Raw genomic sequence first — 144,179 nt, forward strand, 5'->3', positions numbered from 1 at the left:
CAGAACAGAACCCGGTCACTGGATCTGTGAGGCTGTGGCATTACCCAAGTACTGAACCCGGGTCACTGGATCTGTGAGGCTGTGGCAGTACCCAGATCCGGACACGGGTCGCTGAAGCTGTGAGGCTGTGGTATTCCCCAGACCCATCCCCGGTCACTGGATCTGTGACGCTGTGGCAGTACCCAGAACCGAACACGGGTCGCTGGCGCTGTGAGGCGGTGGCAGTACCCAGAACCGAACCCGGGTCGCTGGAGCTGTGAAGCTGTGGCAGTGCCCGCATCTGAAACCGGGTCACTGTATCTGTAAGGTGGTGGCTGTACCCAGAACCGAATCCGGGTCACTGGAGCTGTGAGGTTGTCCCAGTACCCAAAACAGAACCCGGGTCTCTGAAGCTATGTGGCTGTGGCAGTATCCAGTCCCGAACCCGAGTCATTGGATCTGTGAGGCTGTGGCAGTACCCAGAACTGAACTTGGGTCGCTGAAGCTGTGAGTCTGTGGTAGTACCCAGAGCCAAAACCCGGTCACTGGATCTATGACGCTGTGGCAGTACCCTGATCTGAACCCAGGTCACTGGATCTGTGAGGCTGTGGCAGTACCCAGAACCGAACCCGTGTCGCTGGAGCTGTGAGAATGTGGCAGTACCCAGAACAGAACCCGGCCGCTGGAGCTGTGAGGCTGTGGCAGTACCCAGAACAGAAAACGGGTCACTGGAGCTGTGTGACTGTGGCAGCACCCAGAACTGAACCCGTGTTACTGGGGCTGTGAGGATGTGGCAGTATCCAGAACAGAACGCGGGTCGCTGGAGTTGTGAGGCTGTGGCTGTACCCAAAACCGAACCTGGGTCACTGGAGCTGTGAGGCTGTGGCAGTGCCCCGAACCGAACCCGGGTCTCTGGAGCTGTGAGGCTGTGGCAGTATTCAGAATAGAACCCGGGTCGCTGGAGCTATGCGACTGTGGCAGTACCCAGAACAGAACCTGGGTCACTGGAGCTGTGAGGCTGTGGCAGAACCCAGAACCGAACCCGGATCACGTGAGCTGTGAGGCTGTGGCAGTACCCAGAACAGAACACGGGTCACTGGAGCTTTGAGACTGTGGCAGTACATAGAACCGAACCTGAGTAACTGGAGCTGTGAAGCTAAGGCAGTACCCGGAACCTAACCCGGGTCACCGGGGCTGTGAAGCTGCTTCAGTAACCAGAACAGAATTTGGGTCACTGGAGTTCTGAGGCTGGGCAGTTCCCGGAACTGAACCCGGGTCACTCGAGCTGTGAGGCTTTGGCAGTATTCAGAACAGAACCCGGGTCGCTGGAGCTGTGAGACCATGGCAGTACACAGAACTGAACCCGGGTCGCTGGAGCTGCGAGCCTGTGGCGGTAATCAGAACTGTACCCAGGACACTTCAGCTGTGAGGCTGCGGCAGTACCCGGAACTGAACCCAGGTCACTGGAGTTGTGAGGCTGAGGCAGTTTCCGGAACTGAACCCGGGCCACTGGAGCTGTGAGACTGTGGCGGTACCCACAACCGTACCCGGGTCACTGGAGCTTTGAGGCTGCGGCAGTACCCAGAATCGAACCCGGATCACTGGAGCTGTGAGGCTGTGGCAGTACCCAGAACAGAACCAGGGTCACTGGAGCTGTGAGGCTGTGGCAGTATTTAGAATAGTACCTGGTTCGCTGGAGCTGTGAGACTGTAGCACTACCCAGAGCTGAACCCGGGTCACTGGAGCTGTGAGGCTGTGGCGGTACCCAGAACCGAACCCGGGTCACTGGAACTGTAAGCCTGCGGCAAAACCCAAAACCGAACCAGGATCACTGGAGCTGTGAGGCTGTGACAGTACCCACAGCAGAACACGGATCACTGGAGCTGTGAAGCTGCGGCAGTACCCAGAATTGAACCTATGTCACTGGAGCTGTGAGGCTGTGGCAGTACCCAGTACGGAGACCGGGTCACTGGATCTGTGAGGCTGTGACAGTACCTGGAACCGAACCTGGGTCGCTGAAGCTGTGAGGCTGTGGTATTACCCAGAGCCGAAACCCGGTCACTGGATCTGTGAGGCTGTGGCAGTACCCAGAACTGAACCCGGGTCACTGCACCTGTGAGGCTGTGGCAGTTCCCAGAACCGAAAACGGGTCGCTGAAGCTGTGAGGCTGTGGTAATACCCAGAACCGATCCCCGGTCACTGGATCTGTGACGATGAGGGTGTACCCTGATCTGAAATCAGGTCACTGGATCTGTGAGGCTGTGGCAGTACCCGGAACCGAACCCGGGTCGCTGGAGCTGCGAGAATGTGGCAGTACCCAGAACAGTACCCGGTCGCTGGAGCTGTGAGGCTGTGGCAGTACCCAGAACTGAAAACGGGTCACTGGAGCTGTGTGACTGTGGCAGGACCCAGAACCGAACCCGTGTCACTGGGGTTGTGAGGCTGTGGCAGTACTCCGAACAGAACCCGGACACTGGAGCTGTGAGACTGTGCCAGCATCCAGGCCAGATCCCGGGTCGCTGTAGCTGTGAGGCTGTGGCTGTACCCAGAACCGAACCCGGGTCGCTGAAGCTGTGAGGCTGTGGCAGTACCCAGAGCCGAAACCCGGTCACTGGATCTGTGAGGCTGTGGCATTACCCAAGTACTGAACCCGGGTCACTGGATCTGTGAGGCTGTGGCAGTACCCAGAGCCGTACCCGGGTCGCTGAAGCTGTGAGGCTGTGGTATTCCCCAGACCCATCCCCGGTCACTGGATCTGTGACGCTGTGGCAGTACCCAGAACTGAACACGGGTCGCTGGCGCTGTGAGGCGGTGGCAGTACCCAGAACCGAACCCGGGTCGCTGGAGCTGTGAAGCTGTGGCAGTGCCCGCATCTGAAACCGGGTCACTGTATCTGTGAGGTGGTGGCTGTACCCAGAACCGAATCCGGGTCACTGGAGCTGTGAGGTTGTCCCAGTACCCAAAACAGAACCCGGGTCTCTGAAGCTATGTGGCTGTGGCAGTATCCAGTCCCGAACCCGAGTCATTGGATCTGTGAGGCTGTGGCAGAACCCAGAACTGAACCTGGGTCGCTGAAGCTGTGAGTCTGTGGCAGTACCCAGAGCCAAAACCCGGTCACTGGATCTATTAGGCTGTGGCAGTACCCAGAACTGAACCCGGGTCACTGGACCTGTGAGGTTGTGGCAGTTCCCAGAACCGAAGACGGGTCGATGAAGCTGTGAGGCTGTGGTATTACCCAGAACCGATCCCCGGTCACTGGATCTATGACGCTGTGGCAGTACCCTGATCTGAACCCAGGTCACTGGATCTGTGAGGCTGTGGCAGTACCCAGAACCGAACCGGTGTCGCTGGAGCTGTGAGAATGTGCCAGTACCCAGAACAGAACGCGGTCGCTGGAGCTTTGAGGCTGTGGCAGTCCCCAGAACAGAAAACGGGTCACTGGAGCTGTGTGACTGTGGCAGCACCCAGAACAGAACCCGTGTTACTGGGGCTGTGAGGAGGTGGCAGTACTCAGAACAGAACCCGGGTCACTGGAGCTGTGAGACCGTGCCAGTATCCAGAACCGAACCCGGGTCGCTGGAGCTGTGAGGCTGTGGCTGTACCCAAAACCGAACCCGGGTCACTGGAGCTGTGAGGCTGTGGCAGTGCCCCGAACCGAACCCGGGTCACTGGAGCTGTGAGGCTGTGGCAGTACCCAGAACAGAACCCGGGTCACTGGAGCTGTGAGTCTGTTGCAGTACCTAGAACTGATCCCGGGTCACTTGTAGCTGTGAGGCTGCGGCAGTACCCAGAACCGAACCCGGGTCACTGGAGCTGTGAGACTGTGGCAGTACCCAGATCATAACCAGGGTCGCTGGAGCTGTGAGGCTGTGGTTGTACCCAGAACTGATCCCTGGTCACTGGAGCTGTGAGGTTGTGGCAGTACCCAGAATAGAACCCCGGTCTCTGGAGCTTTGTGGCTGTGGCAGTACCCAGTACCGAACCCGAGTCATTGGATCTGTGAGGCTTTGGCAGTACCCAGACCCGAACCCGGGACACTGGATCTGCGAGGCTGAGGCAGTACCCAGAACTGAACCCGAGTCAGTGGATCTGTGAGGCTGTGGCAGTACCCAGAACGGAACCCGGGTCACTGGATCTGTGAGGCTGTGGCAGTTCCCAGAACCGAAGACGGGTCGCTGAAGCTGTGAGGCTGTGGTATTACCCAGAACCGATCCCCGGTCACTGGATCTATGACGCTGTGGCAGTACCCTGATCTGAACCCAGGTCACTGGATCTGTGACGCTATGGCAGTACCCAGAACCGAACCCGTGTCGCTGGAGCTGTGAGAATGTGGCAGTACCCAGAACAGAACCCGGTCGCTGGAGCTGTGAGGCAGTGGCAGTACCCAGAACTGAAAACGGGTCACTGGAGCTGTGTGAATGTGGCAGCACCCAGAACCGAACCCGTGTCACTGGGGCTGTGAGGCTGTGGCAGTACCCAGAACAGAACCCGGGTCACTGGAGCTGTGAGTCTGTTGCAGTACCTAGAACTGATCCCGGGTCACTTGTAGCTGTGAGGCTGCGGCAGTACCCAGAACCGAACCCGGGTCACTGGAGCTGTGAGACTGTGGCAGTACCCAGATCATAACCAGGGTCGCTGGAGCTGTGAGGCTGTGGTTGTACCCAGAACTGATCCCTGGTCACTGGAGCTGTGAGGTTGTGGCAGTACCCAGAATAGAACCCCGGTCTCTGGAGCTGTGTGGCTGTGGCAGTACCCAGTACCGAACCCGAGTCATTGGATCTGTGAGGCTTTGGCAGTACCCAGACCCGAACCCGGGACACTGGATCTGTGAGGCTGAGGCAGTACCCAGAACTGAACCCGAGTCAGTGGATCTGTGAGGCTGTGGCAGTACCCAGAACAGAACCGGGTCGTTGAAGCTGTGAGGCTGTGGCAGTACCCAGATCCGAAACCCGGTCACTGGATCTGTGAGGCTTTTGCAGTACCCAGAACTGAACCCGAGTCAGTGGATCTGTGAGGCTGTGGCAGTACCCAGAACAGAACCAGGGTCACTGGAGCTGTGAGGCTGTGGCAGTATTTAGAATAGTACCTGGTTCGCTGGAGCTGTGAGACTGTAGCACTACCCAGAGCTGAACCCGGGTCACTGGAGCTGTGAGGCTGTGGCGGTACCCAGAACCGAACCCGGGTCACTGGAACTGTGAGCCTGCGGCAAAACCCAGAACCGAACCCGGATCACTGGAGCTGTGAGGCTGTGACAGTACCCACAGCAGAACACGGATCACTGGAGCTGTGAAGCTGCGGCAGTACCCAGAATTGAACCTATGTCACTGGAGCTGTGAGGCTGTGGCAGTACCCAGTACGGAGACCGGGTCACTGGATCTGTGAGGCTGTGACAGTACCTGGAACCGAACCCGGGTCGCTGAAGCTGTGAGGCTGTGGTATTACCCAGAGCCGAAACCCGGTCACTGGATCTGTGAGGCTGTGGCAGTACCCAGAACTGAACCCGGGTCACTGCACCTGTGAGGCTGTGGCAGTTCCCAGAACCGAAAACGGGTCGCTGAAGCTGTGAGGCTGTGGTAATACCCAGAACCGATCCCCGGTCACTGGATCTGTGACGATGAGGGTGTACCCTGATCTGAAATCAGGTCACTGGATCTGTGAGTCTGTTGCAGTACCTCGAACTGATCCCGGGTCACTTGCAGCTGTGAGGCTGCGGCAGTACCCAGAACCGTACCGGGGTCACTGGAGCTGTGAGACTGTGGCAGTACCCAGATCATAACCCGGTTCGCTGGAACTGCGAGCCTGTGGCGGTACCCAGAACTGTACCCAGGACACTTCAGCTGTGAGGCTGCGGCAGGACCCGGAACTGAACCCAGGACACTGGAGTTGTGAGGCTGCGGCAGTTTCCGGAACTGAACCCGGTGCACTGGAGCTGTGAGACTGTGGCGGTACCCACAACTGTACCCGGGTCACTGGAGCTTTGAGGCTGCGGCAGTACCCAGAATCGAACCCGGATCATTGGAGCTGTGAGGCTGTGCCAGTACCCAGAACAGAACCAGGGTCACTGGAGCTGTGAGGCTGTGGCAGTATTTAGAATAGTACCTGGTTTGCTGGAGCTGTGAGACTGTAGCACTACCCAGAGCTGAACCCGGGTCACTGGAGCTGTGAGGCTGTGGCGGTACCCAGAACCGAACCCGGGTCACTGGAACTGTGAGCCTGCGGCAAAACCCAGAACCGAACCCGGATCACTGGAGCTGTGAGGCTGTGACAGTACCCACAGCAGAACACGGATCACTGGAGCTGTGAAGCTGCGGCAGTACCCAGAATTGAACCTATGTCACTGGAGCTGTGAGGCTGTGGCAGTACCCAGTACGGAGATCGGGTCACTGGATCTGTGAGGCTGTGACAGTACCTGGAACCGAACCCGGGTCGCTGAAGCTGTGAGGCTGTGGTATTACCCAGAGCCGAAAACCGGTCACTGAATCTGTGAGGCTGTGGCAGTACCCAGAACCGAAAACGGGTCGCTGAAGCTGTGAGGCTGTGGTAATACCCAGAACCGATCCCCGGTCACTGGATCTGTGACGATGAGGGTGTACCCTGATCTGAACCCAGGTCACTGGATCTGTGAGGCTGTGGCAGTACCCGGAACCGAACCCGGGTCGCTGGAGCTGCGAGAATGTGGCAGTACCCAGAACAGAACCCGGTCGCTGGAGCTGTGAGGCTGTGGCAGTACCCAGAACTGAAAACGGGTCACTGGAGCTGTGTGACTGTGGCAGTACCCAGAACCGGACCCATGTCACGGGTGTTGTGAGGCTGTGGCAGTACTCAGAACAGAACCCGGACACTGGAGCTGTGAGACTGTGCCAGCATCCAGGCCTGAACCCGGGTCGCTGTAGCTGTGAGGCTGTGGCTGTACCGAGAACCGAACCCGGGTCGCTGAAGCTGTGAGGCTGTGGCAGTACCCAGAGCCGAAACCCGGTCACTGGATCTGTGAGGCTGTGGCATTACCCAAGTACTGAACCCGGGTCACTGGATCTGTGAGGCTGTGGCAGTACCCAGAGCCGTACCCGGGTCGCTGAAGCTGTGAGGCTGTGGTATTCCCCAGACCTATCCCCGGTCACTGGATCTGTGACGCTGTGGCAGTACCCAGAACCGAACACGGGTCGCTGGCGCTGTGAGGCGGTGGCAGTACCCAGAACCGAACCCGGGTCGCTGGAGCTGTGAAGCTGTGGCAGTGCCCGCATCTGAAACCGGGTCACTGTATCTGTGAGGTGGTGGCTGTACCCAGAACCGAATCCGGGTCACTGGAGCTGTGAGGTTGTCCCAGTACCCAAAACAGAACCCGGGTCTCTGAAGCTATGTGGCTGTGGCAGTATCCAGTCCCGAACCCGAGTCATTGGATCTGTGAGGCTGTGGCAGTACCCAGAACTGAACCTGGGTCACTGAAGCTGTGAGTCTGTGGCAGTACCCAGAGCCAAAACCCGGTCACTGGATCTGTTAGGCTGTGGCAGTACCCAGAACTGAACCCGGGTCACTGGACCTGTGAGGCTGTGGCAGTTCCCAGAACCGAAGACGGGTCGCTGAAGCTGTGAGGCTGTGGTAGTACCCAGAACCGATCCCCGGTCACTGGATCTATGACGCTGTGGCAGTACCCTGATCTGAACCCAGGTCACTGGATCTGTGAGGCTGTGGCAGTACCCAGAACCGAACCCGTGTCGCTGGAGCTGTGAGAATGTGGCAGTACCCAGAACAGAAACCGGTCGCTGGAGCTGTGAGGCTGTGGCAGTACCCAGAACAGAAAACGGGTCACTGGAGCTGTGTGACTGTGGCAGCACGCAGAACCGAACCCGTGTTACTGGGGCTGTGAGGATGTGGCAGTACTCAGAACAGAACCCGGGTCACTGGAGCTGTCAGTCTGTGGCTGTACCCAAAACCGAACCCGGGTCTCTGGAGCTGTGAGGCTGTGGCAGTGCCCCGAACCGAACCCGGGTCACTGGAGCTGTGAGGCTGCGGCAGTACCCAGAACTGAATCCGGGTCACTGGAGCTGTGAGTCTGTTGCAGTACCCAGATCATAACCAGGGTTGCTGGAGCTGTGAGGCTGTGGTTGTACCCAGAACTGATCCCTGGTCACTGGAGCTGTGAGGTTGTGGCAGTACCCAGAATAGAACCCCGGTCTCTGGAGCTGTGTGGCTGTGGCAGTACCCAGTACCGAACCCGAGTCATTGGATCTGTGAGGCTTTGGCAGTACCCAGACCCGAACCCGGGACACTGGATCTGCGAGGCTGAGGCAGTACCCAGAACTGAACCCGAGTCAGTGGACCTGTGAGGCTGTGGCAGTACCCAGAACGGAACCCGGGTCACTGGACCTGTGAGGCTGTGGCAGTTCCCAGAACCGAAGACGGGTCGCTGATGCTGTGAGGCTGTGGTATTACCCAGAACCGATCCCCGGTCACTGGATGTATGACGCTGTGGCAGTACCCTGATCTGAACCCAGGTCACTGAAACTGTGAGGCTATGGTTGTACCCAGAACTGATCCCGGGTCACTGGAGCTGTGAGGTTGCGGCAGTACCCAGAACCGAACACGGGTCAGTGGAGCTGTGAGGCTGTGGCAGTACCCAGATCATAACCAGGGTCGCTGGAGCTGTGAGGCTGTGGTTGTACCCAGAACTGATCCCTGGTCACTGGAGCTGTGAGGCTGTGGCAGTACCCAGAATAGAACCCGGGTCTCTGGATCTGTGTGGCTGTGGCAGTACCCAGTACCGAACCCGAGTCATTGGATCTGTGAGGCTTTGGCAGTACCCAGAACCGAACCCGGGACACTGGATCTGTGAGGCTGAGGCAGTACCCAGAACTGAACCCGGGTCAGTGGATCTGTGAGGCTGTGGCAGTACCCAGAACAGAACCCGGGTCGTTGAAGCTGTGAGGCTGTGGCAGTACCCAGAGCCGAAACCCGGTCACTGGATCTGTGAGGCTTTTGCAGTACCCAGAACTGAACCCGGGTCACTGGACCTGTGAGGCTGTGGCAGTTCCCAGAACCGTATACGGGACGCTGAAGCTGTGAGGCTGTCGTATTACCCAGAACAGAACCCCGGTCACTGGATCTGTGACGCTGTGGCAGTCCCCTGATCTGAACACAGGTCACTGGATCTGTGAGACTGTGGCAGCACCCGGAACCGAACCCGGGTCGCTGGAGTTGTGAGAATATGGCAGTACCCAAAACAGAACCCGGTCGCTGGAGCTGTGAAGCTGTGGCAGTACCCAGAACTGAAAACGGGTCACTGGAGCTGTGTGACTGTGGCAGTACCCAGAACCGAACCCCTGTCACTCGGGTTGTGAGGCTGTGGCAGTACTCAGAACAGAACCCGGGTCACTGGAGCTGTGAGACTGTGCCAGTATCCGGAACAGAACCCGGGTCGCTGTAGCTGTGAGGCTGTGGCTGTACCCAAAACCGAACCCTGGTCACTGGAGCTGTGAGGCTGTGGCAGTGCCCCGAACCGAACCCGGGTCACTGGAGCTGTGAGACTGTGGCAGTATCCAGAACAGAACCCGTGTCACTTGGAGGTGTGAGGCTGTGGCAGTACCCAGAACAGAACCCGGGTCTCTGGAGCTGTGTGGCTGTGGCAGTCCCCAGTACCGAACCCGAGTCATTGGATCTGTGAGGCTTTGGCAGTACCCAGAACCGAACCCGGGACACTGGATCTGTGAGGCTGTGGCATTACACAAGTACTGAACCCGGGTCACTGGAGCTGTGAGACTGTGCCAGTATCCAGAACAGAACCCGGGTCGCTGTAGCTGTGAGGCTGTGGCTGTACCCAGAGCTGAACCCTGGTCACTGGAGCTGTGAGGCTGTGGCAGTACCCAGAACCGAACCCGGGTCACTGGAGCTGTGAGACTGTGGCAGTATCCAGAACATAACCCGGGTCACTTGTAGGTGTGAGGCTGTGGCAGTACCCAGAACAGAACCCGGGTCACTGGAGCTGTGTGGCTGTGGCAGTACCCAGTACCGAACCCGAGTCATTGGATCTGTGAGGCTTTGGCAGTACCCAGAACCGACCCCGGGACACTGGAGCTGTGAGGCTGTGGCAGTGCCCAGATCTGAACCCGGATCACTGGAGCCGTGAGGCTGCGGCAGTACCCAGAACAGAACCAGGGTCACTGTATCTGTGAGGCTGTGGCAGTACCAAGAAATGAACCCGGGTCACTTTAGCTGTGAGTTTGCGGTGCTTATACTTGTTATTAAAACAATACTCTGTTACATTGAGAGGCTGATTGACAGCGTCTCAGGACAGAGTTCATAAAAACAGACAGTGACGGAAATACTCAGCTGGTCGGGCAGCATCTGTGGAGAGAGAAACAAAGTTAATGTTTCAGGTCTGTGATCCTTCATCAGAACTGTCAGATATAAGAAATGTAAAAGATTTTAAGCCAGTAAAGTGGGGGTGGGGTAAGAGATAGCAAGAGAGAAGATGTTGAAAAGACTAGGTCACAGAATAACCGTCCAGAAGGCCATGGAGCAAAGACAAACAATATGTTATTGTTGTGCTGAAAGACACTTTAAGGTAAAGCTGCTTTACCTTGTACCTCCTGGTAGGAGACTCTCTTCTCTCTGACCCATGTTGACTGCACTGTGACCCAGAATATGGTGACTTCACATCTTCTTTCTTTCAGTTGGAGATATTCAATTCAGGAATGTTTTCAGATGGTATCGGATGTGTTCATGTGACACCGATTAGCTTTGACCATTTGTCTTTTGTCCTAGTCAGACAGTTTCAACACACAAAGACCAAGATATGTTTCCTTTGATGGCCATTTTGGATAAATTGTTCACTTTGTAAATTAAAGGCTGATTTTTTTTTTAAAGACAGACATGGTTTCTGGAGCTCTTTGGAGTTATTTTCACGATTGTTCTATCATCACAGCTGTGGTTTGTGTGACAACTCCATGTGGATGTTAAACTGCAAGGGTGATTGCAATGTCAAAGGACTCTCCAGTCCAAAGGGCTATCACACTGTCATTGTATCCTGCATTGCAAGGTGCTGTCACCGTGCAAGAGGTGATTGAATTACAAAGGGTATTTCTTTGCAAGAGGCTTCTGCCTTCCAGCAAGCAGCTATTGAACTGCAAGATTGTTCGCATTACAAGAAGATATCACACAGTAAGAGGCAATTGCAATGAAAGGTGCTTTTGCATTAATCATGGATATTGTATTGTAAGTCCCCAGTGTACTGCATCAGGATGTTGCATTTCAAAGGGCAATTGAACTCCGATGAGCTATTGCTCTGCAAATGCCCATTACTTTGCCAGTGTGCAATGTTATCAATGGGCGATTGCATGACTTAGCCCTATTGCATTGCAAGTAGTTGTTGCATTGCATTGTCAAAAAACCTTGGCAGTACTAGTTTTATTGCGTTGCATGTGGATGTTGGATTGAAAGGGGCCATTGCATTGAAAGCGGCTCTGACATTGCAAGGATACTAGTCTGCAAGGGAGGGACTGTTGGACTGCAAGCGCTATTGCAATGAAATGCGTGTTGCATTGGTGGAGTTTTTGGTCTGCAAATAGTTCTTGTATTGCAAGGTGCCTATGCATTAAAAGGGGAACCGCACTGCGTTGGGCTATTTCATTGCAAGTGGATGTTGCATACAACGCTCTATTGCAAACTCAAAGAGTGGAAGAAGTTATTGCACTACCAAAGGTCCCTGCACTGCAAGAGGCTATTGCAATACAAGGATAATGCACACTCATGGTTCTATTACATTGCAACTGGATGTTGCTTGGCAAGTGCCTATTGCATTTTCAGCACAGTTGCAATACAAATGGCTATTGCACTGCAGGGAGATTTTGCATTGCGAGCTGGACTCCATTGTGAGAGGATAACATATTTCAATAGGGTATTAAAAGGCAATTTGCTCTTGGACTGCACCTGCGTTTGTACGAAAAGGATCTAATGCACTGCATAGAAATGTTGCACTGCAAGGGGAAAATATATTGTAAGGGTCTATTGCACACCAAAGAGCTGGTCTGTTGTGTTTCAAAGACTATGGCATTTCTTCACGCTGTTGGTACGCTACACTTAGAGACTATTGCATTGCATGTTGCTTTTGCACTGTGAGTGGAGATAGCACTGAATGGGTCTATTGCTTTGCCAGTGGATGTTGCACTTGCAAAGGCTATTGCAATACAAGTTGTTTTTTGCATTGAAAAGGTCCAGTGCGCCATATGTTCAATGGGATTGCAACTATTTGTTGCATTGCAAAATTCTATGCCATCTCAAGGTGCTTTTTGCACTACAAGGGGCTGCAGTACTGCATGGGAAATTGGCATTGAAATTGGATTTTACACAGCTAGTCCGATTGCATTACAAGGGCAAATGCACAGGAAAGGCCTCTGCATTACAAGATGCGATAACACTGCCAGAGGTTCCTGCACTGCGTGGTACAATTACCCTGTCAGAGGTTCCTGCACTGCGAGGTACAATTACACTGTTAGAGGTCCCTGAACTGAAAGATGCCATTACACTGCAATAGGCCTTTGCATTCCAAAGTCAAGCATGCTCAAAAGGTCCAGGGCATTGTAAGTGAATGGTGTGTTAAACGTTTTTATTGCTTTCCACCTATAAATGTCTATGGCACAGACAGAGTAAGTGGGTTAATATTAACATGATGCCTGTATCAGGGTGTTAATATTACTGAGGATAGTGGGGGTGTTTAACACTTCACTGGGTATATCTGACTGAGTGTCATGAGGTACATAGTGTGTCCTTGAGTGTGTTAATATTGATCTTGTGTTCTCTGTCAGGTTGTTAATATTCCTGAGGACAGTGGGGGTGTTTTACACTTCATAGGGTGTATCTGACTGTGGGTCATTAGGTACATAGTGTGTCAGTGAGTGTGTTAATATGAATCAGTGTTCTCTGTCAGTGTGTTTATATTTCGGAGGGCACGGGTGTGTTTTGCACTTCACGGGGTGTATCTGAATGTGGGTCGTGATGGACTCAGTGTGCCAGTGAGTGTGTTAATATTAATCTGTGTTATCTGTCATTGTGTTACTATTCCTGAGGACAGTGGGAATGTTTACACATGACATTGTGTATCTGACTGTTGGTCATTATGTGCACAGTGTGTTAGTGAGAGCTTTAATACTAATCTATGTTCTCTGTCAATGTGTTAATATCCCTGAGGACAGTGGTCGTGTTTGACACTGCACAGGGTGTATCTGACGGTGGGTCATGATGTACACAGTCTGTCAGTGACTGTGTTAATATTAATCAGTGTTCTCTATCAATGTGTTAATATTCCAGTGGACAGTGGGGATGTTTTACACTATACTGGTTGCACCTGACTGTTGGTCATGATGTACACGGTGTGTCGGTGAGTGTGTTAATATTAATCCGTGCTCTCTGTTGGTGTGTTAATATTCCTGAGGACAGTGGGATTGTTTACACTTGACATTGTGTATCTGACTGTTGGTCATGATGTGCACAGTGTGTCAGTGAGAGTTTTAATACGAATCTGTGTTCTCTGTCACTGTGTTGATATTCCTGAGGACAGTGGTCGTGTTTCACACTACACAAGGTGTATCTGACGGTGGGTCATGATGTACAAAATGTGTCGATGAGTTTGTCAATATTAATCTGTGTTCTCTGTCAGGGTGTTAATATTCCTGAGGAGTTGTGGGTGTTTTACAATTCACAGGGCGTATCTGACTGTGGATAATGATGTACAAAATGTGTCAGTGAGTTTGTCAATATTAATCTGTGCTCTCTGTCAGGGTGTTAATATTCGTGAGGAGTTGTGGGTATTTTACAATTCACAGGGCGTATCTGACTGTGGATAATGATGTGCAAAATGTGTCAGTGAGTTTGTCAATATTAATCTGTGTTCTCGATCAGGGTGTTAATATTCCTGTGGACAATGGGGGTGTTTTACACTTCACAGGGTGTATCTGACTGTTGGTCCTGATGTACACAATGTGTCAGTGATTGTGTTAATATTAAATTGTGTTCTCTGTCAGGGTGTTGAGAATCCTGAGGACAGAGGGGGGGTTTGCAATTCGCAGTGAGTCTCTGACTGTGGGTCATGATGTACACATTGCGTCAGTGAGTGCGTTAATATTAATCTGTGTTCACTGTCAGTGTGTTAATATTCCTGACGGCAGTGGGAGTGTTTACACTTCACAGGGTATATCTGACTGTTGGTCATGATGTACGCAATGTGTCAGTGAGTATGTTAATATTAATCAGTGTTCTCTGTCGGTGTGCTAATATTCCTGAGGATATTGTGGGTGTTTTACACTTCACAAGGTGTCCCTGACAGTGGGTCATGATGTAAACAGTTTGTCAGAGAGTTTGAGTTTGTTTATAGTAATCAGTCTTCTCTATCAGTGTGTGTGTATTCCTGTGGACTGTCGGGGTGTTTTATACTTCACCGGGTGCATCTGACTGTGGGTCATGATGTGCACAGAGCGTCAGTGAGTGTTAATGTTAATCTGTGTTCTCTGTCACTGTGTTAATATTCCTGAGGACAGTGGGCGTGTTTTGCACTTCACAGGGTGTATCTGACTGTGGGTCATGATGTACACAGTGTGTCAGTGAGTGTGTTCATCTTAATCTATGTTTTCTGTCACTCTGTTAATATTCCTGAGGACTGTGGAGTCTTTTACACTTCACAGAGTCTATCTGACGGTGGCCATGATGGACTCAGTGTGTCAGTGAGTGTGGTAATATTAATCTGTGTTCGCAGTAAGGGTATTAATAATGCTGAGGACAGTGGGGGTGTTTTACAATTCACAGGGTGTAATTGACTGCGTGTCATAATGAACACAATGTGTCCGTGACTGTGTTAATATTAATCTGTGTTCGCTGTCACAGTGTTAATATTCCTGACGGCAGTGGGAGTGTTTACACATCACATGGTGTATCTGATTGTTGGTGATGATGTGCACAGTGCGTCAGTCAGTGTGTTAATGTGAATCTGTGTACTCTGTCACTGTGCTAATATTGCTGAGGACAGAGGGAGTGTTTTGCACTTTACCGGGTGCATCTGACTGTGGATCACGATGTACGCAGTGTGTCTGTTAGCCTGTTAATTTTAATCTGTGTTCTCTGCCACAGTGTTAATATTCCCGAGGATAGAGGGGGTTTTATACACATCAGAGGATGAATCTGTCTGTGGATCATGATGTACATAGTATGTCAGTGAGTGCGTTAATATGAATCTGTGTTCTCTATCAGTGTGTTAAAATTCCTTTGGACAGTTGGGGTGTTTTACACCTCACAGTTTGTATCTGACTCTGGGTCATGAAGTACACAGTGTGTCAGTTAATGTGTTAATAATAATACGTGATCTCGATCAATTCGTTAATATTCCTGTGGACATTGGGGGTGTTTTACACTTCACAGTTTGTATCTGACTGTGGGTCGTGATATACACAGTGTGTCAGTGTGTGTGTTAATATTAATCTGTTTTCTCTGTTGGCGTGTTAATATTCCTGAGAACAGTGGGCTTGTTTTACCCTTCACAGTTTGTATCTGTCTGTGGGTCATGATGTACACAGTGTGTCGGTGAATGTGTTAATATTAATCTGTGTTCTCCGTCAGTGTGTTAATATTCCTGACGGCAATGGGAGTGTTTACACTTCACAGGGTGTATCTGTCTGTTGGTCATGATGTACACAGTGTGTCAGTGAGTGTGTTCATATTACTCTGTGTTCTCTGCCAGGGTGTTAATATTCCTGAGGAGTTGTGGGTGTTTTACAATTCACAGGGCGTATCTGACTGTGGATAATGATGTACAAAATGTGTCAGTGAGTTTGTCACTATTAATCTGTGTTCTTTGTCAGGGTGTTAATATTCCTGAGGAGTTGTGGGTGTTTTACAATTCACAGGGCGTATCTGACTGTGGATAATGATGTACAAAATGTGTCAGTGAGTTTGTCAATATTAATCTGTGTTCTCTGTAAGGGTGTTAATATTCCTGAGGAGTTGTGGGTATTTGACAATTCACAGGGCGTATCTGACTGTGGATAATGATGTACAAAATGTGTCAGTGAGTTTGTCAATATTCATCTGTGTTCTCTATCAGGGTGTTAATATTCCTGTGGACAATGGGGGTGTTTTACACTTCACAGGGTGTATCTGACTGTGGGTCATGATGTACACAGTGTGTCAGTGAGTGCGTTAATATTAATCTGTCTTCTCTGTCAGTGTGTTAATATTCCTGACGGCAGTGGGAGTGTTTACACTTCACATGGTGTATCTGACTGTTGGTCCTGATGTACACAATGTGTCAGTGATTGTGCTAAAATTAAATTGTGTTCTCTGTCAGGGTGTTGAGAATCCTGAGGACAGAGGGGGGGTTTGCAATTCGCAGTGAGTCTCTGACTGTGGGTCATGATGTACACAGTGCGTCAGTGAGTGCGTTAATATTAATCTGTGTTCACTGTCAGTGTGTTAATATTCCTGACGGCAGTCGGAGTATTTACACTTCACAGGGTATATCTGACTGTTGGTCATGATGTTCACAGTGTGTCAGTGATTGTGTTAATATTAAATTGCGTTCTCTATCAGTGTTTTAATATTCCTGACAGCAGTGGGAGTGCTTACACTTCACATGGTAGATCTGACTGTTGGTCATGATGTACACATTGTGTCAGTGAGTGAGTTCATATTAATCTGTGTTCTCTGTCAGGGTGTGAATATTTCTGAGGAGCGTGGGTTTTTTTTACACTTCACAGGGCGTTTCTGACTATGGATAATGATGTACGCAGTGTGTCGGTGAGTGTGTTAGTATTAAATTCAGTTCTCTGTCAGGGTGTTAATACTCCTGAGGACAGTGGGGGTGTTTTACAAATCACATTGTGTATCTGGCTGTCGATCATAATGTACACAGAGTGTCAGTGAGTTTGTTAATAGTAATCTGTGTTCTCTGTCAGTGTGTTATTATTCATTGGACACTGGGAGTGTTTTACACTTCACAGGGTGTATCTGACTCTGGGTCGCGATGCACTCAGTGTGTCAGTGAGTGTGTTAATATTAATCTGTGTTATCTGTCACCGTGTTAACGTTCCTGAGGACAGTGCTGGCTTTTTACACTTCACAGGGTGTACCTGAATGTTGGTCATGATGTATGCAATGTGCCAGTGAGTATGTTAATATTAATCAGTGTTCTCTGTCGGTGTGCTAATATTCCTGAGGATAGTGTGGGTGTTTTACACTTCACAAGGTGTCCCTGACTGTGGGTCATGATGTAAACAGTTTGTCAGAGAGTTTGAGTTTGTTAATAGTAATCAGTCTTCTCTATCAGTGTGTGTGTATTCCTGTGGACTGTCGGGGTGTTTTATACTTCACCGGGTGCATCTGACTGTGGGTCATGATGTGCACAGAGCGTCAGTGAGTGTTAATGTTAATCTGTGTTCTCTGTCACTGTGTTAATATTCCTGAGGACAGTGGGCGTGTTTTGCACTTCACAGGGTGTATCTGACTGTGGGTCATGATGTACACAGTGTGTCAGTGAGTGTGTTCATCTTAATCTATGTTTTCTGTCACTCTGTTAATATTCCTGAGGACTGTGGGGTCTTTACACTTCACAGAGTCTATCTGACGGTGGCCATGATGGACTCAGTGTGTCAGTGAGTGTGGTAATATTAATCTGTGTTCGCAGTAAGGGTATTAATAATGCTGAGGACAGTGGGGGTGTTTTACAATTCACAGGGTGTAATTGACTGCGTGTCATAATGAACACACTGTGTCCGTGACTGTGTTAATATTAATCTGTGTTCGCTGTCACAGTGTTAATATTCCTGACGGCAGTGGGAGTGTTTACACATCACATGGTGTATCTGATTGTTGGTGATGATGTGCACAGTGCGTCAGTCAGTGTGTTAATGTGAATCTGTGTACTCTGTCACTGTGCTAATATTCCTGACGACAGAGGGGGTGTTTTGCACTTTACTGGGTGAATCTGACTGTGGATCACGATGTACGCAGTGTGTCTGTTAGCCTGTTAATTTTAATCTGTGTTCTCTGCCACAGTGTTAATATTCCCAAGGATAGAGGGGGTTTTATACACATCAGAGGATGAATCTGTCTGTGGATCATGATGTACATATTATGTCAGTGAGTGCGTTAATATGAATCTGTGTTCTCTATCAGTGTGTTAAAATTCCTTTGGACAGTTGGGGTGTTTTACACCTCACAGTTTGTATCTGACTCTGGGTCATGATGTACACAGTGTGTCAGTTAATGTGTTAATATTAATACGTGATCTCGATCAATTCGTTAATATTCCTGTGGACATTGGGGGTGTTTTACACTTCACAGTTTGTATCTGACTGTGGGTCGTGATATACACAGTGTGTCAGTGTGTGTGTTAATATTAATCTGTTTTCTCTGTTGGCGTGTTAATATTCCTGAGAACAGTGGGCTTGTTTTACCCTTCACAGTTTGTATCTGTCTGTGGGTCATGATGTACACAGTGTGTAGGTGAATGTGTTAATATTAATCTGTGTTCTCCGTCAGTGTGTTAATATTCCTGACGGCAATGGGAGTGTTTACACTTCACAGGGTGTATCTGTCTGTTGGTCATGATGTACACAGTGTGTCAGTGAGTGTGTTCATATTACTCTGTGTTCTCTGTCAGGGTGTTAATATTCCTGAGGAGTTGTTTGTGTTTTACAATTCACAGGGCGTATCTGACTGTGGATAATGATGTACAAAATGTGTCAGCGATTTTGACAATATTAATCTGTGTTCTTTGTCAGGGTGTTAATATTCCTGAGGAGTTGTGGGTGTTTTACAATTCACAGGGCGTATCTGACTGTGGATAATGATGTACAAAATGTGTCAGTGAGTTTGTCAATATTAATCTGTGTTCTCTGTAAGGGTGTTAATATTCCTGAGGAGTTGTGGGTATTTTAAAATTCACAGGGTGTATCTGACTGTGGGTCATGATGTACACAGTGTGTCAGTGAGTGTGTTAATATTAATCTGTCTTCTCTGTCAGTGTGTTAATATTCCTGACGGCAGTCGGAGTGTTTACACTTCACAGGGTATATCTGACTGCTGGTCATGATGTACACAGTGTGTCAGTGATTGTGTTAATATTAAATTGTGTTCTCTATCAGTATTTTAATATACCTGACGGCAGTGGGAGTGCTTACACTTCACAGGGTAGATCTGACTGTTGGTCATGATGTACATATTGTGTCAGTGAGTGGGTTCATATTAATCTGTGTTCTCTGTCAGGGTGTGAATATTTCTGAGGAGCGTGGGTTTATTTTACACTTCACAGGGCGTATCTGACTATGGATAATGATGTACACAGTGTGTCGGTGAGTGTGTCAGTATCAAATTCAGTTCCCTGTCAGGGTGTTAATACTCCTGAGGACAGTGCGGGTGTTTTACCAATCACATTGTGTATCTGACTGTCGATCATAATGTACTCAGTGTTTCAGTGAGTTTCTTAATATTAATATGTGTTCTCTGTTAGCGTGTTAATATTCCTGAGGAGTTGTGGATGTTTTACAATTCACAGGGCGTATCTGACTGTGGATAATGATGTACAAAATAGTCGATGAGTTTGTCAATATTAATCTGTGTTCTCTGTCAGGGTGTTAATATTCCTGAGGAGTTGTGGGTGTTTTACAATTTACAGGGCGTATCTGACTGTGGATAATGATGTACAAAATGTGTCGATGAGTTTGTCAATATTAATCTGTGTTCTCTGTCAGGGTGTTAATATTCCTGAGGAGTTGTGGGTGTTTTACAATTCACAGGGCGTATCTGACTGTGGATAATGATGTACAAAATGTGTCAGTGAGTTTGTCAATATTAATCTGTGTTCTCTGTCAGGGTGTTAATATTCCTGAGGAGTTGTGGGTATTTTACAATTCACAGGGCGTATCTGACTGTGGATAATGATGTACAAAATGTGTCAGTGAGTTTGTCAATATTAATCTGTGTTCTCTATCAGGGTGTTAATATTCCTGTGGACAATGGGGGTGTTTTACACTTCACAGGGTGTATCTGACTGTGGGTCATGATGTACACAGTGTGTCAGTGAGTGTGTTAATATTAATCTGTCTTCTCTGTCAGTGTGTTAATATTCCTGACGACAGTGGGAGTGTTTACACTTCACATGGTGTATCTGACTGTTGGTCCTGATGTACACAATGTGTCAGTGATTGTGTTAATATTAAATTGTGTTCTCTGTCAGGGTGTTGAGAATCCTGAGGACAGAGGGGGGTTTGCAATTCGCAGTGAGTCTCTGACTGTGGGTCATGATGTACACAGTGCGTCAGTGAGTGCGTTAATATTAATCTGTGTTCACTGTCAGTGTGTTAATATTCCTGACGGCAGTCGGAGTGTTTACACTTCACAGGGTATATCTGACTGTTGGTCATGATGTACACAGTGTGTCAGTGATTGTGTTAATATTAAATTGTGTTCTCTATCAGTGTTTTAATATTCCTGACGGCAGTGGGAGTGCTTACACTTCACAGGGTAGATCTGACTGTTGGTCATGATGTACACATTGTGTCAGTGAGTGAGTTCATATTAATCTGTGTTCTCTGTCAGGGTGTGAATATTTCTGAGGAGCGTCGGTTTTTTTTACACTTCACAGGGCGTATCTGACTGTGGATAATGATGTACACAGTGTGTCAGTGAGTTTGTTAATAGTAATCTGTGTTCTGTGTCAGTGTGTTATTATTCATTGGACACTGGGAGTGTTTTACACTTCACAGGGTGTATCTGACTCTGGGTCGCGATGCACTCAATGTGTCAGTGAGTGTGTTAATATTAATCTGTGTTATCTGTCACCGTGTTAACGTTCCTGAGGACAGTGCTGGCTATTTACACTTCACAGGGTGTACCTGAATGTTGGTCATGATGTATGCAATGTGCCAGTGAGTATGTTAATATTAATCAGTGTTCTCTGTCGGTGTGCTAATATTCCTGAGGATATTGTGGGTGTTTTACACTTCACAAGGTGTCCCTGACTGTGGGTCATGATGTAAACAGTTTGTCAGAGAGTTTGAGTTTGTTAATAGTAATCAGTCTTCTCTATCAGTGTGTGTGTATTCCTGTGGACTGTCGGGGTGTTTTATACTTCACCGGGTGCATCTGACAGTGGGTCATGATGTGCACAGAGCGTCAGTGAGTGTTAATGTTAATCTGTGTTCTCTGTCACTGTGTTAATATTCCTGAGGACAGTGGGCGTGTTTTGCACTTCACAGGGTGTATCTGACTGTGGGTCATGATGTACACAGTGTGTCAGTGAGTGTGTTCATCTTAATCTATGTTTTCTGTCACTCTGTTAATATTCCTGAGGACTGTGGGGTCTTTTACACTTCACAGAGTCTATCTGACGGTGGCCATGATGGACTCAGTGTGTCAGTGAGTGTGGTAATATTAATCTGTGTTCGCAGTAAGGGTATTAATAATCCTGAGGACAGTGGGGGTGTTTTACAATTCACAGGGTGTAATTGACTGCGTGTCATAATGAACACAATGTGTCCGTGACTGTGTTAATATTAACTGTGTTCGCTGTCACAGTGTTAATATTACTGACGGCAGTGGGAGTGTTTACACATCACATGGTGTATCTGATTGTTGGTCATGATGTGCACAGTGCGTCAGTCAGTGTGTTAATGTGAATCTGTGTACTCTGTCACTGTGCTAATATTCCTGAGGACAGAGGGGGTGTTTTGCCCTTTATTGGGTGCATCTGATTGTGGATCACGATGTACGCAGTGTGTCTGTTAGCCTGTTAATTTTAATCTGTGTTCTCTGCCACAGTGTTAATATTCCCAAGGATAGAGGGGGTTTTATACACATCAGAGGATGAATCTGTCTGTGGATCATGATGTACAGAGTATGTCAGTGAGTGCGTTAATATGAATCTGTGTTCTCTATCAGTGTGTTAAAATTCCTTTGGACAGTTGGGGTGTTTTACACCTCACAGTTTGTATCTGACTCTGGGTCATGATGTACACAGTGTGTCAGTTAATGTGTTAATATTAATACGTGATCTCGATCAATTCGTTAATATTCCTGTGGACATTGGGGGTGTTTTACACTTCACAGTTTGTATCTGACTGTGGGTCGTGATATACACAGTGTGTCAGTGTGTGTGTTAATATTAATCTGTTTTCTCTGTTGGCGTGTTAATATTCCTGAGAACAGTGGGCTTGTTTTACCCTTCACAGTTTGTATCTGTCTGTGGGTCATGATGTACACAGTATGTCGGTGAATGTGTTAATATTAATCCGTGTTCTCCGTCAGTGTGTTAATATTCCTGACGGCAATGGGAGTGTTTGCACTTCACAGGGTGTATCTGTCTGTTGGTCATGATGTACACAGTGTGTCAGTGAGTGTGTTCATTTTACTCTGTGTTCTCTGTCAGGGTGTTAATATTCCTGAGGAGTTGTGGGTGTTTTACAATTCACAGGGCGTATCTGACTGTGGATAATGATGTACAAAATGTGTCAGTGAGTTTGTCAATATTAATCTGTGTTCTTTGTCAGGGTGTTAATATTCCTGAGGAGTTGTGGGTGTTTTACAATTCACAGGGCGTATCTGACTGTGGATAATGATGTACAAAATGTGTCAGTGAGTTTGTCAATATTAATCTGTGTTCTCTGTAAGGGTGTTAATATTCCTGAGGAGTTGTGGGTATTTGACAATTCACAGGGCGTATCTGACTGTGGATAATGATGTACAAAATGTGTCAGTGAGTTTGTCAATATTAATCTGTGTTCTCTATCAGGGTGTTAATATTCCTGTGGACAATGGGGGTGTTTTACACTTCACAGGGTGTATCTGACTGTGGGTCATGATGTACACAGTGTGTCAGTGAGTGTGTTAATATTAATCTGTCTTCTCTGTCAGTGTGTTAATATTCCTGACGACAGTGGGAGTGTTTACACTTCACATGGTGTATCTGACTGTTGGTCCTGATGTACACAATGTGTCAGTGATTGTGTTAATATTAAATTGTGTTCTCTGTCAGGGTGTTTATAATCCTGAGGACAGAGGGGGGGGGTGTTTGCAATTCGCAGTGAGTCTCTGACTGTGGGTCATGATGTACACAGTGCGTCAGTGAGTGCGTTAATATTAATCTGTGTTCACTATCAGTGTTTTAATATTCCTGACGGCAGTGGGAGTGTTTACACTTCACAGGGTATATCTGACTGTTGGTCATGATGTACACAGTGTGTCAGTGATTGTGTTAATATTAAATTGTGTTCTCTATCAGTGTTTTAATATTCCTGACGGCAGTGGGAGTGTTTACACTTCACAGGGTGGATCTGACTGTTGGTCATGATGTACACATTGTGTCAGTTAGTGGGTTCATATTAATCTGTGTTCTCTGTCAGGGTGTGAACATTTCTGAGGAGCGTGGGTTTTTTTTACACCTCACAGGGCGTATCTGACTATGGATAATGATGTGCACAGTGTGTCGGTGAGTGTGTTAGTATTAAATTCAGTTCTCTGTCAGGGTGTTAATACTCCTGAGGACAGTGGGGGTGTTTTACCAATCACATTGTGTATCTGACTGTCGATCATAATGTACACAGTGTGTCAGTGAGTTTGTTAATAGTAATCTGTGTTCTCTGTTCAGTGTGGTATTATTCATTGGACACTGGGAGTGTTTTACACTTCACAGGGTGTATCTGACTCTGGGTCGCGATGTACTCAGTGTGTCAGTGAGTGTGTTAATATTAATCTGTGTTATCTGTCACCGTGCTCACGTTCCTGAGGACAGTGCTGGCTTTTTACACTTCACAGGGTGTACCTGAATGTTGGTCATGCTGTGCACAGTGTGTCAGTGAGTATGTTAATATTAATCAGTGTTCTCTGTCGGTGTGCTAATATTCCTGAGGATAGTGGGGGTGTTTTACACTTCACAAGGTGTATCTGACTGTGGGTCATGATGTAAACAGTTTGTCAGAGAGTTTGAGTTTGTTAATAGTAATCAGTCTTCTTTATCAGTGTGTGTGTATTCCTGTGGACTGTCGGGGTGTTTTATACTTCACCGGGTGCATCTGACTGTGGGTCATGATGTGCACAGAGCGTCAGTGAGTGTGTTAATATTAATCTGTGTTCTCTGTCACTGTGTTAATATTCCTGAGGACAGTGGGCGTGTTTTGCACTTCACAGGGTGTATCTGACTGTGGGTCATGATGCACACAGTGTGTCAGTGAGTGTATTCATCTTAATCTATGTTTTCTGTCACTCTGTTAATATTCCTGAGGACTGTGGGGTCTTTTACACTTCACAGAGTCTGTCTGACGGTGGCCATGATGGACTCAGTGTGTCAGTGAGTGTGGTAATATTAATCTGCGTTCGCAGTAAGTGTATTAATAATCCTGAGGACAGTGGGGGTGTTTTACACTTCACAGGGTGTAACTGACTGCGTATCATAATGAACACAATGTGTCCGTGACTGTGTTAATATTAATCTGTGTTCGCTGTCACTGTGTTAATATTCCTGACGGCAGTGGGAGTGTTTACACTTCAGATGGTGTATCTGATTGTTGGTCATGATGTGCAGTGTGCGTCAGTCAGTGTGTTAATGTGAATCTGTGTTCTCTGTCACTGTGCTAATATTCCTGAGGACAGAGGGGGTGTTTTGCACTTCACGGTTTGTATCTACTGTGTGTCGTGATATACACAGTGTGTCAGTGAGTGTGTTAATGTTAATCTGTGTTATCTGCCACTGTGTTAATATTCCTGAGGACGGTGGGGGTGTTTTACACATCACATTGTGTATCTGACTGTCGATCATGATGTACACAGAGTGTGCCAGTGAGTGTGTTAATATTAATCTGTGTTATCTGTCACCGTGTTAACGTTCCAGAGGACCGTGCAGGCTTTTTACACTTCACAGGGTGTACCTGAATGTTGGTATTGATGTACGCAATGTGTCAGTGAGTGTGTTAATATTAATTAGTGTTCTCTGTCGGTGTGCTAATATTCCTGAGGATAGTGGGGATGTTTTACACTGCACAAGGTGTATCTGACTGTTGGTCATGATGTAAACAGTGTGTCAGTGAGTTTGTTAATATTAATCAGTGTTCTCTATCAGTCTGTTTGTATTCCTGTGGACTGTAGGCGTGTTTTATACTTCACCGGGTGTATCTGACTGTTGGTCATGATGTGCACAGTGCGTCAGTGAGTGTGTTAATGTTAATCTGTGTTCTCTGTCATTGTGTTAATATTCCTGAGGACAGCGGGGTTGTTTTGCACTTCACAGGGTGTATCTAACTGTTGGTCATGATGTGCACAGTGTGTCAGTGAGTGTGTTAATGTTAATCGGTGTTCTCTGTCATTGTGTTAATATTCCTGAGGACAGCGGGGTTGTTTTGCACTTCACAGGTTTTATCTGACTGTGGGTCATGATGTTCACAATGTGTCAGTGAGTGTATTAATATGAATCGGTGTTCTCTGTTAGCGTGTTAATATACTGAGGACAGTTAGGGTGCTTAACACTTCACAGGGTGTATGTGAGTCTTGCTCATGATGTACACAGTGTATTACTAAGTGTGTTAATATTAATCTGTTTTCTCTGTCAGTGTGCTGATATTCCTGGGGACAGTGTGGGTATTTTACACTTCACAGAGTGTATCGGACGAGGTCGTGGTGTGCACAGTGTATCAGTGAGTGTGTTAATATGTATGTCTCTTCTCTGACAGTTTGTTAATATTCCTGAGGACAGCGGGGATGTTTTATACTTCACAAGGTGTGTCCGACTGTGGTTCATGATGTACACAGTGTGTCAGTGAGTGCGTTAATATTAATCTGTGTTCACTGTCACTGTGTTAATATTCCTGAGGACAGTGGGGGTGTTTTTCCCTTCACAGGGTGTATCTGACTGTGGTTCATGATGTACACAGTCTGTCAGTGAGTGCGTTAATTTTAAGCTGTTCTCTCTGTCACTGTGTTAATATTCCTGAGGGCAGTGGGGGAGTTTTTCACTTCACAGGGTGTATCTGATAGTGGGTCATGATATATACCGTGTGTCAGTGTGTGTGTTAATATTAATCTGTGTTCTCTGTCAGTGTGTTAATATTCCTGAGGACAGTGGGTGTGTTTTGCACTTCACAGGGTGTATCTGACTGTGTGTTCTGAAGTACACCGTATGTCATTTAGTGTGTTAACATTAATGTGTGATCTCTTCCACTGAGTTAACATTCTTGAGGACATGGGGGTTGTTTTGCACTTCACAGTGTTTATCTGACTGTGAATCTTGTTGTGCACAGCTTGTCCCTTTCCTGGTGTGTGATTGGGACTCAGTGCCACTTCACCTTGTTTTAAGAAAGGTCAGCTTCAAAGTATCGCTGTCCCAGTGGCGATTTTAAATGGCATTCCTTGTGGCTGTTTGTTGTCACCTGCTCTGCGACCATTTTAAATGACTTCTGCTGCAACGTTTGAAATGATATGTCCTGTGGTCTGTTTGATGTCACCTGCACTGGGACCATTTTCAGCGACATGCGCTGTGGCAATTATAAATTATATGCCCTGTGTTCTTTTTGAAGTCACCTGCACTGGGAGCCTTTTAAGCGACCTGCGCTGCGGCCATTTTAAATGATATGCTCTGTGGTCAGTTTGATGTCACCTCCAATGCAGCCATTTGAAGCGACATCTGCTGCAGCATTATAAATGATATTCACTATGGTTTGTTTGAATACACCTGCGCTGCGGCCATTTTAAGTGACCTGTGCTGTTGCCATATTAAATGATATGCCCTGTGGTCTGTTTGATGTCACCTGCACTGTGGCCATTTTAAGCGACATTTGCTGCAGCATTTTAAATTATATGCACTGTGGTCTGTTTGATGTCACCTGCACTGTGGCCATTTAAGTGACATGTGCTGTGGCCTTTTTGAGTTGTGTACCTATCATAACCTCTGCATTACCAACTCGTTCCTTGATACTAAACCCTGTCATCAGGTTTCATGGAGGCACCCAAGATCGCGTCCTTGGCACCAGCTAGACCTCATTGTCACAAGGCAAGCTTCCTTAAGCAGTGTTCAAATGACACGCAGCTTCCACCATGCGGACTGCGACACCGACCACTCCCTGGTGTGCAGCAACGTTAGACTCAGACCAAAGAAGTTGCATCATTCCAAGCAGAAGGGCCATCCGCGCATCAACACGAGCAGAATTTCTCATACACAGATGTTACAACAATTTCTAAATTCGCTTGTTCCAACCCTTCAAAACACTCCCACAGGGGATGTTGAGACCAAGTGGGCCCACATCAGATACGCCATCTGTGAGTTAGCTTTGACTACCTACAGCAAACGAGCGATGAGAAATGCAGACTCGTTTCAATCTCATAATGAAGAGCTGGAACCAGTCATAGCCGCTAACTGCATTGCACTGCTGAACTACAAGAAAGCCCCCAGCGAGTTAACATCCGTGGCACTTAAATCATCCAGAAGTACTGCACAAAGAACAGCCAGGCGCTGCGCAAATGACAACTGGCAACACCAATGCAGTCATATTCAGCTGGCCTCAGACACCAGAAACCTCAGAGAAATGTATGATGGCATTAAGAGAGCTTTTGGGCCAACCATCAAGAAGATCGTCCCTCTCAAATCTAAATCAGGGGACGTATTCACTGACCAACGCAAACAAATGGACCGCTGGGTTGAGCACTACCTAGAACTGTACTCCAGGGAGACTGCCCTCAATGCAGCCCAGCCTCTACCAGTCATGGATGAGCTGGACATACAGCCAACAAAATCGGAACTCAGTGATGCCATTGATTCTCTAGCCAACGGAAAAGCCCCTGAGAAGGGCAGCATTACCCCTGAAATAATCAAGAGTGCCAAGCCTGCTATACTCTCAGCACTACATGAACTGCTATGCCTGTGCTGGGACGAGGGAGCAGTACCTCAGGACATGCACGATGCCAATATCATCACCTCTATAAAAACAAAGGTGACCGCGGTGACTGCAACAATTACCGTGGAATCTCCCTGCTCAGCACAGTGGGGAAAGTCTTTGCTCGAAGTCACTCTAAATAGGCTCCAGAAGCTGGCCGAGCGCGTCTACCCTGAGGCACAGTGTGGCTTCCGTGCAGAGAGATCGACAGTTGACATGCTGTTCTCCCTTCATCACATGCAGGTGAAATGCCGCGAACAACAGATGCCCCTCTACATTGCTTTCATTGATCTCACCAAAGCCTTTGACCTCGTCAGCAGACGTGGTCTCTTCAGACTACTAGAAAAGATCGGATGCCCATTGCGGCCATTTTACAAGACATGCTGTGCGGCTGTTTGATGTCACCTACACTGCAGCCATTTTAAGCGACATGTGCAGCGGCAATTTTAAGTGACATTCTGTCTGGCTGTTTGATATCACCTGCAATGCGGCCAATTAAACGACATGTGCTGCGGCCATTTTAAATGCCATTCCATGCGGCTGTTTAATGTCACTTGCACTGCGGCCATTTAAGCAAAATGTGCTGTGGCCATTTTAAATGACATTCTGTTTGGCTGTTTGATATCACCTGCACTGCGGCCATTTTAAGTGACATACTCCCCGTTAGCCTGGGAACAGACCCCGCGCTCACTCTTCTGTCACCGGGGAAACCGACCCAGTCCCCACTGCCCGTCACCGGGAAACAGACATCGACCCCACCCCTCCATCACCCGGGAAACTGACCCCGCCTCCTCACCACCACCTCGGGAAACGGAGCCCACCACCAACTTCCAGTCACCAGGGAATCCCACCCCGTCCCCACTGCCCGTCACCGGGGAAACAGACCCCGCCCCCACGCATACGTGACAGTGGAAACAGATTCCGCCCCCACTCCTCCATCACCAGGGAAACTGACCCCGCCCCCACCCCTCCGTCACCGGGGAAACATACCCCTCCCACTCCCCCGTCCTCGGGAAATCAGACCCCGCCCCCACATCCATCACCGGGGAATCAGAACCCGCAGGCTCGCCGCCATCACTCTAGAAATCGACCCCGCCGCCTATACCCCGTCACCAGGGGAATTGCCCCCGCCACCAATTCCCCGTCACCCTGGAAACAGACCCCATCCCCACTGCCCGTCATCGGGGAAACAGTCTCCGCCCTCACACCTCAGTTACCCTGGAAACAGACCCAGCCCCCACGCCCCATCACCCTGGAAACAGACCCGCGCCCTCCTCTGTTCATTGAATGAATTCAACAATTGCAGTAAAGGGATATTTCAGCACATTCTTCATCTGTTCTCTGAACTGAGTCTGGGTCACGGCATAAATCGCAGTGTTTGTGCAGCAACTCAGGAGCTGCAGCATGAAGCCCAATTCCTGCAGGAACTCAGGGAGAGGAACAGACCGATAACCCAAATACCACATCCGGTTATGTATCGAATGCATCATTAAGATGGCCCACAACAGGATGAAATTCCCCGAGATAACTAACAGTAAAATGATGGATTTCCTTCGACTCTCCATCTCGGGGTCTCTGGGACTCTCCCCACTGCTGTGTGCTCGGAGTCTCCTGCGTCCTCTGCTGCCCAATAAAATGTGTCTGACGGTGATAGCGTTGAGCAGCATAATCACCACAAATGGGATCGCCGGGGTTATAATGTTGTGGAGGAACTCGATTGTTCCCCAGACACGAGAATGCTGAACATCCATTGCGACAAAACAAAACCAGGGGAAGTTCTGCAGCCGATACCAATCTGTGAACATAAAATACCAGAAGATGTTCTTTAAACAGCTCAGCACAGTTACTGTTCCCACAACCACAGCCGAAGTTTTCTCACTGCAATATTTACTTTTCAGCTTCTGGCAACAAATGGCCACAAATCGATCAAAGGTGAAAGTGACGGTGAACCAGACAGAACAGTCTGTGACTATGTAAACCAGGACGGCGTGGATATTACACACGGGGATGGACTCCAGGAACTGAAACCGTTCCTCATAAACAATGGGAATGTGTCTCAATATCAGGTCAAAGATAATGACCAGTAGATCCGCCGCTGACATGGCCACCAGGTAGCGAGTGACACATTTGGAGAGACCGCACTTTCCCTGAGACAGGATCCCAATCGTCAGCAAATTAACTGTGAAGAAGGGAAATAAACAGAGAAATTATACATCAGGATGGAGAAAAGTTACCAGTTTGATTGAGGACTTATTGAGATTTATAAATGCGTTCCTGTATCCAGTGATGCATTTAAATGATTGGACATGAATGAACAAATGGGAAGGTCTGTAATACGGTGGAAGACAGTAGAGATTAAATAATAAAAGGATGATATTGTAATTGCTAAACTGAATGTTGATTATAATCCTCCCCCGACCTCCTTTCCCCGTTTGGTTTAAAAACTGTTCCATCTCCAATCTCACTCAGTTTTGATGAAGGGTCACCGACCTGAAACATTAAACCCTGTTTCTCTCTTAACAAATCCTGCCAGACCTGCTGAGTATTTCCAGCATTTTCTGTTCTTATTTAAGATTTGCAGCATCTGCAGATCTGTGCTCTTGTAAAGGCAGGTAAATGTTGAACTGACCGAGTACTCTGTCTCAATGCCTGTGGTGTAATCAGTGTGTTAGTGCGAGAGAGAGAGTATGTGTGTGTGTCTGTCAGTGTGTGTGGATGTGTGTCTGTGCATATATGTCTGGCTCAGTGCTGGGGTGTGACCTGTGTGTGTCTGTCTGCCATTGTGTGTGTGTTTGTGTGTGTGAGAAAGATTGTATGTGTGTGTCTGTCAGTGTGCGTGGGTCTGTGTGTGTGTGTCTGAGAGAGAGAGAGAGTGTGTGTGTGTATGTTTGAGAGAGAGAGAGAGAGAGAGAGAGAAAGAACATATGTCTGAAAGAGTGTGTGTGTGTCTGAGAGAGAGAGTGAGTGAGTGTGAGAGAGAGAGAAAGATTGTGTGTGTGTCTGAGAGTGAGTGTGAGTGTGTGTGTCCGTGAGAGAGAGAGTGTGTGAGTGTGTGTGTCCGTGAGAGAGAGTGTGTGTGTGTGTGTGCGTGAAAGTGAGAGCTTCCGTGTGTCTGAGAGAGACAGAGTGTGTGTGTGTGTGTGTCTGAGATTGTGTGTGTATGTGTGTGTGAGAGAGAGGGAGAGCGAGGGTGTGTGTGTGTGTGTGTGTGTGTGTGAGTGTGTCCGTGTGTGTCAGAGAAAGAGAGCATGTGTGTGTGGCAGAGAGCGAGTGTGTGTGTGTGAGAGCGAGAGAGATAGACTGTGTGTGTGTGAGAGAGAGAAACCGTGTGTGTGTGTGCATGTGCGTGTGAGAGAGAGAGGGAGGGAGAGAGAGAGAGTGTGTGTGCTTGGCTGAGAGAGAGTGTGTGTGTGTGTGTCTGGCTTAGAGAGAGACGCGTGTATGTGCATGTGTGTGTGTGACAGAGAGAGAGAGAGAGAGCGAGCATGTGTGGCTGAGAGAGAGAGCGTGTGTGTGAGAGCGAGAGAGAGAGAGTGTGTGTGTGTGAGAGAGAAAGTGTGTGTGTGTGTGTGAGAGAGAGAGAGAGCGAGCATGTGTGTGTGGCAGAGAGCGAGACCGTGCGTGCTTCTGAGTGTGTGAGAGAGAGAGAGAGTGTGTGTGTGGCTGAGAGCGAGTGTGTGTGTGTGTGTGTGTCTGAGAGCGATTGTGTATGTATGAGAGCGAGAGAGAGAGTGTGTGTGTGTATCAGAGAGAGTGTGTGCGTCTGTGTGTGAGAGAGAGAGAATGTGTGTGTGTCTGTCAATGCGTGTGTGTGTGTATATATTACTGGCCCAGTGCTGCGGTGCGACCTGTGTGTGTGCGCGCGTATGTGAGAGAGAGTGAGTCTGTGTGTGCGTGTGTGAGTGTGTGTGTGTGTGAGAGAGAGAGAGCATGCCTCTGAGAGTGCGTGTGTGTCTGAGAGAGACAGTGTGCGTGTGCGCGTGTGTGTGAGAGAGAGAGAGAATGTGTGTGTGTCTGTCAATGTGCTTGTGTGTGTGTGTGTATATATATGTCTGGCCCAGTGCTGGACTGTGACGTGTGTGTGTGTGTGTGTGTGTGTGTGTGTGTGTGTGTGTGTGTGTGTGTGTGTGTGTGTCTGTGTATGTGTGTGTGTCTGTGTCTGTGTGTGTGAGAGAGAGGGATAGAATTCATGTGTGGCTGAGAGAGAGCGTGTGTGTGAGAGCGAGAGAGAGAGTGTGTGTGTGTGAGAGAGAGAGAAAGTGTGTGTGGCTGTGTGTGTGAGAGAGAGAAAGATAGTGTGTGTGTGTGTGTGGCTGTGAGAGAGAGCGTGAGTGGCTGAGAGAGAGACCGTGTGTGTGAGAGAGAGATAGTGTGTGTGTGTGTGTGTGTGTGCGTGTGTGTGTGTGTGTCTGTGGCTGAGAAACAGAGATTGTGTGTGGGTGATAGGGAGAGAGCGAGTGCTTGTGTGTGTGTATGTGTGTGATTGTGTGTGTGTGTGTGTGTGTATGTCTGGCTGAGAGAGAGATAGTGAGTGTGTGTGTTTGTGTGTATGTGAGAGAGAGCGTGTGTGTGGGAGTGTATGTGCGTGGGTCTGAGAGAGACAGTGTGTGTGTGCGCGTGTGAGAGAGACAGTGTGTGTGTGCGCGTGTGAGAGAGAGAGCATGTGTCCTGGAGTGTGTGCGTGTGTGTTTCTGAGATAGAGTCTGTGTGTGTGTGTGTATGTGTGTGTGTATGTGTGTGAGAGAGAGAGTGTGTGTGTCTGAAAGTGAGTGTGTGTGTGTGTGCACGTGAGAGAGAGAGCGCGTGTGTGTGCGTGTGTGTGTGGCTGAGAGAGAAATAGTGTGTGTGTGAGAGAGAGAGAGGTAGTATGTGTGTGGCTGAGAGAGACCAGTGTATGCGTGTTTGTGTGAGTTGAGAGAGAGAGAAAAAAAGAGAGTGAGTGTGTGTGCGTGAGAGAGAGAGACCGTGTGTGTGTGTGTGTGTGTGTGTGTGAGGTAGAGAGAGAGAGAGAGAGAGAGAGTGTGTGGCTGAGAGAGAGCAAAGGTTGTGTATGTGAAAGAGAGAGACCGTGGGTGTCTGTGTGTGTGTGGCTGAGAGGCAGAGATTGTGTGTGGGTGAGGGAGAGAGCGTGTGTTTGTGTGTGTGCGTGTATGCGTGTGTGTGTCTGGCTGAGAGAGAGAGCGCGTGTGTGTGTGAGAGAGAAAGAGAACGTCTGTGTGCGTGCGTGTATGGCTGAGAGTGAGATAGTCTGTGTGTATGTGAGATAGAGGGAGAAAGAGAGTGTGTGTGTGTGTTTGTGACTGAGAGAGAAATAGTGTCTGTGTGTGGCTTAGAGAGAGAGTCCAGTGTGTGTGTGTGTGTGCGTGCGTGTATGTGTGTGTGTGTGTGTGTGTGTCAGAGAGACAGAGAGAGAAACTGTATGCGTGGCTGAGAGAGAGAGAGCCCGTGTGTGTGTGTGTGTGTGTGTGTGGCTGAGCGAGAGAGTGTGTGTGTGAGAGAGAGAGAGAGAGAGAGAACGTGTGTGTGTCTGTCAGTGTGTGTGGGTGTGTGTGTGTGTGTTTATATGTCTGGCTCAGTGCTGGGGTGTGACCTGTGTGTGTTTGTCTGTCAGTGCGCGCGTGTGTGTGCGTCTGTGCCTGTGTGTGTGTGTCTGTGCGTGTGTGTTTGTGTGTGAGAGTGAGAGAGGGAGAGAGGGAGCGAGAGAGAGAGCATGTGTGTGTGGCTGCGAGCGAGTGTTTGTGTGGCTGAGAGAGAGGGGGGAGAGAGAAAGAGAGAGTGTGTGTCTGTCTGAATGTGTGTGTGTGTTTCAGAGTGTGTGTGTTTCAGACCCCAGCACTGAGCCAGACAGAGATACACTCACACACCCACACAAACTGACAGACGCACACACATTCTCTCTCTCTCTCTCACACACACACACTCTCTCGCTCAGCCACACACACACACACACACACACACACACACACACACACACACACACACACACACAGACACACACACATACACAGTCAGACACACACACACGGGCTCTCTCTCAGCCACACACACACTTTCTCTCTCTCTCTCTCTCACTCACACACACACAAACACACACACACACTAGTCTCTCTCTCAGCCACACACACACACACTCTCTCTCTCACACGCACACACACACTCTCTTTCTCTCACACTCACGCGCTCTCTGCCTCTCTGCCACACACACACACTCTCTCTCTCTCACACACCCACACACATTCTCTGCCTCTCAGCCACACACACACACACACAGGGTGTCTCTCTTTCACACACACACACCCACTCGCTTTCTCTCTCTCTCTCTCTCACACACACACACACACACACACACACACACACACACACACACACACACACACACACTAACACACACATACATTCTCTCTCTCTCAACCACACACACACTCTCTCTTTCCCTCTTTCTCACACACACACATACACACATTATCTCTCTCTCAGCCATACAGGCACGCTCAAGACGTTCTCTTTCTCTCTCACACACACGCACTCTCTCCCTGCCACACACACTCACACACACACAAACACACGCTCTCTCTCTCTCACTCTCCCACCCACACACAAACGCTGCCTCTCAGCCACACACTCACACACACACATCCACACACACACACACACACACACACACACCCACGGTCCCTCTCTTTCACACACACAACCCTTGCTCTCTCTCAGCCGCGCACACACATCGGCTGTCTCTCTCACAGCCGCACACACACAAACACACACACGCACACTAACTCTGTCTCTCTGTCAGCCAGTCACACACCCTCTCTGCCTCTCAGCAAAACACACAAACACGCACACACATACTCTCTCTCTCTCTCACACACACACACACGCACGGTCTCTCTCTCACTCGCGCACACCCACACACACACTCACGCTCTCAGACACACTCTCTCTCTCTCACACACACAGACTCTCTTTCACACACACACACAGACTCTGGTCTCTCTCTCTCTCTCAGCCACACACACACTCTCTCTCTCTCACACGCACATACACTCTCTCTTTCTCTCACACTCACACTCTCTCTGCCTCTCTGCCACACACACACACAAACACACACACTCTCTCTCTCACACCCGCACACATTCTCTGCCTCTCAGCCACACACACACACACACACACAGGGTGTCTCTCTTTCACACACACACACATCCACTCTCTTTCTCTCTCTCTCACACACAAACACACACACACACACACACACACACTCTAACACACACACACACTCTAACACACACACACAGTCTCTCTCTCTCAGCCATACACACTCTCTCTCTCCCTCTCTCTCACATACACACACACATTATATCTCTCTCTCAGTCACACAGGCACGCTCAAAGAAGTTATCTTTCTCTCTCACACTCACACGCACTCTTTCTCAGCCAGACACACACACAAGCACACGCTCTCTCTCACTCTCCCACCCACACACAATCTCTGCCTCTCAGCCACACATTCACACACACACATCCACACACACACACACACACCCACAGTCTCTCTCTTTCGCACACACAACCCTTGCTCTCTCTCAGCCGCACACACACACATAGGCTGTCTCTCTCACAGGCACACACACACACAAACACACACACACACACACGCACGCACACTCTGTCTCTCTCTCGGCCAGTCACACACCCTCTCTGCCTCTCAGCAACACACACAAACACCCACACATATACTCGCTCTCTCTCACACACACAGACACACGGTCTCTCTCTCACGCGCACACACCCACACACACACACACACACACGCTCTCAGACCCTCCCTCTCTCTCACACACAAACATACTCTCTTTCTCTCTCTCTCAGACTCACACACTCTCACACACTCTCACACACACTCTCACACACACTCTCTCTCTCACTCACACACACACTCTCCCTCTCTCACTCTCACACACACACACTCTCTCAGACACACACACACACACTCACACACACACTCTGTGTGTGAGTGTGTGTGTGTAGCTGGGAGGCAGAGAATGTGTGTGGGTGAGAGAGAGAGAGAGAGAGTGTGTGTGTGTGTGGCTGAGAGGCAGAGAGTCTGTGTGGTGTGAGACAGAGTGTGTGTGGGTGTGGCAGAGAGAGAAATAGTGTGTGTGTGGCAGAAGGAGAGAGAGATAGTGTTTGTGGCTGAGAGAGAGAGACCAGTGTGTGTGTATGTGTGCGAGGGACAGAGAGATAGAGAGAGGGAGAGTGTGTGTGTGTGTGAGAGAAAGAGAGAGAGACACTGTGTCTGTGTGCGGTAGAGAGAGAGAGAGTATGTCAGAGAGAGTGTGTGTGTGTGTGCTTGTGAGAGAGAGAGAGAGTGTGTGTTTGAAGGTCTGTGTGTGTGCGTGTGCGTGTGTGAGAGTGAGTGAGATAGCGTCTGTGTGTGAGAGAGAGAGACAGAGTATGTGTGTATGTGTGTTTGTGTCTGTGTATGTGAGAGAGAGAGACTGTGTCTTTTTGTGATAGAAAGAGAGAGCATGTCAGAGAGAGTGTGTGTGTGTGTGTGCGTGTGAGAGGGAGAGAGTGTGTCAGAGAGTGAATGTGTGTGGGTGGCTGTGGTTGTGAAAGAGAGAGTGTGTGGCTGTGAGAGAGGCTGTGTGTGTGAGTGTGTGTGTGAGTGTGTGTGAAAGTGAGAGTGCGTTTGTGTCTGAGTGTGTGTGTCTGTGCGTATGTGTGTGTTAGAGAGAGAGAGAGCGTGTGTGTGTTTGTGTGTGTGAGAGGGAGAGAGGGAGCGTATGTGTGTGTGTTTGTGGCTGAGAGAAAGTGTGTGTGCGAGAGAGAGAGTGAGAGAGAGTGAACATGTGTGTGTATGGCTGAGAGGCAGAGAGGATGTGTGTGGCTGAGAGAGAGTGTGTGTGTGAGAGAGAAAGAGAGCGTGTGTGTCGGAAACAAGGAATTAATAGGGCTAAAAGGGGTCATGAAATATCTTTAGCAAACAGGGTTAAGGAAAATCCCAAAGCCTTTTATTCATATATAAGGAACAAGAGGATAACTGGAGAAAGGATTGGCCCACTTTTCATTGCAGCAGCAGCGAGCGAGCAGCTGGGAAGGTCAGTTTCAAAGTAAACTTAATTTCCTTTTGTTTTCGGCCTCCTCCTCCAACCAAAAAAAAGGACTCGGTGGTGTGTAGATAAGGTAAGGCTTTTTCTATTTCTCTTTTTTTTTTATCGTGTGATTGGTAAAATGTTTTCGTTCCTTTTTCATTTAACTAAGTTAAGTTTAAGATTAAAAATGGCAGGGGATCTCAGACCCGTGTCATGCTCCTTTTGCTCAATGTGGGAGCTCAGAGACACGGCCAATGTCCTTGACTCCTTCACGTGCAGGATGTGTGCCCAGCTGCAGCTCTTGTTAGACCGCATGACGGCTCTAGGGCTGCGGGTGGACTCACTTTCGAGCATCCACGATGCTGAGGAGGTCGTGGATAGCACGTTTAGCGAATTGGTCACACCGCAGATTAGGATTGCTGAGGGAGAAAGAGAATGGGTGACCAAAAGGCAGAGAAAGAGCAGGAAGGCAGTGCAGGAGTCCCCTGCGGTCATCTCCCTCCAAAACAGGTATACCGTTTTGGATACTGTTGAGGGAGATGATTCACCAGGGGAAGGAAGCAATAGCCAGGTTCATGGCACCGTGGCTGGCTCTGCTGTTCGGAAGGGCGGGTAAAAGAGAGGAGAGGCTATAGTCATAGGGGATTCGACTGTCAGGGGAGTAGATAGGCGGTTCCGTGGTCGAAAACGAGACTCCCTAATTGTATGTTGCCTCCCAGGTGCTCAGGTCAGGGATGTCTCAGATCGGCTGCAGAACATTCTGAAGTGGAAGGGTGAACAGCCAGTTGTCGTTGTACACATAGGCACCAATGATATAGGTAAAAAAGGGACGAGGTCCGACAAGCAGAATTTAGGGAGTTCGGCGCCAAGTTAAAAAGTAGGACCTCAGAGGTAGTAATCTAAGGGTTGCTACGAGTGGCACGTGAAAGTCAGAGTAGAAATGAAGGAATAGTCAGGATGAATGCGTGGCTTGAGAGATGGTGCAAGAAGGAGGGGTTCAGATTTTTGGGACATTGGGACCGGTTCTGGGGGAGGTGGGACCATTACAAATTGGACGGTCTACACCTGGGACGGACTGGAACCAATGTCCTTGAGGGTGCTTTTGCGAATGCTGTTGGGGAGGGTTTAAACTAATGTGGCAGGGGGAATGGGAACTAAATGACGAGGTCAGTGGACAGTCAGGAGGTAGTAACTAAAGCCTGTAAGAACTAGATAATGAGATCAGCATGACTAAGGGGAAGAGTAGGCAGGGAGCAGATGATGAACGCAAAGGGACTGGTGGTCTGAGGTGCATTTGTTTTAATGCAAGAAGTGTAGTAGGTCAGGCAGATGAACATAGGGCTTGGATTAGTACCTGGGAGTATGATGTTATTGCTATTACTGATACTTGGTTGAGGGAAGGGCATGATTGGCAACTAAATATCCCAGGATACCGATGCTTCAGGCGGGATAGAGAGGGAGGTAAAAGGGGTGGAGGAGTTGCATTACTGGTCAAAGAGGATATCACAGTTGTGCTGAAGGAGGGCACTATGGAGGACTCGAGCAGTGAGGCAATATGGGCAGAACTCAGAAATAGAAAGGGTGCGGTAACAATGTTGGGCGGTACTACAGGCCTCCCAACAGCGAGCCTGAGATCGAGGTACAAATATGTAAACAGATTATGGAAAGATGTAGGAGCAACAGGGTGGTGGCGATAGGAGATTTTAGTTTTCCCAACATTGACTGGGATTCACTTAGTGCTAGAGGTCTAGATGGAGCAGAATTTGTAAGGAGTATCCAGGAGAGTTTTTTTAGAGCAATAGGTAAATAGTCCAACTCGGGAAGGGGCCATACTGGACCTGGTGTTGGGGAATGAGCCCGGCCAGGTGTTTGAAGTTTCAGTAGGGGACTACTTTGGGAATAGTGATCACAATTCCGTCAGTTTTAGAATACTCATGGACAAAGCCGAGAGTGGTCCGAAAGGAAGAGTGCTAAATTGGGGGAAGGCCAACTATACCAAAATTCGGCAGCAGCTGGGGAATGTAGATTGGGTGCAGCTGTTTGAAGGTAAATCCATATGTGGTATGTGGCAGGCTTTTAAAGAGAGGTTGATTAGCGTGCAGGAGAGACATGTTCCTCTGAAAATGAGGGATAGAAATGGCAAGATTAGGGAACCATGGATGACAGGTGAAATTGTGAGACTAGCTAAGAGGAAAAATGAAGCATACATAAGGTCTAGGCGGCTGAAGAAAGACGAAACTTTGAAAGAATATCGGGAATGTAGGACCAATCTGAAACGAGGAATTAAGAGGGCTAAAAGAGGTCATGAAATTTCTTCAGCAAACAGGGTTAAGGAAAATCCCAAAGCCTTTTATTCATATATAAGAAGCAAGAGGGTAACAAGAGAAAGGATTGGCCCACTCAAGAGCAAAGGAGGAAAGTTGTGCGTGGAGTCAGAGAAAATGGGTGAGATTCTAAACGAGTACTTTGCATCGGTATTCACCGAGGAGAGGGACATGACGGATGTTGACGTTAGGAACAGATGTTTGATTACTCTCGGTTATGTCGGCATAAGGAGGGAGGAAGTGTTTGGTATTCTAAAAGGCATTATGGTAGACAAGTCCCCAGGTCCGGATGGGATCTATCCCAGGTTTCTGTGGGAAGCGAGAGAGAAAATAGATGGGGCCTTAACAGATATCTTTGCAACATCCTTAAACACGGGTGAGGTCCCGGTGGACTGGAAAATTGTTAATGTTGTCCCCTTGTTTAAGAGCCAAATGTCAGTGGTAGGGAAGCTGCTGGAGAAGATACTGAGGGATAGGATCTATTCCCATTTGGAAGAAAATGGGCTTATCAGTGATAGGCAACATGGTTTTGTGCAGGGAAGGTCATGTCTTACCAACTTAATAGAATTCTTTGAGGAAGTGACAAAGTTGATTGCTGAGGGAAGGGCTGTAGATGTCATATCCATGGACTTCTGTAAGGCGTTTGATAAGGTTCTCCATGGTAGGCTGATGGAGAAAGTGAAGTCGCATGGCGTCCGTGGTGTACTAGCTAGATGGATAAAGAACTGGCTGGGCAACAGGAGACAGAGAGTAGCAGTGGAAGGGAGTTTCTCAAAATGGAGACATGTGACCAGTGGTGTTCCACAGTGATCCGTGCTGGGACCACTGTTGTTTGTGATATACATAAATGATTTGGAGGAAAGTATAGGTGGTCTGATTAGCAAGTTTGCAGACGACACTAAGATTGGTGGAATAGCAGATAGTGAAGGGGACTGTCAGAGAATACAGCAGAATATAGTTCGATTGGAGAGTTGGGCAGAGAAATGGCAGATGGGGTTCAATCAGGGCAAATGCGAGGTGATGCATTTTGGAAGATCTAATTCAAGAGTGAACTATACAGTAAATGGTAAAGTCCTGGGGAAAATTGATGTCCAGAGAGATTTGGGTGTTCAGGTCCATTGTTCCCTGAAGGTGGCAACGCAGGTCAATTGAGTGGTCAAGAAGGCATACGGCATGCTTTCCTTCGTCGGACGGGGTATTGAGTACAAGAGTTGGCAGGTCATGTTACAGTTGTATAAGACTTTGGTTCGGCCACACTTGGAATACTGCGTGCAGTTCTGGTCGCCACATTACCAAAAGGATGTAGATGCTTTGGAGAGGGTGCAGAGGAGGTTCACCAGGATGTTGCCTGGTATGGAGGGCGCTAGCTATGACGAGAGGTTGAGCAGATTAGGATTATTTTCATTAGAAAGACGGAGGTTGAGGGGGGACCTGATTGAGGTGTAGAAAATCATGATAGGTATTGACAGGGTGGATAGCAAGAAGTTTTTTCCCAGAGTGGGGAAAAATCACTGGGTTCACGAGTTCATAGTGAGAGGGGAAAAGTTTAAGGGGGATATACGTGGAAAGTTCCTTCTGCAGAGGGTGATGTGTGCCTGGAACGCGTTGCCAGCGGAGGTGGTAGACGCGGGCACGATAGCGTCTTTGAAGATTTATCTAGACAGATACATGAATGGGAAGGAAGCAAAGAGATACAGACCCTCAGAAAATAGGCGACATGTTTAGGTAGAGGATCTGGACCGGCGCAGGCTTGGAGGGCCGAAGGGCCAGTTCCTGTGCTGTAATTTTGTTTGTTCTTTGTTCTTTGTTCTTTGTTCTTTGTATGTGTGTGTGGGTGTGGTTGTGAAAGAGAAAGTGTGTGTGGCTGAGAGAGAGACTGTGTGTGTGTGCGTGTGTGTGTGTGTGTGTGAAGGTGTGTGAGAGTGAGAGCGCGTTTGTGTCTGAGTGTGTGTGTGCATGTGCGTGTGCGTGTGACAGAGAGAGAGACAGAGAGAGAGAGAGTGTGTGTGTGTGAAAGAGAGCGACCGTGTGTGTGTGTGTGTGAGATGGAGAGAGGGAGCGTGTGCGTATGTGTTTGTGGCTGAGAGAGAGTGTGTGTGTGAAACAGAGACTGTGTGTGTGTGAGTGTGTGTGTGTGTGTGTGAGTGTGTGTGAGTGAGAGAGAGCAAATGTGTGCATGGCTGAGAGGCAGAGAGAGGATGTGTGTGGCTGAGAGAGAGCGTGTGTGTGTGGCTGAGAGAGATAGTGTGTGTGTGTGAGCGAGAGAGGGTGTGTGCGTGGCTGAGAGAGCGAGCATGTGTGTGATAACGAGAGAGAGAATGTGTCAGAGTGTGTGTGGGTGTGAAAGAGAGAGAGTGTGTGCGTGTGGCTGAGAGAGAGCGTGTGTGTGTGAGAAAGAGAGAGCGTGTGTGTGTGTGTGTGTGTGTGAGAGAGAGAGAGCGTGTGTGAATGTCTGAGTGTGTGTGTGTGTGTGTGAGAGAGAGAGAGCATGTGTGTGTTTGAGAGAGAGTTTGTCAGAGTGTGCGTGTGGGTGTCTGTGGGTGTGAAAGAGATAGAGTGAGTGTGTGTGTGTGTGAAAGAGAGAGAGTGTGTGTGTGTGTGGCTGAGAGATAGAGTGTGTGTGTGAAAGAGACAGTCCCTGTTTTTGTGCATATGTGTGTGTGAGATAGAGAGCGTGTGTGTATTTGTTTGTGACTGAGAGAGAGTGTGTGCGTGTGAAAGAGAGAAACTGTGTGCGTGTGTGGGTGTGAGAGAGAGTGTGTGTGCATCTGTGCGCAAGAGAGAGTGTGTGTGGGTGTGTGCATGCATGTGAGAAAGATATAGATAGAGAGAGTGTGTTTGTGAAAGACAAAGAGTGTGTGTGTGGCTGAGAAAGAGTTTGTGTGTGTGAGAAAGGGAGAGACCGTGTGTATGTGTGTGCGTGTGTGTGTGTGTGAGAGAGAGCGTGTGTGTATTTGTTTGTGAAGGAGAGAGTGTGTGTGTGTGAAGGAGAGACTGTGCGTGTGTTTGTGAGAGAGAGAGTGTGTGTGCGTGTGTGCGTAAGAGAGAGCGAGTGTGTGTGTGTGGGTTTGTGTGCATGCATGTGAGAAAGAGAGAGAGAGTGTGTTTGTGAAAGACAAAGAGGGTGTGTGTGTGGCTGAGAGAGAGTTTGTGTGTGTGAGAAAGGAAGAGATCATGTGTATGTGCGTGTGTGTGTTTGAGAGAGAGAGAGAGAGCATGTGTATGTGTGTGTGTGTGCGTGTGCGTGTGCGAGAGTGAGAGAGAGAGAGCGTGTGTGTGTGTGTGTTTGTGGCTGATAGAGAGAGAATATGTGTGTGTGAAAGAGAGAGTGTGTGTGTGTGTGTGTGTGTGTGTGTGTGTGTGAGAGAGTGAGAGATTTTGTGTCAGTGTGTGATACAGAGAGAGAGTATGTAAGAGAGAGTGAGTGTGTGCGTGTGAGAGAGGGAGAGAGTGTGTCAGAGTGAATGTGTGTGGTTGGCTGTGGTTGTGAAAGAGACAGTGTGTGTGGCTGAGAGAGAGAATGTGTGAGTGTGTGCATGAGAGTGAGAGCGCGTCTGTGTGTGTGTGCGTGTGCGTGTGACAGACAGAGAGACAGAGAGACAGAGATTGTGTGTGTGTGTGTGAAAGAGAGCGATCGTGTGTGTGCGTGAAGGGAGAGAGGGAGCGTGTGTGTATGAGTTTGTGGCTGAGAGCGTGTGTGTGTGTGTGTGTGTGTGTGTGTGTGTGTGAAACAGAGAACGCGTGTGTGTGAGAGTGCGTGTGTGTGTGTGTGAGAGAGAGAGAGACAGTGTATGCATATGTGTGAAAGAGAGAGTATGTGTATGTGTGTGAGAGAGCGAGCATGTGTGTGTATGGCTGAGAGGCAGAGAGAGGATGTGTGTGGCTGAGAGAGATCGTGTGTGTGTGAGAGAAAGAGAGCCTGTTTGTGTATGTGTGTGTAGCTGAGAGAGAGATAGTGTGTGTGTGTGAGCGAGAGAGGGTGTGTGCGTGGCTGAGAGAGTGAGCGTGTGTGTGATAGCGAGAGAGAGAGTGTGTGTGGGTGTGAAAGACAGAGTGTGTGTGTGTGGTTGAGAGTGTGTGTGTGTGTGTGTGAGAGTGAGCGTGTGTTTGTGCGTGAGAAAGAGAGCGTGTGTGTGTCTGAGTATGTGTGTGTGTGAGAGAGACAGAGCGTGTGTGTGTCTGAGTGTGTGTGTGCGAGAGAGATAGAGAGAGCATGTGTGTGTCTGAGAGAGAGTGTGTCAGAGAGTGTGCGTGTGGGTGTCTTGTTGGTGTGAAAGAGATAGAGAGAGTGAGTGTGTTTGTGTGTGGCTGAGATAGAGTGTGTGTGTGTGAAAGAGAGAGTCCGTGTTTGTGTGCGTGTGTGTGAAAGAGAGAGAGCGTGTGTGTATTTGTTCGTCACTGAGGGAGAGAGTGTGTGTGTGAAAAAGAGAGACTGTGTGCTTGTGTGTGTGTGTGAGAGAGAGTGTGTGTGTGCGTGTGTGCGTAAGAGAGGGAGAGTGTGTGTGTGTGTGTGTGGGTGTGTGCTTGCCTGTGAGAAAGAGAGAGAGAGTGTGTGTTTGTGAAAGAGAAAGAGTGTGTGTGTGTGGCTGAGAGAGAGTTGGTGTGTGTGAGAAAGGGAGAGACCGTGTGTATGTGCGTGTGTGTGTGAGAGAGAGAGCATGTGTGTGTGCGCGTGTGAGAGTGAGAGAGAGAGAGCGTATGTATGTGTGTGTGTGTGTGTTTGTGGCTGACAGAGAGAATATGTGTGTGTGAAAGAGAGAGACTGTGTGTGTGTGTGTGAGAGAGAGAGGGAGAGATTGTGTGTGTGTGAGAGAGAGACGGTGTGTGTGTGTTTGTGTGAGAGAGCGTGCGTGTGTGTGAGGCTGAGGGAGAGAGTGCATGTATGTGTGTGAGAGAGAGTATGTGTGTGTGAGAGAGAGAGAGTGTGTGTGTGTGAAGGTGTGTCTGTGTGTATGTGTGTGAGAGAGTGAGTGAGAGCGTCTGTGTGTCTGAGAGAGAGAGAGTATGTGTGTATGTGTTTGCGTGAGAGAGAGAGAGAGAGCGCGTGCGTGTGTGTGACTGAGAGGCAGAGAGTGTGCGTGTGTGGCTGAGAGAGAGAGAGAGATTGTGTTTGTGTGAGAGAGAGCGTGTGTGTGTGTGAGGCTGAGAGAGAGAGTGCATGTGTGTGTGTGAGAGAGAGAGTGTGTGTGTATGTGTGTGTGTGAGAGAGAGAGTGTGTGTGTGTGAAGGTGTGTCTGTGTGTATGTGTGTTTGTATGTGCGCGTGTGTGACCGAGCGTGTGTTTGTGAGAGGGAGAATGGGTGTGATTTGTGTGTTTGTGTGTGTGTGTGTGATGCGTGACAGAGAGAGAGAGACAGTGTGCGTGCGTGTGTGTGTGAGAGAGAGGGAGAGAGAGAGAGTGCGTCTGGCTGAGAGAGAGTGTGTGTGTGTGTCTGGCTGAGAGAGAGAGTGTGTGTGTGTTTGTGTTTGTGTGTGTGTGTGAGATAGAGAGAGAGCGTGTCGGAGAGAGTGTGTTAGTGTGTGTGCGTGCGTGTGTGAGAGAGAGAGTGTGTGTGTTTGTGAGAGAGTGTGTGTGTTTGTCAGTGTGTGTGTATCAGAGAGCTTGTGAGAGCTTGTGTGTGTGTGAGAGAGAGCATGTGTACGTGTGTGTTTGTATGAGAGAGAGTGAGCGAGTGTGTCTGAGAGTGTATGTGTGTGTGTTTGTTTGTGTGAGAGAGAGGCAGTGTATTTGTGTGTCCGACTTTGTGTGTGAGAGAGAGAGCATGTGTGTGTGAGAGAGAGCGAGAGTGTGTCAGAGAGAGAGCATGCGTGTGTGCGTCCGAGAGAGAGTGTGTACGTGAGTGCATCTGAGAGAGAGCTTGTGTGTGTGTGAGAGAGCATGTGTATGTGTGTGTTTGTGTGTTTGTGAAAGAGAGTGTGTGTGTGTGTGAGAGAGAGAGAGTGCGTGTGTGTCTGTGTGTGCGTGTGCGTGTGTGAGAGAGAGAGAGTGTGTCCGTGTCTGAGAGTGTGTATGTGTGTCTGAGAGCGTGTGTGTCTGAGAGCGTGTGTCTGTGTGAGAGAGAGCGTGTGAGTGTGTGTGTGGCTGGGAGAGAGAGAGAGCATGTGTGAAAGAGAGAAGGTGTGTGTGCGTGTGTGTGAGTGAGAGAGAGCATGCGTGTGTGCATCTGAGAGACAGTGTGTACGTGAGTGCATCTGAGAGTGTGCGTGTGAGAGAGAGTGAGAGAGCTTGTGTGTGCGTGTGAGAGAGAGCATGTGTACGCATGTATTTGTGTGAGAGAGAGTGTGTGAGTGTGTCTGGGAGTGTTTGTGCGTGTGTGTTTGTTTGTGTGAGAGAGAGAGAGAGTGTGTTTGTGTATATGTCTGTGTGTGTGAAAGAGCGAGTGTGTGTGTGTGGCTGAGAGTGGGTGTGCGTGTATGCGTGTCAGAGAGAGAGCTTGTGCATGTCAAGTGTGTGTGTGTGCGTGCGTGTGAGAGCGAGAGAGAGTGTGTGTGAAAGAGAGAGTGTGCGTGTGTGGCAGAGGGTGTGTGTGTGTGTCTGTGTAATGCCCGCTTGTAACAGCGCATGTGTCTGTGTGTGTGTGTCTGAGAGAGACAGCATGTGTACGTGTGTGTTTGTGTGAGAGAGAGAGTGTGTGTGTGTGAGAGATATAGAGAGAGGGAGTGTGTCTGAGTGTGTGTGTGTTTGTGCATGTGAGAGAGAGATACTGTGCGTGTGTGTGTGTGTGTGGCAGAGATAGAGAGTGTGTGTGTGCCTGTGTGTGTGTGAGAGAGACAGTGCTTGTGTCTGTGTGTGAGTGTGTGTGTGTGAGAGAGAGAGACAGAGACAGTGTATGCATATGTGTGAAAGAGAGAGTATGTGTATGTGTGAGAGAGAGAGCATGTGTGTGTGTGTGAGAGAGAGAGTGTATGTGTGTGTGTGCGTGTCTGAGAGTGTGTGAGCGTGTATGTATTTGGGAGTGTCTGTGTGTGGGTGAGTGCCTTTGTCTGAGAGAGTGATTCCGTGAGTGTGATGGAGAGAGAGTGTGTGTGTGTGAGAGTGTGCGTGTTAGAAAGCGAAAGAGCATCTAAGTGTGAGAGAGCGTTTGTGTGTGTCTGAGAGTGTGTGTGCGTGTCTGTGCCTGTGTCTCAGAGATTGAGCTTGGCAGAATGAGAGAGTGTGTATGCGTGTGTATGTTTGCGTGTGTGTGAGCGTGTGCACGTGTGACAGAGCATGTGTGTGTCTTAGAGCGAGTGTGTGTGTTTGTGTGTGTGTGTGTTTGTATGTGCGCGTGTGTGACCGAGCGTGTGTTTGCGAGAGAGAGAATGGGTGTGATTTGTGTGTTTGTGTGTGTGTTTGTGTGCGCGTGTGTGAGTGTGTGTGTGAGAGACAGTCGGTGTGTGTGTGTGTGTGTGAGAGAGTATGTGCACGTGTGTGTGTGAGAGTGAGAGAGACCGCAAGTATGTGTGTGTGCGTGTCAGATAGAGAGTGATGGTGTGGGAGAGAGCATGTGTGTGTGTGGGTCTGTGCCTGTGTCTGAGAGAGTGATTGTGTGTGTGGCAGAGAGAGCGAGAGAGTGTGTGTGTGTGCGCTTGTGTGTGTGTGAGCGTGTGCGCGTGTGACAGAGCGTTTGTGTGTGCATGAGAGCGAGTTTGTGTGTTTGGGTGTGAGTTTGTATGTTCGCGTGTGTGACCGAGCATGTGTTTGTGTGTTTGTGAGGGAGAGAGCGAGAGTGTGTATGTGTGTGTGAGAGCGTGTGCACAACTGACAGAGCGTGTGTGTGTCTGAGAGAGAGTGTGTGTGTGGCGTGTGTGCGAGTCAGAGAGAGAGAGAGTGTGTGTATGTGCGTGTTCCTGTCTGAGAGTGTGTGTGTGAGAGATAGCGTGTGTGTGTGTGTGAGAGATATAGAGAGAGGGTGTGTGTCTGAGTGTGTGTGTGTTTGTGCGTGTGAGAGAGAGATACTGTGCGTGTGTGTGTGTGTGTGGCAGAGATAGAGAGTGTGTGTGTGCCTGTGAGTGTGTGAGAGAGAGACAGTGTTTGCGTCTGTGTGTGTGTGTGAGTGTGTGTGTGTGTGAGAGAGAGAGAGAGACAGTGTATGCATATGTGTGAAAGAGAGAGTATGTGTATGTGTGAGAGAGAGAGAGCATGTGTGTGTGTGTGAGAGAGAGCGTGTATGTGTGTGTGTGCGTGTCTGAGAGTGTGTGAGCGTGTATGTATTTGGGAGTGTCTGTGTGTGGGTGTGTGCCTTTGTCTGAGAGAGTGATTGCGTGAGTGTGACGGAGAGAGAGTGTGTGTGTGTGAGAGTGTGCGTGTTAGAAAGCGAAAGAGCATCTAAGTGTGAGAGAGCGTTTGTGTGTGTCTGAGAGTGTGTGTGCGTGTCTGTGCCTGTGTCTGAGAGATTGAGCTTGGCAGAGTGAGAGAGTGTGTGTGCGTGTGTATGTTTGCGTGTGTGTGAGCGTGTGCACGTGTGACAGAGCATGTGTGTGTCTTAGAGCGAGTGTGTGTATTTGTGTGTGTGTGTGTTTGTATGTGCGCATGTGTGACCGAGCTTGTGTTTGTGAGAGAGAGAATGGGTGTGATTTGTGTGTTTGTGTGTGTGTTTGTGTGCGCGTGTGTGAGTGTGTGTGTGAGAGACAGTCGGTGTGTGTGTGTGTGTGAGAGAGTATGTGCACGTGTGTGTGTGAGAGTGAGAGAGACCGCGAGTATGTGTGTGTGCGTGTCCGATAGAGAGTGATGGTGTGGGAGAGAGCATGTGTGTGTGTGGGTCTGTGCCTGTGTCTGAGAGAGTGATTGTGTGTGTGGCAGAGAGAGCACGAGAGTGTGTGTGTGTGTGCTTGTGTGTGTGTGAGCGTGTGCGCGTGTGACAGAGCGTTTGTGTGTGCAGGAGAGCGAGTTTGTGTGTTTGGGTGTGAGTTTGTATGTTCGCGTGTGTGAACGAGCATGTGTTTGTGTGTTTGTGAGGGAGAGAGCGAGAGTGTGTATGTGTGTGAGAGCGTGTGCACAACTGACAGAGCGTGTGTGTGTCTGAGAGAGAGTGTGTGTGTGGCGTGTGTGTGTGTCAGAGGGAGAGAGAGTGTGTGTATGTGCGTGTTCCTGTCTGAGAGTGTGTGTGTGTGAGAGATAGCGTGTGTGTGTGAGAGATATAGAGAGAGGGTCTGTGTCTGAGTGTGTGTGTGTTTGTGCGTGTGAGAGAGAGATACTGTGCGTGTGTGTGTGTGTGTGTGTGTGGCAGAGATAGAGAGTGTGTGTGTGCCTGTGATTGTGTGAGAGAGAGACAGTGTTTGCGTATGTGTGTGTGTGTGTGTGTGTGTTTGTGTGTGAGAGAGAGAGAGACAGTGTATGCATATGTGTGAAAGAGAGAGTATGTGTATGTGTGTGAGAGAGAGAGCATGTGTGTGTGTGAGAGAGAGAGCGTGTATGTGTGTGTGTGCGTGTCTGAGAGTGTGTGAGCGTGTATGTATTTGGGAGTGTCTGTGTGTGGGTGTGTGCCTTTGTCTGAGAGAGTGATTGCGTGAGTGTGACGGAGAGAGAGTGTGTGTGTGTGAGAGTGTGCGTGTTAGAAAGCGAAAGAGCATCTAAGTGTGAGAGAGCGTTTGTGTGTGTCTGAGAGTGTGTGTGCATGTCTGTGCCTGTGTCTGAGAGATTGAGCTTGGCAGAGTGAGAGAGTGTGTGTGCGTGTGTATGTTTGCGTGTGTATGAGCGTGTGCACGTGTGACAGAGCATGTGTGTGTCTTAGAGCGAGTGTGTGTGTTTGTGTGTGTGTGTGTTTGTATGTGCGTGTGTGTGACCGAGCGTGTGTTTGTGAGAGAGAGAATGGGTGTGATCTGTGTGTTTGTGTGTGTGTTTGTGTGTGCGTGTGTGAGTGTGTGTGTGAGAGACAGTCGGTGTGTGTGTGTGAGAGAGTATGTGCACGTGTGTGTGTGAGAGTCAGAGAGACCGCGAGTATGTGTATGTGCGTGCCCGATAGAGAGTGATGGTGTGGGAGAGAGCATGTGTGTGTGTGGGTCTGTGCCTGTGTCTGAGAGAGTGATTGTGTGTGTGGCAGAGAGAGCGAGAGAGTGTGTGCTTGTGTGTGTGTGAGCGTGTGCGCGTGTGACAGAGCGTTTGTGTGTGCATGAGAGCGAGTTTGTGTGTTTGGGTGTGAGTTTGTATGTTCGCGTGTGTGACCGAGCATGTGTTTGTGTGTTTGTGAGGGAGAGAGCGAGAGTGTGTATGTGTGTGTGAGAGCGTGTGCACAACTGACAGAGCGTGTGTGTGTCTGAGAGAGAGTGTGTGTGTGGCGTGTGTATGTGTCAGAGAGAGTGTGTGCATGTGCGTGTTCCTGTCTGAGAGTGTGTGTATGAGAGATAGCGTGTGTGTGTGTTTGAGAATGTCTGTGTGTGGGTGTGTGACTTCGTCTGAGAGAGTGATTACGTGTGTGACAGAGATAAGTGTGTGTGTGTGTGTGTGTGTGCGCGCGAGAGAGAGAGAGAACGAGAGAGAGAGTGTGTGTTTGTGAGAGTACGCATGTGAGACAGCGAAAGGGCAAGTATGTGTGACAGAGAGAATGTGTGTGTCTGAGAGAGTGTGTGTGTGTGTGCGTGTGTCTGTCTGTGTTTGTGTATATGTGCTTGTATATGTGTCTGCCTCAGTGCCTGGTGTCTGATCGGTGTGTGTGTGCGTGTGTGTGTGTGCCTCTTTTGTGTATGTTTTTCTGTGTGTGCGTAGGTGTGTTTGTGCGTGAGTGTTATAACCGTTTGGTTCAGAGTCTGTGGTCTTATCGGTCTGTATGTGTGAGTGTGTGTGTGTGTGTGTGTGTGATTGTGTGTTGTGTGTTTGCATATCTCTATGACTCAGTGTCTGGGGTCAGATCTGAGTGTGAGTGCGTGTTTGCGTGCGTGCGCGTGTATGTTTGTGTGTATATATCTGTGTGTTTGTGTATGTGTGTCCGTGTGTGCGTGTGTGTGTCATTATGTTGTGCAGTTTGTGTGTCTATAGGTTTCAGGGTCTGGGCTGTGATGTGTGTGCATGCGTTTGCTTGTGTGTCTCACTACCTGGGGTGTGATATATGTGTGTGTGTGTGTGTCCCTAGCTTAGTGCCTGAGGTGTGAACTGTGTGCGTGGGTTTGTGACTGGCTCAGTGTCTCTGTTGTGATGTGCATGTGTGTTTGACATCTGTCCAATACCTATCACCCCTCAACTTAAAGCTATGTCCCCACGTGTTTGCCATCACCAACTGAGGAAAAAGACTCTCACTATCCACCCTATCTAACCCTCTGATTATCTTATATGTCTCTATTAAGTCACCTCTCCTCCTCCTTCTCTCTAACGAAAACAACCTCAAGTCCCTCAGCCTTTCCTCGTAAGACCTTCCCTCCATACCAGGCAACATCCTAGTAAATCTCCTCTGCACCCTTTCCAAAGCTTCCACATCCTTCCTATAATTCTTCTTTTCTTTCTTTTCTTTTGGGCCTCCTTATCTCGAGAGACAATGGATACGCGCCTGGAGGTGGTCAGTGGTTTGTGAAGCAGCGCCTGGAGTGGCTATAAAGGCCAATTCTGGAGTGACAGGCTCTTCCACAGGTGCTGCAGAGAAATTTGTTTGTTGGGGCTGTTGCACAGTTGGCTCTCCCCTTGCGCCTCTGTCTTTTTTCCTGCCAACTACTAAGTCTCTTCGACTCGCCACAATTTAGCCCTGTCTTTATGGCTGCCCGCCAGCTCTGGCGAATGCTGGCAACTGACTCCCACGACTTGTGATCAATGTCACACGATTTCATGTCGCGTTTGCAGACGTCTTTATAACGGAGACATGGACGGCCGGTGGGTCTGATACCAGTGGCGAGCTCGCTGTACAATGTGTCTTTGGGGATCCTGCCATCTTCCATGCGGCTCACATGGCCAAGCCATCTCAAGCGCCGCTGACTCAGTAGTGTGTATAAGCTGGGGGTGTTGGCCGCTTCAAGGACTTCTGTGTTGGAGATATAGTCCTGCCACCTGATGCCAAGTATTCTCCGAAGGCAGCGAAGATGGAATGAATTGAGACGTCGCTCTTGGCTGGCATACGTTGTCCAGGCCTCGCTGCCGTAGAGCAAGGTACTGAGGACACAGGCCTGATACACTCGGACTTTTGTGTTCCGTGTCAGTGCGCCATTTTCCCACACTCTCTTGGCCAGTCTGGACATAGCAGTGGAAGCCTTACCCATGCGCTTGTTGATTTCTGCATCAAGAGACAGGTTACTGGTGATAGTTGAGCCTAGGTAGGTGAACTCTTGAACCACTTCCAGAGCGTGGTCGCCAATATTGATGGATGGAGCATTTCTGACATCCTGCCCCATGATGTTCGTTTTCTTGAGGCTGATGGTTAGGCCAAATTCATTGCAGGCAGACGCAAACCTGTCGATGAGACTCTGCAGGCATTCTTCAGTGTGAGATGTTAAAGCAGCATCGTCAGCAAAGAGGAGTTCTCTGATGAGGACTTTTCGTACTTTGGACTTCGCTCTTAGACGGGCAAGGTTGAACAACCTGCCCCCTGATCTTGTGTGGAGGAAAATTCCTTCTTCAGAGGATTTGAACGCATGTGAAAGCAGCAGGGAGAAGAAAATCCCAAAAAGTGTGGGTGCGAGGACACAGCCCTGTTTCACACCACTCAGGATAGGAAAGGGCTCTGATGAGGAGCCACCATGTTGAATTGTGCCTTTCATATTGTCATGGAATGAGGTGATGATACTTAGTAGCTTTGGTGGACATCCGATCTTTTCTAGTAGTCTGAAGAGACCACGTCTGCTGACGAGGTCAAAGGCTTTGGTGAGATCAATGAAAGCAATGTAGAGGGGCATCTGTTGTTCACGGCATTTCTCCTGTATCTGACGAAGGGAGAACAGCATGTCAATAGTCGATCTCTCTGCACGAAAGCCACACTGTGCCTCAGGGTAGACGCGCTCGGCCAGCTTCTGGAGCCTGTTCAGAGCGACTCGAGCAAAGACTTTCCCCACTATGCTGAGCAGGGAGATTCCACGGTAGTTGTTGCAGTCACCGCGGTCACCTTTGTTTTTATAGAGGGTGATGATGTTGGCATCGCGCATGTCCTGGGGTACTGCTCCCTCGTCCCAGCACAGGCATAGCAGTTCATGTAGTGCTGAGAGTATAGCAGGCTTGGCACTCTTGATTATTTCAGGGGTAATGCTGTCCTTCCCAGGGGCTTTTCCGCTGGCTAGGGAATCAATGGCATCACTGAGTTCCGATTTGGTTGGCTGTTTGTCCAGCTCATCCATGACTGGTAGAGGCTGGGCTGCATTGAGGGCAGTCTCAGTGACAGCATTCTCCCTGGAGTACAGTTCTAGGTAGTGCTCAACCCAGCGGTCTATCTGTTTGCGTTGGTCAGTGATTATGTCCCCCGATTTAGATTTGAGGGGGGTGATCTTCTTGATGGTTGGCCCAAGAGCTCTCTTCATGCCATCATACATTCCTCTGATGTTTCCGGTGTCTGAGGCCAGCTGAATATGACTGCATAGGTGTTGCCAGTAGTCGTTTGTGCAACGCCTAGCTGTTCTTTGTGCAGTACTTCTGGCTGCTTTAAGTGCTGCGGATGTTAAATCGCTGGGGGCTTTCTTGTAGTTCAAAAGTGCAATGCGCTTAGCGGCTATGACAGGTTCCAGCTCTTCATTATGAGATTGAAACCAGTCTGCATTTCTCTTCGCACTTTTGCCGTAGGTGGTCAAAGCTGACTCATAGATGGCGTCTCTGATGTGGGCCCACTTGGTCTCAGCATCCCCTGTGGGAGTGTTTTGAAGGGCTGTTACAAGTGAATTTAGAAATTTTTGTAACAGCTGTGGGTGAGAAATTCTGCTCGTGTTGATGCGCGGGTGGCCCTTCTGCTTGGAATGATGCAACTTCTTTGGTCTGAGTCTAACCTTGCTGCACACCAGGGAGTGGTCGGTGTCGCAGTCCGCACTGTGGAAGCTGCGTGTGATTTGAACACTGTTTAAGGCGGCTCGCCTTGTGACAATGAGGTCTAGCTGGTGCCAACGACGTGATCTTGGGTGCCTCCATGAAACCTGGTGACAGGGTTTAGTGTGAAAGAACGAGTTGGTGATGCAGAGGTTATGATAGGTACACAACTCAAGCAGTCTCTGCACCTTCTCATTCATCCTTCCAACGCCATAGCGCCCAAGGCAGGAGGGCCATGAGTCATGGTCGGCCCCAACCCTGGCATTAAAGTCCCCCAGCAGGAATAGGTGTTCGGTGTTGGGGATGCTGCTAATGATGTTATGGAGTTGTTCATAGAACTGGTCTTTAGCTTCAGGTGCGGAACAGAGTGTTGGAGCATAGATGCTGAGTAGGTGTACTGGACCAGAGGTGGTGAGCAGTCGGATGGACAGTATGCGTTCCGAGCCATTTGAGGGAGGCTCTATCATGCTGAGCAAGGAGTTTCTGATGGCGAAGCCCACTCCATGCTGTCTTGGTTCTTCAGGATCCCTGCCCTGCCAGAAGAAGGTGTAGTCTTGCTCTGCTAGAGAGCCACTCGCGGGGAGGCGAGTCTCCTGAAGTGCTGCAATGTCCACATTGAGTCTACTGAGCTCGTTGTTAATGATGGCGGTCTTCCGAGAATCGTTGATTTGTGTAAGGTCTTCCGACAGGCCAGGACACATAGTTCTGACGTTCCAGCTTGCAAAGCGAAGGGCTGGTACCTTCTTTCCTTTTTTCATAATGCGGTGACCAGAACTGCACGCAATACACCAGGTGCGGCCTCACCAGAGTTTTGTACAGCTGCAGCATGACCTCGTGGCTCCGAAACTCGATCCCCCTACTAATAAAAGCTAACACACCATATGCCTTCTTAACAGCCCTATTAACCTGGGTGGCAACTTTCAGGGATTTATGAACCTGGACACCAAGTCTGCTCATCTAAACTACCAAGAATCTGCCCATTAGCCCAGTAAACTGCATTCCTGTTACTCTTTCCAAAGTGAATCACCTCACACTTTTCCCCATAAAACTCCATTTGCCATCTCTCAGCCCAGCTCTGCAGCCTATCTATGTCCCTCTGTAACCTCCAACATCCTTCGGCACTATCCACAACTCCACCGACCTTCGAGTCATCCGCAAATTTACTAACCCACCCTTCTGCTCCCTCATCCAGGTCATTTATAAAAATGACAAACAGCAGTGACCCCAAAACAGATCCTTGCGGTACACCACTAGTAACTAAACTCCAGGATGAACATTTGCCATCAATCACCACCCTCTGTCTTCTTTCAGCTCGCCAATTTCTGATCAAAAGCACTAAATCACATTCAATCCCATACTTCCGTATTTTCTGATATAGCCTACTATGGCGAACCTTATCAAACGCCTTACTAAAATCCATATACACCACATCCACTGCTTTACCCTCATCCACATGTTTGGTCACCTTCTCAGAAAACTCAATAAGGTTTGTGAGGCACGACCTACCTTTCACAAAACCGTGCTGACTATCACTAATGAACTTATTCTTTTCAAGATGATTATAAATCCTATCTCTTATAAACTTTTCCAACATTTTACCCACAACCGAAGTAAGGCTCACAGGTCTATAATTACCAGGGATGTCTCTACTCCCCTTCTTCAGCAAGGGGACAACATTTGCTATCCTCCAGTCTTCCGGCACTATTCCTGTCGGCAATGACGACATAAAGATCAAGGACAAAGGCTCTGCAATCTCCTCCCTGGCTTCCCAGAGAATCCTAGGATAAATCCCACCTGGCCCAGGGGATTTATCTATTTTCACTCTTTCCAAAATTGCTAACACCTCCTCCTTGTGAACCTCAATCCCATCTCGCCTAGTAGTCTGTATCTCAGTATTCTCCTCGACAACATTTTCTTTCTCTACTGTAAATACTGACGAAAAATATTCATTTAACGCTTCCCCTATCTCCTCTGAATCCACACACAACTTCCCACTACTATCCTTGATTGGCAGTAATCTAACTCTCGTCATTCTTTTATTCCTGATATACCTATAGAAAGCGTCAGGGTTTTCCTTGATCCTATCCGCCAATGACTTCTCGTGTCATCTCCTCGCTCTTCTTAGCTCTCCCTTTAGATCCTTCCTGGCTAGCTTGTAACTCTCAAGCGCCCTAACTGAGCCTTCACGTCTCATCCTAACATAATCCTTCTTCTTCCTCTTGACAAGCGCTTCAACATCTTTAGTAAACCACGGCTCCCTCGCTCGACAACTTCCTCCCTGCCTCACAGGTACATACTTATCAAGGACACGCAGTAGCTGCTCCTTGAATAAGCTCCACATTTCGATTGTGCCCATCCCCTGCAGTTTCCTTCCCCATCCTACGCATCCTAAATCTTGCCTCATCGCGTCATAATTTCCTTTCCCCCAGCTATAATTCTTGCCCTGCGGTATATACCTGTCCCTGCCCATCGCGAAGGTAAACCTAACCGAATTGTCATCACTATCACCAAAGTGCTCACCTACATCTAAATCTAACACCTGGCCGGGTTCATTACCCAGTACCAAATCCAATGTGGCATCGCCCCTGGTTGGCCTGTCTACATACTGTGTCAGAAAACCCTCCTGCACACACTGGACAAAAACTGACCCATCTAAAGTACTCGAACTATAGTATTTCCAGTCGATATTTGGAAAGTTAAAGTCCCCCATAACAACTACCCTGTTACTCTCGCTCCTGTCGAGAATTATCTTCGCTATCCTTTCCTCTACATCTCTGGAACTATTCTGAGGTCTATAGAAAACTCCCAACAGGGTGACCTCTCCTCTCCTGTTTCTAACCTCGGCCCATACTACCTCAGTAGACGAGTCCTCAAACGTCCTTTCTGCCGCCGTCATGCTCTCCTTGATTAACAATGCCACACCACCACCCCCCCCCCACCCCTCTTTTACCATCTTCTCTGTTCTTACTGAAACATCTAAATCCGGGAACCTGCAACATCCGTTCCTGTCCCTGCTCTACCTATGTCTCCGAAATGGCCACTGCATCGAGATCCCAGGTACCAACCCATGCTGCAAGCTCACCCACCTTATTCCGGATGTTCCTGGCGTTGAAGTAGACACACTTTCGCCACGTTCTTGCTTGCCAGTGCCCTCTTGCGTCCTTGTAACCTTATCCCTGACCTCACTACTCTCAACATTCTGTACACTGGAACTAGGTTCCCATCCCCCTGCTGAATTAGTTTAAACCCCTCCAAAGAGCACTAGCAAATCTCCCCCTCAGGATATTGGTACCCCTCTGGTTCAGGTGAAGACCATCCTGTTTGTAGAGGTCCCACCTACCCCAGAAGGAGCCCCAATTATCCAGGAAACCAAAACCCTCCCTCCTACACCATCCCCGCAGCCACGTGTTCAACTTCTCTCTCTCCCTATTCCTCCCTTCGCTAGCACGTAGCACGGGCCACAACCCAGAGATAACAACTCTGTTTGTTCTCGCTCTAAGCTTCCACCCTCGCTCCCTTTAATCCCCATCTCTCTTCCTACCTATGTCGTTGGTGCCTGTGTTGTCCACGACTTGGGGCTGCTCCCCCTCCCCCTTAAGGATACCAAAAAGACGATCCGAGACATCACGAACCCTGGCAGCTGGGAGACAACACACCAACCGTGAATCTCTCTCATGTTTGTCTGTGTTTGTGTGTATATGGCGCTCGTCCTGGGCTCTGTGTGTGTGCGTGTGTGTCTGGCTTAGGGCCTGTGGTATGAGCTCTGGGTGTGTTGTCTGTGTGCGAGTTGGTGTGTGTGTGTGCCATGCTCAGTGCCTGGGGTGTGATGTATGCTCTGCGTGTGCGCGTTTGTATATGCCCATGTGCATGTGTGTGTTTATCATGGCTGGGTTGTGTTGTGTGCTGCTTGTATGTGCGTGTCTATGCGTGTGTGTGTGTGTATATATATGTGTGCGTGCGTGTGTGCACAGGCGTGTGTGTGTCTGCGTGAGGGTTTGTCTCAGGGCTTGGGTTGTGCTGTGTGTGTGAGTCTGTGTGTGTGTATGTGTGCGTCTCAGTCATTCTGTTGCGCAGTTTGTTTGTCTGTGTATTTCAGGGCCTGGGCTGTGGCGTGTGTGCATGTGTTTATTTGTATGTCTGTCTCAATGCCTGGGGTGCGATCTGTATGTGTGCGTGCGTATGTGTGAGTGTGTGTGTGCGTGTGAGAGAGAGAGAGAGACTGTGAGTGTGTGTGTGTGCCTGCATGCCTAATTTATAGTCTGTATGTGTGTGCGCATGTGCATGTAAATGTGTTAGTGTGTGTGAATCCCAGGCCTGAGTTGTGCTTTGTATCTTCATGTGTGTGTGCGTGTGTGTGTTGATGTGTATGTATTTGTGTGTGTGTGTTTGTATTTGTACACGTGCGGGTGTGTGTGTCTCGTGGGGCCTGTGTTTTGATATGTGTGTGCATATGTCAATGTGCATGTGTCTCAGGTTCTGGGTGCTGTGCTGTGTGTGTTTGCCTGTGTGGGTATGTTTCCGTGTGTTTGCATCTATGTGTGTGTGTGTGTGTGTCAGGGGCGGAGCAGTGCTTTGCTTCTTCATGTGTGCGTCTGCATTTCTGGCTCAGTGCCTGGGGTGTGATGTGTGTGTCTGCTGTACCTCACTAAGTTACTGGCGTGTAAATAGTATGTGTATGAGTGTCTGTTTGTCTGTTTGTATTTGGCTCTCTGACTGGCGTGTAAAGAGTGCGTGTGTGTATGCGTGTGTGTGTCTGCTTGTATATGACTCAGTGACTGACATGTAAGGAGTGTTTGTGTGAGTGTCTGTGCATGTGTCTCAGGGTCTTGGCTATGTGTGCGTGAGTATGTGTGTGTGTTTGTATTTTTATTTTTGTGTGTGTGTATATCTGTATTGTGTGTGTGTGTGTGTGTGTGTGCACGTGCGCGTGTATGTCTGTGTCTCAGACCTGTATCGAGCTGTGGTGTGTTTGTGTGTTTGTGTGTATGTGTGCACGTGTGTTCCTCAGTACCTGCTTTGTAATCTGTGTGTGTGTGTGCATGGCTCAGTGCCTGGATTATTTCTGTGTTTGGGTATGTGTGCGCCCGCATGCGTTCCTGGATAGTAATATGTGTGTTTTGGTGTGTGTTTACGTGTCTGTGACTCTGGATCTTAGCCTGGGTGTGGACTGAGTGTGTGTCTGTGTGTGAAAGTGTGATTGCATATGTGTTTGTGTCTCTGGCTGGCTCAGTAACTGGGGTCTGATCGGTGTGTGTGTGTGTGTGTGTGTCTGTGTGTGTATGAGTACCCGTGTGGGTGTGTTTGGGTGTGTTTGTATCTGTATTTGGGATTGTCTCAGGGACTGTGTTTGTCCAGGGAATGGTCTGTGCTGTGTGTGTCTCTCTGTGCGCGTCTATGTGAGTGTGCTTGTTTGTGTCTGTATCTGTATCTGTGTGTGGGTAGGTGTGGCTGAGTGTGTGTGTAAGTGGGTGTTTTCGTCTCAGGGACTGGGTTGTGGGTTTGTGCCTGTGTAGGTGTGTTTGTGTGTGTTTGTATCTGTGCTTGTGTGTGCCAATTTGCGTGTCTGTGTGTGTGTGGGTGGGGGGTGGGATGGTTGTCTCAGGGGCTGGGTTGTGCTCTATGTGTTTGTGTATGTGTATGTGTGTCTCATGGCCTGGGTTCTGCTTTGTGTCTTCGTGCCTGTGTGTGTTTGTAATGGTCTGTGCAGATGTGTCTGTGTGAGCGTGGTTGTGAGTCTCCGGGCCCGGATTGTATTTTGCATGTGCACGTGTGTGCGTATGTGTGTATGAGTGTGTGTGTTTGTCTGTGTATGCACATTTCTGTGTTTCAGACCTGTATTGCGCTGTGGGATTTCTGTGTGTGTGTGTATGAGTGTGTGTGTATGTGTCTGTGCTTGTACGTGTGTGTGTGTTTGTGTTTGTATATCTGTCCGAATGAGAGCCTGCGGTCTGATCGGTGTGTTTCTGTGTCTGTATATCTGTCTGCCTCAGTGCCTGGGGTCTGATCGTTATGTGTGTGTGTGTGTGTGTGTGAGTGTGTGTGAGTGTGTGTGTGTGTTTGTATATCTGTCTGCCTCAGTGCCTGCGGTTTGATCGGTGTGTGTGTGTGTGTTTGTATATCTGTCTGCTTCAGAGCCTTGGTCTGATCGGTTTGTCTATGTGCTTGTATATCTGTCTGCCATTAGTGCCTGGGGTCTGATCGGTGTGTGTCTGTGTTTGGACATCTGTCTGCCTCAGTGCCTGTGGTCTGATCGGTGTGTGAATGTGTATGTATATCTGTCTGTCTCAGTGGCTGCGGTATGATCAGTGAGTGTGTGTGTCTGTGTATGTGTTTGTATATCTGTCTGCCTCAGTGGCTGGGGTCTGATCGGTGTGTGTATGTGTTTGTATATCTGTCTGTCTCAGTGGCTGCGGTATGATCAGTGAGTGTGTGTGTCTGTGTGTGTGATGGTATATCTGTCTGCCTGAGTGCCTGGGGTTTGACTGGTGTGCGTGAGCGTTTGTATATCTGTCTGCCTCAGTGCCTGGTGCGCGATCAGTGTGTGAATGTGTTTGTGCATCTGTCTGTCATTAGTGCCTGGGGACTGATCGGTATGTGTCTGTGTGTGCGTTTGTATATCGGTCTGCCTCAGTGCCTGAGATCTGATCGCTGTGTGTAAGTGTTTGTACATCTGTCAACCTCAGTGACTGGTGCTTGATCGGTGTGCATTTGTATATCTGTCTGTCACACTGCCTGGGGTCAGATCGGCGTGTGTGTCTGCTTGCATATCTGTCTGCCTCAGAACCTGCGGTCTGATCGGCGTGTGTGCGTGTGTTTGTATATCTGTTTGCTCCATGCCTGTTATCTGATCGGTATGTGTGTTTGTATATCTGTCTGCCTCAGAGCATGCATTCTCAGCGGTGTGTGTGTGTTTGTATATCTGTCTGCCTCAGTGCCTGTGGTCTGAATGGTGTACGTATGTATTTGTACATCTGTCTGCTTCAGTGTCTGGGGTCTGATTGGTCTGTCTGTGTGTATTTCTCTGTCTGCCTGCCTCAGAGCCTGGGGTCTGATCGGTGTGTGTCTGTGTTTGTATATCTGTCTACCTCAGTGCCTGCGTTCTGATCGGTGTGTGCGTGTGTGTGTGTTTGTATATCTATCTGCCTCAGTCCCTGGGGTCTGATCGATGTGCGCGTGTGTGTGTGTGTTTGTATATCTGTCTGCCTCAGTGCCTGGAGTTTGATCGGTGTGTGTATGTTTGCATAATCTGTCTGCCTCAGTGCCTGGAGTCTGATCAGTCTGTGTGTGGGTGTTTGTATATTTGTCTGCCTCAGAGCCTGGGAACTGATCGGTGTGTCTGTTTCTGTGTTTGTATATCTCTGCCTCAGGGCCTGTGGTCTGACCGATTTGTTTATGTGTTTTTCATCTGTCTGCCTCAGTGCGTGTTGTCGGACTGGTGTGCGTGTGTGAGTGCTTGTATATCTGTCTGCATCAGTGTCTGCAATCTGATCGGAATGTTTATGTCTTTGTGCATCTGTGTGCCTCAGTGCCTCGGGTCTGATCGGAGTGCGTGTGTGTGTGTGTTTGTATATCTGTCTGCCTCAGTGCCTGGAGTTTGATCGGTGTGTGTGTGTTTGCATAATCTGTCTGCCTCAGTGCCTGGAGTCTGATCAGTCTGTGTGTGGGTGTTTGTATATTTGTCTGCCTCAGAGCCTGGGAACTGATCGGTGTGTCTGTTTCTGTGTTTGTATATCTCTCTGCCTCAGGGCCTGTGGTCTGACCGATTTGTTTATGTGTTTTTCATCTGTCTGCCTCAGTGCGTGTTGTCGGACTGGTGTGCGTGTGTGAGTGCTTGTATATCTGTCTGCATCAGTGTCTGCGATCTGATCGGAATGTTTATGTCTTTGTGCATCTGTGTGCCTCAGTGCCTCGGGTCTGATCGGAGTGCGTGTGTGTGTGTTTGTATATCTGTCTGCCTCAGTGCCTGGAGTTTGATCGGTGTCTGTGTGTTTGCATAATCTGTCTGCCTCAGTGCCTGGAGTCTGATCAGTCTGTGTGTGGGTGTTTGTATATTTGTCTGCCTCAGAGCCTGGGAACTGATCGGTGTGTCTGTTTCTGTGTTTGTATATCTCTCTGCCTCAGGGCCTGTGGTCTGACCGATTTATTTATGTGTTTTTCATCTGTCTGCCTCAGTGCGTGTTGTCGGACTGGTGTGCGTGTGTGAGTGCTTGTATATCTGTCTGCATCAGTGTCTGCGATCTGATCGGAATGTTTATGTCTTTGTGCATTTGTGTGCCTCAGTGCCTGGGGTCTGATCGGTCAGTGTCTGTGACTATTGGTATATCTGTCTGCCTCAGTTCCTGGGGTCGGATCGGTGTGTGAAAGTGTTTGTACATCTCTCTGCCTCAGAGCCTGGGGTCCGATCGGTCTGTGTGTTGTGTTTGTCTATCTCTCTGCCCCAGTGCCTGGGGTCTGATCTGTGTGTCTTTGTATATCCATCTGTCTCAGTGCCAGGAGTCCGATCGCTGTGTATGTTTTTATATTTGTTTGCCTCAGTGCCTGCGGACTGATCAAAATAACAAAGAAAATTACAGCACAGGAACAGGCCCTTCGGCCCTCCAAGCCTGCGCCGATCTAGATCCTCTATCTAAACATGTCGCCTATTTTCTGAGGGTCTGTATCTCCTTGCTTCCTGCCCATTCATGTATCTGTCTAGATACATCTTAAAAGACGCTATCGTGCCCGCGTCTACCACCTCCGCTGGCAACGCGTTCCAGGCACCCACCACCCTCTGCGTAAAGAACTTTCCACGCATATCCCCCCTAAACATTTCCCCTCTCAATTTGAACTTGTGACCCCTAGTAATTGAATCCCCAACTCTGGGAAAAAGCTTCTTTGCTATCCACCCTGTCTATGCCTCTCATGATTTTGGACCTCGATCAGGTCCCCCCTCAACCTCCGTCTTTCTAATGAAAATAATCCTAATCTACTCAACCTCTCTTCATAGCTAGCGCCCCCCATACCAGGCAACATCCTGGTGAATCTCCTCTGCATCCTCTCCAAAGCATCTACATCCTTTTGGTAATGTGGCGACCAGAACTGCACGCAGTTTTCCAAATGTGGCCGACCTAAAGTCCTATACAACTGTAACATGACCTGCCAACTCTTGTACTCAATACCCCGTCCGATGAAGGAAAGCATGCCGTATGCCTTCTTGACCACTCTATTTACCTGCGTTGCCAACTTCAGGGAACAATGGACCTGAACACCCAAATCTCTCTGTATATTAATTTTCCCCAGGACTTTTCCATTTACTGTATAGTTCACTCTTGAATTGGATCTTCCAAAATTCATCACCTCGCATTTGCCCTGATTGAACTCCATCTGCCATTTCTCTGCCCAACTCTCCAATCTATCTATATTCTGCTGTATTCTCTGACAGTCCCCTTCACTATCTGCTACTCCACCAATCTTAGTGTCGTCTGCAAACTTGCTAATCAGACCACCTATACTTTCATCCAAATCATTTATGTATATCACAAACAACAGTTGTCCCAGCACGGATCCCTCTGGAACACCACTGGTCACATGTCTCCATTTTGAGAAACTCGTTTCACTACTACTCTCTGTCTCCTGTTGCCCAGCCAGTTCTTTATCCATCTAGCGAGTACACCATGGACCCCATGCGAATTAACTTTCTCCATCAGCCTACCATGGGGGACCTTATCAAACGCCTTACTGAAGTCCATGTATATGACATCTACAGCCCTTCCCTCAGCAATAAACTTTGTCACTTCCTCAAATAATTATATTAAGTTGGTAAGACATGACCTTCCCTGCACACAACCATGTTGCCTATCACTGATAAGCTCATTTTCTTCCAAATGGGAATAGATCCTATCACTCAATATCTTCTCCAGCCGATTCCCTACCACTGACTTCAGGCTCACCGGTCTATAATTACCTGGATTATCCCTGCTACCCTTCTTAAACAAGGGGACAACATTAGCTATTCTCCAGTCCTCCGGGACCTCACCCGTGTTTAAGGATGCTGCAAAGATATCTGTTAAGGCCCCAGCTATTTCCTCTCTGACTTCCCACACCAACCTGGGATAGGTGCCATCCGGACCTGGGGACTTGTCCACCTTAATGCCTTTTAGAATACCCAACGCTTCCTCCCTCCTTTTGCCGACATAACCTAGAGCAATCAAACGTCTGTCCCTCACCTCAATATCCGTCATGTCCCTCTCCTCGGTGAATACCGATGCAAAGTACTCATTTAAAATCTCACCCATTTTCTCTGACTCCATGTATAACTTTCCTCCTTTGTCCTTGAGTGGGCCAATCCTTTCTCTAGTTACCCTCTTGCTCCTTATATATGAATAAAAGACTTTGGGATTTTCCTTAACCCTGTTTACTAAAGATATTTCATGACCCCTTTTGCCCTCTTAATTCCTCGTTTCAGATTGGTCCTACAATCCCGATATTCTTTCAAAGCTTCGTCTTTCTTCAGCCTCCTGGACCTTATGTATGCTTCCTTTTTCCTCTTAGCTAGTCTCACAATTTCACCTGTCATGGTTCCCTAATCTTGCCATTTCTATCCCTCATTTTCACAGGAACATGTCTCTCCTGCACGCTAATCAACCTCTCTTTAAAAGCCTCCCACATATCAAATGTGGATTTACCTTCAAACAGCTGCTCCCAGTCTACATTCCCCAGCTCCTGCCGCATTTTCGTATTGTTGGCCTTCCCCCAATTTATCACTCTTCCTTTAGGACCACTCTTGTCTTTGTCCATGAGTATTCGAAATCTTACAGAATTGTGATCCATAGTCCCAAAGTAGTCCCCTACTGAAACTTCAGCCACCTGGCCGGGCTCATTCCCCAACACCAGGTCCAGTATGGCCCCTTCCCGAGTTGGACTCTTTACATACTGCTCTAGAAAACCCTCCTGGATGCTCCTTACAAATTCTGCTCCACCTAGACCTCTAACACTAAGTAAATCCCAGTCAATGTTGGGAAAATTAAAATCTCCAATCACCACCACCCTGTTGCTCCGACATCTTTCCATAATCTGTTTACATATTTGTACCTCTATCTCACGCTCGCCGTTGGGAGGCCTGTAGTACAGCCCCAACATTGTTACCGCACATTTCCTATTTCTGAGTTCTGCTCATATTGCCTCACTGCTCGGGTCCTCCATAGTGCCCTCCTACATCACAGCTGTGATATCCTCTTTGACCAGTAATGCAACTCCTCCACCCCTTTTACCTCCCTCTCTATCCCGCCTGAAGCATCGATATCCTGGGATATTTAGTTGCCAATCATGCCCTTCCCTCAACCAAGTCTCAGTAATAGCAATAACATCATACTCCCAGGTACTAATCCAAGCCCTCAGTTCATCTGCCTTACCAACTACACTTCTTGCATTAAAACAAATGCACCTCAGACCAGCAGGCCCTTTGCGTACATCATCTGCTCCCTGCCTGCTCTTTCCCTTAGTCACGCTGACTTCATTATCTAGTTCCTTACAGGCTTTAGTTACTACCTCCTTACTGTCCAGTAACCTCCTCATTTGGTTCCCATCACCCTGCCACATTAGTTTAAACCCTCACCAACAGCGTTAGCAAAAGCACCCCCAATCACATTGGTTCCAGTCCGGCCCAGGTGTCGACCGTCCAATTTTTAATCATCCCACCTCCCCCAGAACCGGTCCCAATGTCCCAAAAATCTGAACCCCTCCCTCCTGCACCATCTCTCAAGCCACACATTCGCCCTGACTATTATTTCATTTCTGCTCTGACTATCACGTGGCAGTGGTAGCAATCCTGAGATTACTACCTCTGAGGTCCTACTTTTTAACTTGGCTCCTAACTCCCTAAATTCTGCTTGTAGGACCTCATCCCGTTTTTTAACTATATCATTGGTGCCTCTGTGCACAATGACAACTGGCTGTTCACCCTCCCCCTTCAGAATGTTCTGCAGCCGATCTGACACATCCCTGACCCGTGCACCTGGGAGGCAACATACCATTCGGCAGTCTCATTTTCGACCACAGAACCGCCTATCGACTTCCCTTACAATCGAATCCCCTGTGTGTGTGTGTGTGTTTGTATATCTGTCTGCCTCGGTGTCTGGGGTCTGATCGGTGTGCGTGTGTGTGTGTGTGTTTGTATATTTGTCTGTCTCAGTGCCTGCGAACTGACCGGGGTGTGTGTGTGATTGTATATCTGTCTGTCTCAGTGCCTGCGAACTGACCAGGGGGTGTGTGTGTTTTTATATCTGTCTGTGTCAGTGCCAGCAGTCTGACTGGTGTGTGTGTGTGTGTGTGTTTGCATATCAGCCTGCCTCAGTGCCTGTGGTCTGATCGGTGTGTGTGCGTGTTTGTATATCTGTCTGCCTCAGTGCCTGCGTTCTGATTGGTGTGTGCATGTGTTTGTATATCTGTCTGTCTCAGAACCTGTGGTCTGATCGGCGTGTGCGTGCGTGTTTGTATATCTGTCTGTCTCAGTGCCTGCGTTCTGATTGGTGTGTGTGTGTTTGTATATCTGTCTGCCTCAGTGCCTGCGTTCTGATCGGTGTGTGTATGTGTTTGTATATCTGTCTGCCTCAGTGCTTGGGGTCTGATCGGTGTGTGTGTGTGTTTGTATATCTGTCTGCCTCAGTGCCTGGGGTCTGATCGGTATGTATATGTCTATCTGTCTGCCATAGTGCCTGGTGTCTGATCGGTATGTGTTTGTACATCTGACTGTCTCAGTGCCTGGGGTCTGATCGGTGTGTGTGTGTGTTTGTATATCTGTCTTCCTCAGTGCCTGCGTTCTGATCGGTGTGTGTATGTGTTTGTATATCTGTCTGCCTCAGTGCCTGGGGTCTGATCGGTGTGTGTGTGTGTTTGTATATCTGTCTGCCTCAGTGCCTGGTGTCTGATCGGTGTGTGTGTATTTTTATACCGGACTGCCTCAGTGCCTGTGGTCTGATCGTGTGTGTGCGTGTTTGTATATCTGTCTGCCTCAGGGACTGGGGTCTGATCGGTGTGTGTGTGTGTGTGTGTATTTCTTTATCTGCCTGCCTCATTGTCATGGGCGTGATCGGTGTGTGTATGTGTTTGTATATCAGTCTGCCTCAGTGCCTGGAGTATGATCGGTATGTGTGTGTTTGTAAAATGTCTGCCTCGGAACCTGTGGTCTGATCGGTGTGTGTGTGTGTCTTTCTTTATCTGTCTGCCTCCGTGCCTGCGTTCTGATCGGAAGGTGTATGTGTTTGTATATCTGTCTGCCTCAGTGCCTTGTGTGTGATCGGTGTGTGTGTGTTTGTATATCTGTCTGCCTCAGTGCCTGTGAACTGACCGGGGTGTGTGTGTGTTTGGATATCTATCTGTCAGTGCCAGCAGTCCGACTGGTGTGTGTGTGTGTGTGTGTGTGTGTGTGTGTGTGTGTGTGTGTGTGTGTGTGTGTGTGTGTGTGTGTGTGTGTGTGTGTGTGTGTGTGTGTGTGTGTGTTTGTCTGCCTCAGTCTCTGGGATCTGATCGGTGTGTGTCTGTGTTTGCATATATGTCTGTCACAGTGCCTGGTGTCAGCTCGGTGTCTGTGTGTGTGTGTGTGTGTTTGTTTGTACATCTGTCAGCCTCTGTGCCTGCGTTCTCATCGGTGTTTGAGTGTGGGTTTGTAAATCTGTCTGCCTCAGAACCTGCGGTCAGATCGGTGTGTGCATGTGTTTATATATCTGTCTGTCTCAGTGCCTTGGGTCCGATCGATGTGTGTGTCTATTTGTATAGCTGTCTGCCTCAGAGCCTGCGATCTAATCGGTGTGTGTGTGTGTGTGTGTTTGTATATCAGTATGCCTCAGAGCCTGCGGTCTAATCGGTGTGTGCATGTGTTTGTCTATCTCTCTGCCTCAGTGCCTGTGTTCTGGTCCGTATGTGTCTGCGTGTGTTTGTATATCTGTCTGCATCTGTGCCTGGGGACTGATCGGTGTATGTGTGTTTGGAAATCTGTCTGTCTCAGTGCCTGGTGTCCAATTGGTGTGTGTGAATGCTTGTATATCTGTCTGCATCTGTGCCTGGGGACTGATCGGTGTATGTGTGTTTGGAAATCTGTCTGTCTCAGTGCCTGGGGTCTGATCGGTGTGTGTGTGTGTCTGTTTGTATATCTGTCTGCCTCAGTGTCTGGTGTCTGATCGGTGTATGTGTGTGTGCTTGTATCTCTGTCTGCCTCAGTGCTTTGCGTCTGATCACTGTATGTGTGTTTTTGTTTATCTGTCTGCCTCAGTGCCTGGGGTCTGATCGGTGTGTGTGTGTGTTTGTCTTTGTATATCTGTCTGTCTCAGTGCCTAGCATCTGATCGGTGTGTGTGCGTGTTTGTACATCTGTCTGCCTCAGTGCCTGGGGTCTGATCTGTCTGTGCTTATGTTTGTAAATCTGTCTGCCTCAGAACAGGCGGTCTGATCGGTGTGTGTGTGTGCATGTGTTTATATATCTGTCTGTCTCAGTGCCTGGGGTCCGATCGATGTGTGTGTCTGTTTGTATAGCTATCTGCCTCAGAGCCTGCGATCTAATCGGTGTGTGTGTGTGTTTGTATATCAGTATGCCTCAGAGCCTGTGGTCTAATCGGTGTGTGTATGTGTTTGTATATCTCTCTGCATCAGTGCCTGTGTTCTGATCGGTGTGTGTCTGCGTGTGTTTGTATATCTGTTTGCCTCGGTGCCTGCGGTCTGATCGGTGTGTGTCTGCGTGTGTTTGTATATCTGTCTGCATCAGTGCCTTGTGTCTGACTGGTGTATCTGTCGGCGTCAGTGCCTGGATCTGATCGGTGCTTTTTTGTGTTTGTACATCTGTCTGCCTCGGTGCCTGAGGTCTGAGCGGCGTGTGTGTGTTTGTTTGTATATCTGTCTGTCTCAGTGCCTGGGGTCTTATCGGTGTGTGTGTTTCTGTGTTTGTATATCTGTCTGTCTCAGTGCCTGGGGTCTTATCGGTGTGTGTTCGTTTGTAAATCTGTCTGCCTCAGAGCATGCGTTCTGATCGGTGTGTATGTGTTTGTATATCTGTCTGCCTCACTGCCTGGGGTCTGTTCGGTGTCTGTATGTGTTTGTACATCTTCCGCCTCAGTGCCTGGATTCTGATTGGTGTCTGTATGTGTTTATATATCTCTCTGCCTCAGTGTCTGGGGTCTGATCGATGTGTGTGTGTATGTGTGTGTATTTGCATATCTGTCTGCCTCAGTGCCTGCGGGCTGACCTGTGTTAGTGTGTGTGTTTGTATATCTGTATGTTTCAGTGCCTGGGGTCTGATTGGTGTATGTGGTTCGGGTCATTGGCCGGCCTGGAAGGACCCGCTGAGGGGGATTGGATGTGTGGACATCAAGCCCAGGGTTTGGGGTATACTGGGAGCTTCATTGTTTGCATCTGCGACCTTCTGTGGTCCACAGATTTCCCATGGAGGAGAGAGACTGCCCAAGCCCGCAGGGAGGGCACCACGTTTTTCAAGATGCCCTGTCCACCTGGCGGCGTTACCCCCGCCGCTGCTTAAAAACAGTGGTGGCGGGAAGAGGTCCTGAAGTGGGTACTTAAGGGAGGTCCTTGTCGGCCTATCACCGATCCCGGCAAGATCACTTGGTGATGAGGTTACGACAGGCCCTCTGCCCCCACCACCCATCTCCATTCTCTGGCCCTCCCGCCTCCAATCTCAACTCAGGGGCCCCATAAAATCCAGCCCAGGGAGTGGTGAGACCATGGAGGAATTTGAAAGCAATAATGAGATAATTAAAATAAAGACAGCCAATGGAGTTCAGCGAGGGCAGGAGTGATATGTGAACGGTAGTTATTGTGAGTTAACGCTTCAGCAGAAGAGTTTTGGATGACCTGTAGTTTGCAGACAGTCGAATGTGGGAGATCGGCAGGAGGGCATTGGAATGGTGAAGTCCAGAGGGAATGAACGAATGAATGACGCTTTTGACCAGGGGAGCTGAGACAGGGTGACGTCACGCGATGTTATCGAGAACATTTTTGTCCGGTATTCAGGAGAACTTCTTTGGCCAGTATGTAGCAGATCCAACAACAGAAGGTGCAGTTTTAGAATTAGTTTTAGGAAATGAAGATGGGCAGGTGGAAGGAGTGACAGTGGGAAAGCATTTCGGTGATATTGATCATAATTCAGTCAGTTTTAACATAATTATGGAGTTCTCACTTGGGGCAAGGCCAATTTTACTAAACTGAGGATTGATTGAGTGGAAATGGACTGGAAACAGCTGCTTGAAGGTAAATCAGTGTCAGAGCAGTGGGAGGCATTCAAGGGGAAGATTCAAGAGCTTCAGGGTATTACGAAAAAGAAAGAAAATAAGGGTGAGGCGGCCAAATCGACAGCTCCACGGATGACAATGAGCCTACAGGGTAAGATAAGGCAGAAAAGGAAAGCTTATATCCGACACTGAGGCTCAATACTACAGAAAACAGAGAGTATCGAAAGTGGACGGGTGTAATCTAAAAGTAAATTAGGAAATCAAAGAGAGAGCATGGAAGAACATTAGCAAGCAAAATCAAGGTGAACCCAAGGAAGCTTTTTCAATACATTAAGAGTAAAAGGATAACTAAGGGGAGAGTAGGGCCCATAATAGACCAACAAGGTAACCTATGTGTAGGGGAGGAAGATATTGGTATGGTTCTCAATGAATAATTTGTGACGAACTTAACAAAAGAGGGGGACGATGCAGATATTGTAGTTAGGGAGGAAGAGTGTGAAGTATTGGATGTGGTAAACATAGGGAGAGAGGAAGTATTAATGGGATTAGTACCCTGAAAGTTGATAAATCACCAGATCCGGATGAAATATACCCCAGGTTGTTAAAAGTAGCAAGAGAGGAAATAGCAAAGGGTCTGACCATCATTTTCCAGTCCTCACGGGATACAGCTGTGGTTCTGGCAGATTGTAGAACTGCTAACATTGTACCACTGTTTACAAAGGGAGCGAAGGATAGACCGAATAATTACAGGCCAGTCAGTCTAACCTCAGAGTGGGAAAATTACTGGAATCTATTCTGAGAGGCAGGATAAACTGTCACTTAGATAGTCATGGATTAAGTAAGGATAGTCTGCATGGATTTGTTCAGGGAAGATCGTGTCTGACCAACTTGCATGAATGTTTTCAACAAGTAACAAGGAAGATAGATCAGGGTCGCGCAGTTGATATGGTCTGCATAGATTTTAGTAAGGCTTTTGACAAGGTCCCATCGAGAAGGCTGGTTAACAAAATCAAATCCCATAGGATCAAGTGAAATGCAGCAAGGTGGATACAAAATTGGCTAAGTGGCAGGAAGAAAATAGTAATTGTTAACGGATATTTTTGCGACTGGAGGGCTGTTTCCAGTGCCATTACTGGTTCCCTGCTTTTTGTGGTATATATTAACGATTTGGACGTAGATATAGGGGGCATGATCAAGACATTTGCAGACGACAGAAAGATTGGTCATGTGGTAAATAGCGAGGAGGATAGCTGCAGGCTGCAGGAAGATATTGATGTTCTGGTCAGATGGGTAGAAAGTGGCAAATGGAATTCAACTTGGAGAAGTGTGAGGTAATGCATTTGGGGGGGTCAAACAAGGCAAAGGAATACATGATTAATGGGGAAATACTGAGATGTGTAGAGGAAATGAGGGACCTTGGAGCGAATGTCCACCTACCCTAAAGGTAAGAATACAGGTCGATAAGGTGGTTAAGAAGGCATATGGAATCCTTTCCTTTATTAGCTGAGATATAGAATTTAGGAGCAATGAGGGTATGCTGGAACTGTATAAATCAACAGTCAGGCCACAACTTAAGTACTGTGTGCAGTTCTGGTCACTTCATTACAGAAAAGATATAATTGCACTAAGAAGGGTACAGAGGAGATTTATGAGGATGTTGCCAGGACTGGAAAAATGCAGCCATGAGGAAAGATTGGATAAGCTGATGTTGTTCCCCTTGGAACAGAGAAGACTGAGGCGAAATCTGATTGAAATGTGCAAAATTATGAGGGGCTTGGGTAGAGTGGAGGTGAAGGGTCTATTCACCTTAGCAGAGAGTTCAGTGACTGTGGGACATAGATTTAAAATGATTGGTAAAAAAAAGAATTAGAGGGGGATTGAGGCGAAAAATCACCCAGAGTGTGGTGGGGGTCTGGAACTCACTGTCTGAAAGGGTAGTTGAGGCTGAAAACCTGAACTCAGTTTAAAGGAGTCTTCATGCACCTCAAGTGCCGTAATCTGCAGGGCTACGGACCAAATACTGGAAGGTGGGATTCGGCTTGTGGGATTGTTATTTGGCCGACAGAGACACAATGGGCCAAATGGCCTCTTTCTGTGTTAAAATCATTCTATGATTTTCTATGAGTTTTCAATGATTTTCTAGGTAGTGATAGGCTCTTTTAGTGAAGGTGTGTAGATGTGGTCAGAAGGTCATCTCGGGGTAAAATATGACACCAAGGTTTGAACAGTCTGGTTTAGTCTCACAGAGTTGCCAGGGAGAGGAATGGAGTCGGTGGTTAGGGAAGGAAGTTTGGAGCGGGGACTGAAAACAATGTCTTCAATCTTCTCAAATTTGAATTGCCGCAGCAAATGTGTGAGGTAATACATTTTAGAAGGATGTATGTGGATAGACAACACAAGCTACATGTTACAACTGTAAAGGGAGTGCAAGAACAGAGAGACCTGGGGAGTTTATGTGTAAATCGTTGAAGGTCACAGGAGGGGTTAACAAAGCAGTCAATAAAGCATATGACATCCTGGGCTTTAGAAATAGAGGCATAGAAAATAAAACTTGGAAGTTATGTTAAATCTATATAAAACACATCCCAGTACATGACACATGGAACAACAGAATTTGCTTCTCCCTGCTGAAGGAGAAAATGATGAAATAGATGTTCACCCTCACCTCCAAGAATTACCAATGGACAACACACAGGCGTAGTAACTACTGGTCAGTTAGTTTAACATCAGTGATGAGTAAGATTTTGCAAACAATAATCAGGGAAAAATGGCAATACACACTTGGAGAAGTTTGAGTTAATTCAGGATAGCCAGCATAGATTTACAAAAGGAAGGTCATACTTGACTAATCTAATTGAATTTTTTGATGATATAACAGAGAAAGTTGATGAAGGGAATATGATGAAAGTTGTCTACATTGGTTTGAAGAATGTGTTTGATAAAGTACCACATAAAAGGTTAATTACCAACATTGAGTCTCATGGCATGGGAGGGTCAGTTTCCAATTGGCTAAAACAGATGGATAATGTACAGAAAACAGTGTGTCATAGTAAATGGCTGTTGTTCAGACTGGAGGATGTTAGATAGGGGCGTTCTCCCAGGATCAGTGCTAGGGTCACCGTTCTATTTTACTGTGTATAAATGAATTGGATCTTGGAATACAGAGCAGAATTTCAAAATCTGTCTCCGATACCAAACATTGAGCTGTGACAAACAGTGAGTATGTCCAGAACCATCTGTGACAGGACATAGATAGTGAGTAGAATGGGCAGACAAGTGGCAGATAGAAGTGTGAGACAAGTGTGAGTTGATGCATTTTGACAGAAAGGATAGGAAAGCAATATAGAATTAATAGCACTGTTGTAAACAGTGTGCAGGAACATAGAGATCTGTGGGTGCATGTGTATCCATCTTTAAAGGTGACAGGACATATTGAAAGAGTGGTTAGCAAAACACATATAATCTTACATTACAGAAAGAGAGGTATTGAGTACACAAGCCGACAAGTTATGATGAACGTTTAAAAATCTCTGCTTATGTCTCAGCTGGACTATTGTGAAGGTCCTTGAAATGGTTCAGAGGATGGAAGAAGGACAAGGGTGCCCGGTTGAATGTTTTGGACAAGAAATGCAGGCGGGATATGTGGAAAAATGTTTTCATGCAGCGGGTGTTAATGATCTGGAACTCACTGCCCACAAGTGTGGTGGAAGCAGAGACAATCAGTGACTTCAAACGAAAGCTGATGGGCACGTGAAGGAAATGGATTTGTTACAGGGATTGAGTGGGGCAGTGTGACTGACTGGATTGCTCCATGTGGAGCCAGCATTGGCATGATGGACCGAATGACCTACTTCTGTGCCGTAAATGACTCTGTCACTCTCTGTGACTCAATGTTGGAAATGTCTCCGACTCCTGTCTGGAAAGATCCAGATACATGGAGTCTCAATTAAACTTTTACCTTCGCGGCCACTGAGAGCTCCGTCCTCACCCTGGTGTGAGACTCCAGGTCATGTTCCAGGAGATGACACAGCACTGTGACCACCTCCTTATTGAATCAGACTCACCTCACACACTGCTCCAGGATTGGTGTAGGTATTAAAAGTGCATTTTGTAAAACCCGGGGTCGGTAGGGCAGAGTCCCTCTTCCTCCCTCTTTACAGAGCTTCCCTCTCTGCAGCCTCTGCTGCATTTGTTGCTCATGGTACTGACCCAGAGACACTGTAACTAAAGACGCCATACCTCGTGCAGAGTTGGGTAAACAAATCCTCTGTCCTCCCTGAATGTCTGCAGCAGCTCACAGCACAACCTCCAGTAAACCATCCACAGCACCTCTACTAACTATACAATAGCAGAAGTAAGTCAAAAGCCCCTCACCAGTCAGTTGGATGCCTGGTCCTTTTAAATAACACTGGAAGGGGTTCCTCGTGCTGCTGAATGTATGTTCAGCTGAGAGTGACTAACACAGGTGGTCAGTGGACATGCACAGACCAACATTCAAAGAAGTACATCAACACTGTCGGGCTAGTGCACTGACGTCCTTTTGAACCCCTACTTACGCTAACTGCACATACATGGCATGCCCGGTCAAGACCCCTGCCCAGCATGGGGCGTTGTGTTGGCCACTCTATAAGTGGCTGGATGTGCAGATCGCATCATTTTATGAATCAAGGTTTCTGTAACGTTGGCAGCAGCGTGAAAAACACAGCCGGGGGAGATCGAGAGAGAAAGCAACTCACTTTGAAAGGGGAATTGGAAAAAGATTTGAAAGCATAAGATTTTCAAGAATATGTGAAATGGACTGGGGAATGGGACTGATTGGAGCGGTAAGGCCATGGAGGGATTCAAACACAAGAATGAGAATCTTAAAATTAAGGTGCTGCCAGACCGAGAGCCAGTGCAGTTCAGTGAGCCCAGGGGTGATGGGTGATCGGGATTTGGTGTGAGTTAGGATACAGGCAGCAGAGTTCAGGATGGTCTGTGGTTTATGGATGTTTATAACTGGGAGGGTGACCAAGATAGAGTTGGAATAGTCAAGGGTGGATTTACTCGAGGCACAGATGAGGGATTTAGTGCAGCACATGGGCTGACGCAAAGGTGGAGACAGGTGATACTACAGAGGTGGTAGTAGGCAGGGTTTTTGATGAACAGAATATGGAGGTGAACTCAGCTCTGGTGTAAATTTAACACAGCGGTTGCAAACAGTTTACTCCAGCCTCAGACATTGGGCAAGGAGGGGAATGCAGACAGTGGATTGGGAGTGGTATGTGTGACAGAGACAGAAGATAAAGGCTTAAGTCTTTCCAAGATTTACATGAAAAGAACACTAAATCAGTGAAATCTGGTTTATAGATCTAATAGTTGGAAAACAGAGACTTACCAGGGACATCAGTAATGGCGAGGATTGGATAGTAAATCGTTTGAATCATCTTCAGTGCATGATAGATCCGCCATTTCAATGTTATCCAAAAATAATCTGCAGTAACCAGGCTAAAGCAATCGGATAAACTCCTGTCCATTGTTGTTACATTCCTATCTATTGGTCTCAGATTCTGACCCATTGTTGCTACATTCCAATCTATTGTTCTCAGATTATGACCCATTGTTGCAGCATTCCAATCTATTGTTCTCAGATTATGACCCATTGTAACATTCCAATCGATTGTTCTCAGATTCTGACCCATTGTTGTAACATTCCAATCTAGTGTTCTCAGATTCTAACCCATTGTTGTTGCATCCCAATCTATTGTTCTCAGATTATGATCTATCCTCTACAAATCCCTGCACCCATGGATATTTGTAAATACCGGGAGTTCCATTTTAACGGAAGGCAAAACTCTGCAGTGATACAATTAGAGTCCATGATGACTGACATTAATTACAGTCACTGAACAAACAGTTTCAGTTCACCCCTTTCAATCCTTTTTGTACCACAATAAAGTAGAAGATTTACCCCGTCTGGGAGGGCTGCATGAATGTTGCTGAGGGGAAGGCATGGTGGAAATAGCACAGGCACTGGCCAGAATCTTTCAATCCGCCTTGGGTGTGTGAGTGTTATCAGAGGACTGGAGGGCTGTAAATGTTGCATCCTGTTTACAAAATGAGACATTAGATAAATCCTGTAACTACTGAACTGTCAGTCATCTGTCGGTGGTTGGAAATTTCGAAAGGCTGCAACCCAGTTCAAAAATCTATAATTCTTGGAAAAACATTGGATAATATATGACAAACAGCATGGATAGGTTAAGGGAAAATCATGTCTGATAATCTTGATCAAGTTTGTTGATGACATAACTGTCAGTGTTAATGAGAGTAGTGTGCTTCCTGTTATGTATATGGACTTTCAAAAGGCCTGTGATCAAATGACATTTCATAGACTTGTTATGAAACATGGAGCACGTGGATTAATGTGACAGTGATAGTGTGGATATGACACTGACTCAGGGACAGAAAGCAGAGAGAAGTGGTGAACAGTCATTGTTCAGACTGGGGGAGGGGGAGTATACAGTGCTGTTTCTCATGGGTCAGTATCAGAACCAGTGCTGTTCCTGACATATAGATAGATATACAAACGACACAGGCGAATATGTAAAAAAAAGTCATTTCAACTCTTGCAGATGACATGAAACTCAGAAATAAAGGTGGCAAAGCTGCAGACCACAGGATTATCCAACCTCACAGACCTTGTTTTACTTATCCTTCACTCTAATCCAACACAAATTTATTTCTCACTCTGTAACTTTTATGTGAGTGACTTTCATGTAAGTATGTGCTTGAATGCGCTGCGTATATTTTTATGATTTTATTTAGATTCAGTTTGTTACGTAAAATAAACTCACCTCTTGTTTAAACTCACGAAGACCTGGCCGATTGGTTCTTCCACGATCACAACAAAGGTAAAAGGTAAAATACTCACTGAGCTATAGAGTCATAGAGTTATACTGCACAGAAACAGGCCCTTCAACCTATCGTGTCTGTGCCGTCCATCAAGCACCTATCTATTCCAATCCCATTTTCCACCACTTGGCCCAAGGCCTTGTATGCTATGGCGTTTCAAGTGCTCGTCTAAATACTTCTTAAATGTTGTGAGTGTTCCTGCCTCTACCACCTCTTCAGGCCGTGCTTCCAGATTCCAACCACCCTCTGGGTGAAAAACAAATCCTCCTGTCCCTTACTTTAAATCAATGTGCCCTGGTTATTGTCACCTCCGCAAAGGAAAAAGGTTTCTTCCTATCTATGCCCGACATACTATTGCACACCTCAATCACGTCACCCATCAGCCTTCTCTGCTCGAAACAAAATAACCCTAGCCGATCCAGCCTCTCTTCGTGCCTGAAATGCTCCAGCCCAGGCAAAATCCTGGTGAATCTCCTCTGCACCCTTTTCAGTGAAATCACATCCTTCCTATCGTGTGGTGCCGCGAATTGTACACAGTTCTCCATCTGTAATCTAACTAGAGTTTTATACACCTCCATCATAACCTCGCAGCTCTTACATTCTTTGCCGCCGCTAATAAAGGCAAGTATCCCATATGCCTCCCTAACCACCTTGTCTACCTGTGCTGCTGCCTTCAGTGATCTATGGGCAAGTACACCAAGGTCCCTCTGACCCTCCCTACTTCCGAGGGACCTACCATCCATTGTATATTCCCTTGCTTTGCTAGTCCTCCCAAAATGCATCACCTCACACTTCTCAGGATTAAATTCCATTTGCCACTACTCTGCCCATTTTACCAGCCCATCTATATCGTCCTGTAATCGAAGGCTTTTCTCTTCAGTATTTATGACACCACCAATTTCTGTGTCATCTGTGAACGTACTGATCATGCCTCCTATCTTCATGTCTAAATCATTAATCTCCTCTACAAACAGCAAATGCTTCTGCACCCATCCCTGTGGTACACCACTGGTCACAGGCTTCCACTCACAAAAACAACCCTCGACCTTTGCGTCCTGCCACGAAGGCAACTTTGGTTGCAATTTGCCAAATTGCCCTGGAACCAATGGTCTCTTACCTTCTTAACCAATCTCCCATGAGGGAACTTATCAAAAGCCTTACTGAAGTCCATATAGATTACATCAATTGTTTACCTTCATCGACACATCTAGTCACCTCCTTGAAAAATGCAATCAAATTTAGAAACATGATCTCCCCCTGACGACGCCATGCTGACTATCCTTGATAAATCCCTGCCTCCTCAAGTGGAGATTAATCCTGTCCATCAGAATTTTTCCCAATAGGTTCCCTACCACTGCTGTTAGACTCACGGATCTGAAATTACCTGGTTTATCCCTGCTAAGCTTCTTGAATAATGGTACTACATTCGCTGTCCGCCAATCCTCTGGTACATCTCCTGTGGCCAGAGAAGTGGTAAAAACATTTGACCCTGAGGGAAAAAAAAGTTAATACAGGTTTTATTGTGCTTTTCACTGCTGGAACACTAGAATGAGCTCCAGGACATCACTGCAGGAGTACCTCAGGGTAGTGTCCTAGGTCCAACCATCTTCAGTGGCTTCATCAATGACCTTCCTTCAATCATAAGGTCAGAAGTCGGGATGTTCGCTGATGATTGCACAATGTTCATCACCATTCGCGACTCCTCAGATACTGAAGCTGTCTGTGTAGAAATACAGCAAGACCTGGACAATATCCAGTCTTGGGCTGATAAGTGGCAAGTAACATTCGCGCCACATAAGTGCCAGGCAATGACCATCGCCAACAAAAGAGAATCTAACCATCTCCCCTTGACATTCAACGGCATTACCATCGCTGATTCCTCCACTATCAACATCCTAGGTGCTACCATTGACCGAAAACTGAACTGGCGTAGCCATATAAATACCGTGGCTACAAGAGCAGGTCAGAGGCTAGGAATCCTGAGGCGAGTAACTCACCTCCTGACTCCCCAGAGCCTGTCCACAATCTACAAGGCACAAATCAGGAGTGTGATGGAATACTCTCCACTTGCCTGGATGGGTGCAGCTCCAACAACACTCAAGAAGCTCGACACCATCCAGGACAAAGCAGCTCGCTTGATTGGCACCCCATCTACAAACATTCACTCCCTCCATCACCGACGCACAGTGGCATCAGTGTTTAGCATCTACAAGATGCACTGCAGCAATGCACCAAGGCTCCTTAGACAGCACCTCCCAAACCCGCGACCTCTACCAACTGGAAGTACAAGGGCAGCAAATACATGGGAACACCATCACCTGCAAGTCAAACACCATCCTGACTTGGAACTATTATCGCCGTTCCTTCACTGTCGCTGGGTCAAAATTCTGAAACTCCCTTCCAAGCAGCACTGTGGGTGTACCTACCCCACATGGACTGCAGCGGTTCAAGAAGGCATCTCACCACCACCATCTCAAGGGCAATTAGGTATGGGCAATAAATGCTGGTCTGGCCAGCGGCGCCCACATCCCGTGAATGAATAAAAAAAATGTCCACTTTCTAAGCCAATACCTTCCTAAGCTGGAGCATACAAAGATATGAACATACGAATTTGGACCAGGAGTAGGCCACGCGGCTCCTCAAACGTGGTCTGCCATTCAGTAAGATCATGTCTAATCCGATTGTAACATTCCCACCTACCCCCACTAAACTTTCACCCCTTTGCTTATCAAGAATCTATCTACTTCTGCCTTAAAAATATTTCAAGACTCTGCTTCCACTACTTTTTGAGGAAGTGAGTTCAAAATCCTCACGGCCCTCTGACAAAAAGCAATTCTACTAATTTCTGTTTTAAATGGGCGACCACTTATTTTTAAATTGTGATGCCGAATGTTAGATTCTCCCACCAGGGGTAACGTCCTTTCTACATCCACCCTGTCAAGGCCCCTCAGAATTTTATAGGTTTCAATCAAGTCACCTCTTATGCTTCTAAATTCCAACGGATACAAGCCTAGCCTGTCCAAACATTCCTCATAAGAAACCCTCCCATTCCAGGTATTAGTCTCGTAAACATTTTCTGAATTGCTTCCAATGCATTTACATCCTTCTTTAAATAAGGAGACCGATAATGTACACAGTACTCCAGATGCGGTCTCACCAATGCCCTGTATACCGGAAGAATAACCACCCTACTTTTGTATTGCCTTTGACAAGGTCCCTCATGGCAGACTGGTACAAAAGGTGAAGTCACACGGGATCAGAGGTGAGCTGGCAAGATGGATACAGAACTGGCTCTGTCATAGAAGACAGAGGGTAACAGTGGAAGGGTGCTTTTCTGAATGGAGTGATGTGACTAATGGTGTTCTGCAGGGATCAGTGCTGGGACCTTTGGTCTTTGTCGTACATATAAATGATTTGGAGGAAAATGTATCTGGTCTGATTAGTAAGTTTGTGGACGACACAAAGGTTGGTGAAGTTGCGGATCATGATGACGATTGTCAGAGGATGCAGCATGATATAGATTGGTTGGAGACTTGGGCGGAGAAATGGCAGATAGAGTTTAATCCAGACAAATGTGAGGTAATACATTTTGGAATGTCTAATGCAGGTGGGAAGTATACAGTAAATGGCAGAACCCTTAGGAGTATTGACAGGCAGAGAGATTTGGGCGTACAGGTCACAGGTCACTGAAAGTGGCAACGCAGGTGGATAAGGTTGTCAAGAAGGCATACAGCATGCTTGCCTTCATCGGTCGGGGCATAGTGTATAAAAATCGACAAGTCACGCTGCAGCTGCACAGAACTTTCGTTAGGCCACACTTCGAATACTGCGTGCAATTCTGGTTGCCACACTACCAGAAGGACGTGGAGGCTTTGGAGAGAGTACAGAAGAGGTTTACCAGGATGATGCCTGGTCTGGAGGGCATTAGCTATGAGGAGAGGTTGGATAAACTTGGATTGTTTTTGCTGGAAAGACGGAGGTGGAGGCGCGACATGATAGAGGTTTACAAAGTTATAAGCGGCATGGACAGAGTGGATAGTCAGAAGCTTTTTCCAGCGTGGAAGAGTCAGTCACTGGGGGACATAGTTTTAAGATGAGAGGGGCAAAGTTTAGAGGGTATGTGCGAGGCAAGTTCTTCACACAGAGGGAGGTGAGTGCCTGGAGTTGCCACATCCAGGGGAGGTGGTGGAAGCAGGTGCGATTGCAACGTTTAAGAGGCATCTTGACAAATACATGAATAGGATGTGAATAGAGAGATACGGTCCCCGGAAGTCCAGAAGTTTTTAGTTTAGGCAGGCATCAAGATCGGCGCAGTCTTGGAGGGCCGAATGGCCTGTTCCTGTGCCGTACTTTTCGTTGTTCTTTGTATTCAATTCCCCTCATGATAAACGATAACATTCTATTAGCTTTCCTAATAACGTGCTGTACCTGCATGCTGACCTTTTGTAATTCATGCACGAGGACACCCATATCCCTCTGCACCTCAGAGCTCGGCTATCTCTCACCATTGAGATAATATGGTTCTTTTTTATTCTTCCTGCCAAATTGGACAATTTCACATTTTCCCACACTGTACTCCGTTTGGCAGATCTTCCCCACTCACTTCACCTATCTATATCCCTTTGTAACCTCCTGATGCCCTCTTCCTAACTTATTGTGCTATCTATCTTTGTGTCATCAACAATTTTAGCAACCATACCTCCGGTCCCTTCATGCAAGTCATTTATGTAAATTGTAAAATGTTTAGGCCCCAGCATTGATCCCTGTGGCACACTACTCGTTCCATCTTGCCAACCAGAAAATGACCCATTTTGCCTGCTCCCCGTTTCCTGTTAGCTAGTCAATCTTGTGTCCAAGCCAATATGTTACCCCCTACACCATGAGGCTTTATGTTCCGCAGTAACCTTTGAGTTGGCACCTTATCAAATGCCTTCTGGAAATCTATGGACGGTACATCCACCAGTTCCCCTTTCTCCACAGTCCATGTTATTTCTTCAAACGCCAATAAATTGGTTAAACGTGATTTCCTTTTCGCAAAACCATGTTGAATTTGATTTGTCACCTTGATTTTTTCTAAGTGCGCTGCTGTAACATCTTGAATAATAGCTTCTCAACTTTTCCCCAAGACAGATATTAAGCTAACTGGCCTGTAGTTTCCTGATTTCTGTCTCCCTCCCTTTATGACTAAAGGCACTACATTCCCAATAAAGGAGTTACGTACAGAGTGAAGTTAAAATCCCTATCTGTTAAAAAGTTGAGCAATGCAGCTGGGCAGTTAGGGATTACTCTCTGTCCAAAAGCTAGGAAACTGGAAATCCTCAGCCTTGTGACCAACCATTTTTCACTTGAAGCTGAAGACCCACACAGGGTTAGAATCACTAACAGATAGAGTAATGTCAGCTAAGGTAAATATAGAACAGAAGAGACTAGAATTAGAATTCCTGAGAGGGAGAGAAAGAGCAGAATGAGTGTCAATAAAGGAAAAAAGTAAGAGTGCTCCAGAAAGAGAAGGAGGAAAGGGAGTTAAGGCGGTTCAAACAACTAGAGGAAAACCCAGTACACCCAGAGAAGTCACAGCTAGTGAGGGATCATGTGTTGAGCTCTTAAAGTTCTCCCAGTTCATTCCAAAGTTCAATGAGGAGGATGTGGCAGTATGTGTGTCACTTTTGAAAAGCTTGTAAAGCAGCTGAAATGGCCGGCAGAGAGCTGGACACTGTTTTTACAAAGCAAAGTAACATGAAAAGCCAATGAGGTTTATTCACTGTTGCCAGACGAAAGTTCATCAGATTATGAGATGAACAAAAAATGCTTTCCTGGGAGCATATTAGACAGTACTGGAGGTGTACCAGCAAAAAATTCCAAACCCTCCGAAAGCAGCCTGACTAAACTTACCTCGAGTTTGAAAGAGTTAAGCAGCTTCTGAACATAGGGACATGGGAGCAGGAGTAGGCCATTCAGCCCATCGATGCTGCTCCACTATTCAATATGACGATGGCTGATCATCCACTTCAGTGCCTTTTTCACACACTGTCCTCTTTTCCCTTACGTCATTTGTATTTAGAAATCTATGGATCTATAAGTTAAACAGACTCAATGACTGAGATTGCACAGCTCTCTGGAGTGGAGAATTCCAATGATTCACAACCCTCTGAGTAATGAAATTTCTCCTCATCTCAGTCCTAAGTGGCATCCCACTAATTTTGAAATTGTATCCATTGGTTCTCGACTCCGTAACCAGGGGAAATATCGTACGTGCATATACCCTGTCTATCCCTTTAAGTATTTTGTCGGTTTCAATCAGATCAAATCTCATTCTTCGAAACTATGGAGAATACAGGCCCAGTTTCCCCAATCTCTCTTCATCGGACAGTCTCGCCAACCCGGGAGCAAGTCTGGTGAACCTTCATTGCACTCCCTCTCTGGCAATAATAGCCTTTCTAAGGTAATGGGACCAAAACTGCGCACAATATTCCAGCTGTGGTCTAACCGAGGTTCAATACAATTGAAGCAAGACTTCATTACTCATGTACTCAAATCATCTTGTGATAAAGGCTAACATACCATTAACCTTCTAATTGCTTGCTGCACCTGCATGTTAGTTTTCAGTGACTTACTGACACCCAGGTCCCTTTGTACATCTACACTTTCTAATCTCTTACTATTTAAAAAATACTCTGCACATCTGTTCCTTCTACCAAAGTGGATAACCTCATATTTGCCCATATTGTATTCCACCTTCCATGCTCTTGCCCAGTCCGTAAGTCTGTCCAAATCCCTTTGAAACCGCTTTGCATCTTCCTCACAAGACACATTCCCACCTAGCTTTGTGGCATCTGCGAACTTGGAAATATTGCATTTGGTCCCCACATCAAAATCATTGATATATATTGATCTCAGCTGGGGCCCAAGTACTGATCCTTGTGGTACCCAACTAGTCACAGCCTGCCAAAGGGAGAATGACCTGCTTATTCCTATCTCTGCTTTGTGTCTGTTAACCAATCATTAATCCATGCCAGTATAGTAACTCCTCTTTAATTTTGCTAACCAACCTCCTGTGGCGGACTTGATCAAAAGCCTTCTGAAAATCCAAGTATACCACATCCGCCGACTCCCCTTTCTCAATTCTGTCAGTGACATCCTGAATAAAAACTCCAACAGGTTCGTCAAACATGATTACTCATTCATAAATCCATGTTTACTATGCCCAATCAGGTCATTATTATCCAACTGTCCATTTATCACATCCTTTAGAATAGATTCCCTGCATTTTAACAACCACTGATGTACGAAAGTAGGTCTATAATTCCCTGATTCCTCTCTCCCTCCCTTCTTAAACAGTGGGGTAACATTTGCTGTCTACCAATCTGCAGGAACCATTCCAGAATCTATAGAATTTTTTTAAATGATCATCAATGCATCCAATATTTCCGTAGCTACCTCTTTCAAGATTCTGAGATGTAGAATATCAGGTCCTGTGGACTAATCAACCTTCAGCTCCATTACTTTTTCCAATACGACCTTCTTACTAATATTAATTTCCTTCACTTCTTCAATCTCCCTAGTCCCTTGGATCGCTAATTCTGGGAGATTTCTTGTGCCTTGTTCAGTGAAGGCAGACACAAAGTAATCATTTAACTTCACTTCCATTTCTCTATTCCCCAATATAACTCGGGTAGGCGGTGGCATAGTGGTATTATCACTGGACTATTAACCCAGAGAGCCAGGGTACTTTTCTGGGGACATGTGTTTGAACCCCATCATAGCAGAAGGTGGAATTTGAATTTAATTAATAAATCTGGAATTAAAAGCTAGTCTAATGAGGGCCAGGAAACCATTGTCGATTGTTGTAAAAACCGATCTGGTTCACTAATGTCCTTTAGGGAAGGAAATCTGCTGTCCTTGCCTGGTCTGGCCTACATGTGACTCCAGACCCACAGCAATGTGGTTAATCTCAGGATTACTACCAGTGCCACGTGATAGTCAGAGTAAAAATGAAAGAATAGTCAGGATGAATGCGTGGCTTGAGAGATGGTGCAGGAAGGAGGGGTTCAGATTTTTGGGACATTGGGACCGGTTCTGGGGGAGGTGGGACTATTACAAATTGGACGGCCTACACCTGGGCCGGACTGGAACCAATGTCCTTGGGGGTGCTTTTGCTAACGCTGTTGGGGAGGATTTAAACTAATGTGGCAGGGGGATGGGAACCAATTGAGGTCAGTTGACAGTAAGGAGGTAGTAACAAAAGCCTGTAAGGAAATAGATAATGAAGTCAGTGTGACTAAGGGGAAGAACAGGCAGGGAGAAGATGATGAATATAAAGGGACTGGTGGTCTGAGGTGCATTTGTTTTAATGCAAGAAGTGTCGTAGGTAAGGCAGATGAACTTAGGGCTTGGATTAGTACCTGGGAGTATGATGTTATTGCTATTACTGAGACTTGGTTGAGGGAAGGGCATGATTGGCAACTAAATATCCCAGGATATCGATGCTTCAGGCGGGATAGAGAGGGAGGTAAAAGGGGTGGAGGAGTTGCATTACTGGTCAAAGAGGATATCACAGCTGTGCTGAAGGAGGGCACTATGGAGGACTCGAGCAGTGAGGCAATATGGACAGAACTCAGAAATAGGAAGGGTGCGGTAACAATGTTGGGGCTGTACTACAGGCCTCCCAACAGCGAGCGTGAGATAGAGGTACAAATATGTAAACAGATTATGGAAAGATGTAGGAGCAACAGGGTGGTGGTGATAGGAGATTCTAATTTTCCCAACATTGACTGGGATTCACTGAGCGTTAGAGGTCTAGATGGAGCAGAATTTGTAAGGAGCATCCAGGAAGATTTTCTAGAGCAGTATGTAAATAGTCCAACTCGGGAAGGGGCCATACTGGACCTGGTGTTGGGGAATGAGCCCGGCTAGGTTGTTGAAGTTTCAGTAGGGGACTACTTTGGGAATAGTGATCACAATTCCGTAAGCTTTAAAATACTCATGGACAAAGACGAGAGTGGTCCTAAAGGAAGAGTGCTAAATTGGGGGAAGGCCAACTATACCAAAATTCGACAGGAGCTGGGAAATGTAGATTGGGAGCAGCTGTTTGAAGGTAAATCCACATGTGATATGTGGGAGGCTTTTAAAGAGAGGTTGATTAGCGTTCAGGAGAGACATGTTCCTGTGAAAATGAGGGATAGAAATGGCAAGATTAGGGAACCATGGATGACAGGTGAAATTGTGAGACTAGCTAAGAGGAAAAAGGAAGCATACATAAGGTCTAGGCGGCTGATGAAAGACGAAGCTTTGAAAGAATATCAGGAATGTAGGACTAATATGAAACGAGGAATTAAGAGGGCTAAAAGGGGTCATGAAATATCTTTAGCAAACAGGGTTAAGGAAAATCCCAAAGCCTTTTATTCATATATAAGGAGAAAGAGGGTAACTAGAGAAAGGATTGGCCCACTAAAGGACAAAGGAGGAATGTTATGCTTGGACTCAGAGAAAATGGGTGAGATTCTAAACGAGTACTTTGCATCGGTATTCACCGAGGAGAGGGACATGACGGATGTTGAGGTTCGGAACAGATGTTTGATTACTCTAGGTCAAGTCGGCATAAGGAGGGAGGAAGTGTTGGGTATTCTAAAGGGCATTAAGGTGGACAAGTCCCCAGGTCCGGATGGGATCTATCCCAGGTTACTGAGGGAAGCGAGAGAGGAAATAGCTGGGGCGTTAACAGATATCTTTGCAGCATCCTTAAACACGGGTGAGGTCCCGGAGGACTGGAGAATTGCTAATGTTGTCCCCTTGTTTAAGAAGGGTAGCAGGGATAATCCAGGTAATTATAGACCGGTGAGCCTGACGTCAGTGGTAGGGAAGCTGCTGGAGAAGATACTGAGGGATAGGATCTATTCCCATTTGGAAGAAAATGGGCTCATCAGTGATAGGCAACATGGTTTTGTGCAGGGAAGGTCATGTCTTACCAACTTAATAGAATTCTTTGAGGAAGTGACAAAGTTGATTGATGAGGGAAGGGCTGTCGATGTCATATACATGGACTTCAGTAAGGCGTTTGATAAGGTTCCCCATGGCAGGCTGATGGAGAAAGTGAAGGCGCTTGGGGTCCAAGGTGTACTAGCTAGATGGATAAAGAACTGGCTGGGCAACAGGAGACAGAGAGTAGCAGTAGAGGGGAGTTTCTCAAAATGGAGACGTGTGACCAGTGGTGTTCCACAGGGATCCGTGCTGGGACCACTGTTGTTTGTGATATACATTAATGATTTGGAGGAAAGTAGAGGTGGACTGATTAGCAAGTTTGCAGACGACACTAAGATTGGTGGAGGAGCAGATAGTGAAGGGGACTGTCAGAGAATACAGCAGAATATAGATAGATTAGAGAGTTGGGCAGAGAAATGGCAGATGGAGTTCAATCAGGGCAAATGCGAGGTGATGCATTTTGGAAGATCCAATTCAAGAGTGAACTATACAGTAAATGGAAAAGTCCTGGGGAAAATTGATGTCCAGAGAGATTTGGGTGTTCAGGTCCACTGTTCCCTGAAGGTGGCAACGCAGGTAAATAGAGTGGTCAAGAAGGCATACGGCATGCTTTCCTTCATCGGACGGGGCATTGAGTACAAGAGTTGGCAGGTCATGTTACAGTTGTATAGGACTTTGGTTCGGCCACATTTGGAATACTGCGTACAGTTCTGGTCGCCACATTATCAAAAGGATGTGGATGCTTTGGAGAGGGTGCAGAGGAGGTTCACCAGGATGTTGCCTGGTATGGAGGGCGCTAGCTATGAAGAGAGGTTGAGTAGATTAGGATTATTTTCATTAGAAAGACGGAGGTTGAGGGGGGACCTGATTGAGGTGTACAAAATCATGAGAGGTATAGACAGGGTGGACAGCAAGAGGCTTTTTCCCAGAGTGGGGGTTTCAATTACTAGAGGACACGAGTTCAAAGTGAAAGGGGAAATGTTTAGGGGGTATATGCGTGGAAAGTTCTTTACGCAGAGGGTTGTGGGCACCTGGAACGCGTTGCCAGCGGAGGTGGTAGACGCGGGCACGATGGAGTCTTTTAAGATGTATCTAGACAGATACATGAATGGGCAGGAAGAAAAGAGATACAGAACCTTAGAAAATAGGCGACATGTTTAGAGAGAGGATCTGGATCGGCGCAGGCTTGGAGGGCCGAAGGGCCTGTTCCTGTGCTGTAATTATCTTTGTTCTTTGTTCTTTTATGCCCTCTGAAATGGCCTAGCAAGCCACTCAGTTGTACCTAACTGCTACGAAGTCAATAAAAAGGAATGAAACCGGACGGACAATCCACCATCGAACTGGGCACCAGAAACGACAACGGCAAACCCAGCCCTGCCGACCCTGCAAAGTCCTCCTTACTAACATCTGGGGTCTTGTGCCAAAGTTTGGAGAGCTGTCCCACAGACTAGTCAAGCAACAGCCTGACATAGTCAAACTCACGGTATCATACCTTACAGATAATGCCCCTGACACTGCAATCACTATCCCTGGGTATGTCCTGTCCCACAGCCAGGACAGACCCAGCAGAAGTGGTGGCACAGTGGTATACAGTAGGGAGGGAGATACCATGGGTGTCCTCAGCATCGACTCCGAACCCCATGAAGTCTCATGGCATCAGGTCAACCATGGGCAAGGCAACCTTCGACTGATTACCACCAACCGCACTCCCTTAGCTGATGACTCAGTACCCCTCCATCATGAACACCACTTGGAGGAAGCACTGAGGGTGGCAAGGGCACAAAATGTATTCTGGGTGCGGGACTTCAATATCCATCACCAAGAGTGGCAAGGTACCACCAAAACTGACCGAGCTCGCCGAGTCCTAAATGGCATAGCTGCTGGACTGGTTCTGCGGGAGGTGGTGGGGGAACCAACACGAGTGAAAAACATGCTTGATCTCGTCCTCACCAATCTGCCTGCCGTAGATGTTTCTGTCCATGACAGTATTGGTAGGAGTGTCAACCGCACAGTCCTTGTAGAGACGAAGTCCCGCCTTCACATTAAGGATACCGTCCATCGTGTTGTGTGGCACTATCACCATGCTAAATGGGTTAGATTTCAGAAAGATCTAGCAATGCGGAACTGGGCATCCATGAGGCGCTGTGGGCTATCAGCAGCAGCAGAATTGTACTCAACCACTATCTGTAACCTCATGGCCCGGCATATCCCCCACTCTACCTTCACCAGGAGACCGCCCTGGTTCAATGAAGAGTGCAGGAGGGCATGTCTGGAGCAGCACCAGGCATACCTCAAAATGAGGTGTCAACCTGGTGAAGCTACAGCACAGGAGTGCTTGCATGCCAAACTGCATAAGCAGCATGCGATAGTCAGAGCTAAGCGATCCCATAACCAACGGATCAGATGTAAGCTCTGCAGTCCTGCCACATCCATCCGTGAATGGTGGTGGACAAGTAAACAACTAACTGGAGGAGGTGGCTCCACAAATATGCCCATCCTCAATGATGGGGGAGCCCAGCACACCAGTGCGAAAGATAAGGCAGAAGCATTTGCAACAATCTTCAACCAGAAGTGCCGAGTGATGATCCATCTCGGCCTCCTCTTGAAGTCCCCAGCATCAGATGCCATACTTCAGCCAATTCGAGTCACTCCACGGGATATCAAGAAATGACTGAAGGCACTGGATACTGCAAGAGCTATGGGCCCTGAAAATATTCCGGCAATAGTACTGAAGACCTGTGCTCCAGAACTTGTTGCGCCTTTCGCCAATCTGTACAACTACAACACTGGCATGTACCCTGCAATGTGAAAAATTGCCCAGGTGTGTCCTGTACACAAAAAGCAGGACAAGTCCAACCCGGAAAATTACCGCCCTATCAGCCTACTCTCAATCATCAGTAAAGTGATGGAAGGTGTCATCAACAGTTGCATGAAGCAGCACTTGCTCAGCAATAACCTGCTCAGTGACGCTACGTTTTGGTTCTGCCAGGGTCACTCAGCTCCTGACCTCATTACAGCCTTGGTTCAAACATGGACAAATGAGCTGAACTCAAGAGGTGAGGTGAGAGTGACTGCTCTTGATAACATGGCAGCATTTGACTGAGTATGGCATCAAGGATTTCCAGCAAAACTGAGGTCAATGGGAATCAGGGGGAAAACCCTTCACTGGCTGAAGCCATACCTAGCGCAAAGGAAGATGGTTGTGGTTGTTGGAGGTCAATCCTCTGAGCTCCAGGACATCACTGCTGGAGTTCCTCTGGGTAGTGTCCTAGGCCCAATCATCTTCAAATGCTTCATCAGTGACCTTCCTTCAATCATAAGGTCAGAAGTCGGGATGTTTGCTAATGCTTCAGTACCATTGGGAACCCCTCAGATACTGAAGCAGTCTGTGCAGAAATGCAGCAAGACCTGGACAGTATCCAGGCTTGGGTTGATAGATGGCAAGCAATATTTGCGCCACACAAGTGCTAGGCAATGACCATCGCCAACGAGAGAGAAACTAACCATCTCCCCTTGACATTCAACGGCATTAACAGCGCTGAATCCCCCACTACCAACATCCTGGGGGTTACCGTTGTCCAGAAACTGAACTGCAGTGCCATATAAATACCGTGGCTACAAGAGCAGGTCAAAGGCAAGGAATCCTGAGGCGAGTAACTCACCTCCTGACTAACCAAAGCCTGTCCACCATCTACAAGGCACAAGTCAGGAGTGTGATAGAATGCTCTCCACTTGCCTGGATGGGTGCAGCTCCAACAACACTCAAGAAGCTCGGCACCATCCAGGACAAATCAGTCCACTTGCTTTGCACCCCATCTACAAACATTCACACCCTCCACCACCGATACACAGTGGCATCTACAAGATGCACTGCAGCAATGCACCTTAGGCAGCGCTGTCCAACCCGCGACTTCTACCAACTAGAAGGACAAGAGCAGCAAATACATGGGAGCACCACCACCTGCAAGTTCCCCTCCAAGTCACACACTATCCTGACTTGGAATTATATCACCTTTTTTTCATTGTCACTGGGTCAAAATCCTGGAACTCCCTTCCTAACAGCACTCCGGGTATACCTACCCCAAGTGGACTGCAGCGGTTCAAGAAGGCAGCTCACCAACACCTTCTCAAGGGAAATTAGGGATGGGCAATAAATGCAGGCATGGCCAGTGACGCCCACATCCCATGAATGAATAAAGAAAAACCTTCTCCTGACTCTGCCTCTAATGGACCCACAGTTGTCTTAGCTAAACGTTTCTTTTTTATATACCGATAGAAGATTTTGCAGTCTGTTTTTGCGTTTCCTTTTGACTAATGGATATGGCCGCTCAAGATGGAACCCACATATGAAAACCTTAGAGCGGTGATCCTTCACGTGGAGTTCAAAAACTCGCTCCCCCTCTCATTAAAACCCACAAAGAGGGACAAAAGGTTTGAAGAGCCAGACAGGTTGCAATTCTGGCTGATGCATTTTCTCTTGTACACAAGGCCTTAATCTCACAGGGAAACACGTCCCTCGTCATCCCAAAGTCCACAGAATAAAAGGTGGGAGGGTGATCGGAGCTACAACAGCCATGGGCAAGGAGGAAAAGCTGGACGTACAGGGGCCCATCCTCAGGCCAAATAGGACGGTACTTAGAGCAGGAGTAATGACTGAAGGCTTGTGTGTTTCCACTGTAATAAGGCAGGTCACCATCGAGCTGAATGTTGACAGTGATGGGGAAAAACTGTAGGATTACTCAGGGTCCACCAGATCAGTGCAGCAAAACGGGACGTGCTGGAAAGCACAGCAGATTGGGCTGTGCCTTTCACTGTGGCAGTCAGACCCTTGTAGACCTACCATAGTGAGTGCAGGAAAACTGAACAAAATCCCTGAAATTTACCAGGATTTTATATCCCAAGGAAAAGTGACCCCATACCCCTCCAGTGAGGCAAGCAAGCCCATAGTCATACTCAGTGATACAGGGGCCAGCCAATCCGTTCTGCTGGAAAAAGGCATGACCTTTCCTCCAGAGAGTGCAGTGCATTCTGGAGTGTAAGTGAATGATATCGGAAGACAGTATATGTCCATACCTTAATATCGGCTGCCCTTGGAATGCGACCTATTTTGCGGACCGGTAACCATGTGGATTGTACCTAGTTTACCAGTGGATGGGTCGACCTGCTCCTGGGTAATGATCTGACAGGGGGAACGTTTGCAGCTTCTTCAGTAGTTCGAGAGAGACCAAAAGAGGTCAGGGGGACAGAGCAGTTGCAGGAGAATGTCCCCAACATTTTTAATGATTGTGCGGTGACTCAGTCCATGACCAAATAAACCCCTGAACTGACACTGCAGACGGAAGACCCGACTATGTGATTGTCTGCAACCTTCTTTGGGAAGTTAGAGGGCCCAAAGAATGTGTTAAAAAGATATTCCTTCGCTGAGGCTCAACAACCTGACCCAGCTGTTAAAAAAGCACTGTCCAAAAAAAGACTGTCCAAACCAACACTGAAGCAGAGGGAGTTGCAGAGTGCCATTATTTAAAGAATGAGGTGCTGATGAGGAAGTGGAGACGTCCTCACAGACGTGCGGATGAAGATTGGACAGTGGTTCACCAGATAGTGGTGTCGCTGAGGTCCCTGAAATAAATATTACGAATGGCCCACGAACTTCCAATGACTGGACATGTCGGTGAAGGAAAAATTAAAGCCCGCATAGGACAGCATTTTGACTGGCTACAACACCACAAAGATGTGGCGGAGTTCTATAAAACTGGTAACTTGTGCCATGTTGTGGGGAAGCCGCACCCTGCAATAAAACCTACACCCCTAATTACCATCCCAGCTTGTGGAAAACCCTTCAGCAGAATACTGGTGGATTGTGTGGGACACCTGCTAAAGTATACTACCAGTACCTTTTCACCATCATGGATGTGTTGACCCGATTCCCAGAGGCCATTCTCCCGAAGAACTATCTCTGCCATGGTAGTGGTGGAGGGGCTAACCCAATTCTTTATCCGATATGGGCTGACTGCTGAGATCCGGATGGACCAGGGCACACATAGTATGTCCAGTATTTTTAAAAAGGTCATGGGTAATCTGGACATAACCCAACGGAAGTCCTCAGCCGACCTCACACAGTCACAAGGGGCTTTGGAGCGGTGCCATCAGACCCTAAAGACAATGATCAGTCCATACTGCTATGAGTAACCCCATGACTGGGACAAAAGGCTGGAATTTCTCCTGTTGGTTACCAGGGATTTATCCAATGATTACACTGGCTTTAGTCTCTTTGAATTAGTTTATGGATACGAGGTGAGAGTCCTCTTAAACTAATCAAGGAGATGTTTTGGGACACATGGATGAGTCTTCCATGTTAGACAATATTTCCATGCTCTGTGAGCGGCTCACGAGAGCCTGTGCAGTGGCTCAGGAACACCTAAAGACCTCCCAGGCAGCTATACAAAGGCAAGCAGACAAAAATGCCAAGGCCAGGATATTTCGGCCCAGAGACCATGTATTGTTACTACTCCAAATGCAGCGTTAACCCCTTAAAGGCGGTTCAGTGGTCCATATCCAGTGGCAAAAGGAATAGTGAGGTAAATTATTTACTAGACATCCAGACCAAAGGAAAAAGTTAAATGTTGTGGAAGGGGCAGACAAGCACATATCTATCAGACATTCAGGAAGGAAGAATTGAAAAGGACAGTGAGGACAGGTTAGAGGAGGGCCATGAGGATTCTCAACTGGAACCTCCTACTCTCCAATTAGCCAAGCCTGAAATGTTTGATAAATTAGACCATATATTCTCCTCCTTAAATTCAGGCCAAAGAGGCACCCTAAAAATGCTGATAACAGCATTTGCAGAAAGCTGCAAGGACAAGGAAAGTTGCCAAAAAGTTAAGCCGCTGGCGAGGGAGATGCCTCACCTTGTCGAAATGCCGCAGGAGCGTGCACTGAAAGCTGGACAGACACCTGCGTTCGCTAATATCCCAGAGAACATAGGGCAGATCACAAAAAAAGATCCTCCCCTAAGTAAAGGAAAAAGGGAAGGTAAAATACCCTAAAGTAAATAGCACTTGTGTCCCTCACCAGAAAGCTAAAAGTAAGGCCAGTGTGGATCTACCCACTGAGGAACCCAATGATCAGGTCCCAAATCCAAAGCTAATCAAACCCAACAATTTCAAAGCAGAACTCAGCAAGAACAAAGGCCCAGAGGAAATCTCAGACACCTCATCGGGGCTAAAAAAAAGTTTATTGCACACTGTCGGTTTAGGGGGAAAGATTATCAAGGTGCAGGAACCTGAATGTTTAAAGCTTCATTGCAGGAGAGAAAGAAGAAACAAAAAAACAATGTAATCGCTGATGCATCGTTCAGGGTCGCACCCAACACATAACCATCCCAGACAAAACTCCAAAAAAATTAAATCAGTACAACTGTAACAGACAATTCTAAGATTAATGTGTGAATTTGAGAAGTGATTATTGAGAACGAATCTGTGCTTCCTTCGTTTTACGCCCACAATTCGGAAATGAAATGTTCCTATTACGACATTTCTTTCCTCAAGTGCTGCGCCAGTGTCAAGATAACACCATATGCCAAATGAGGAAATTTAATGCATCGCTTGCAAACTTACAATAAACTTTTAATTGAAAAATTCCGACAGTTAAACTTGAAAAAACGGGCAGCCATGATGGCCACCGCAATTTGCTTCTGAAACACCTTTTCACATTGCAAGGCCTACAATAGGAGACACATGTCTGATGATCCTGGACCCAAATCATTGGCTTGCTCTTGTGAATGAACTAACTAAGATTACATTCATTAACACGGCATAAAAGGCCATCCTGACACATTGACTTTGAAAGAGCAAACTCCTCCAACTTTTTTTTTTCTTCAAGTGTAAATAATGGGATCCTGAGCCCTGGGGAGTTGGAAGTTCCTAACCTTGAATCTGATTAGAAGAGTCCATCGAATACACTGAAGTAGCCAGGAGACTGTCTGCTCATCTCTGTGAAAGCTGGGATTCAAACTCTGCAGAAGTAGAACGGCTGTGTCCCCGTCCTTAACTCCCTCCGTCTCTCTCGCCAGATGACATCACAAGTTTGAAAAACACATGCAACTGTGCGCCCCGCAAGCCGACAGATTGTTACAGAACGAGACACCAGGGGAAGAAAGCCACCTACAAGTCTGCCTCAAAGAAAACCTTGAGCCATGTGGAACAGCCACAAACTGCACTTTGGCCAGAAAAAGCCTTCAGGAATACAACCTCAGCCAGAAGACCATTGAATCGTCCAACATCACAGAATGAGCTTTTTTAAAAATTTATTCTCGACTCCAATCGAAACACAGATTTACTTCTCACTCTGCAATCGATTTGTGTGTGTGTGATTCTCGTGTGAGTGTGTGCGTAACTGTGCGTTCTGTTTTTTTGTAATTTTATTTAGATAGGGTTTATATTGTTAAGTATAATAAACTTACCTCTTTTGTGTTTAATCTCAAGACAGCCTGTCCAATCGGTTCCTTCACCATCACACCAAAGGTAAGATGTAAAACATTTACTGAGACGTTAAGCATATTCACTGTTTAGAAACAACAAACACTGTTGCAGTCAAATAAAGAGGAGCAACTGTGATCCCTCCTCACATTGCCATAACAATTGGCTGGGTTGGGGATGGAGAGAATATGGGGAGGAACTCAGCTGAGCATTAAATAGATAGCAGAGGTTGTAAACTTCCTGGTTCATCATCAGACAATGGCCAGCGAGGGGGATGCAGATCATGGACAGGGAATGGAGTGTGTGACAGAAACTGAAGACAAAGGTTTCAGTCTACTCACGATTTAAATGACAAGAACACTAAATCAGTGAAATATGGTTTATGAATCTTAAAGTTGGATACAGAGACTTACCAGGGACAACAATAATAGCGAGGATGGGATAGTAAATCAGTTGAATCATCTTCAGAGCATAATAGTTCGCCATTCTAATGTTATACAATTATAATCTGCAGTACGACGGTCAAAACAATCGGATAAACTCCTGTCCATTGTTGTAACATTCCAATCTATTGTTCTCAGATTCTGATCTATCCTCTCCCTCTCTCTAAAGCCACATGGATCCCTGTTAGTGCCGGGGTTGATGTTCCCGCTGACACTATAGGATAACACATTGAAAGGAGTCCTGTATTAATAGAAGTGAAAAACCCTCCAGTGACACAATTAGGGTCCATGGAGACTGACATTAATTACAGTCACTGAACAAACAGATTCAGTTAACACCTTTCAATTCAACCCCTTTTGTACCACAATAATGCAGAACATTTACCCGGTCTGGATGGGATATATGAGGGTGACTGAGGGAAGGAATGGTGGAAATAACAAGGGCACTGGACAGAATGTTTCAATCCTCCTTGGATATGACAGTGATGTTAGAGGACTGGAGGACTGTAAATGTTACATCCTGCTTTAAAAAAAGGAGGTTGGATAAATCCTGTAACTATCAGTTAAATATTGGTGGTTGGAAACTTCAGACACAGGAAGAGGCCGCTTGGCACATTGTGTCTGTGCTGGCCAAAAAATGATGCACCTATACTAATCCCACCTTCCAGCCCTGCAGATTATGGCACTTGAGGTGAACATCCAGACTCCTTTTGAATGAGTGGAGGGATTCTGCCTCAACTATCCTTTCAGGCAGTAAGTTCTACAACCTCACTAAAAACAAGGGACCCAGTACTAAACCATGTGGAACGCCAGTGGAAACAGTCCTCCAGTCACTAAAGTACCCATCAACAACTACCCCTTAATAAAAACAAGAAATGCTGGAAATACTCAGCAGGTCTGAGAGCATCAGTGGAGAGAGAAGCAAAAGTAACATTTCAGGTCAGTGACCATTCTTCACTGACCTGAAACCTTAACTCTGCTTCTCTCTCCACAGATGCTGCCAGACCTGCTGAGTATTTCCAGCATTTCATGTTTTTACTTCAGATTTCCAGCATCGGCAGTATTTTGCTTTTATTGCAACAATTACCCTTTGTTCCTTGTCGCTGAGCCAATTTTGTATTTTTAGGTTAACAAGTTTCTCCTCAACTCCCCGCTAATTCTTCAACCAAGCACTGCCCCCTCGTCACTGATCTCTTTGTTAGGTTGAATAGACTCTTCACCTCCACTCTATCCAAGCCCTTCAAAATTATGTCCATTTCAATCAGATCTCCACACAGATCAGATCTCTGTTCCAGGTAGAACAACCCCAGCCTATCCAATCTTTCCTCATAGCTGCATTTTTCCAGTCCTGGCGACATCCTTGTAAATCTCCTCTGTACCCTCTCTCGTGCAATTACATCCTCCGTGTAAAGAGGTGACCAGAACTGCACATAGTACTCAGGTTGTGGTCTAACCAATGATGTATACAGTTCCAACATGACCTCCCTGCTCTTGTATTCTGTACCTCAGCTAATAAAGGAAAGGATTCCATATGCCTTCCTAACCACCTTCAGAGATCAGTGGACTTTGACTCCAAGATCCTTCACTTCCTCTACACGTCTCACTATTTTCCTATTAATCGTCTATCCCTTTGCCTGGTTTGACCTATTCAATTGCACCGTCTCATAATTAACCAGGTTGAATTCCATTTGCCATTTTCCTGCCATCAATATTTTCCTGCAGCCGACAGCTATCCTCGCTATCTGCCGCACAGCTAATCTGTGTACCATCTGCACACATTTTTTTTTAGAGATGCAGCACTGAAACAGGCCCTTCGGCCCACCAATTCTGTGCCGACCATCAACCACCCACTTATACCCACCCTACAATAATCCCATATCCCTACCACATCCCCACCAGTCCCTGTATTCCCCGACCACCTACATATACTCGGGGCAATTTATAACGGCCAATTTTCCTATCAACCTGCAGGTTTTTGGCTGTGGGAGGAAACCGAAGCACCCGGCGAAAACCCACGCCAACACAGGAACGAACTTGTCAACTCCACACAGGCATTACCCAGAATTGAACCCGGGTCGCTAGAGCTGTGAGGCTGCGGTACTAACCACAGCCACGGTGCCGCCCTACATCATGCCCCCCTACATTTACGTTCAAATCGTTAATATATACTACAAAAAGCAGGGTACCCAGTGCTGAGCCCTGTGGAACGCCACTGGAAATAGACCTCAAGTCAGAAAAACAACAGTCAACAGTCACCCTTTGTTTCCTGCCACTGAGCCAATTTTGTATCCACCTTGCTGCATTTCCCTGGATTCCATGGGATTTTGTTTAACCAGTATGCCACATGGAACCGTGACAAAAGCCTTGCCAAATCCATGTAGACCATATCAATTGCACTCCCCTCATCTATCATCCTTGCTACTTCTTCGTAAAATTCTATCAAGTTAATTAAGCAATGTCTTCCCTATCAAATCCATGCTGACTATCCTTGATTAAACTGTGCCTTTCTAAATGACACTTTATCCTGTCTCTCAGAATAGATTCCAATAATTTGTCCACTACTGAGGTTAGAAGGACTGGTCTGTAATTATTCGGTCTATCCCTTGCTCCCTTTTTAAAGAGGTACAATGTTAACAGTACCCCAATCCTCTGGCACTGCATCTGTATCCAGTGAGGACTGGAAAATGATGGTCAGACCCTCTGCTATTTCCTCTCTCATCGCTTTTGACAACCTAGGATACATTTCAACTGGCCCTGGTGATGTATCAACTTTCAAGGATGCTAATCAAATTATTACTTCCTCTCTCCCTATGTATATCCCATCCAATAATTTACACTCCTCCTCCTTACCCACTATATCTGCATCGTCCACCTCTTTTGTTAAGACAGACGCAAAGTATTCATTAAGAACCATACCAACATCTTCCGTGCCTACTCATGTATATCCACTTATGTATATGGACTTTCAAAAGGCCTGAGATCAAACGACATGTCATAGACTTGTTATGAAAAATGGAAGACATAGATTAATGTAACAGTGATGCTGTGGATATGAGAGTGACTCAGGGACAGAAAGCAGAGTGAAGTGGTGAACAGTCATTGTTCAGACTGGAGTGGTGGGGAGTATGCAGTGCCGTTTCTCAGGGTTCAATGCCCTCTGCGTGCTATCAAGAAACGACTGAAGGCACTGGATACTGCAAAGGCTATGGGCCCTGACAATATTCCAGCAATAGTACTGAAGACTGCTGCTCCAGACCTTGCCGTGCTCCTAGCCAAGCTGTTCTGGTGCAGCTACAACACTGACATCTACACTGCAATGTGGAAAATTGCCCAGGTATGTCCTGTACACAAAAAGCAGGACAAGTCCACCCGGCTAATTACCGCCCCATTACCGCTCTCATTCATCAGTACAGTGATGGAAGGTGTCATCGACAGTGCTATCAAGCAGCAATTGCTCAGCAAAAAACTGCTCAGTGACGTTCAGTTTGGGTTCCGCCAGGGGCCACTCAGCTCCTGACCTCATTACAGCCTTGGTTCAAACATGGACAAAAGAGCTGAACTCAAGAGGTGAAGTGAGAGTGACTGCCCTTGACATCATGGCAGCATTTGACCGTGTATGGCATCAAGGAGCCCTAGTAAATCTGAGGTCAATGGGAATTGGGGGAATACCTTCAGCAGGCTGGAGTCACACCAATTGCAAAGGAAGATGGTTGTGGTTGTTGGAGGTCAATCATCTGATCTCCAGGACATCACTGCAGGAGTTCATCAATGTAGTGTCCTCGGCCCAACCACCTTCAGCTGCTTTATCAATGACCTTCCTTCAATCATAAGGTCAGAATTGGGGATGTTCGCTGATGATTGCACAATGTTCAGCACCATTCGTGACTCCTCAGATACTGAAGCAGTCGGTGTAGAAATGCAGCAAGAGCTGGACAACATCCAGGCTTGGAAAGATAATTGGCAAGTATCATTTGCACTGCATAACTGCCAGGCAATGAATATCTCCGACAAGATAGAATATAACTACCTCCCCATGACAGTGCTGCCACTGTGCACCGGTGGTGAATGTTTGTGGATGGTGTGCCAATCAAGCGGGCTGCTTTGTCCTGGATGTAGTTGAGCTTCCTGAGTGTTGTTTGAGCTGCACCCATCCAGGCAAGTGGAGAGTATTCAATCACACTCCTGACTTGTGCCTCGCAGATGGTGGACTGGCTTTGGGGAGTCAGGAGGTGAGTTATTCGCCACAGGATTCCTGGGATCTGACCTGCTCTTGTGTCCACGGTATTTATATGGGTACTCCAGTTCAGTTGCTGATCATTAGCAAAACCCCAAGATGTTGATAGTGGGGGAATCAGCGATGGTAATGCCATTGAATGTCCAAGATGCACTGCAGCAACGCACCAAGGCTCCTTAGACAGCGCCTTCCAATCCCACGACCTCTACCACATAGAAGGAAACACCACCACCTGCAAGTTTCCCTCCCAGCCCCACACCATGCTGATTTGAAACTATCTTGCCGTTCCTTCACTGTTGCTGGGTCAAAATACCAGAACTCCCCTCCTAAAAGCACTGTCGGTGTACCGACCCCAAGTGGACTGCAGAGGTTGAAGAAGGCAGCTCACCACCGCCTTGTCAAGGGCAACTAGGGATGGGCAATAAATGCTGGCCTAGCATTTATGTCCACATCCCATGAATGAATAAAAAAATTGATACCAGAGGACTGGAGGGCTATCAATGTTACACCCTGTTCACAAAAGGGGAAGTGGGACAAACCATGTAACTGTCAGTCTAATGTTGGTGCTTGGAAAATTCTGGAGGCCAGAACCCAGCACAAAAGTGTATCTTGCTTGTAAAATCGTGTCTTAATAAATGATAAGCAGCACAGATAGGTTAAAGTAAAATCATTTCTGATAATCTTGACAGAGTTTGTGACATAACTGTGAGTGTTAATGAGGATAGCGTCTTTCGTGTGATAGAATCATAAACTCGTACAATGTTTAAGGCACAGAAAGAGGCCACTTGGCCCATCGTGTCTGTGCCAGCCGAAAAATTATCTACCTATTCTAAAACCACCTTCCATCATTTGATCCATTGCCCTGCAGATTATGGAACTTGAGGTGCACATGCAGACTCCTTTTGAATGAATAGAGGATTCCTCCCTCAACCATCATTTCTGGCAGTGACTTCCAGACCATCACGAAAATCAGGGGACCCAGTATTGAGCCCTCTGGAACGTCACTGGAAACAGTCCTCCAGTCACTAAAACACCCGTCAACAACTACCCTTTGTTTCCTGCCACGGAGCAAATTTTGTATTTCAGGGTGAACAAGTTTTTCCTCATATCCCCTCTGATCTTTCTACCATTCACTTGAAATGTTTGTCCCCTAGTCACTGATAATTCTGCGATGTGTGTTCATGTGATGTGTGTGTCGCTGGCTAGGCCAGCATGTATTGCCCATTCCGAATTGCCCTTGAGAAGGTGATGGTGAGCTGCATGTGGATGAAAGAGAGATAATACAAGCTAAATGGCACAACTTTCAAGATGGTGAGAATAGCAGAGAGACCTAGGATTTTTGCGTGCACTTTTGAAGTTAGCTGGACATGTTCACACACAGTTAACAAAGCACTTCCATTCCTAGGCTTTAGTTCTAAATACGCAGAGTATAATAAACAGGATGTTACGTTACACCAATAGAAGACTAGTTCGGCTCCACCTGGAAAACTACACTTAAGAAAGTACATGAAAACATCGTATAGGGGACAGAAGAGTTTTACTGGAACTTTCCCAGGGATGAGGGATTACAGTTATGTAGCTGAGATTGTTCTCTTTAGCGCAGGGAAATATAACCGAGATCCGACAGAGATATGGGACAGAAAGCAGAGAGTAGTGGAGAATGGTTATTGTTCAGTCTGGAGGGAAGTGCACTGCGGGGTTCCCCAGTGTCATTGTTGGGATCACTGTTGCTGTATGTTGATGCAATGGGCTTGTGTACAGAGGGGATAATGTCAATTTTTTATGTTGGTAGGAAACTCAGAAATGTTAATAAACAGTGAGAAGGATAGTAACAGACTTCAGGAGGACAGAGACTGGCTGGTGAAATGGGCAGGAACATGGCAGATGCAATTTAACACAATGAAGTGTGAAGTGAGATATTTGGGTAGGAATTATGTGGAGAAACAATGTAAACTAAATGGTGTCATTATAAAGTGGGTGCAGGATTAGAGAGACCGGGGGTGCACACACATAGATCTTTGAAGGTAACATGTCGTGTCCTTGGTGTTAGAGACGAGAGAGAGAAGCTGATTTGTATACATCATTGGTTAGGTCCCAGATGGAGAATTGTGTCCAATTCTGAACACCACACTTTGGTAAGGATGTCAAGGACTTAGTGAAGATACAGAGGTGATTTACTAGAATGGTACCAGGGATCTGGGAATTCAGTTACGTGGAGATATTGGAAAAGCTGGGATTGTTATCTTTAGAGCAGTGAAGGGTAAGGGGAGATTTAATATAGAATTCAAAATCTTGAAGGGTTTTGATGGGGTAATTAATGTGAAACTGTTTCCAGTGATATAAAGTTCAGTATTAAGAAGAAACAGATTGGAGGCAATTGACAAAGAACCAGAGGTGAAATGGGGAGAACCTTCGTACACAGTGAGTTATTGGGATCTGGAATTCACTGCCTGAAAACATAGTGGAAGCAAATTCAATGATATCTTTCAAAAAGGACAATTAACAAATACTTGAAAGGGGGAAATGAATTGTAGGAATCTCGGGAACGTGGAGTAGACAGGTACAAATTAGAAAGCACATTGAAAGAGAAAGCACTGACACAATGGGCCGAAAAGGCTCCTTCTGTGCTGCACCAATCTCTGATTCTATGAGCAAGAGACATAGAGTGAAGAGAGGGGGAAAGAGAGAGAGAGAGAGAGAGAGAGAGAGAGAGTGATGGCGTGATACAGCGAAAGGTCAATAGAAAGAGGGAGAAAAGCAGGTTTTAATTCCTTTTTGGGAAGAGGAGTCATGTTCTGCCCGAACCCATTCCTGTTGAGGTAGGCGACACAAACCTCCTGCTGCCTGCTCATTTTCATCATTTCATCATCAGCGACTCGCGCTGCTGTCTGTCTGCACGCTTAACAGGGGCCGAACTGTGTGAGACTCTGTCTCGTGTTTCAGCCAGGATTCAGCTCTTAAAGGGAGTCTATCCCTCTTAAAGGGAAGCAGCACTGAGTCAGAGGAGGCTGCTGCTCCTGGCTGCGAATTTTGCAATTGGCGACATAGTAAATGGAGTACTAGGACAGGGAGAGGGCTCTGCTGTTCACAGATGTGGTGCTGGAGGCCTTAGTCATGAGGTTGACAGGAGGAGAGACGCCATGTTTACGTGGTGGAGACCCTCAAGAAACGCCCTCTGAAGGGAATGGGAGCAGGTAGCCAGGGAGGTCATCGCAAGAAGTCTGGCCCCGAGGACCTGGCAGCAGAGCCAGAAGGCGTTTAGTGAGCTCACACGGGTGGTCAATGTCAGTGAATCCATCTCTACATGGCATCTCCTACCCCCAACATCACCAACATCTCACACTGTTCAATGTACCACATCCCCATCACTTACCCATCAGCCGTCCCTAACATTCAGGACTTCACACCGAACATTCATATACTTCACCTCACCTTCACATACCGTCCACTGATACCAGCCTCACACCCACATCTCACTGCCTCCACATACCTCCAGCTATCCAACTATGGCAGGGGCATCAGCCAAACACAGTGCAACACAACCACTGATATTATGTCCTCTCTCTTATCGGACACCATAGCCCATCATCACAGTGAGCAGCAGTGAACCGTCGGGGACCAGACATACCTTCATCCCCTGAGCCTGAGGGAGAGGATTGTTCTCCAGATCATGGGAATGGCTATGACAAAGCCTGTAGCATCCCACATCACCGAGAGCATTCAGGAGAATGCTATGTTCCTGCCTTATGTCCCTTCGTACTCCTACCTCCCCCTCATCCAGCTGTTTGGAATGATGGACAAGCTGCAGACAATCATAGAGTCATAAAGTCAGAGAGTCATTTAGAGCACGGAAGGAGGCCATTCGGCACATCGTATCCATGCTGGATTTTCATGTTGGTGTCCAGTGGGTTCCACAGCCGCCGCTCGATCCACGTAGCTCTGCAAATACATATCTCTCAGGTGGTCAATCAATCTCCTCTTAAAGTTATTTGTTTTTGTCTCCTCTTCCACCATCCTCGTGGGCGAGTTTCAGGTCATTAATACCAACTGTGTAAAAAAGTTCTTCCTCATATCCCCCCCATCATCTTCTGACCAAAACCTTCAATTTGTATCCCCTAATCTTTGTATCATTTTTTAATAGGAGCAGTCTTTCCTTTTCTAACTAAACTGAGTAAGAGTAACAGCCAAAGTAACAGGGAACAGAGAGTAGTGGTGAACAGTTATTTCTCAGATTGTAGGAAGGTTTATAGTGGGGTTCCCCAGGGGTCAGTGATAGGGCCACTGTTTTTCTTGATCTATATTAATGACCTGTACTTTGGTCGACAGGGTTTTTGGAGATGACAGAAAACTTGGCATTTTTGTGAACAGAGAGGAGGATAGTGATAGACGTAGAGAGGACAGAGACAGGCAGATGGAATGGGTGGACACGTGGCAGATGAAATTTAATATGGACACGTGTGAAATAATTCATTTGGTAGCGAGACCGCGAAGAAGCAATAGAAAATAAAGGATACAATTCAAAAGGGTATAGAGGAGCATAGAGACTTGGGGGGGTTGGGGGGGGGGAGGGGTATGTGATCATATTGTTGGAAGTGGCAGGGCAAGTTGAGAAAGCAGTTAGTAAGGCATGCACAATTCTGGGTTTTATAAAGAGAGAGAGAGAGTTCAATTGCAAGGACGTTATGATGAAGCTTTATAAAACACTGCCTCCGTCTCAACTGGAGTATTGTGTCCAGTCCTGGGCACCACAGTTCAGGAAGGTTGTGAAGGCATTAGAGAGAGTGCAGCAAAGGTTTATGGGAATGGATCCAGGGATGAGGAATTCTATTATATAGATAGATTGGAGAAGCTACGACTGTTCTTGAAGAAAGGGTGAAGAAGAGGTTTGAAAAATTGTTCAAAATTATGAGGAATCTGGACAGGATGGACAGGGAGAAACTGTTCCTATTGGCGGATGGATGAAGACCTGAAGACACTATTTTAAATTGATTGGTAAAAAAACTAAAGGCCACATTAGGATAAACACAGTGAGCGGTTGGAATCTGGAATGAATAGCCTGAGAGTGTGATGGAGGCAAATTCAATCGTAATTTTCAAAAGGGAATTGGATAATTATCTGAAGATAAAAAAAAATTCAGGTCTGTGGGAAAAGGCAGGGGAGTGGGACAAGCTGAATGACATTCACAGAGATCCAGCATGGACATAAAGGGGCGAATGGCCTCCTTCTGTGTTGTAACAATCCTTGGATACTGTGACTCACCACGTGCTGTAAAGTGTGTGCAGGAGCAGAGAAACCTGCGGGTGGATTGATCTGTGAAGGTACCAAGACATATTGAGAATGGTCAGCAAAGCATATGGGATTTGGCTTTAAAACAGAGACACTGAGTACAAAAGCAGGGAAGTTATGCTGAACATTTATAGTTCCGAAGAAGGGTCACTGACCCGAAACGTTAACTCTGCTTCTCTTTCCACAGATGCTGCCAGACCTGCTGAGTGGAATAGTCAAGTGTTGATTTAACAAAGGCACAGATGAGGATTTATGCAGTAGATGGGTTGAGGCAGAGGCGGAGACGGGTGATATTACTTTGGTGATAGTAGGCAGGGTTAGTAATGGTGAGAATATGGATATGAACTCAGCGCAGGTTTAAATAGAACACAGAGGTTGTAAACTAACTGGTTCAGACTCAGATATTGGCCAAGGTGGGGCATGTGTTTTTGTGATAGATGATGGAGTTTGTGATGGAGACCAATGACAAACGTCTCTGGCTTCACTCTTCCCACAATTTACATTACAGAACAGTATTTCAGTGAAAGAGGGTTTACTGATCTCCTAGCTGGAAATCGAGACATTACCAGCAGCAAAGATGAGAGAGTAAATGACAAGAACAGCAATACCATTAGCAATGGTTTATAGAGCTAATAGCTGGAGATATTCACCAGGAATAACAACAGCAGCAAGGAGAGTAGAGTAAAAGAAAGGAACAGTCATGCATTTAAACATGGTTTATCAAGGTAATTGTTGGAGATATTCACCAGGAATAACAACAGCAGCAAGGAGGGCAGAGTAAGTTACAGGAGCAGTAATGCAGTTAAACATGGTTTGTTTAATAAATATCTGTAAACAGATACTTACCAGGAACACCAATAAGAGCGAGGATGGGATAATAAATGTATTGAGCAATCAGAAGTGCGAGATAGATGCGATAGTCCAACGAGAACCAATCGTAATATGCAGAAAGATCGTGAAGATCCGAGGATAAACTCCTGCCCATTGCTGTAACATTCCAATCTATTCTTCTCAGATGCTGACTCATTGTTCTCAGATTCTGATCTATCCCCTCCCTCTCTCTGGAGCTGCTGATCCCTGTTATTGCCTGGCGTGATGCTCCCGCTGACACTATAGAATAACACATTGAAAGGAGTCCCTTATTAATAGAAGAGGGAAACGCTCCAGTGACACAATTAGGGTCCATGGAGACTGGCATTAATTAGTCACTGAACAAACAGGTTCAGTTAACCCCTTCCAGTCCAACACTTATTGTGCTGCAATAAACTGGAAATGTTACCCAGTCAGGATGGGGGTTTCTGAAGGAAGGGATGGTAGAAGTAGCAGACACACTGGCCAGAATTTTCCAATCCTCCTTGAATGTGGGTGTGATGACAGAGGACTGGAGAATTATAAATGTTGCACCCTGTTTAAAAAAGGAGAGACCCTGTAATTATTGATCAGTCAGACGAGTGTCACGACTGGGGAAATTACGAGGAGAAAAAAATATTTGTTGCTGAGAGAAACAGAGGATAGTAACTACTTAGCAATTTGGATATGCTAATGACAAATGATGACTGGCAAACTGCAACAACAACAACAATTTATATTTATATAGTGCCTTTAACGCTACTAAACACCCCAAGGTGCTTCACAGGAGTATTATGAAGCAAAGTATGACAATGAGACACAACTGGAGGTATTCGGTCAGATAACCAACAGTTTGGTCAACGTGCTAGATGTCAAGGAGTGTCTTAAAGGAGGAAAGCAAGGTGGAGAGGTGTAGGGAGGATATTACAGAGTTGAGGGGCACCGGCAGCTGAAGGCACGGCCGCCAGCGGTGCAGTGAATAAAATCAAGGATGCACAAGAGGCCAGAATTAGAGGAGCACAGATACCTCGGTGGGTTGTGGGACTGTAGGAGATTACAGAAATAGGGAGGGGTGAGAACATGGTGTTGTGAACATAATCTGAAAACAAGGATGAGAATTTTAAAATCAAGACATTGCTTGACTGGGAGCCAATGTCGGTCAGTGTTAGATGAACGGGACTTGGTGTGAACTAAGACATGGGCAACAGAGGTTTGATGACCTCAAGGTTACAGAGAGCAGAATGTGAGAGATCAGAGGGGTGAGTTGGAGTAATCACATCTAGAGGTGGCGAAGGCAGGAATGAGGTTTCAGCAGCAGATGGGCTGAGACAGAGTTGAAGTCGGGCGATGTTACTGAGGTGGAAAAAGGATGGGTGCGCTTGGAAAATCCGGGGTAGGTAAGGCAGAGCCCCATCTTCCTCCCTCTTTACAGAGCTTCCCCTCTCGGCAGCCTCTGCTCCATTTAGTTTTAGTTTTTAGTTTTCGAGATACAGCACTGAAACAGGCCCTTCGGCCCACCGAGTCTGTGCCGACCATCAACCACACATTTATACTAATCCTACATTAACTCCATATTCCTACTACATCCCCACCTGTCCCTACCACCTACCGATACTAGGGACAATTTATAATGGCCAATTATAAAACCCAAGATGGCTCCTGGGCTGTAAGCTTCCTCGGAAGCTCCCTTGCTGTTCAACTCTATCCATGGCCATCTGCTCCCATTCCAAGTGTTTTCTCCCCCAATCTACCCTCTAAAACAGTTTAAGCTCCCCTGGCTCTTTAAATCAGTTCATTTTAGCCCTAACTAAAAGCTAACAGTTAGTTTAGTGTATTTTACCTTGTCCCACTGCCCTCCCCCAGCCACACCTGCTCTTTGTATTCTCAATGAAATTGATCCGGACAAAACTGACGAGCACAGCTGTCGATACTTTAATCTCCGATCCTGCTGTCTTCAATGTCCACAGTGTCTGCAGCCACGGCGTGTGGTAAGTCCATTGAGGTGAAGAAGGAGCAGCGAGACTCGAGGGAAGTCTTGAGAAAAGGTGCCCCGAACACACAAAAAATCCACGAACGGCTCCTCGGCCGCAACCGCAAAGGGCCCGCGGGAGATGGCTCGGACAGCATCTGGAACGCATTGTCGGCAATGCTGTAAGCCTTTATATAAAACACATCAAAAATCCTTAGCGAATGTAATCACCTCTGTAAGTCTGCCAGAAGATGCTTCACCTCCCGGAGGACGTGGGTGAGCTATCTGGACGACGATGGAGGGCACTGAGGAAATGACTTATTACCTGCCCCCGCTTCCCCCTTTCCCCCCACTTTTCCTCCCTTCCCCTCTCCTTTCCACCACTTTCACCACACCCCGTCCCCTTACCTGCACCACCCTCTCAGCTCAACCCCTCACAACCCCGTCTGAGGCTCCCCTCGCACCATCTTCCCCCGGCACCCCCTTCTCCTGCAACCCCCACCCCCTTACAGCCCCCTTCCCAGGTCCCCCTCGTACCCCCTCCCTCCACCCCACCCCCTCGCATCCCCTCCTCCCACCGGCATCATCCTACAACTGTGTAGGGGCCCTAACAGCCCCACTGCCTTGTGGGCGTCTCGGGAGAGACCAAGGCTAAGGGAGTAAACCCGAAAAGATAATCCGGAGCGGAACCCCGGAGGCGGTCATGTGTCACCTTTGGCGTGTTTCCGGCAGTTCCTGCAGCCATACTGGTGCCAAACGTCGTGCTCTGCACTCCTTTGGACCCCACCAGAAAGGCCGAGAGGGGGGTTTTGACGACTGGGCAACTATCAACCTCCATAAATTCGCCCAGGCATGCGCCATGGAGAGGACACTGTATAGTTGCCTCACAGCGACTGAAACAACACGGAAGGCAGCAGTTACGAGTTATAAGTACAGATAAATTGGCTTAGAAACTGGGCGCCACGGGTTGCCTTTGTCGATGGGAGAGGTCATTGCACCTCACTGGACAGCTACCGCCCGCCTCAAACCGGGCAGCCCCCGGTTAATAAGGTTCTGCCCCGCCACAGTCTACCTGCTTCAATGGGTGCTTGGAGCTCAGGGGCATTGCCCTAAAGGTGGACTGATACACCGCACCAAACAACACGAAAAAAGGAAAGAAGGCACCAGCCCTTCGCTTTGCAAGCTGTAACGTCAGAACTATGTGTCCTGGCCTGTCGGAAGGCCTTATACAGATCAACGATTCTCGGACGAGCTCAATAGACTCAATGTAGATATTGCAGCACTTCAGGAGGCTCGCCTCCCCGTGAGTGGATCTCTAGCAGAGCAAGACTACACTTTCTTCTGGCAGGGCAGGGATCCTGAAGAACCAAGACAGCATGGACTGGGCTTCGCCATCAGAAACTCCTTGCTCAGCATGATAGAGCATCCCTCAAATGGCTCGGAACGCATACTGTCCATCCGACAGCTCACCAGCTCTGTTCCAGTACATCTACTCAGCATCGATGGTCCAACATTCTGCTCCCCACCTGAAGCTAAAGATCAGTTCTACGAGGAACTCCATAACATCATTAGCAGCATGCCCAACACCGAACACCTATTCCTGCTGGGGGACTTTAATGCTAGGATTGGGGTCGACCATGACTCATGGCCCTCCTGCCTTGGGGGCTATGGCGTTGGAAGGATGAATGAGAACGGGCAGAGACTGCTTGAGTTGTGTACCTATCATGACCTCTGCATCACCAACTCGTTCTTTCACACTAAACCCTGTCACCAGGTTTCATGGAGGCACCCAAGATCGCGTCGTTGGCACCAGCTAGACCTCATTGTCACAAGGCGAGCCTCCTTAAACAATGTTCAAATCACACGCAGCTTCCACAGTGCGGACTGCGACACCGACCACTCCCTGGTGTGCAGCAATGTTAGACTCAGACCAAAGAAGTTGCATCATTCCAAGCAGAAGGGCCACCCACGCATCAACAGGAGCAGAATTTCTCACCCACAGCTGTTACAAAAATTTCTCAATTCTCTTGTAACAGCCCTTCAAAACACTCCCACAGGGGATGCTGGGACCAAGTGGGCCCACATCAGAGACGCCATCTGTGAGTCAGATTTGACCACCTACGGCAAAAGTGCGAAGAGAAATGCAGACTGGTTTCAATCTCATAATGAAGAGCTGGAACCTGTCATAGCCGCTAACCGCATTGTACTGTTGAACGACAAGAAAGCCCCCAGCGATTTAACATCCGCAGCACTTAACGCGGCCAGAAGCACTGCACAAAGAACAGCCAGGCGCTGAGCAAACGGCTACTGGCAACACCTATGCAGTCAAATTCAGCTGGCCTCAGACACCGGAAACATCAAAGGAATGTATGATGGCATGAAGAGAGCTCTTGGGCCAACCATCAAGAAGATCGCCCCCTCAAATCTAAATCAGGGGACATAATCACTGACCAATGCAAACAAATGGAGCGCTGGGTTGAGCACTACCTAGAACTGTACTCCAGGAAGAATGTTGTCACTGAGACTGCCCTCAATGCAGCCCAGCCTCCACCAGTCATGGATGAGCTGGACATACGGCCAACAAAATCGGAACACAGTGATGCCATTGATTTTCTGGCCAGCGCAAAAGCCCCTGGGAAGGACAGCATTACCCCTGAAATAATCAAGAGTGTCAAGCCTACTATACTCTCAGCGCGACATGAAATGCTATGCCTGTGCTGGGACGAGGGAGCAGTACCACAGGACATGCGCGATGCCAATATCATCACCCTGGATAAAAACAAAGGTGACCACGGTGACTGCAACAACTACCGTGGAATCGCCCTGCTCAGCATAATGGGGAAAGTCTTTGCTCGAGTCGCATTAAACAGGCTCCAGAAGCTGGCCGAGCGCGTCTACCCTGAGGCACAGTGCGGCTTTCGTGCAGAGAGATCGACCGTTGACTTGCTGTCCTCCCTTCATCAGATACAGGAGAAATGCCGTGAACAACAGATACCCATCTACATTGCTTTCGTTGATCTCACCAAAGCCTTTGACCTCGTCAGCAGACGTGGTCTCTTCAGATTACTAGAAAAGATTGGATGCCCACCAAAGCTACTAAGTATCATCACCTCATTCCATGACAATATGAAAGGCACAATTCAACATGGTTGCTCCTCATCAGAGCCCTTTCCTATCCTGAATGGCGTGAAACAGGGCTGTGTTCTCGCACCCACACTTTTTGGGATTTTCTTCTCCCTGCTGCTTTCACATGCGTTCAAGTCCCGTGAAGAAAGAATTTTCGTCCACACAAGATCAGGGTGCAGGTTGTTCAACCTTGTCCGTCTAAGAGCGAAGTCCAAAGTACGGAAAATCCTCATCAGGGAACTCCTCTTTGCTGACGATGCTGCTTTAACATCTCACACTGAAAAGTGCCTGCAGTGTCTCATCGACAGGTTTGCGGCTGTCTGCAATGAATTTGGCCTAACCATCAGCCTCAAGAAAACGAACATCATGGGGCAGGACGTCAGAAATGCTCCATCCATCAATATTGGCGACCACTTTCTGGAAGTGGTTCAAGAGTTCACCTACCTAGGCTCAACTATCACCAGTAACCTTTCTCTAGATGCAGAAATCAACAAGCGCATGGGAACGGCTTCCACTGCTATTTTCAGACTGGCGAAGAGAGTGTGGGAAAATGGCGCACTGACACGGAACACAAAAGTCCGAGTGTATCAAGCCTGTGTCCTCAGTACCTTGCTCTCTGGCAGCGAGGCCTGGACAACGTATGTCAGATAAGAGCGACGTCTCAATTGATTCCATCTTCGCTGCCTCCGGAGAACCCGTGGCATCAGGCGGCAGGACCATATCTCCAACACAGAAGTCCTCGAGGTGGCCAACATCCCCGGCTTATACACAGTGGCGCAGTGGTTAGCACCGCAGCCTCACAGCTCCAGCGACCCGGGTTCGATTCTGGGTACTGCCTGTGCGGAGTTTGCAAGTTCTCCCTGTGTCTGCGTGGGTTTCCTCCGGGTGCTCCGGTTTCCTCCCACATGCCAAAGACTTGCAGGTTGAAAGGTTAATTGGCCATTATAAATTGCCCCTAGTATAGGTAGGTGGTAGGGAAATATATAGGGACAGGTGGGGATGTGATAGGAATATGGGATTAGTGCAGGATTAGTATAAATGGGTGGTTGATGGTCGGCACAGATTCGGTGGGCCGAAGGGCCTGTTTCAGTGCTGTATCTCTAAACTAAACTAAACTACTGAGTCAGCGGCGATTGAGATAGCTTGGCCATGTGAGTCGCATGGAAGATGGCAGGGTCCCCAAGGACACATTGTACAGCGAGCTCGCCACTAGTATCAGACACATTGGCCGTCCATGTCTCCGCTTTAAAGACGTCTGCAAACGCGACATGAAGCCCTGTGACATTGATCACATGTTGTGGGAGTCAGTTGCCAGCGATCGCCAGAGCTGGCGGGCAGCCATGAAGGCGGGGCTAAAGTGTGGCGAGTCGAAGAGACTTAACAGTTGGCAGGAAAAAAGACAGAAGGGCAAGGGGAGAGCCAACTGTGTAACAGCCCCGACAAACAAATGTTTCTGCAGCACCTGTGGAAGAGTCTGTCACTCAAGAATTGGCCTTTATAGCCACTCCAGGCGCTGCTCCACAAACCACTGATCCCATTCAGGCGCTTACCCATTGTCTCTCGAGAGAAGGAGGCCTAAGAAAAAGAACAATTTACTGCAATTTTATTCCCTGAGTATTGGTTATCAATGAACAATTAACTTCAACCCTATACACTTTGCATTAGTTATTATTTCCAACTTGACAATTAACTGTACCTTTCCACCTTTATACATTGGTTATCATGTCGAACTAAACAATTAACTGTGACCTTATTTCCCCTGTGTAGCGGTTATCAACACCAATTTAACAATTAAATGTCGCATTTGCCCACGGGTACTCTATCAATGCCAATGTAATGATTAACTCTACATTCTAGTATTTACTATTTCAAGTTTAATTAACAGTGACATCTACCCTTTTGTTTCTCCTAAAATGTTCTATTTTCTAATTAATTGAAAACTCGTTTAAAGGGTGCATTGCTTAATGACTCCAAAAAAAAATATCCCCACGGATTCCTTATCAGAAGCAATTAAATAGTCTACCAATTTTAGCAGTTTGAGTCTTTCAAACATGGAACTGAATAATTAACGGCAAAACTTCCCTTGCAAAGTGCAGATCCGATCAGATTTAATAATGAACCTGAAGTTTAGCACACTGGACTCGTCAGCCTGAGGCCCAGATCTGGAGACCAGAGTCAAATTCCACCACGGCAGCTAATGGAATATGAAGTAAATCAAACAGAAATCAAGTCTTAGTAGTGATGATCATGAAACTACCAGATTGTAGTAACCACCCATCTGGTTCCCTAATGCGCTGCATGGAAGGAAATCTGCTGTCGTTACCTGGTCTGGCCTGCATGTGACTCTAGACCCCTAGCAATGCGGCTGGCTCCTAAAAACCTCTGAAATGGCCTAGCAAGACACAGAATTGCATCCAAATGCTACAGAAAAGTCGAATAAGGATAAAGCAGGTGGACCGACATCAGCCTATGCAGAGGAAGCAACAAAGGCACTGCGTTCCAGTGAGTTCTATTCATGCAAAACTGGGTACTGATGTCAAAAATCGAAGATCTAACCCCCAGTCTGGGCAAGCAACAGTCAAACACACCAATCATGCCTGACAGGCCCATACTCATCCATCACCATCCATGAGTATGTCCTGATTCATCGGCAACAGTGGTGGTGGCACAATTGTGTATATTCGTGAGGATGTTGTTCTGGGATTTCTCAACGTTCACTCCAGATCACATAAAGTTTCGTTGCATCAGGACAAACATGGGCGAAGAAACCTTTGGCTCTCCCTCACCTGATGAATCAGTGCTCATTCACATTGAACACAACTAGGAAGAAGCAGATGGTAACAATGGCACCATGGATGGGCGACGTGAATGTCCATCACCATGAGAGTCTCGGTAGCACGAATTCTGACCGAGATGACTGATTCCTGGAGTATATATCTGCCAGACTGGTCCAGCAATAGTTGTTGTCAGAACCAATAAGAGGCTACTTGACCTTGCTCTCATCAATCTAGCAGTTGCAGATACATCAGTGCACGACAGTCTTGATAGAAGTGACTACCACACAGTCATTCTGGAGACAAAGTTCTGTCTTCACACTGTGGATATCTTCCATCGTATTATGAGGCTCTACCACTGTACTAAATCGGATAGATTCAGGAAAGATCTGTCAGCTCAAAACAAAATGAAGCATTATGGGCCATCGTGAGCAACAGAATTCTATTAAATCACAATGTTTAACTGCAAGGTAGGCTTTTCCCACATTCTACCACTGCCATCAATCCCACCATGGTTCATTGAAGGGTGGAACGGGGCATGTCAGTTTTAGTACCAGGACACCTAAAAATGAGTTGACAAACTGGTGAAGCTACAAAACATGATTAGATAAATGCTAAGTAGTGGACGAAGCATGCTATTGACAGAGTTCAGTGATCTCACAACCAACGAATCAGGTCAAAGCTATATAGTCCTGACACTTCTAGTCGTGAATGATACTGGGCAATTAAATAGCTTAACAGAGGTGAAGACTCCAAAAATAGTCATCCTCAATGACAGGGGAGAGTAGCCCAACAGGGCAAAAGCCAAGTCGGAATGCTTGATAAAAAGGGATAAAACAAAATGAGTGTAAAATAGCCATGGATATAAAACAGTTTTTAAGAGTTTTGCGAATATATAAAAAGATACAGAGTAGCTAACGTAAACATTGTTCCCTTAGAGGCAGAATCAGGAGAAATTATCACGGACAATGAGGAAATGGCAGAGATATTGAAGAAATATTTTGTACTTGTCCTCACAGTAGAAAGCACAAGCTGCACACCAAAAAGAGAGGCTAACCAAGGAACTAACAAGAGCAGTAAACAAAAGGAAATTATCTTAAGTGGAGATAGAAACGTTATGGATAAATTTATGGGACTAAAATCAGATAGATAACCATTGCCTGATGGTCTACATGTTGGGGTTCTAAAAGAAAGTAGCTGCTGATGTAGTGAATGCGTTGCTAATGATTTTTTTTCAAAATTCACCGGATTCGAGAAAGGTCCCATGGATTGGAAGCTAGCAAATGTAACAGCACCATTCAAGAAAGGAGGGAGTGAGAGTATAGGGACCTACAGGCCAGTTATTCTGTCATCAACATTGGGAATATGCTGAGGTCTGTTCTTAAAGACGTCTTAAGGATGTATTTAGGAAATGGGAGCATGATCAGATCAAGACAATATGGTTTTACGAAAGCAGAGTCGTATTTAACAGATATATTAGAGCTTCAGTGGGTGCAAGTAGTAGAGTAGATAGAGGGGAACCAGTAGGTAAACTATATTTTGATTTACAAATGGCGTTGGAAAAGGTACCACAAAAAAGTTAGATACACGGGATAAATGTGCATCGAGTTGTGGGTAATATATTAGCATGGATAGCAAATTGGTTAATGGACAGGGAGCAGAGTATAGGGGTAAATGGTGCATTTTCATATTGTTAATCTCTGACAAGCGGGGAGCCACAAGGATCGGCTCTAGGACTTCACCTATTTACAATCTACATTCCTGACTTAGACCAAACCAAGAGTAATGTATCTGAGTTTGCTGACACTACAAGGCTAGAAGAGAATGCAAGGTGTACGGATGACATGGATATGCTGAAAAATGACATCAACAGGTTACATGAGTGGACAACAGGGATGCGCATAATGTGGGGAAGTGTGTGATTATTCACTTTGGTTATAAGACTAGCAAAACATAATATTTTGTAAGAGGTGTGAAAATTGTAAAGGTTGATGATCAGAGGGACTTTGGAGCACTCGTACAAGGAACACAAGAAGTTAACATGCAGGTACAGCGAGCAATTGGTAAAGTTAATGTTGCGTTGGCAAAGGCATTAGAGTACAAAAATTGTACTGGGTTTTCATAAGGCACACCAGAAGTACTGTGCATAATTTTTGTCTCCATAATTAAGGAATGATTTGCATTCATAGGACGTAGTACAGCGAGGTTTTACTGGATTAGTTCCTGGGATGAGAGGGTGGTGCTATGATGAGTGGCTGTGTAAATTGGGTCTACACTCTTTTGCCATTAGAAGAATGACAGGTAATCTCATTGAAACATAGACGATTCTGGAGCAGCTTGTGATGGTAGACACTGAGAGGTTGTTTCCTTGGTGGGGAATCTAGAGCACGGCGCCAGGATAAGGAGCCAATCATTTCGGACTATGATGAGGAGAAATGTCTTCACTCAAAGCGTTATGAATCATTGCAATTTTCTTCCTTAGAGGGTTGTGGGCGTTTCATCGTTGAATTTAACTAAGACAAATATATTTAAGGAACAGCAGCTGGTGTCGAGTGGACATGAGTCGGTTGCATCATTAGCTGACGTGAGGCTGTTGATGGAGATGGGACACTGGAACCATCAGCTGCTGTGAGGCTGTAGAATGAAGATGGAACAGTGGAATTATCAGCTGGTGTGATGCTGTCGAGAGGAATGGGGCAGTGGAACCAACAGATGTCTTGAGCCTCTCGAGTGGAGATGTTACAGTGAAACCATCAGCTGGTGTGAAGCTTTCGATTGAAGATAGGTTAGTGAGATCATGTAACCCTAACTTGTTTGACAGTGTAGCTGTGTGAAACACAGAGGCAGAAGTGAGGACATCGAGGTGGAGGTTTTGGCCTACTGCAGTCTTGAAGCAAGCGCCGTACATGGTTCAACCTTCCTTTATAAAGAATGCTTGGAGCTAAGATGGCGTGACTTACCTCCGGGAAAAGGAATAATGTGAAGTGATTTGCAAAGTCTTCTGAAGAGAAGCATTTCACAGACTCGTTGCATGATACAGCACAAAAGGGCCTATTGTGCCGATGCTGAGTTTGGAAATAGCTATGCAGTTAGTCACACATTCCCCCTGCTCTTCTCCTAGCAGAGTTGCAAAATTTTCCTTTTCAAGTATTTACCGAATTCCCCTTTTAAAAGGTACTACTGAATCTGCTTCTACCATCCTTTCACACAGCACATTTATATCAGAACAGCTCGCTTGGGAAAAAAACGTTCCACCTTATTCCCCATCTGGATCTTTTAATGGTTATTTTAATTCTTTGTCCCCTGGTTACTGGCCGTCATGTCACTGGAAAATTTCTCCTTATTTTCTCTATCAAAACCCTTCAAGTATTTGAACTGTGAGCCATCGAAATGAGTGTGGGCTCTATTGATGAATTTAAATTGGGACACATCGTGACTTTCACGTGATCAAAATGACTTTTTTGCACATTAATTAAGTGAGGTTACTGAGCAATGTATGATAAATATGAGAGGAAAGGTGTAATTATGGGTTCGGTGATATCAGGCACATCCACTCCACCCCACCCCACCCCGCCCATGGTGAACAGAGGAATTGGCAGGAAGGGAGACAGGATAGCAACTGGGTAAAACTCCTGGTAGGGAATTGAAGTTCAGGAAGGGGCAGAGAGTTTGGATTCTACCAACAGGAATGGCTCCTGGCATTTTTGGTTATTCCTCGCTTTATTGCTCAAGAAATTGCATTGAACTTACCTGTCATGTATCAATAAAACAGCACACAACCAACGTTGTCAATTCCTTCGATCGCTTGTAGTCGATACTCTCTGACGTTTAGGAGAATGAGAGGTGATCGCATTGAACTATATAGATGTATACGGCTTGACATGGGAGCTGCTGGGAGGCTGTTGCACAGGTAGGAGTGTCGAGAAATCAGTGCAACAGTCTCAGGATATAGAGTCAGCCATTGCGGAGTGAGATAAGGAGAATTTCTTCACTCAGAGGTTTGTGAACCTTTGGAATTCTCCGTCCAAGAGAGCTGTGGATGCTCAGTCGTTAGGCAAAATTAAGAAGGAGATGGATTGCGTTTTGGCCCTGAAGAAATCAAGGGGCATGAGGAAGGGCAGGAAAGTGAAGATCAGTCATGATCTGATTGAATTTTGGAGCAGGCTCGAGGGCCTGAATGGCCTCCACCTGCTCCTAACTAGCATAATCTTACAAAGCCAACAATGGTGGAAGTGGGGAAACTCACTATCAGGACTGAACCTTCCAGCATTAGCCAGGGAACCGGAACTCGAATGATCTTTGGCGGGCAGTGGTGATGGAATGACGATCATGCTTGTGTGAGCTCTTCACCTATGGGCATCAGAGATAAAGTTGCCATACCCTGGCATGCACAGAAGATTGCACAAGAATTTGATGCACTGATCACTCCCCTCCTCCGTTTGATGGTCCAGTCATGGAAAACATCTGTATTCATAATGCTCTTCAATTGAAAACTTATGCTCCTTGTCTTCGCATGGTTATGTTCCTCTCTACCTTGGGAACATACTCTGGGCCCCAAAACCCTTCCTTTCTAAGTAAGTTCCTCCAGACTATACAACACTCCTTAACTGTGTATCGTCCTCAGCCCCTACAAGCCTCCTATTATTTCAATCTCCTCCAGATCTACAACCCTTCCCATTTCTGCAGACTCTTCTATCCCTACAAACCTTCGTATATTGAAAACTTACTCCGGCTGCCATAACCCTCCCTGCGTCTGTCAGATCCTTTAGCCTTACAATTCTCCATATTCCTCTACCCTCCTTCAGCCATTAGAATATTATCTATCTCTGTATCCTCCTCCATCTCTTGCAATCCCCATCTCTCTGCAACCCCTTCCAACCTGACAAGCTTCCATATCCCAGTAACCTGGGGCTGAAACATTTAGCGATGGAATAGACTAAGACAGTACACGAAACTAATGCAGCATTGATTTACGGGATCACTGACATTTATGGCGCAGAATGAAGCTATACGACCTATCATTCTTGTACCAACCATAAAAGAAGTTACTTAACTTCATCCTGCTTTCTAGCTCTTGGTCCATGATCCTGCAGGTTATGGCACCTCAAGTGCATATCACTTTGGAATAGAGCGGGTTAAGGGTAGACTTAATTGATGTGTTAAAAATTATGAAGATCTAGATAGATTGGATAAGAAGGATGTATTACCTTTAACAGAGAGGTCAATAACGTGGAGACATGGATTTAAAGATATTGGTGGAAAGATGAGAGGGGAGTTCAGGAGAAATATATTCACGCAGAGGATGGTGGGGTCTGGACCTCACTGGCTAAAAGCCTGACAGATGGAGAAACGTCATCACATTAAAAAAAAACTCTTTAATATGCACTTGAGGTGCCAGAAACTTCAGGACAATGGACCAAGAGCTGGAAAGCGGGATGAGGTTAAGTAGCTACATTTTTCCTGGGCCTCTTTCTGTGCACTACATTTCAATGGTTCCATAATTCACTGCTGCATTAGTTGGGTGTCCTGTATTAGTTTGATGAATTGTATTACTTTGAGTTATTTGCTTGAGAAACGGTTTTAACTGGAAGTGATACATGAGCTTGAGGTTGGCATTAGTTTGAGATACTTTCTTCGTGTGAGGGGCTCTATTAATTTGGTGGCTAGTCTGAGGACTGTATCAGTTCCCAATAACCTATTATATTGAGTTACAATAATTTAAGATGTTGATTCGGTAAGAAGGGCTGCATCTGTTTTAATGATTCTATCAGTTGGATGGGCTGTGTTGATTGCAAGCGTTGTACTATTTGGAGAATCTGAATGGGTTGGAGGTGTTGTTTCGGTTTGAGGCCTGTATTGGATGGAGGGGCTACATCGTTTGGAGGGACTGCATCTGTTGAATGTGCTGTTTAGTTTTGAATGGTTGTTTACAATGCCTCTGGTGCAGGAGCTGCATCGGTTGCAGGGGCTGTACCGATTGTCGGTACTGAATTGGTTGAGAGTCTGTAATGGTTGGAGCGTCTGTAACTGTTGAATTGTCTGTGTGCATTGAAGGGTCTTTATTACTTGAGTTGGACTTAAAGTCAACTGATTTAAAACTTTTATTAGTTTGAGCTGCTGTATTGATTTGAAATGCTCTATTAGTTCATGGTCTTGAAATAGTTTCAGACGCTGTATTACTTGAATTCTGCAATGCATAGTCACAAATAACCCAATTTAACTATTTAACAGAATATCCACAGATAAAGAGGGCATCCACGTCCCAGAGGACAGAACAGCAGCCCTTAGACAGAAACTGACATTTGGAGTTTAAGTATTGAATAGTCACAATCGAGATAAGGGTATAACTGAGACAATAGGAGATCTGGTGTTTAGAACAATGGCGTTTGAAAGAGTCTTGCTGGGAGAATACGACTTCTAATATCCATTAGTTAATTAATTTGAAAAGAATTGTCCAGTCTTTGGCGTTTTCCAAGACAATCTCAGAACTAAATATGTTCTCTCATTAACACAATGTCGTAATCTGTTGCTCGACTTTAAAAAAAAACAATGTGAACGATGTTGCAACTTCAATTTCCCTGTGGCGAAACCATAGGGTATAATTTAAAGGATCTCGGAATGCATCAACTCACAGTTCAATCCAGACAGAGTGCCTGCAGCACGGAGGGACACATCCATTTATATAGAAGATGTATCAAACCTTATTCGGTATTGAGAAAATATATTACCTGATCCTTGCCATCATTGGTGTTCCTGGTAAGATACTATAATAATTGAAGTTGTGGAAATCTGTGTGCCAGCAGGTCTCTGGTATTACTTTTTGGCTGATAATATTACATGCTGATTTAGAGGTCACCACTGGACAGACAGCTAATAAGTGATATCATTCTGTTAAGTCAAATATGTTGAGTTATCTCTATGGGTTTATTCTTTTGATTAAACTGCAATACAGCGCCGGTTGTAATGCACAACCTCACTGAATTGTTATTGCTTTTCGTGGAATATTGTGTAATGCTGAATCAGACCTCAGTGAAAACTGCTCTCTGAGTGAATGTCTTACTGGAATTATCTATCACGGAGGAACTGCAATGAAAGTTAGTCACTAACCACAGTAGAACGCTGATCCTAGTGTCCATTTATTGCATGAAGTATCTGTCACTGTAGAGTTGCACCGAGTGTGGGTCACACACCAACGTGTAATTTCCTTTTTATCGGTTTCATGTGATGTGGGCATCTCTGGAAAGGACAGAATTTCTTGCCCATCTATTGAGAAGGTGGTGCTCATCTGTCTTCCTGAACCGCTGCAGTCTACGTGGAGCGGGTAGGCCGAGAGTGCTGGAAGGGATGGAGTGCCAGGAATCTAATTTAGTGGCAAAATATGGCAATGGCAATATATTTCTAAGTCAGGATGGTGAGTGGCTTGGAGGTTAAGTTACAGCTTCTGTGTTTCCACGCTCTCGACCTGCTAGATGCAAGTGTGTGAGGATTTGGAAAGTGCTGTTGAATGAACATTAGCGAGGCATGCTTGCCTTCATTGGTCGGGGCATAGAGTATAAGAATTGGCAAGTCATGTTGCAGCTGTACAGAACCGTAGTTAGGCCACACTTAGAATATTGCGTACAATTCTGGTCGCCGCACTACCAGAAGGACGTGGAGGCTTTGGAGAGGGTACAGAGGAGGTTTACCAGGATGTTGCCTGGTCTGGAGGGCATTAGCTATGAGGAGAGGTTGGAAAATCCCGGATTGTTTTCACTGGAAAGACGGAGGTGGAGGGGTGACATGATAGTGGTTTACAAAGTTATGAGCAGCATGGACATAGTGGATAGTCAGAAGCTTTTTCCCAAGGTGGAAGAGTCAGTTACTAGGGGACATAGGTTTAAGGTGCGAGAGGCAAAGTTTAGAGGGGAAGTGCGAGGCAAGGTTTTTACACAGAGGGTGATGAGTGCCTGGAACGTGCTGCCAGGGGAGGTGGTGGAAGCAGGTACCATAGAGATGTTTAAGAGACATCTTGACAAATATATGAATAGGAAGGGAATGGAGGGAAATGGGCCCCGGAAGTGCAGAAGGTGTTAGTTTCGGCAGGCATCAAGATCGGCGCAGGATTGGAGGGCCGAATGGCCTGTTCCTGTGCTGTACTGTTCTTTGTTCTTTGTTCTTTGAGTTAATGCAGTGTATTTTGCAAACGGAAAACACTGCTGCTACTGTGTGCCAGTAGTGGAAGAAGTGAATGTTTAAGGTGGTGGATGCGATGCCAATTAATCTAGCTGCTCTAGTTTGGATGGTCTCGGGTTTCCTTAGATTTGTTGATGCTGCACTCATCCAGGCAAGTGGAAGGTATTCCACGAAACTCCTGACTTGTGCCTTGCAGCTGGAGGCCAGAATTGGGGTCAGAAGGTGGGGTACTCACCGCAGAACTCCCAGCCTCTGACTCATTGCTGTGGCTAAAGCATTTATTTGGCTGCTGCAATTCAGTTTCTGGTAAATGGCAAATCCAGGCTACGTATATTGGGGGATTCAGTGAAGGGAATGGCATTAATGTCAAGGAGAGATGGCTAGTTTCTCTGTTACATAGAACATAGAACATTACAGCGCAGTACAGGCCCTCGATCTTGCGCCGACCTGTGAAACCATCGGACCTACACTATTCCATTTTCATCCATATGTCTATCCAATGGCCACCTAAATGCCCTTAAAGTTGGCGAGTCTACTACTGTTGCAGGCAGGGCGTTCCACGCCCCTACTGCTCTCTGAATAAAGAAATTACCTCTGACATCTGTCCTATATCTATCACCCCTCAACTTAAAGCTATGTCCCCTCGTGTTTACCATCACCATCCAAGGAAAAGGACTCTCACGAGCCACCCTATCTAACCCTCTGATTATCTTATATGTCTCTATTAAGTCACCTCTCCCCCTCCTTCTCTCTAACGAAAACAACCTCAAGTCCCTCAGCCTTTCCTCTTAAGACCTTCCCTCCATACCAGGCAACATCCTAGTAAATCTCCTCGGCACCCTTTCCAAAGCTTCCACATCCTTCCTATAATGCGGTAACCAGAACTGCACGCAATACTGCAGGTGCGGCCGCACCAGAGTTTTGTACAGCTGCAGCATGACCTCGTGGCTCCGAAACTCGATCCCCCTACGAATAAAAGCTAACACACCATATGCCTTCTTAACAGCCCGATTAACCTGGGTGGCAACTTTAAGGGATTTATGTACCTGGACACCAAGATCTCTCTGCTCATCTACACTACCAAGAATCTTCCCATTAGCCCAGTTTTGTTGGAGATGGTCATTGTTGGACAGTTGCATGGTGCGAATGTTACTTGCCACTTATTAGCCCAAGGCCGATGGTTGTCTGCGTGTTGCTGCAACTGGACACCGACTGTTTCAGTATATGAGGAGTTGTGAATGGTACTAAACATCGTGCAATAATCAGCGAACATCCCTACTTTTGATCTTCTGATAGAAGCAAGGCCATTGATGAAGCAGCTGAAGATGGTTGAGCCTAGGACTCTACCGTAAAGATTTCCTGAATTAATTTTCTGGTACTGAGATGATTGACCTCTAATAATCTGAACTTTTTTTTTGTGCTAGGTATGAATGCAAAAAGTGGAGATTTCCCTTTGATTCCCATTGACTTTAATTTGGTCAAATATTGCCTTGATATCGAAGGCAGTCACTCCCACCTCACCTCTTGAGTCAAGCTCTTTTGTCCATGTTTGGATCAAGGCTGTAATGAGGTCTGGTCCATTTGGAATTCAAATTGGACATCAGTGTTGTTGTTGTTTAAGTGGCGCTTAATGGCATTGGCAGCGGCTCTTCAAGTGACTTTGATAATTACCGAAAGTGAACAAAGAACAAAGAACAAAGAAAATTACAGCACAGGAACAGGCCCTTCGGCCCTCCAAGCCTGCGCCGATCGAGATCCTCTATCTAAACATGTCGCCTATTTTCTAAGGGTCTGTTTCTCTTTTCTTCCTGCCCATTCATGTATCTGTCTAGATACATCTTAAAAGATGCCATCGTGCCCGCATCTACCAATGAACTGATGCAGCGGTAATTGGTACTATTGCATTTACCCTGCTTTTCATGGATCGGACATACCAGGGCAAATTTTCACATTGTCGGTTCGATGCCTGTGTTGTAGCTTCCAAGTACTGCAACTGCTTCCTCTGCTCCATCACTGTCCTGTGAATCTGTGGGTCTTTAATTGCTGAATTTCGTTATCTTGATATCACACTGGATGGATGTTAGGCTGTTGATATTGAATCTTCCAGTTGTGCAACTGATTAAGGTTTAACTGATCAGCTGTTATCTATCACTCGGAGTCTGTACGTATGTAACCTCGATTAATCTCTTCCTTGGTACAATGATGTGTGTTCCTGTGAAGAGGGACACGAATAGCTGAGGAAAATATCTATTGTGTTTTCATGATAAAGAGATCAGTACGGTGCAGTCTGTAATAACACGAGCAAACTCCTAATGATGAAATAAATAGGGCACGACCTTCAGTTCTGGAATCATCCTGGTTAATATCATTGCGCCTGCTCTAGTGCATTATTATCTTTGTGATATGGAGAGTAGAGCTCTACACAGTATGCTAAGTGTTGTATCACGTCGGTTCTATATTAGTTTAATATCAACTCTTTGTTTTTTTTTCAATTCCATTCCTCCAGAAACAAACATCAGCGCTACTTTCCTCCATAAACCTGTGTTGCTACTTTTGAAATGATTTTTGAATCTATACCCACGAATACTATTTTCCATCCTCGACCCAATTCAGATACTTATATTTCGAATGAGTGTAGGGAAACTTTATTCATCTGATCAAAATGCATCAACTCACACTTAGGTCTCTTCAACTTAATTTGCAACTGAAATTCATAATGTGCAGTCTAATTATTATTATTATCTTTGCTAATTTGTTGAATTACTCCCCTATATTATCTGTGCTCTGAATTTGGATTAGTCAGCAAATTTTGAAATTTTGTTTCTGCTTCCAGATTCCATATAATTTAATGAAATGGTGAGCGACAGTTTTACCTATGCTGATCCCTTTGGAATACCATTTTCCACCTCTGATTTATACATCTGAATAAATATCTCTATCCACGACTTCCTGTTTTCAGTTTTTGTAGCCAGCTTGCTGACCATTTTTCTACTTGTCCATTCACTTTACTTGCTCTGAGATGGGCTTGATGTCTGCTGCTTTGTCAAAGGCCTTCAAATAATTAAAGTATATTGCACCTACTGCATCAGTCCTATCTAGTCTTCCTTATTTTGTTTTTCAAATAATTCAGTTAGTCTGGTCAAAATGGCTTTCCTTTTGAAATATGAGAGGAATACGCTATTATACGGAGCCTCACAGCTCCAGCGACCCGGGTTTGATTCTGGGTACTGCCTGTGCGGAGTTTGCAAGTCCTCCCTGTGACCGCGTGGGTTTCCACCTGGTGCTCTGGTTTCCTCCCACAGCCAAAGACTTGCAGGTTGATAGGTAAATTGGCCATTATAAATTGCCCCTAGTATAGGTAGGTGGCAGGAGAATGGTGGGGATGTGGTAGGGAATATGGGATTAATGTAGGATTAGTATAAATGGGTCGTTGTTGGTCGGCACAGACTCGGTGGGCCGAAGGGCCTGTTTCAGTGCTGTATCTCTCTATGACTCTATGACTATATATTTTGTGTTTCTACATGATTTTCTATTCTAGCTTTGAAAACATATTGCATTATCCTTTCTAACACTGACGTTATACTAACTGGGCTGTAGATCGTTGGTCTTCATCAACTTCTGTTTTAAATACAAGAAACACATTCGCTGTCCGACAGACCTCTGCAGTATTCCTCACTCTGATGATAATTAATGAATTGATAATTGTGCCTCTGCGATCTCTTCCCTATCTTTTTTAGTATGTGTGGATACAATCCATCGAAACAAAAGAGTTGACTCTCTCTCTGATTATTTTATTAAATATTCCCCCCCCCCCATTTCCACCTTAAATGCTGCGAAGTTTTTCGTTGACGTTTATTTGACAGTTTAGTAACAACCACAGCCAAACCCCTGCCCCAACACTCAGAGATTTTTCTCCCTTCTTCAGATTCTGAATACTCCTCCATTTGTTCGTTTTGCCCCAACTATCCCACAACATACGAGACGCAATTCCTTCTCTGAGCGGTGCTCCAGAAGCTCATTTACATTTCTTTCCATGTCAGTCTTCCCCAATGTGCTCCAACATTCAATAATCCAGAGTTGTCCATAGACTCACATTGGATGGGATCTCGCCTGACAGATACCAGGAGGTTGTAGGCCGGACAGTTTTCCTCCACCATCTCCTGCTGATGCATTCCAAGGGCCCCTTTTGGAATTGATTTATTTTGTTTCATTCACTCTCCATTCTGCCGGAACTCTTCCCTTCCTCGTTGGTTCTGCTTTAGTTTAGTTTAGTGATACAGCACTGAAACAGGCCCTTCGGCCCACCGAGTCTGTGCCGACCATCAACCACCCATTTATACTAATCCGACACTAATTCCATATTCCTACCACATCCCCACCTGTCCCTATATTTCCCTACCACCTCCCTATACTAGGGGCAATTTATAACGGCCAATTTACCTGTCAACCTGCAAGTCTTTGGCATGTGGGAGGAAACCGGAGCACGCGGAGAAAACCCACGCAGACACAGGGAGAACTTGCAAACTCCACACAGGCAGTACACAGAATTGAACCCGGATCACTGGAGCTGTGAGGCTGCGGTGCCAACCACTGCGCCACTGTGCCGCCCGTATTTAGAATGCAAATATTCGCTATTTCTTTATCTAGACCCATGTGCAGGGATCCTCTTGTAAAGTACAGCTGTATGGATCTCTGGTGGAAGCGATGGGATATACCACACTCAAATTGTATGGCTCTGAGAGGCTGTCTGAGTCCCAGCTAAGTTGTCTTCGTGTTGGATACTGTTGTGTATTGTCCATTTGATTTGTAGTGTATTGTTTATTTGAGCTGAACATACACGCTTGGTGTAGCATGCACAGTGTGCACTTAGAGGACGCTCCATTAAAATGTTCTGTTTTACAGTCGCCACCCAGAGGTAAAGCCGTTTGTTTCTTCCATTGATTTACAATAGCAGATCTGCAATGTGAGATCTTACAGATACTTGGATCAATATTTTTTCCAATCAAATTCAGGTTCCCCTCCTTTCTACATTTTTCTAGTTCTTTGTTGACTGGGGCCATTTCCTTATTTTGCCTTGAACAGGAAAATGTTATTAACATTGCTTGTACTTTCCGCCCTCTCTCATCTTCACATGGTCCGTCTTTGGTACTTCACTTCCTTGGCTTCGTTACCTCCATTTCAGGGGATTGGCTGCCCACCAATATCTGCTATAATCCCACCGACTCCCACAGCTACCTTGATTATACTTCGTCCCACCCCGATTCCTGGATAGGTTATGTTTCATTCTTCCAGTGTTTCCAACTCGGTTGCATCTGTCCCAATGATGCTACCTTCCATACCAGCCCTTCTGAAAATGCTGTCATTATTCCTCAGCCAAGGATTTTCCTCCACTGTGGTTAACAGAGCCTCGAGCATCCATCTAATTACGTCCATTGCCACTTTCATCTACTCGCCTCCCTGCAAGAGCTACGATAATATACCCCTTGTCCTCACCATCCCAACGATATTGTATTCAATGCAACATCCTCCAACATTTCTGCCACATCCAGCTAGGTCCAACACCAATTATACATTCTGCTCCCCTCCCGAACCTTGTTCATTTCGAAACCCTGGTCCACTCCTCAATTACCCCCAACATTCGCTTCATTCAACAGAGCATCTTTCCGTGCAAGTGCAGTAGATGTAGCACTTTCTCAATTACTTCTTCGCTTCCCACTGTCCAAGGCCCCAAAAACTGTTCCCGGGTGAAACATCGATTTGCTTGTACTTCAAATAATTTCTTAACAGTATTCGCTGCACATGAAGGAGTCTCTTGTATGGTGGAGAGGAGCAAATACAGGTTGGTTGATTGCTTTGCTGAAGTTATCCATTCAGTCTGCAGTGTGACCGCAAGCCTCCGTTACCTTGTCACTTCAGTTCTACATCTCATTCCAACTCTGCCCTCTCTATCTTCGACCTCCTACACTTTTCCACTGAAGCTCCATTAGGGAACAGCACTGCATGCTTCAATTCGGCATTTTATTCTCCGTTAGTCTCAACACTGAGGTTAAAATATTCTAATCTTTGCTCCCATTTCCCCGGATAACTTGTGCTGGCAATGGAGGACTGATACACCAGGGTCACTGGGAGTGAAGGGGGTGTGGGATGGTGCATGGGTGGGGATTCACAATTTGGTTCACAGCTATCAGTTTTCTGGGCCACTGGAAACCCCTTTTTGCCAGAATTTCCGTGCTCACCGCACCCTCTGTTATTCTGCTATAACAATTTACAATCTCTGGATAAATCCTCTGTTCCTTAAATTGTCCCATTCATCTTGCACCATCATCCCTTTTGTCATTGAATTGCTCCTTCCCTCCTCCCTATCACAGCCTTTGTTCTTTTGTTCCCTTATTTCCCGCTTTTTACTGGTTCTGTTAATGCTTTAAAACTGTTAATCACTAATATCTGCCCGGTCTGATGAAAGGCTATAAACCTGGAATATTAATCCTGTGTCTCTCCACAGGTGCTACATAGCCCACTGAGTGTTTTCAACATTCTCCTACTTTATTAGATTTTCAGCAGTTATCAGTATTTTGTTTTTGATCTGCAGGCTAGTTGTGGGTATTAAAAGTGACGAGTGGCACAGGCGGGCGGCGGTGTTTTGGTATTTTAACTCCATACACTTCCTATTTATCTTTGATTGGTTCCCGCCTGAAGTCAGCCTGACTCAGAGGCTCAGCTTCCAGTTGGGAAAAGAGAACTGTGGAGCAGATCCCAAGAGCACGAAGTATGGACTGCTGTCTGATACCATGGTGTAAAATCCCCAGATCCTTAGACAGAGATAGTGGTGACATCTCTGATATCTATGCTGCTGATCCGTAACCCCAGTGATAGGTCTCTTAGCCTGGAGTGCAGTTCAAGAGAGGGGAGGAGGAAAAGGAGGAGGGGGATGGGAGGGTGTCAGATTCTTAACTCTGGAAAGTGGTCTCCTATCCTAGAGCATATACCGTGTTGGAGGATGGTATGGGGAGGGGGTGGGATAGTTCTGGTCCCCAAACGTTTGGATGGATCTTCTATCCTGGAGCGTGGTCCAAGGCAGCTGAATGGAAGAGGATTGGGTCTGTCTAATACAATACAGGATAGGGGAACGGATCTCTGGGCGCTTGATGCAGGCAGGTAGTCCATTCAGAAGGAGTTTCTGATCCCGGGAGGGTCTCATCCCTGGGAGAACATTATCTTTGGGGAGAGGCTGATCATGGGGTTTCATCCCCAAACGTTCCAAATCCTAATGGGCTTTGTATGATCCCAGGCAGTGTCTAAGCCCAGTACGAGGACGTCTGATCATACGGGCCCGATCTCCAACCCTGGGTGTCGTTGTTTGAGTAGTGGGGTTCATGCGGAAACACAGATGGCCGGAGCTAAACCTGGAAAACAGATTTAATTGGAGAATTCCAGCCAAATTAGAATATTCAAGTTACCAACCAGCCTCTGGGAGTCATTGTCTGCCTGCCCCCTGTCCCAACTCCGTTAAGCTGGATGTGGGTGGTTGTAAGCAGATTGTTCTTTTGCTGTTAATTTCCTGACCTCACAGTCTCTGTCATACATGAAAAATGTTTGATCAGTAATATCCAGTTCATTTTCTCTTTTCTCTCCTGCAGTTAATTTAGTGGCGATTGTGATTCTGTCTCGGGACAAGTGTGGACTCTCCACCTGCACCACTCGCTACCTGGTAGCCATGGCAATGGCAGATTTACTGGTCATTGTAACTGATGTCATACTGTATCGTATCAGTTATTATTATTTCCCAGGATCATTCCTGGACATCACCCCCGTGTGTCGTGTTACTGCTGTTGTGAGTCGTGCATCCACAAACTGTTCTGTCTGGTTCACCATCACTTTTTCCTTTGATAGATATGTGGCCATTTGTTGCTCAAAGCTGAAAACGAAATATTGCACCGAGAAAACTGCGGCTGTGGTTCTAGCAACAACCTGCGTTCTGCTCTGCTTAAAAAGTGTCCCCTTCTACTTTCCATATGAACCTGTACAGATAATTGACAATGTACCATGGGGCTGTTATCCAAAATTAAGCTATTATACTGAGCCCGGATGGGTGGGATTTGACTGGTTTGATACTGTAATCACCCCATTGCTCCCATTCGCTTTAATACTGTTGTTCAATGTTCTGACAGTGAGACACATTTTAGTCGTCAGTCGAGTCCGTAAGGGACTGAAGGCTCCCAGCAAGGGAGAAAATTGCAGTGACCGAGAGTTGGCGAGCAGAAGAAAGTCTATGATTTTACTACTCACCATATCCACCAGCTTCATACTTCTGTGGTTGCTACTTGTTATAAATTTCTTGTATTATAGCATTGCAGGAAAAAGTCCTGGGGATTACAATGATTCTGAATTTATCGCTCAACAAGTTGGAATTATGCTAATGAATTTAAGTTGCTGTACTAACACATTTATTTATGGGGCGACACAGTCCAAATTTAGAGAGCAGGTCAAGAGAGCGGTGCAGTATCCAGTTATATCAATTATTCAATTAAAGTATAAACAAAACAATTGAGAGCAGCCCAGGGGAGGGTAGTAGTGTTTCCATCCAAGAATGTAATATTTCATCATACGTTCATCAACCAAATGAGATCAGGAATTGCTGCAGGGGGAGGGGGCGCTATTTCCGATTGGCAGAGGAGTATGATCCAGCGGGTAAGAGATAAGAGGTGACCACTGGATGATCTGAAGGACTGAGGCAGAAGTAGCAAAACATGCAAAAGAACTGTGAGCAGCAGGCAAGAGGTGACAGACAGCTTGAGGACCAGATGTATACTGGCATGACATGTCGCACACGTCAAAATACAGTGGGCCCTGGACAAGAGGCGACTTGTGGAGGAGTGGACATTAAGGGGCACGAGAAGCGCCACAGTGTCCCCTATTAAACAGGAGAGTAACAGCAGCCACCGTCTCATTACCACTCCACCATTTCCCCACCCCATCATTTACCCTCCCCAGTGCCCGGCCTCATTCCCAATCCAAATTTCAACTCTCCCATTTTCATTAAAAGAGTCCCCTTTCCGATTACTGCAAACCTATTACCCCTCCCCATTATTCCCCCATTGCCTCTCTTCATTTCCCCTTCTCGTTTACTCTCCCTCTTTGTGGGCTCATTGAAGATGTACAATACTCCACGTAGTGGGTAGTCGGTCTTTAATAAATGTCCCATTGCTATGGTAGCAAAATATTGTCACCATGAACAAACGTCAAATGGATGGCTGATGTTTGTGGAGTTTTACAGATGTTCTGAGAGAGAAGAAAGAAAGGAGACGGAATGAAAGGGGCAGAAAGAGAGATACACAGATCGAAAGAGTGACTGAGAGACTGACAATGAAATAAGGATATTTATGATAGGACATAGGAACAGGAGAAGGCCATGAAGCCCCTTAATCCTGTTCAGACATTCAATGAATTAGAGGAGTGCAGAAATCTTGGTGGGTTGTGGGGCTGGGGAAGAGCATACAGATAGGTACAGACAAGGTTATTGAGGGATTGAAAATAAGCATGAGATTTTTAATATCAAGTCATTATTTGATGCATATCAATGTAAGTCAGTGAACATAGCGGTGATGTTTGAGCAGAGCTTGGTGTGAGTTAAGATATGGGATACAGAGTGTTAGATGACCTCAGATTTACAGTAAGTGAAATGTCAGAGACTGGCCAAGAAAGTGTTGCAACAGACCACTCTAGAGATAACAAACGCATTGATGAGTTTTTCAGGAGCAGATTGGCAGAGACAGGGGCAAATTCAGGCAATGTAACAGATGTAAGCTAGTTGGCTTCTGTGACGGTATTAATATGTAGCTGGTAGCTCATTACAGGGTTAACTATTACAACAAGAATGTGAGTGATGTGTTCCTGCCTCAGACAGTTATTGTGGAAGGGTATATAGTCAGTAACTAGGGAATGGAGTTTGAAGCAGGTATTGAAAACCATAGCTTTAGTCTTCCGAGTGCTTAAAAGAAAGACATTTATGTTCATCCAGTACTGGATGTCAAATAAGCACTCGGATAATTAAGAGACATTGCAAGGGTTGAGAGAGGTGGTGGTGAGGGAGAGCTGGATATTATCAGCATACATTTGGAAATTGAGGTTGTGCTTTTGGATGATGTCACCAAGCAGCAACATGTAAGTAAGAAATGGAGAGGGGGCAAGAATTGATCTTTGGGAGACAGTACAGGTAATGGAGCATGAGAGGCCATTGAAGGGATTCTCCGGCTATGATTAGATAAATAAGAATGAAACTAGTTGAGAGCACTCCCACCCATTTGGACGAAAGTGGAGAGGCTTTGTGTTGGTAATCATGTCAAAGGCTGAAGACAGATCAAGAAGGAAACCTGAATGAAGGTGAGTCAGACCTCGAGTTCCAACAAAGATGAGCATGTGCTTTACAGTTGACAAGACGTTCAAGGGCTTTGGAAGGTAATGGGAGGTTGGAGATGGGACGCTGTTTTGCAAGGCTGGTGGGGTCAAGAGTTGCTTTTGAGGAGGGGCTGATAACATTAGACTTAAAGGAGAGAGAGACAACACCTGAAGGGAGAGAACTGTTAACAATATCTGCTAACGTGGAAACCAGGAGTTGTGGTTGGATTTTTGTTGAATTTTTGAATTCGAGATACAGCACCGAAACAGGCCCTTCGGCCCACCGAGTCTGTGCCGACCATCAACCACCCATTTATACTAATCCTACACTAATTCCATATTCCTACCACATACCCACCTGTCCCTATATTTCCCTCCTACCTACCTATACTAGGGGCAATTTATAATGGCCAATTAACATATCAACCTGCAAGTCTTTGGCATGTGGGAGGAAACCGGAGCACCTGGAGGAAACCCACGCAGACACAGGGAGAACTTGCAAACTCCACACAAGCAGTACCCAGAATTGAACCCGGCTGTGCCGCACCTGCTGCTGAGCAATTTTGTCAGAATAGGATAGAGGGAACAGAAGGTGGTTCTCGTGGATACGATTAGCTCAAAAAGCGATTGAGGGGAGATACAAGATCAGACGAACACAAGAAACAAGAGCCGGAGTCGACCAGGTTGCTCATCAAGCCTGCTCTGGCATTCAAAACGATCATGACTACTCGAAGAATTCAACTCCACTTCCCCACCCACTCACCATATCCCATGATGGGCTAAGAGACTAAGCATCTGTCTATCCCTGCCTTAAACGTAGTCAACAATGGAGCATATAATGCACTGTTGGGTAGAGAATTCCAAAGATTCACAACCATTTGTGTGAAGTAATTTCTCCTCGTCTAAGTCCTAAATGATCGGCCCCTTATCCTGAGACCTTGTCCCGACATTCAGATTCCCCAACCAGTGAAAATAATCTCTCAGTGTTTACCCTATTCAGCCCCTTCAGAATCTTATAAGTGTCAATAAGATCACCTCGCATTCTTCAAAACTGCAGAGAATTCAGACCCAATTTACTCAGCTTCTCATCATCGGACAACCTCCTCCTCCCACAGTCCTATCAAGTGAACGTTTGCTGCACCATATCGAATTACAATGTATCCTTCCATAAATGTGGAGACCACATACAGTGCTTCAGAAATGGCCTCATGACTACCCTGCACAATTTTGGCAATACTTCCTTATTCCTGTTCCCCCATCCCTTGCAATAAAAAACAACATGCCTGCTCAATTGCTTTCTGCAATTGTATGTTAAATTTCTGTGTTCCTTGTACAAGCACACCCAAGTCTCTTTGAACATGGACATGCACACGTTTCAGAGCTTTAAAAAAAATCTATTCTTACAACCAAAGTGCATAACCTCACACTTCCCTACATTATACTCCATCTGCCATCTTATTGCCCACTCACTTAATATGGCTTTGTAGCCATTCTGTGTCCTTCCCACAGCTTATTTTTCCACCTACCTTTGTACCATGAGCAAACGTAGATACATTATTCTCTATCATTTCATCTAAGTCATTAATATTAATTGAAAACTGCTGAGGCCCCGCCACTGATCCTTGTGGCACTCCAATATTTACTGCCTGCCAACTTGAAAATGCTCTGCTTACGCCCACGTGTTGCTTCTTGTCTGTTAACTGATCATCAAACTATGCGAATTTGGTACCCCCAGCTCCATTAGGCCTTACTTTGCCTAATAACCTTCTTTGGCACCTTACCGGATGTATTTTGGAAATCCAGTTATACTGCACTGACTGCCTCCCCTTTGTCTGCCCTCCCAATTCCATCCCCCCAAAAAAACTCTTTATTGGTAAAACAGAATTTCCCTTTAGTAAAACCATTTTGTCTTGTTCTAATCACATTGTGTTTTTTCTAACTGCATTGTTAAGACTTACGCAAAATAGACTCCAACATTTTCCCAATGACTGATGCTCGACTAACTGGCCTGTAGCTCTCTGTTTTCTCTCTCCCTCCTTTCTTGAAACGCGATGTAGCATTTGCCAACTTCCAATCTGATGGGACCATTCCCGAATCTAAGAAATTTTGGAAAATCGTAGTTAGTACATCCACTATCTCTGCAGCTATCCCTTTTAGAACCCTGGGGTGTAGGCCATTAGGTCCTGGAGATTTGTCAGATTTTAGCCCCTTATGTTTCTCCAATACTTTTTCACCGCTGATGTGAATTTCCTTAATTTCTGCACTCTTTTTAGCCCGAGGTTTCTGCTTGTTTCGGGGATGGAACTTGTGTTATACTGTGAAGTAATACGAAATAGGGGGGAAACTACTGGAAGATGTAAGTTCAGGGATAGGGCAGGGGGGAGCTTGACAGGAAGTTTGATCTGGTGTATGTGAGGTGGAAAACGAGGGCATAGAAACATAGAAAATAGGAGTCGGAGTAGGCCATTCGGCCGTTCGAGCCTGCTTCACCATTCATTATGATCATGGTTGATCGTCAAACTCAATAACCTGTTCCCACTTTCACCCCATATCCTTTGAATTCTTTCGCCCCAAGAGCTATATCTAACTCCTTCTTGAAAACATACAATGATTTGGCTTCAACTGCTTTCTGTGGTAGTGAATTTCACAGGCTCACCACTCTCTGAGTGAAGTAATTTCTCCTCGTCTCAGTCCTGAAAGCTTTACTCCGTATTCTTACACTATGACCCCTGGTTCTGGACTACCCCACCATCGGAAACACCCTTCCTGCATCTACCCTGGCAAGTCCTGTTCGAATTTTATAGGTTTCTATGAAATTCCCCCATCAATCTTCTGAACTCCAGCGAATATAGTCCTAACCGACTCAATCTCTTATAGTTCTTAACAAGTAATTTGCATCAGTTGCACAAAAGAGGGGGAAGACACATCAGGTGAAGTGTGAAACATAGTGAGAGGGGAAATAGTAGGGAGATAGCATCTTTGAAGTTGATAAATTACTAGACAAGGCCGAGTTGTATCACAGGCCATGAAGGGAATCATGCGAGGAAACAATGAAAGCTTTGACCATCATTTTTCTATCCTCTGTGGCTGCAGGTGTGGTGTTGGAGGACTGGAGGTGTGCTTATGTTAAACCAACTTTCCCGGTATATATACCAATTTTGATATAAATCAGTGATTTAAATTTAAATATAGGGGCATGATTAAGAATTTTGCAGCTTATATAAAAATGCTGTGTGGTTGAAGAAAGTTGCAGACTGCAGGAAAATATCAATGGACTGGTCAGGTGGACAGAAAATTGGCTAATGGAGTTCAATCCGGAAAAGTTTCTTTAAATTATCTCTGAATACATTTGGTTAAAAAAAAACTATCAATCTCAGATTTAAACATTAACAATTGATACAGCATCAAATGCCATTTGCAGAAAAGTTTCAAAATTCTACTATATTTTATGTGTGGAAGTGTTTCCTAACTTAACTCATAAGAACACAGGAACATATGAACAGCTAAATTGGGAGCAGGAGAAGGCCACTCGGCCCCTCGAGCCTGTTCAGCCATTCAATATGTTCATGGCTGAACTGCTAATCCACTTTCTGCTTTCCCCGCCCTGATAACGTTTTACCCCTTTGCTTATCAATAAGCTATCTACCTCTGCCTTAAAAATATTCAAGGACCCTGATTCCACCGCCTTTTGAAGAAGAGATTTCCAAAGACTCACGACTGTCTCTGAGAAAAGACATATCCTCATCTGTCCCTTAAAATGGCGACCCCTTATTTTTAAAGAGTGCCCCTTAGTTCTGGATTATACCACAGAAGGAAACATCCTTTCCACATCCACCCTGTCAAGACCCCTCTGAATTTTATATGTTTCAATCAAGTCGTCTCTTACTCTTCCAAACTCCAGTGGAGGAAAGTTTTGCGAGTCCAATCTTCCCTCAGAAGACAATCTGCCCATTCCAGGTATTAATCTAGCAAACTTTCTCTGAACTGCTTTCAATGCATTTGCAACCTTCCTTAAATGAGGAGACCAATACTGTACACAGTGCTGCAGATGCGATCTAGCCAATGCCCCGTACAACTGAAGCATGACCTCCTTACTTTTGTACACAATTTCCACGCAATAAATGATAACATTCTATTAGTTTTCCAAATTTCTTGCTGTACCTGCATACTACCTGTTTGTGATTCATGTACTATGCCACACAGATCCCTCTGCATCTCAGAGCTCTGCAATCTCTCACCATTTAGATAATAAGCTACAATTTTATTCTTCCTGCCAAAGTGGACATTTTTTGGGTGAACTGCTAACGTTGCACCTCTGTTAAAAAGGGAGCGAGGGACAGATCGAATAATTACAGACCAGTCAGTCTAACAATAGCATTGGGCAAATTATTGGAATCTATTCTGAGAGACTGGATAAACTGTCACTTAGAAAGGCACAGGTTAATCAAAGGTAGTCAGCACTGATTTATTCAGTTAAGACGTTGTCTGACCAACTTGAAGAACTACCATGTAAGATAAATGAGGGTAGTTCAGTTGATGTGGTCTACATAGATTTTAGCAAGTCTTTTGATGAGGTCCCACATGGAAGACTGGTTAAAAAAGTAAAATCCCATGGGATCCATGGAATGTCGCAAGGTGGATACAACATTGGCTCAGTGGCAGGAAACAAAGGATACATTTTCATTCATGCGTTGGCAACTGGAGAGCTGTTTCCAGCGCTGTTCTGCAGGACTCAGTACTGGGTCCCCTGCTTTTTGTGGTATATATTAAGGACTTGGACGTAAATGTAAGAGGCATGATTAAGAAGTTTGCTAACAACACAACATTGTCTGTATGGTAGATTACGAGGAGGATAGCTGGAGGCTACAAGAAGATATTGATGGTATGGTCACCAGGGAATTCAACTGGGCAAATTATGAGTTGATGCATTTGGGGAGGACAAACTAGGAAAAGGAATACCCGATTAATATTCAAGAGCAGTTATTATTACTTTCCAGGATCTTTCCTGGAAATTGTCCCTGTGTGCAGTGTTATTGCTGACCTGACATGCACAGCCTCAGACTTTTTAGAACATTACAGCGCAGTACAGGCCCTTCGGCCCTCGATGTTGCGCCGACCTGTGAAGCCATCTGACCTACACTATTCCATTTTCATCCATATGTCTATCCAATGACCACTTAAATGCCCTTACAGTTGGCGAGTCTACCACTGCTGCTGGCAGGGCGTTCCACGGGCCTACTACTCTCTGAGTGAAGAAACTACCCCTGACATCTGTCCTATATCTATCACCCCTCAACTTAAAGCTATGTCCCCTCGTGTTTGCCATCACTATCCGAGGAAAAAGACTCTCACTATCCACCCTATCTAACCCTCTGATTATCTTATATGTCTCTATTAAGTCACCTCTCCTCCTCCTTCTCTCCAACGGAAACAACCTCAAGTTGCTCAGTCTTTCCTCGGAAGACCTTCCCTCCATACCAGGCAACATCCGAGTAAATCTCCTCAGCACCATTTCCATAGCTTCCACATCATTCCTATAATGCGGTGACCAGAACTGCACGCAATACTCCAGGTGCGGTCTCACCAGAGTTTTGTGCAGCTGCAGCATGACCTCGTGGCTCCGAAACTCGTTCTCCCTACTAATAAAGGCTAACACACCATATGCCTTCTTAACAGCCCTATTAACCTGGGTAGCAACCTTCAGGGATTTGTGCACCTGGACACCAAGATCTCTCTGTTCATCTACACTCGGGACAGCACAGTGGCGCAGTGGTTAGCACCGCAGCCGCACAGCTCCAGTGACCCGGGATCAATTCTGGGTACTGCCTGTGTGGAGTTTGCAAGTTCTCCCTGTGTCTGCGTGGGTTTCCACCGGGTGCTCCGGTTTCCTCCCACATGCCAAAGACTTGCAGGTTGATATGTTAATTGGCTATTATAAATTGCCCCTAGTCTAGGTAGGTGGTAGGAAAATACAGGGACAGGTGGGGTGTGGTAGGAATGTGGAGTTCGTTATAGGAGTAGGGTTAGTGTAAGTGGGTGGTTGATGGTCGGCGCAGACTCGATGGGCCGAAGGGCCTGTTTCAGTGCTGTATCTGTAAACTAATACTAAACTAAACTACTAACAAGAATCTTCCCATTAGCCCAGTACTCTGCATTCCTGTTAACCCCTCCAAAGTGAATCACCTCGCACTTTTCTGCATTAAACTCCATTTGCCATCTCTCAGCCCAGCTCTGGAGCCTATCTATGTCCCTCTGTACCCTACAACATCCTTCGGCACTATCCACAACTCCACCGACCTTAGTGTCATCCGAAAATTTACTAACGCACCCTTCTACACCCTCTTCCAGGTCATTTATAAAAATGACAAACAGCAGTGGCCCCAAAACAGATCGTTGCGGTACACCACTAGTAACTAAACTCCAAGATGAACATTTGCCATCAACCACCAACCTCTGTCTTCTTTCAGCTCGCCAATTTCTGATCCAAAGCTCTAAATCACCTTCAACCCCATACTTCCGTATTTTCTGCAATAGCCTACCGTGGGGAACCTTATCAAACGCCTTACTGAAATCCATATACACCACATCCACTGCTTTACCCTCATCCTCCTGTTTGGTCACCTTCCCGAAAAACTCAATAAGGTTTGTGAGGAACGTCACAAAACCGTGCTGACTATCGCTAATGAAGTTATTCTTTTCAAGATGATTATAAATCCTATCTCTTATAACCTTTTCCAACAGTTTACCCACAACCGAAGTAAGGCTCACAGGTCTATAATTACCAGGGCTGTCTCTACTCCCCTTCTTGAACAAGGGGACAACATTTGCTATCCTCCAGTCTTCCGGCATAAAGATCAAGGACAAAGGCTCTGCAATCACCTCCCTCGCTTCCCAGAGAATCCTAGGGTAAATCCCATCTGGCCCAGGTGACTTATCTATTTTCACACTTTCCAAAATTGATAACGCCTCCTCCTTGTGAACCTCAATCCCATCTAGCCTAGTAGCCTGAATCTCAGTATTCTCCTCGACAACATTTTCTTTCTCTACTGTAAATACTGACGCAAAATATTCATTTAACACTTCCCCTATCTCCTCTGATTCCACACACAACTTCCCACTACTATCCTTGATTGGCCCTAATCTAACTCTAGTCATTCTTTTATTCCTGATATTCCTATAGAAAACCTTAGGGTTTTCCCTGATCCTATCCGCCAATGACTTCTCTTGTCCTGGCCTTGCTCTTCTTAGCTCTCCCTTTAGATCCTTCCTGGCTAGCTTGTAGCTCTCAAGCGCCCTAACTGAGCCTTCACGTCTCATCCTAACGTAAGACTTCTTCTTCCTCTTGACAAGCGATTCAACTTCTTTAGTAAACCACGGCTCCCTCGCTCGACAACTTGCTCCATCTGTTCACCATCTGGTTCACTGTCACTTTCACCTTTGATCGATTTGTGGCCATTTGTTGCCATCAGCTGAAATCAAAATATTACACCAAAAAACGCCAAGAAAACGACAGTGTGGTGCTACTAACAACTTGCATTCTTCTCTGTTTAGAAAATATCCCTTACTACTTTGTATATAAACTTGCTAAGCTAATTGACAATATAGTGTGGTTGTGTTATCCAAGTCAAAGCTATCGCACTGAACTCGGATGAGTGGGATGTGAACAGTTTCACATAGTTTTAACCCCATTGTTCTCATTTTCTTTGATTTTTTCCCTCACCACACTGCGTATCAGACACATTTTAGTGACGTGAGGGACTGAAGGGTCAGAACAAAGGGTAGATGTGCAGTGACCCAGAGCTGGAGAGCAGAAGGAGGTTTGCCATTTTACTCTTCACTGCATCAGGGAGCTTCATACTTCTCTGGTCAATATATGTCATACAATTCCTATTTTATATCATGGCAGGGAAAGAACCCAGGGATTACAAAGGTTCTGAATATATATTCCTGGAAGTCGCATGCATCTTGTTGAATTTAAGTTGCTGCATAGACACATTTATTTATGGGGCAACTCAGTCCAAGTACAGCGAACAGCTTAATAGTACAGTGAAATATCCATTTGCAATAATTATTCAATTGATAAATGAAAAAAAAACATCTGAGAGCAACCAAGATGCGGGTCCCACTGTTTCCACTGCGTGAATTTAGTATTTATCCAGAATGGGAAAGAGGTCACATACAAGCTGGATGAGCCGAAATACCACTGGCGGGTTTGGGATGTGTGGGCAGGAGTAGGGGGCCACACAGGGGAAACTGCAGCGGGGCGATTGGCAAGAGGTGACAAACAGCTGGATGCCACGAAATACACTGGCGGTGGTGGGGATTTTGTCACAAAAGCCAAAGACCAGTGGGGCAAATGATAAAGGGTAAATGACAGCTAGATAACGAGAAATGTACTGTCCCTGGGTACGGGTGTAACATAAGCCAAAGCTCAGTGAGACAAAATTCAAGTGTTGGATTTTGGAGCATTTTGAAGAGAGAGGGCAGTAGGTGAGTCTGAGTGCCTCCTGTAGGACATCAAGAGAAACAAAAGCCACAATTTCTCCACCTCCACTGGTTAAATTCTTAGCTCTGCACATCTGATCAACAGTAAATACAAGTTTTCTAAGAAAAGTGAACGTGCTGCTGATGCTGGAAACCTTCTCGTGTCAGTTTTTTTCTTATTTTTTATTTTGGAGACACATCTTGAGTCTGTCTCCCTTCTAATCCCATTTTTTATTTATTTAGAGAAAGAGCACTGAAACAGGCCGTTCGGTCCTCTGAGTCTGTGCCAACCATCAACCACCCATTTATACTAATGTTACTTTAATTCCATATTCATACCACATCTCCACCTTCCCTCAATTCCCCTACCTATACTAGGGGCAATTTATAATGGCCAATTTACCTATCAACCTGAAAGCCTTTGGCTGCGGGACAAAACCAGTGCACTCGGCGAAAATCCATGCAGTCGCAGGGAGAACTTGCAAACTCTGCACAGGCAGTACGTGGAATCGAATCCAGGTCGCTGGAGCTGAGAGGCTGCAGTGTTAACCACTGCACCACTTTATCATTTAGAACCACATAATCCTTTAATAACAACATAATTTATTATTAATAAAATTAAGAAAAGAAATACTGATCAGATACAACGCAAGTTGTTAATAATGTTAAGCCTGCGATGCCAGTCCCTGCTCTCTGTTGAATCGATGGTCGATTAACCAGTGTCTGGTGCCGACTTTGATTTCTTTTCATTTTGAACTATGGAATTATTTTATAATACTTGTACAAAGCACATTTTAAAAAAAAGCATTGATCAGTTTTCTTAAGAACTAATAATAGCTGTTGAATGGGGAAAAGTATCTGACTGGAATTGGATCAGTACTTGTCACAGGAACAGACATAGTTCCCCAAACTAATTTCACCATCAGCCTGGGTGCTTGGCTAGATGGAGAATCATTTGGTAATGACATCAGAAAATCCATTATTTCTACAGTTCACACATGTTTATTCCCCGCTAGAAGGCTGGCTCAGGTAATTCCGTTATGGTCCTGAATAATTCAACTGGAAGCAACTTGAAAATAAGTATTAATAATTATTAATATGAGTGATTGACTGATGTGTGAGCAGAAACTCTCCTATCAGAAGGAATTTCTCAAAATTCACTCGTGCTGACTGCCTCAATAGAACATTCGAACAATATTTCAATATTCACATCTGCGAAGGTCAAAATTCTCACTGATCATGGGAACAGTGATCTGTCAGAATCTCTCCATCTGAGCGCTGGATTTAACAAAGTCATGTGGTTACATTTTATGTTAAAAAAAACATTTGTGTTGTCAGTTTACAAAGCAGAAAGTTAAATATTTCCCCACTGAACTGACAAACTAGCTGAAGTGTGAATTGTTTATATTGATTATTGGACTGTGTAGCTTCACTTCAAAGACTGGATTATGCTGAAATAAAATAAACAATTTATTTACTCCTAGTGTTGACTTTTATTTCTCTCCTGAGAGAAGAGGGGTGTTACTCTGGTTGGGATTCCTGGATATTGACAGGATAATCACTTATGTTGTTTGAGGGCTAACTTAGGACAGGGCACTGTGGAGAACGCCCCTGCTGTTCTTTGAATATTTTCATCTGATTTACTTGCTTCACTAGAGAAGGCCTTGGTTTGAAGTCTTATTTAACCGATTTGAGCACTAATCAGACTTCTCTACGCGCAATTTATTATCAAATATAACGGCACCGAAAGAGCCCATTTCTCCCATCGTATCTGTGCCACATCTTTGAAAGAGCTATCCAATTACTGACACTCGGTTGTAACAAATTGACCGTGTATTTATTTATGTATATAAAAAAGTCCCCTTTGAAAGTTCCTGTTGAATTTGTTCCCACCACGCTTTCAGGCAATGCCTTCCAGATTACAACTACTCTCTGTGTGAAAAATGTTCTTCAAGTCTCCTCCTCTGGTTCTCTGTACAACATCTTCATCTGTGTCCGTTTCTACGTGGCTCTTTCAAATTCGCTCATAATTATGAGCACATCTTTTAATGTTCTCTGATGAGACAATTCCATCCTCTCTAGTTACTTTCCTTCACCTAACAGCAGGCGTTCAACTCTATTACCTTTGTTCAAAATCTGTCTGCATTTTCGACAATATCTTAATATCCTCTTTAAAGTATGATGGCCAGAATTGAGCACATCCCGCCATCTGTGAACTAACCTTAGCTTGCTTCAATATAATCAAATCCTCCCTTATAAATCCAGATCTCTATGCTGTTTTAAGACCTTCATCTGGTTGTGCCAGCTTCTCAGCATTGTGTATTAGAACTATGAAACTAGCTCCTGAAACTAGTCCATAATTATACACTTTAGTTTATATGGTTGCACATGATTATTCCTTCCTAGGGCACCACTTTACATTTCATAGACTCATGCAGTCTTCCAGCCATTTGTCCTATCGTTTTTTTCCTATCTCTTTGAAGGAATTATCAAATTAGACCACCCCTCGAATATCTCGTCACAGTTCTGCATTTTCAATTCTTTCATAGGATGTGGGCATCTTTGGCAAGAACAATATTTGTTATCACCCTTAATTTCCCTTGACATGAATGTCTTGGCAGGCCATTTCAAAGGGCATTATTTTAAGGCTCAACCACTTTGTTATAGGTTTGGAGTCATATGTCGGCCAGACCAGGTAAGAACGGCAGATTTCTGTCCCTAAACGACATTAGCGAACCAGATGGGTTTTCCAACAACCAATGATTGTCTCATGATAATCGTTACTGAATTTAATTACATATTTTCATTTATTGAATTTAAATTCTATCAGCTGCCGTGATGGAATTTGAACCCGTGTCTCCAGGGCAATAGCCTGAGCCTCTGGATTACTATAATAATATATGAGATCTGAAGAATGGTTCCTGACATTAACTCTGCTTCTCTCTGCACAGATGCTGCCAGACCCGCTGAGTATTTACAGCATTGCTTGTTTTTATTTCAGATTTCCAGCATCCGCAGTATTTTGCTTTTATATTCCCTCTGGATTATCAGTTCAGTAACATTACCATGATACCAATGTCTCTTTCATTTCAAGTATATATCCTATTTCCTCTGTACGTTACAGTGACATCTGTTTTCATGCAATGCATTGCAGGTCATAACTGCTCTCTGTGTCAGAAAAGAAACTCCTTATTTCCCCGCTGGATGTTTTTTTGTCCATTCCTTTACATTTATGTCATTTGTAAACCATGTCCCACCAATGGTTACTTCATATATAATGTACAGAAACGCCTCATATTGTGGCCACCTCTGTACGCTGTTCAACGTTAATTATCATCTGCCACCTGTGCATATAATGCCTATTCTGTCCTTTTGATCTCGGTTACTATATTGTCCGTTGAGTGTCATATTCCCAAATTACTTTCAATCAACAAACTTTGAACCTGGATCCCTTGTGATCAAGTCCACGTCATTCATATGTATCAAAATGAGCATTGGTCCCAATACCAACCTCTGCCGCCATCACTTCTTAAAATTCTTTATTCTGGCACAGTTGTGAGGGTCCTTGGCATGAACAGCATTTTTTTGAAAACAATTTCCCGTGAGAAGGTGGTGATGAGTCGTGTTTTTTACAATTCCTTCCCCTGTGGCGTATGTAGCCTGTGAGAGTGAGTGAAAAGCTACAGACTTCCAAGTCAGGA

The 144,179-nt window shown here is 46.5% G+C and overlaps 1 protein-coding gene across 1 annotated transcript; it reads right to left on the bottom strand.

Moving 5' to 3' along the window:
- Positions 1-29,149: 29,149 nt before the first annotated feature.
- LOC137362319 (probable G-protein coupled receptor 139) lies at positions 29,150-105,736 on the bottom strand. The gene is made up of 2 exons (XM_068026730.1): positions 105,556-105,736; positions 29,150-30,048 (listed from the first exon to the last, which is right to left on the bottom strand). Exons 1-2 carry the CDS (start codon positions 105,734-105,736, stop codon positions 29,150-29,152), a joined length of 1,080 nt encoding a protein of 359 aa, XP_067882831.1.
- Positions 105,737-144,179: the final 38,443 nt, after the last annotated feature.

Source organism: Heterodontus francisci, unplaced genomic scaffold (genome assembly GCF_036365525.1).
Source record: "Heterodontus francisci isolate sHetFra1 unplaced genomic scaffold, sHetFra1.hap1 HAP1_SCAFFOLD_70_2, whole genome shotgun sequence".
Classification (NCBI taxonomy): domain Eukaryota; kingdom Metazoa; phylum Chordata; class Chondrichthyes; order Heterodontiformes; family Heterodontidae; genus Heterodontus; species Heterodontus francisci.

What these genes read in the sequence shown, in the direction of transcription:
- LOC137362319 (XM_068026730.1), bottom strand. Translation starts at nt 105,736, where the DNA reads ATGAGTCAGCATCTGAGAAGAATAGATTGGAATGTTACAGCAATGGGC. An exon ending in CGCTCTTATTGGTGTTCCTG is followed by an intron (nt 30,049 to 105,555) that starts GTAAGTATCTGT and finishes CCTTCTTCACAG; the next exon opens with TTAATTTGCTGACGATTGGG.